This window comes from Podarcis raffonei, chromosome 1 (genome assembly GCF_027172205.1).
Source record: "Podarcis raffonei isolate rPodRaf1 chromosome 1, rPodRaf1.pri, whole genome shotgun sequence".
Lineage (NCBI taxonomy): Eukaryota > Metazoa > Chordata > Lepidosauria > Squamata > Lacertidae > Podarcis > Podarcis raffonei.
The window spans coordinates 41,809,105-41,916,064 of record NC_070602.1 but is presented as its reverse complement, the minus strand read 5'-3'; the positions used below and the strand labels follow the sequence as shown (position 1 = coordinate 41,916,064).

General features: G+C 42.1%; 3 protein-coding genes across 3 annotated transcripts; 2 read left to right on the top strand and 1 right to left on the bottom strand.

Annotated features, from left to right (window-relative positions):
- The first annotated feature begins 26,689 nt into the window (after window positions 1-26,689).
- Window positions 26,690-30,297, top strand: SRP14 (signal recognition particle 14). The gene is made up of 5 exons (XM_053382162.1): window positions 26,690-26,803; window positions 27,357-27,429; window positions 28,872-28,984; window positions 29,667-29,699; window positions 29,908-30,297. Exons 1-5 carry the CDS (start codon window positions 26,780-26,782, stop codon window positions 29,995-29,997), a joined length of 333 nt encoding a protein of 110 aa, XP_053238137.1. The 5' UTR covers window positions 26,690-26,779; the 3' UTR covers window positions 29,998-30,297.
- A 2,137-nt stretch (window positions 30,298-32,434) lies between these two features.
- Window positions 32,435-71,688, bottom strand: EIF2AK4 (eukaryotic translation initiation factor 2 alpha kinase 4). Its single transcript, XM_053382148.1, has 39 exons — window positions 71,518-71,688; window positions 68,109-68,224; window positions 67,413-67,515; window positions 65,106-65,279; window positions 64,397-64,477; window positions 63,479-63,627; window positions 62,304-62,419; window positions 61,086-61,243; window positions 59,526-60,061; window positions 58,648-58,751; window positions 57,248-57,405; window positions 56,690-57,108; window positions 55,476-55,545; window positions 53,474-53,557; window positions 52,833-52,955; window positions 51,181-51,285; window positions 50,687-50,741; window positions 50,377-50,456; window positions 49,725-49,826; window positions 48,904-48,954; window positions 48,292-48,528; window positions 46,906-46,981; window positions 46,047-46,168; window positions 45,098-45,147; window positions 44,368-44,536; window positions 43,008-43,124; window positions 41,304-41,369; window positions 40,226-40,396; window positions 39,587-39,721; window positions 39,397-39,504; window positions 38,377-38,505; window positions 37,475-37,561; window positions 37,146-37,258; window positions 36,193-36,251; window positions 35,595-35,692; window positions 34,162-34,227; window positions 33,825-33,869; window positions 33,323-33,441; window positions 32,435-32,723 (listed from the first exon to the last, which is right to left on the bottom strand). The coding sequence occupies exons 1-39, from the start codon at window positions 71,677-71,679 to the stop codon at window positions 32,666-32,668; spliced, it is 4,971 nt and encodes a 1,656-aa protein (XP_053238123.1). The 5' UTR covers window positions 71,680-71,688; the 3' UTR covers window positions 32,435-32,665.
- A 2,693-nt stretch (window positions 71,689-74,381) lies between these two features.
- Window positions 74,382-103,571, top strand: GPR176 (G protein-coupled receptor 176). The gene is made up of 3 exons (XM_053382138.1): window positions 74,382-74,681; window positions 98,094-98,346; window positions 100,402-103,571. The coding sequence occupies exons 1-3, from the start codon at window positions 74,462-74,464 to the stop codon at window positions 101,510-101,512; spliced, it is 1,584 nt and encodes a 527-aa protein (XP_053238113.1). The 5' UTR covers window positions 74,382-74,461; the 3' UTR covers window positions 101,513-103,571.
- The last annotated feature ends 3,389 nt before the right edge of the window (window positions 103,572-106,960 follow it).

Sequence of the window (106,960 nt, the reverse complement as noted above, 5' to 3'; positions counted from 1 at the left end):
TCCTTCTGTTTGCAGCGGAGCTTTCTCCCCTCCTTCTTGTGGCTTAAAAAAACCAAAACAAGTAACACAAAAACTTCACATGCAATATTCTTAGAGACTGTCCTGTGAGAGTTTTTCCCTCACGCTTCTCAAAACAAGCTGCAACTCCAGATGGACAGCTGACCACTGCTTCTTTTGATGTGGCTTTTATCTCCTAGGCCAGGGCAGACTTGTCTCTCTCTCTTTCTCCCTCCTTCCCTCCCTCCTTGCCTGGGGCAGTGTTCCATCAGGGTCTCTAAGGAGCTTTGTCTTTCATACAAGTTTTAAAGGAATTGTAAGGCTGGTACAATGGCTCCACAACTTGACCTTTCACCCTTCCCAATTATGAGGGGCCATAAAGTGGAGGCCGCTAGTAACCGGGCTTGTGTCTAGGGCAGATCATGGCTCTGGACACAGATCGAGTTTCTCGGGATTAATTTGGCCGAAAATAAATGAGAGGGGAGGGGGAGAGAATGGTCCAAAACAAATGTCCCCCCCCCCGTTGCCTTTGTTGTGGTTGGTCTCATCATGATTAGCTAAAATAAATGGTGCCAGCATAGCAAAGCCACTAACAGATAGGAAAGCTACAATCTCTCCCTTTGGTATTCGCAAGAAAGAATCAGTGTTAATATGGTGCCCTGTCTAGATTGCTGAAATGATTGATGGGGGAGTGAAACCACCAATTTGACTCCAACCAAAAGGACCCATGAAATTTGACATCATCTCTAATAAAAGTAGAAGGCTCCTGAATTATGCAATCGAGATCCAGTTTAATGTACATATTCTTTTATATTATGCAATATTGCCTTGTTGACAATTTTATTTCTGTCTTACTGTTTTTATTCTGTTAATTTATTCCTGGGTCCAGATTCAACTGACAAGCCCTGCTAATAGAAGCCCTTGCAAGGACTTCTGCTAGCACTACAGGGCTTCCCCCCTTGCCCCCCCCATGGCTCAGGGGGGGCTAGGGAAAACCCCAGAACTGGGGTCAGCAAACTTTTTCAGCAGCAGGCCGGTCCACTGTCCCTCAGACCTTGTGCAGGGCCAGACTATATTTTGCAGGGGGAAAAAGAATGAATTCCTATGCCCCACAAATAGCCCAAAGATGCATTTTAAATAAAAGCACACATTCTACTCATGTAAAAAACACCAGGCAGGCCCCACAAATAACCCAGAGATGCATTTTAAATAAAAGGACACATTCTACTCATGTAAAAACACACTGATTCCTGGACCGTCTGTGGGCTAGATTTAGAAGGCGATTGGGCCGGATCCGGCCCCTGGGCCTTAGTTTGCCTACCCATGCTATAGAACTATGTTGAATTCTGCCCCAATACTGTAAGTTGCTATAGAGCAGGGTCGCCATATTTCAAAAAGTGAAAAGAACTTTGGCAAAGTTGAGCTTTCAGCTATTGTCACCTGGACATCGTTTCAGATGGCCGGATCCCAGCCATGTCCGGGAAATTCTGGATGTGTGGCAACCCTACCAGAGAGAGAAAACCCATAAATATATGAATTGTTTGCACTTCTGTCTCAGCAACGTCTATGCTGCCTTGGTCACATACACAGAATGGAAGATGGAAGGATCCCCAAGGATGTAATTTACAGGGAACTGGCTTCAAACTAGGCCAGTTGGCAGACCAACTCTGTGTAACAAAGATGTCTGTAAACGTGAAATGAAGGCTGGCAACATTAACCCCGCCATGTGGGAGTCCCTTGGGTATCCTTAGCAGTGATCAGAGGAGAAATGACCGCTGTGAGGAACACAGAGAAAGAAGCGCACCTATAGCACCAAAACCAGATGCTTTCATCTTCCTGGGCCACACTAAACATGCCTCTCCTGTATTGGTCTCTACAGCCACAGCAGGCACTGTAACTCTCCAACAGCTTGACTGCCCCCTGAAGGCTCACTCTTTCATTGTCTCCCAAGATGGATGCCAACAAGATGCCTCTGTTAATAACTAATATTTAAACCGAAACTCAGTTCTTTGATTCAGATTGGTGAAAACATGGAAGGTTAGTCATGCCATAATCCCCAAAATGTGTTTTATTCAAGAACAATCTGATGGCATATGAGTCTACCACCCTGGGTGTGTTCAGTGCTTGCATGGGAACCACCTACACACTGCCTTGGGTTCCATGGTTAAAGAAATTGGGATATCCCCCCCCAAAAAAAAACTGAACACCACCACCAATGAATTCACTGTGTCCCCTTAAGAAGCACCTATACTTGATTATACTATACTTGGTACTATACTTTGTACACTTTGTACTTGGTATACTTGGTTATACTATGTTAGATGCCCACAAAGGCTCTGAACTCCCACTGAGTCAAACAAGGAGCTCAGCATAACCCACCAGCACAAGCAGCATCTCCATTACACAGATGTATGCAAATAGAAGCCCTGTACACTCCAGTTATGAGTCATTTCAAGCCCAAATGAATGAGGGGCTATGATATCCCAGCAATATGCAATCTCTTTTTGTTGTTTGCAGAGGAGAAGTATTGCATTCAGGCCCTGTGATTTAACTACACATTACTCTCAGTTAGCGGCACTCACGTGCTATATCTTCTGATTAATTCCTTAAAAGCATTTTTAAAAGAAATCAGAGATTAACAGCACAATCTTTTTCATGTTTACACAGAGGTAAGCTCTACTGTATTCAATGAGAGTTACTCCAGGTAAATGTGTACAGATTGCAGCCTGATGGCATGCTCCTCTGCCATTAGAAATCAGTCCTGGAGTTTACTCCTTTGTAAGTGTCTAGGATTTCAGCCTAAAACAAGCAAAGGGCCTGTTAACCCTAAAATATCTGTGCAAACAACCCTGAGATACACTCAAAGGCCAAGTTGCAAGCCAGCCGACAGTGTACAATGATTCCAAGTTATAACTGACACCCAGGGTGTGCACAGAAATGTCCAGCAGCTTTCAAGTGCCAAACACATTTGCTGTTGCTGTACAGGGACATAGGCATTTGGTTCTGAAGACAATATAGTTAGTGTAAAGGGATAATGGATGGTAGACCTCAAGGTCAAAGGGTCAGCCCAACAGCTGAGTCCTGAACAAAGACAAATGACTAAGAAGGTGAATCATCTTAGCAAAATATTGTGGGGCCGCCTTTTGGGCCGAGAGGCTCTGCAATGGGGCTGAAGGGGAAAACACAATCGGCTTTTTAGATGGGAATGCTGTAAATGCGGACAATATTTTGATAAGAGCTGAGAAGTGCACTTTATTGAAACTGCTTAACCCACAAAACCTCTTCTCTCTGATGACAGTGGTTTTGTTACCACAGCAATAGGCCCCCTAGGCGGTCTTCGCGCTGCAGTGTCATGCCGCAAACTCTCCATTTACAGTTTTACTGCCTCCATCTCTGCTGCAGAATCACAGATGCAGCTGGCAGGAGAAACCACACACCACAGATCTGCAGGTGCGCCCAGGCCTTGTGGGGAAGAATATTAACTATTTCCTGTTAAACGGAACACAGACACGATACTCCAGTATAAGAGCAGAACAATCACAACAAGGTTGAGGGGCTGCACTGCAATGCATTATTGTAGTTTGAACGTACGGGAGACTGTTGTCTAGAGCAGGGATGGCCAACTTCTGTATTCCCAAAGGCTCTTTAGCAAAAGTCTCCAGACAGACAGAAAGCCTGGACAATGCACAAGCTGACCCCCTCACAAGTAATAATCTTGGAGATACCGAGCAGTAGGAGCTTCACATCTATGGAGCACACAGGTTCATCACACAAAAATCCCACAGAGAGATTGGGACCGGCGGGGCGAAAGGCAGGTAGACCGTCAGTACGTGGAGCCAGAGCCAATGACAGGCAGAACCACCCCTGATAGGTTGTAAGTAAGAAGGCAAGCAGGTGGGGCCTGGCTTAGAATGAACTGGGTTGGTGGGGCAGTGCCCCATTTGTCCTAAGGATCAGTCTGCACTGGATTTTGGGTGAACTATTTTCTGCATGCCTTTTCTTTCCTTGCTGATGAATAAAACTGCCCTCCCCTAAATCTGCCTCTGCTGTGGACAGGAGAGGCTAGTTGAGAGAGAAAGAAAGAAAGGAAGGAAGGAAGGAAGGAAGGAAGGAAGGAAGGAAGGAAGGAAGGAAGGAGTGCCAATGAGTTAAGGAGTAGTGGGTAGTTCTATCTCCGTATCTCTTCCTTTATTGCCCTTTGCTCCATTTCTTTCTATCCACCAAGAGAACATCACAAAAAGTGATAGAGGAAGAGAGCATCAAAAAGCATAAAGAGAACCATCTCAATGTCTTGATAGACCATTTGCTGGTTCTTACTGAGAGGCTTTCTCAAAAGTTTGACAGCCGTATACTAACCTCATTGATCTTTAGAGGTGTTTATATACTGTATTGCAATATCTTGCCGGAATTAGAAGCTTGTTTAAGGGAGTGTATGAGAGGCAGAAATATAGCAGGTGAAGCTTTTCTTGGTGACTAGGCAAAACGGTGCTAAAAGTTTCACCTGCTAAACGCTCTGCCTGTTAGACAACTATAATGGCACAGGAGCACACCAGGATAAAAAAGTTGGCAACCCCAACTTTGACAAACTCTGAAGTCATTACTTGCAACCACAAAATGATGTGTGGGTAAATAATAGATGAAAGCATTTTCAATGAAAATCGGTTGTGTTTAGACTTTGCTGACAAACTATTCTGTTAACTGAAACTATCCAGGATTCTGGTTTTGGCTCACAGGCTTGGCAAGTTGTGTGGAGGATACATACAAGCCGACGAAAATGTATGCCTTCTTGGGTATTATTCCCAGTGCCATTCCATGACTATGTTGGGACTGGCTTTAAGTCTTCCCAGGGTGATGAAGATCACAAAAACATCCGACCATATTGGCTGGGAACTCTTAGAAAAGCACGAACAACTAAAACAATGAAACAACATTAAAACAAACACCTCAGATCAAACGTCTTCTTTTTTTAAAAAAAACAAACCCCAAACAGCAGAAGCAGAAGACGTGTAAGAACATCACAGGAGGAGTATAAAATCAGTTCAGATGCCATTTTAAAATATCTTTGCCTGATATCAAAATAAATGAGCCTCCCTTTCCAAAAGGGCTTTCTGGGCAGGTCCTTACCAGCTGGTTGCTCCCCCCCCAAAAAAAGTTTAGTTATGCAATATTCACATCAGTTTCATTTGCATCATCATGAGACATGATACCATTGCCATGCACAATGTCCTGGTTGACTCAGTCTACAGCAGGTCTAATGAGTCCAATCAAGGCACATTTTGAACTAGATTAGAAAATGGACACTCAGGGTGACTGATCTAGAAAATATTTGTCCAGGAATTGGGGGCAGACATCCCAATACAAATGTTCAAGGCCCTCCCCCCCTGATTTTCCGAGAATGCTGCCAGAACTCCTTTGTCTTTTCTAGCTTCTGATCTATCATCCTGAAGTAACTTTCTTGATGCCCCCATATTTTTGAGGGCTTCAGCTGCTGACACCAGCATCATATCCTCCAAGTGTCCCTATTTTCCAGGGACAGCCCCAGATTTACAGAAGCTGTCCCGATTTCTGATTTGATCCCGGCTTTTCCTTAGAATGTCCCTATTTTCATTGGAGAAATGTTGGAGGGTATGGTAGGACAGCCCTATTTTAATCAGAGAAATGTCGGAGGGTATGGAGTTATGCGGCCCTGAGCCAAGGAGATACGTAACTATACAATCTTTAGAAGACATCTGAAGGCACTGTCAGTGTTTGTAAAAAGCAAAAAAAAAGAAGAAGAAGAAGAAGAAGAAGAAGAAGAAGAAGAAGAAGAAGAAGGAGGAGGAGGAGGGGGAGGAAAGGGTTCTGACCTCCCTTTGTCTCTTCAGCCTGGTCCTCGGACCCTTGTCGGCACAAAAGAGTCCACGAAAATATCCTTGCAGAGTTTTATTCTCAAAAGTCTTTGTGCAAAACACGACTGAATACACACCAGCACCAACCAACCCAAACACCAGCCTCAGCAACAAACTAACATTTCTCACTTATATATACAACTTGCTGCAAGCCGCTGAGTCATGCTGACCCAGCTTTATTCACATTAAAGAAACAGCGGCCATTTTAGCCGTGACAGGCACCCCTCTATAGAGAAGTGTTTTTTAATGTTTAATGTTTTATTATGCTTTTATGTATGTTGGAAGCCACCCAGAGTGGCTGGGGCAGCCCAGTCATATAGGTGGGGTATTATTATTATTATTATTATTATTATTAAATATTTATTATTGTTATTATTATTATTGAGTAGGACGTCCTGATTTTCATCAATGTTGGAGGGTATGCCCCTGAATATCAGGTGCTAGGGACAAACACCAACTTTGGCATGCCAGCCCTACCATTAGGCAAGGTGAAGTGGCTGCCTCAGGCATTTGATTTCGAGTGTCGGGAAATGGCAACAAATTGTTAGTGACTTAATTTGTCATTGTTTTTACTGACAGGAAAAGGGAAATAGAATTTGACCAATCTTGGGTACTGCGCACCTCACTTTGGGAAGGGTGGAATGGGCTGCTCTGCCTCAGGCAGCAAATTGTCTTGGTCTGGCCCTGAGGTGAGGCCTTAAGAGTTTCCAGAGGCACCTGGCCAGCTGCCATGGGAGACAGAGCGCAGGAGTTAATGGTCCCTTGCCCTGATCTAGCCAGGGACTACTTCTGTCAGAGAATAACCCAACACAGCGTCAGCAGGAATTTGTTTTGTTCTTTTAGTTTCTTCTTTGTTATTTGTTCATCCTGAAAACAATGAAAGAGGACGAAATAAGATTGTTTATATCAAATAAAGCCATTTTTTAAAGAAAGAAAGCCCAAGTTGCACCTTGGACTCTCAGCTGTGTGCTCTCCTGTTCTGTCTGCTCTTTCACCTTTTTGTAACACTAAACTCCTGAAAACTTTACTGCGCTCGCTCCTTAAGAGGGGCTGCACTCTTTGCCCAGCTGTTGACTTGCCTGAAGGTGAGACCTCTACTTAAATTCATGGCTCCAGCTGTCAAAAGCAAAGAAAAGCAGCTTTTCCTTGGCGGCTCTCTGCTTTGGGTAGAGCTTGACATCTTCCTCAGTCAGCAGAATTTAATCAGCAATGAGTACCCACAGCTTCTCAGCTCCACCACAGCTCATTTGGGAGGGAGGTGGAGGTAGGGGGCAAACCCTCACTAATAGAAAAGTGGGGGGGGGGAGAGCTGAAGCCATGACATGCCTGAAGGCACGTGCTCACCCAGTGCCTGTAGGAAATCTGAAGCCTAGTGCTGCTGTCTAGAGGCAAGTCCCATTATGCCTTTTGATTTAGTAATTGCTGCTTCCATTAACCACAAAACTGAACTCTCACCAGATTAGGGAAGACCTGCCTCCCTCGCAAAGAGTTTGCTGTGGTTCCATGACCTGCTTCAAGTCGCTTGTGAAATACTGCTTTAATTTGCAGATCGTGGTGATAACGATGAAGCAATTTTAAGAGAATCTCCCTGGAGCCACCAAAGAATCTCACTGGGTTCTAATCAGAGCTGGAAAAGCTCATGAAGACTTCTATTGTTTGTTTTTTTCCTATTCTGATCAACTGGGTTCAGAAAATCCCTCCCCTCCTTGCATAGTTGACCTTGTTTTTTCACCCCTCTTCTGTCCAAGCATTGTTGGCACCCTCTGTCTTGGAAGACAATGGAGTTGTACACCTTTGGGGGTGAAGTCAAACCTTTGGAGAGTTACAGAGTCTGCAGTGGCTGTAGGGGAGAGGCATGTTTTGTTGCAGCTGGAGCAGATGAAGGCATCCGGTTGTGCTGATGCAGGTGTACCATGGCGTGTCTTCTCTCTGTGTTTCTCCCAGCGGTCATTCCTTCTCTGGTCACGGCTGTGGATACACAACTGGACTATCTCCAGGCACTGCGGTTGACCATAAGAGATTCCCACACGGTGGGGTTGATGTTGCCAGCCTTCACGTCTCATTTGCAGACATCAATATAACACAGAGTTGGTCTGCTAAGAGACCTGGTGCCTGAAGCCAGCTCCTCATAGAGCACATCCTTGGGGATCTAGTCAAGCCTAGCGCCATAACTATGGGTGATATTCAACTAAGCCCTACTCAGAGTAGACCCATTGAGATTAGTGGATCTAATCATTTCCATTAACTTCAGTGGGTCTGCTCCATAGCTGTCAACTTACAGATTTGAAAATAAGGGACCAACAGCCAAAATAAGGGACCTGCAGCCTCACCTGTTCCAGGCACTCCAGTCTTCCTGTCCTGCAGTCTGGTAGCTTCGAGAACACTGTCCAACCAACTTTGTAACCAGAGGTTCAACTGAATAGAATCTGAATCACATGCACCACAAGGCCTATGCAGCCTCAACTTAAGATGGCTCCCCGGCCTGGCTTTGCATTGCAAAGTTTGCAGCAGCACGTGCAACAAAATGGCATCCAGCATTCAAAAAACCCCTCAGCTTGCATTAACTAGCCACACACAAGGCATGCAAGCTCCACCTCCCAGTCGTTCTTAGACTTCTTATTGGGTGAGCAACACAGCCAAGCAACAGAGTTGGAGCCTCCCTCCTCCCTGGCTGGCAAGGAGGGAGGGAGAGGAGCTGCTTCCTTTGAAATTTAAGGGACATCATTTAAGGGACATTTAAGGGACATCTATCAATAAGGGACAGCAGCGGGACATGGCGCTGGAATAAGGGACTGTCCCTTCAAATAAGGGACACTTGACAGCTATGGACTCTGCTCTGAATCAGAGTAGCCCTGAATACTGCCCTATGGGCAGGGTTCAGCTAGTGAACCCCATCAGTGGACTTCGACTTGCTCAGAGCCTCTTTCCACCCTCTCTTCCCCCTGCAGACCCACCACACCCACAAAATTGGCTCTGGGAAGGTTGGGAGAACCCCCAGAGGAGCCTGTGGGGGGAAGGAGAGGGGGGTTGTTCCGTCTGGCAAGCTGAAATGCTTGCGCAGATGGAACATTTTCCATAGCACAACACTAAGTTGCACCCCAGGTATGCTATCATTAGTCAGCACTGAAGATACTACAGGATGTGCAGTTTTGTTGAAAATATGCATACGTTGACCATGATCAAGGAAGGCTCAAGATATACTTACTGGCATCCAGTGATTGCAGAAACTGTGATAGTGTGGTTGCCACTGGTTACAATCTATACACATGTTATAAACGATGTGTAGCTTTGTTCTTGTAGCTTGATTTCAGTAAATTTCCACAGGCCCAGAAGTACTGGAAGTACAAAAGTTAAACTGATCTTATCAAGCGCTGCCTAACCCACATCCTCCCCATAGATTTGGTGCCAGCTCCGCAACTGCTTTTGCTAAATAAATGTACAAATAGTAGGACCGCGGGGAAATTCTACAAGGTTGTAGCTCATGAGCTCATTCTTCAGTTCAAGACTTTAAAGAGGATATTGTACAAAGGAACTAATTTTCAGTGGGATGGTGTCTGTGGGTTTTCTCCCAGGACAGCCAATTGAGAGAACACCTGACTGGCTTCTCAGCCAAACCCAATCTCTGCTTAATCTGATTTTTCCCCTCCTAAATCGTTTTACCATTGTTTTAAGTTGTTGGTATAATTATTTTCTTCATGTCTTTATTGGAACCTTGGAAAGCACATCTTGTCTCTGAAATGGGCTTATTCCTATTCTTGTTTTGTTATGCTCACATGTTAATGTCTTTTGTTTTGTTGTACAGTCTGGGTTTTATAACCCCTAGTAAACTGGGTGTTTAAACAAGGCTCCTGGATTGTTCATTTCTCCAGGAGGCCACATGGAACAAAACCTTGGGAGGGGAAGGGAATATCTTTCAATGGGAAACACTCTTCAGAATTGCATGTAATAGCTCTGGGAAGAAGTGTTGTGTTATAAACCTATCATGAAATAACAAAATAGAGCAGAGATGGAGAACCTCAGGCCCCTGGTGCCAGAGGCTCTCCTCCAAGTCTTCCTGTCTGGCCCTCAGGACTCTCCTTGGGCCCTGCATCCTCCCAAGCCACACCTCTCACTGGCCCTGCACTGCATCCTCCTTGAATGTTTTTGCCTGGCTGGAATGTGTCTTAGAACTCTAGCAACGCTTGTTTGCCTGGTTGGAAGACGGAGAGGGAGGTGTAAGTGTATGTAGAAACTAGGTGAGCACACAAGGGTAAATATACATTCAATGCCCTGCTCACTTTGGCCCTGCCCATTAAATGCATTGAAGCCAATGTGGCCTTTGTGATGAAAAAATGTTCCTCAACTGCGAGGTAGAGGGCCAGTTTCCCATTACAGCACCCTCCTTGCTCCCTTAAAGGAGAGGATAATGGAAATTGGTAGTTGATTCTGTGACTAGCTTGACTCGAGTAGCCAAGGGTGAGGACCATATGTTTTGAAGCAAAAATGAGTCCAACCCCAGGTTGTCTTGCAAAGCTAATGAGGGGGGAGGAAGTGCACTTTCAGGAAGAATAAGCAAGCAGGAGATATTGCTGGTCTTGGTTCCCCCTGCCCCCCGCCCCAGTCTGCCAATTATCTCCTGCAAATGCCACCAAGCCACTTTTAGCAAACCAGTCATCCTAGCTAGGGGGAAAGTGGCTTTGGGGCAGGGCAAATCAGTGGGCACGGGATTGTTTAAATACCACCTTCTGCCCCCCTCCATTTCTCCCTTAAAATCTTGCCCCCATGTTACCTGAGGAAACATGGATTTTGGAACATGCACCTACCAAGGTAGGGTGTAGGTCCACCTGCGAGTGCAAGATGCGTATGAATCCTCTGTACAAACTTTACCAAACCCATAAACTCATTAGTTTGCCTTAGATAAGTCACTACTCCTTCAGCCTGAGCCCCCAGAGAGTAAATGACACTAGCCAACTTTATAGGGTTGTTGTATGGACTAAGTGCTAGGTATTATTATTTCAAAATACAAATCAAGAGATTTGTATTTCTGGAGCTATTTTAATAGTTTTCTTGAGCTATTTTAGTAGGTTGAGCTGGGTGAGCAGGTCTGCAGGCAGCTTGGCATCCGTTAATCAAAACTGGTAAGAAACTCAAACACACACACAATTAACAACCTGAGATGCACTGGCACATCCATCACCGCAGTTATCTCCCAGAAATGCAAACTGCCCTGAAGTTCTGCACCGCCAGGCAGTCCAGAACGGTTTGCCTGTGGCATGCACACATAAACCTCTGCAGATGGACATGCACCCCTCTTAAACTTCACAGGCCATCAATTAAGTTCAGTGGGATACACAGTAATGAGCTATGTTCTATTAGTCCCTCTCTGTCCTGTCTACTCCTCCTCCGAGCAGCGTTGTTCTGCCAGCACACTTGTCTTGGCAGGAGTAAATCACCATAAAGCAAAACTAAATCCAGCTCCAGCTTGTTCCGTGATTCACACAATCTCTGACAGTGCTCTTCGCCCCCACCCGTGAGAGACAAGTGCAGATTGCGAGATACAAAGAACAGACACAAGCAGCAAGGATTCTACGCAGCCCTCCAAACGGCACTTCGTAAAAGGATTTATACACTGAGCTCGCCTCCTATAAATCAGGGCTTGCACCTCAAGCATAGCTGTAAATGTGTGTACCACATTGACCGAAGCGCCAAAGACTCTTCAGTTCGGCGCTGAGAGATGACTGGTCATGCACCATCAGTTCACGAGGTAGTTTTCCTTCCGGAGGCATCTCTTTGCATCTCTTGTTAACTAGTTATATAAGTAAGGTAAAGGTAAAAGGGATGCAGGTGACGCTGTGGTCTAAACCACTGAGCCTCTTGGCCTTGCCGATCAGAAGGTTGGCAGTTCGAATCTGTGTGACGGGGTGAGCTCCCGTTGCTCTGTCCCAGCTTCTGCCAACCTAGCAGTTAAAAGCATACCAGTGCAAGTGGACAAATAGGTACTGTTGTGGTAGGAAGGTAAACGGTGTTTCTGTGCATTCTGGCTTCTGTCACGGTGTTCTGTTGCACCAGATGCGGTTTAGTCATGTTGGCCACATGACCCGGAAAGCTGTCTGTGGACAAATGCCAACTCCCTCGGCCTGAAAAGCGAGATGAGCATTGCACCCCCATAGTCACTTTTGACTGGACTTAGCTGTCCAGAGGTTCTTTCCCTTTACGTATAAGTAGGTCACGACTAAGGCACTGATCACATGAGAAAGGGGAGCTCAGTGGCAAAGCAGACTCTTTCCATGCAAAAGGTCACAGGGTCAACTCTCAAAAATCTCCGGGTAGGACTGTGTAGGCCCCCATCTAAAACTGCAAAGAGCCACTGCCAGTCCTGAGCTAGATTAGTACACTTCCATCTTGGGTCCCCAGACGTTGTTGGACTACAACACCCATCATTCCCAGCCCGCTTAGAAAGCCCGCTTTACCTTACAGGAGTTGTAGTCCAACACCATCTGGGGACCCAAGGCTGAAGAATGCCCCATCACCTGTGTGTTCCTAGCTCCAGCTTCATATATGGATAGGGCAGGTATGGGCACTGGGCAAGGGGGTGGGCTACACGTGGAAGAGCCATAGCTCAGTTACAGAGAAAGTTCATTTCTCAGTGGTAGAGCATCTGCTTTGCATGCAGAAGATCTCAGCTTCACTCTCCAGGTAGGGATGGGAGATCCACTGCCAGTCAAACTTGGCCCGCCACAGGTCCCAATTTGGTCTACGAGGCCAAACCCCATCCATTCATTTCTGATGTCAGGTGTGGGGCAGGTAGAAAAGCAGCTGGATCAGCTGCAGACCTGCGGGGAACTTGTGTGATCACACAGCCAATCCCTGTAGAAAGCAGCTTTGCCAGCCCAACGCTTGGCACTTTGTTGGGCATAGGGCCCGCAAAGCCCATTGTGCTGCAGTTCCCAAGCACCCAACATCCAACAAGCTGTTGGACATTTGGCAACTGCTGTGCAGGGGACTTCGATGGGACAACCCAACTGCCAAAGGTCCCATCCACCTGACAAACTTGTAATGGAGTAGTGGAGACAGATTATTATTATTATTATCTGTCCCCTATGGCCAAAATGGTTCCCCACCCCTGGGTTGACGGCCCAATGGTCTGACTCAGTATAAGGCAGCCTCTTATGTTGCTATATGGCTGCTCCTCACTGTATATTTGATATATGGCAATTGACAGTGTGGACTGCCTATACCCAAAAGCATTGCTTGTGAGGAAATACAAACATCCTGTGTGTTCCACAGATGGCAATGCTTCTCAATGGAGTCTGTGCCACAAAAAGAACTTTTGAGTTACCTCACTGACAATGACAGTGTGGGCATTTTACCCATCATTGCCTTTTGGCAAGATGGCATGGTTGAAGACGTTGTGCTGTGCAAGCAACTGCCCCTGAGGCATCATATAGTTGGAAGGGATTTCACAGGTCCTCTAGCCCAGCCTCATTTCCGTGCAGGAGATCCACGGCATCCCCAATATGTAGGAACCAGTCTTTGCTTAGAACCCTGTTACAAAGGAGAGCCTGTTGTAACATATGGGATCTGGTACACTCGTGGCCAGAATGGTGGAAACCTTTTGGAGAAAGTGTATTTCTGAGGTTTGATGGCTCATAACACCTGATTGGCTCTCTAAACACTCATGCTCATTGGCTACATTCAAATGAAGGAAAGCTACTGTATATCAGCCTAAGCAAGTTGTCCTTCCTTTTTCTGGTTATTTGGCTATAACTTTTGATAGAATATAGATAATTGAACAAACTTTGTTGCATCACATTCTTCATTAATTTATCTTTCCATTGATATATAATTTTATGGTATTACTCCAAAAAAATAGGGTTATGAGTCATCAAACCTCGGACATACACTTTTTCCAAAAGGTTTCCACAATTTTGGCCACTAGTGTAGTTGTAAAGTAAGTGCAGTTACAGTAAGTGTCACTAGTTGGCGCTAGTGATAACAGAGCTATCCAGCTCTTTGGGGACTATAGTTACCATCATCCCTGACAACTGGCCCTGCTAGCTAGGGATGATGGGATTTGTAGTCTAAAAAAAGAGCTGGAGACCCAAGTTTGGGAAATTATGGTATAAGACATACCAAATGTGTTATTCAGCAACCTCAGAGTTTGTGTTTGTTCCTTCTTACATAGCACCAATGATAGATCATTACACACCCCAACTGTGAGGAAAGATTTGAAGCATTTCTGCACCTTTGGGATTCCACCTTTCCTTTATCCTAGCATTTCCTTCCTTCCCATCTTCTGTCTTGTTACATCCGCAATGGCCCATTCAGATATGGACGTTGTCACCTGATGTTGGCATTATAAACATGCATGTGTGAACCAACCCACATGTGTGAAAACAGGGAGATGTGAAGAGACGAATCATCTAGACAACATGAAATCACAGAACCAACTCTCACCCGTGGCAAACCTATAACCAATTTTGAAGTGGTATAAACCTCTTAAAAGAACTAGAAGAGATGCTTTAGGCACGAAGTTTCATTTCATTTATTTATTTATTTTAAAATATCCTGCCTTTGCTCAAAAATACCTCAAGATAGATAATAACCATATATTTAAAAAATATCCTGCCTTTTCTCAAAAATACTTCAAGATAGATAATAACCATACATTAAAAACTTTACCATAAGAAATAAAAAGCAGAAGTTAAAACAATAATCAAAACATATCCAGCAAAAAAGTTTCAAATGCTTCCAGTAAATTTGAAACACTTAATCAAAAGCTTTATTGAAAAGGTGAGTGGGCTTGACTAGCAGAGGAGATGTGCTCTTGAACGTAGGGCTGCCAACTTTTGTTCTGGCAGGGCTTCTTTGCTTTCAGCAGCTGAACAACAAGCAGAAATTTAGCAAGTGACACTTTCACAGCATCAGCAAGCTTCTCCTGGCAGGAAGAGCATTGCCTGCAAATATGTTTGCTTGGCACAGAGCTGTTCAAGTCACAGGAGCCCTACTAAAGGCGGGAGTGGGGGAAAGGCCTTTTTGAGGCAGCCCTCTGCAACATCTGACAGCCCCAGCCCTCATGCTGCCTTCCCAAAGCTGGGTAAGTGAGCCACTGGGAAGGAGGTGGGAGGGCTAAGAGGGGCTTCAAATGTTGACTTGGCTCCTCTTGCCACCTTGCATGACAAGGCCGTGTGTTGCCCATGGGTTCTGTGTCAAAGTACACTTGGTATGAAAAGCTGGACCACCCTGCTGTAGATCATATCCCAGCTTCATTACTAGGGTGGAGTGGGGCGGCACGCCATCATTGCCCTGCATGTTGGGCTGGCATAGCTTTGACTCAAAAGGAAATTGTTGTAGCTAATAATGGCAGATCTACACACTGACTGCTTGGCTAAAAGACTGATTTAGCTCCATACAAATGAAGGGCAGACATGCCACAGATACACACACAGAAACACACTTTTAAGCATCTATTTAAAGAGGCTTGGGCCTGGGTAAACAAGTTTAAGAGATGCATACAGTGGTACCTCGGGTTACATACGCTTCAGGTTACAGACTCCACTAACCCAGAAATAGTGCTTCAGGTTAAGAACTTTGCTTCAGGATGAGAACAGAAATTGTGCTTCCATGGTGTGGCGGCAGCGGGAGGCCCCATTAGCTAAAGTGGTGCTTCAGGTTAAGAACAGTTTCAGGTTAAGTACAGGCCTCCAGAACGAATTAAGTACTTAACCCGAGGTACCACTGTATAGACATTTGTGTGATGTCCACTTTGACGCAGCATGCTAGAAGAAGCCAGTGCAAGAGTTCCCACTAGCCAGCGGTGCCGAGTTGCACCCAACATTTTTTTTGGGGGGGGGGCGGCGTTGCACATGCATGACCTAACACATGCGACACCTCCTCAAAAAACCAACCAGGTCGACTTGGCCTGCCACATCCTGCCCACCGCCAGACACCTAACCTTTGTGAAAGGGACATGTGGGGCCATCTAATTGCTGCAGCCCTACAGACAACTCAAGCCTTCTACGGACAGGCTGGCTCTGAAATCAGGTCCTGGTGGTTATCAGTTCTGAATTCCGATACGGAGACCTAAGAGGAAAACTCTAGCTTGAAGATCAGTGATAAGCAAGGAGGGAAAATATTATTGTTCTACGTGACTCATATGTGCCCCCCCCCAATGTACAATCGCCTTGAAGAGAGTCAGAAAATAAAACACCAGCTCCCACTCCTTTTTCAGCACCTTGCGTGCCTCACTTTCCCACAACTGTTTATTTTTACAGAAAACGAATCAGCCAAGGTCTGAGTCTCTTCAGTAAGATCAACTGTAGTCTGAACTGTTGTGAAATGCAAGCCTTATTTCCTATTCGGTGATCAGCGGAGAGCAAGGAAACACTGAGGAAGTGTCTTTCACATTCCCAATCCATTCAGTGGTGCTTAGTTTTTCAGGCGTGTTAATTGCTATGGGCAAATTTAGGGGCAGGGGGAAATAGCTGGCCATCATTCTGACTGCCGCATTCAATATATTTGTTGTTCCGTTGCACACACAAATAAGTCAGGGGATTTATATTCCCAGTTTTCCATCACATCCCATTACAACACTGCGTGCTGAGTTCCACTGTGACATTAAGAGAATATGAATAGAATATATATTTCATTTACGCCGCTGATTCCATCCTCTTCCGTAATGAGCACCAGAAGACAGGAAGAGGGTGAGCAGCACTCTTCCCCAACAAACAGTTATTATTATTGCTGAAGCATAAACTGGATATATACCATACATTTAAGCATTATTGGGCCACTTTTAACAGTTATGGCTTCTCCCAAAGAATCTTGGGGACTGTAGTTTGTTAAGGCTGCTAGGAGTTGTGACGAGACCCCTCACAGAACTACAATTCCTGGAACCCTTAACAAACTACAATGCCCAGGATTTTGGGGGGAGCAAGAGCCATAACTGCTTAAATGACATAGGTAAAGGTAAAGGGACCCCTCACCATTCGGTCCAGTCGTGACCGACTCTGGGGTTGCGGTGCTCATTTTGCTTTATCGGCCGAGGGAGCCGGCGTACAGCTTCCGGGTCATGTGGCTAGAATGACTAAGCCGGTTTCTGGCGAACCAGAGCAGCGCACGGAAACGCCGTTTACCTTCCCGCCGGAGCGGTTCCTATTTATCTACTTGCACTTTTAGGTACTTTCGAACTGCTAGGTTGGCAGGAGCAGGGACTGAGCAACTGGAGCTCACCCCATCACGGGGATTCGAACCGCCGACCTTCTGATCGGCAAGTCCTAGGTTCTGTGGTTTAACCCACAGCGCCACCTACGTCCCCTTAAATGGCATAAGCGCTTTTAAAATGTATGGCATGCATGCGACCTCAAATAAAGCAGCAATAAAAGAATACAGTAAAATTGTTGTGCTACAGTTATTTCTCTTTCAGAATTCTAATGTGGGGGCAAAGCTTTTCCTCCCGCCAATGCACTTTGCCTCTTACTTGTCCCCAATATGTTTTCTCCTCATGTCTTCCTATGCTGTCCCATCACCCACTTCCCTTGATCAGTTGCACAACTTGGGCTGGACGGGTCGTGAAGGTTTGCACGAAAATAGAAATGGAAAAGAAGTGAGAGACAGTCAGAAATGAAAGAAGAAAGAAATCAAATATGAAAGGGTTTAATATTTGATTTCTTTCTTCTTTCATTTCTGACTGTCTCTCACTTCTTTTCCATTTCTATTTTCGTGCAAACCTTCACGACTCGTCCAGCTAGAAAACAGGTTAAGAAACAGGGAGCCCAACATAGGAGTACGACTGCAGTATTTGACTTAAAATCCCCCAAAGTCCCAATACTCAGTTATGCCTCCTCTTTCAATATCAGCAACAAGGCATGTTTTCTGCAATGGCATGCATCTCACAGCATATGCCATGGAAACCCAATAGCGGCCATTTCTTCAAAACAGCAGCATAAAAAGATAGGATGCCAAAGGGAAAGGAAGAACTGAAAATATTGTATTTTTCATCTACAGACATTTGTTGCAAGGACTCAGCTATACAGCTGCAAATAAAACACTTTGTGTGTGTTGTAAAGTGCATTATGCAAATGCGACACTAGATGGCGATGGTGAGCTCTGGCAAATTCAATACATAATTTGCACCATAAGAGGTGGAGAGATTTAGGAGCCAGGAATAGATTATTGAAGTCTAGCAGGGGAAAATGTTCATAGATGATGTTCCTGGGTCACATTCCCACAGCAGCAGCAAAAGCAGGAGGAATTTGGGGAAGGTTCGCTTTCGCTGTCCTTTCAACCACAAATGCGATTCCACAGACACAATCCCACAGGCAACAGGTCTTCCCTCGTGGGGTTCCATAAGCTTCCCACCTTCCAGGAAGCAGAAACTTTATCCACAGTGTTTCCAAATCTGTCTGCTTCAGAGGCCAAGGTCAGCCCTGACATCTTTCATCACAGCGAGTTGATTTAAATTTCTGCTAAATATCCCGTCCCTTCAGCTGGCCAATATTTGGAAAGCATGAAATTGTGCACTGTAAATGGAAAACCACTTGACCTTTGTAAGGGGTTGGGGTCTTGTCCCAGGCAGCTTCCAGCCACAGACTGTGCTGCAGGAATCATTTGTCACTTAGGCAGAGGCCAGGCATTAGATCTGCTAATCTCCTTCAGATTTAAGAGGCTCTGCGCTGCCAGGACTTCTCTGCCAAAAAGATAACTTTACAATCCTGATAATAAGGCACTCAGCTATACTTAAATGTTGGCTGCCTGAGTTTGTATGAAAATCTCTATTCTGACAAGCTTAATATTAATATTAATATTAATAATAATAATAATGGAAACTGTTTTTGCTGTCTGTTCAGATAGAGAAAAACAGAGGCCAAATACTTTTACCCAAAGGTGCCTGGGTGCTACTGCCAATATGACAATAGAAGCAGCGGGAAAGAGACCAAGCAGATCTCCCAAAGGATCATGCTCCCCGCCCCCTTGCAGTAATAAGCAGCTGCATTGTAAAGTAAACATTAAATATATACTTGACTCATTTACGATACTCAAAGGTAGCAGAGTATAAACGGGCCTGGACAAATGCTCTAGTTCTGGCATTGCACAGAAAAGTTTTCTTTTTTAAAAAGCTAATTTCAAGTAGGGACATAGGAAGCTTTCTTAAACTGCGCCAAAAACCATTGGTCCATCTAGCTCAGTATTGTCTACACTGGCAGGCAGTTCTTCTCCAGGCAGGAGTCTTTTCTAAACCTGTCTGGAGTTGCCAGGGATTGACTGCTGGCACCTTCTGCATGCAAAGCAGTTGTTCCACCGCTGAGCTATAGCTTTCCTCCCATGCATGCATATAGCCTGTTCAAGAAGTCAAGTGTTCCAAAATGATGGAGCTCTGCGAGATTGCCTTGCTGACATCTGGAGCTTTCAGGCAAGGCTGGACTTCCTATTTACTCCACTGTGGGGGCACACCAGCATACCCTCCAATTTTTACACATCACTTGGGAAGACAGGTGAACTAATGCCAGTGTACTGGAAGAAGCAAAGATCACCAGTGTTGAAGTAATGATTCTTCAACATCAGCTTCGTTGGACTGGTCATGTTGTGCGGATGCCTGATTATTGTCTTCCAAAGCAACTCCTCTACTCCGAACTTAAAAATGGAAAGCGTAATGCTGGTGGTCAACAAAAGAGGTTTAAAGACTGTCTCAAGGCAAATCTAAAAAAAATATAGTATAAACACTGACAACTGGGAAACACTGGCCTGCAAGTGCTCCAATTGGCGAACAGCCTTTACCAAAGGTGCCATGGGCTTTGAAGATACTCAAACTCAGGACGCAAGGGAGAAACGTGCTAGGAGGAAGGCACGCTTGGCAAATCCACACCGTGATCAACTCCCGCCCGGAAACCAATGTCCCCACTGTGGAAGGATGTGTGGATCCAGAATTGGCCTCCACAGTCACTTACGGACTCATAGTTAAAACCGTGTTTATGGAAGACAATCTTACTTGGCTATGAGAAGAAGAAGAAGAAGAAGAAGAAGAAGAAGAAGAAGAAGAAGAAGAAGAAGAAGAGGAGGAGGAAGAAGGAGACCCTCCAAGTGTCCTGATTTTCCAAGGATAGCCCCAGAATTATGAAAGCCACTCTGGCTTCTGATTTGATCCCAGAATCTCCCTATTTTCCTCGCCAGTGCTGCTGCTACCGAGCTCAGAGAGAAGGAGGACCTGGCGCTTGTTCTGAGTGAAGGAGCCTCCCGTTGCCTCTCCATGGCTGCTGCTGCCAGCCTCCTCCCTTGGGCAGCTCATAGCAGCTGCTGGAGAGCAGGCCCTGCCCCATGTGATGCACTGGCTCTGAGGGGCAGGCATTGGGCAGGGCTGCCCTGGCTGGGAAGAAAGGGGGAACAGAGTACAAGAGTCTTGCTTTTTGTTTCTTTTACAAATGCTTTGTGTGTCCATGTCTAATCTTGCCCCTTTCTAAAATTTATTTGTGTGTGCTTTTCTTTTTGTAAATGTACCAAAGAATACAATATAGCTGTACCTTGGTTCTCAAAGGAATCTGTTTCGAAAACGTTCAAAAACCAAGGCATGGCTTTTGATTGTCTGCAGGAGCTTCCTGCACTCAATCGGAAGCTGCGTTGGATGTTTGGGTTCCAAAGAAACCGTTCGCACTTCTGGGTTTGCAGCGTTTGGGAGCCGAAACTTTCAAGTCATACGGTGTTCAACAACCAAGGTACGACAATCCAATCCAATCCGGATTAAGGGGTTTTCTCAGGGCACTGGAGAGAGTGTGTGCTGTGTCCCATTGGTATAGTTGTGCTGGCACTTGCCCTTCTTCTGCTGGGAACTGCTTTGCGAGGGGCAGATGGGGGGTTGAGGAGGATCAGTCGGGCAGGAAATGAGAAATGTCCCTATTTTCATGGGAGAAATGTCTGAGGGTATGCGCCATGTGTCCAGTGAGGATTTGCATGTGATCTCACTGAAGTGAATGTGGAAGTTTTTGCTGTGCGAGTGAGTCAGATCCTCCCTTGTGTGCAAGGAGCTGCTGGGAGGGAGCAGTGATGTCCTGCCTTAGGGCAGGTTCCTTGACTTCCTCAGCCACAGCGGCTCTTCCGGCCAGACCTTATATTCTCCTATAAATATGCTGCGAGCAACAAGAAGTTAAAGGAATGTGCAGGCCCATTAGGCAACATGAAAAGCAGGTTAATAACTGATGGGGCGGTGGGGGGGGGGAGAGCATGAAAGTGTTCGGCGCCTTCTTTCCTCCAGATCATTTCAAAATTACAACCAGCTGTTCCGTATATTTGACACTAATAACAAAACAGTAAGGCATTTCCAACAGGGGAAGTACCCATCAAATATACAGGGAAACAATATCTATGATTCAATTTGTGGCGGCATGGTGAACGGAGATCGTTTAAGAGGCACCTTTGAGATCTCAGGCAACACAGGCGAAGTCCACAAGAGCTGAAGAAGAGTGAACAGGTTAGCAATTATTAAGGGGAAAAAATGTCAGGAGGATCCGAGAAATTGCAAACCACCAAACCTTGATTTCTAGGGTGGGTAAATTAATAGAATTAATGGTGTTATGTACTGAGTTGAATAGGATCCAAAATGCAGCAGTCTGATTGGTCCTAGAACAGTAGGATTCAGAATGCAGCAGTCTGATTGGTCCTAGAACAATAGGATCCAGAATGCAGCAGTCTGATTGGTCCTCAGGAGCCACCCAATCCAGCTTTAGGTGGAAGTGAATCCGCAATCTGATTGGCCTACAGGAGAATCCCGGAATTAGCCAATCACTATGAGCTGAATAAAGGGCATGAAATCCACACTCAACTTTGAGTATATTTCAAATAGCAACTACGGCAACAGACTGCACAAATCCACTTTACTTGTGCGAATCTAAAGTTCTGGCCTGGCTTAAATCCCTTCCATAGAACAGCGGCCATTCAGAGGCAACTGTAATCAAGAACAAAAGGAACAAATGTTTTTGAGAAGATTGAGCCAGATGCATTGGATGAAGTGGCCTGTAGACGACAGGTCTGTGGCATACTGAATTTGTCAGCCTTTTAAAGTGCTACAGGATGCTTTCGTTGTTTTTGAAATGCAGGTATGGTATCAAGGAGGCACCATATGAAGATCTGGATCACAAGGAGCCATGATGAACAGGGCAAAAAGGGATAATTGATGGCGCCTCCTGTTGGGCTCAAGCCTAAAATGCCTGCAGACAGCAACCAATCAGGGAGTCCACAGAGCATTCTGTGGTAGGCAGGCATTGAAATTCAAGATGAAACTCTGGTTCAGGACAGGGCCCAATCAAAACAATATGCAGGCACAGGAAGTTAAAGTAAGCAAAGGGAAGTGAGCAGGTTGCAATGTTCATGTTTACATGAACGTACTCATGTTTACAGAGCTTAGAAAGTGTTCTTGGGCATTCCTGGGCAAGGCCATGGAGTTAAAGCCAGCAACCTTGCATGTGAGTCACGCTGCCCTCAGCCTGGCCTTTTTCTTCCCTTCTCACTTTAACCTGATCCCTAATCAGTTTGGAGAGCACCAGGAACATTTGATTTTCTCTGCACCCTCCCAGCTGAATGTTCTCATTCCATAATGATGCAACACCGTCTCAGTTTCCGATGGGTGTTCCATAAAACACAATAATGCTTTCTGAAAGGGAGCCAAGAGCCAGCAGGACTGTTTGTGATGATGTTGGGGTTCTTTAAGCTGCTTCTTCTTTTTAAAGAAATGAAATGACATTTACAGCCTTTTGTTCCACTTCTTTAGATTCCAATGACTTAATTGTAGGTTACCTAATTCTGTTAAGTAGAAGTGATTCACTCTCTCTGTGGGTCAGGTGATGAAGAAGAGCCTGCGGACATTTTTGGGTGCCTGTTTTGTAAATATTTGAAGATATATGCTCAGCAGTAGCTGGTAAGGCAGTGGTTCTCAACCTTCCTAATGCCGCGACCCTTTAATACAGTTCCTCATATTGTGGTGTCCCCCAACCATAAAATTATTTTCGTTGCTACTTCATAACTGTAATTTTGCTACTGTTATGAATCGTAATGTAAATATCTGATATGCAGGATGTATTTTCATTGTTACAAACTGAACATAATTAAAGCATAGTGATTAGACACAAAACAATATGTAATTATATATTGTGAAATATTTATTTCTAATTACAAATACAGTGGTACCTCGCAAGACGAATGCCTCGTAAGACGAAAAACTCGCAAGATGAAAGAGTTTTTCATTTTTTGAGTTGCTTCGCAAGACGAATTTCCCTATGGGCTTGCTTCGCAAGACGAAAACGTCTTGCGAGTTTGTTTCCTTTTTCTTAAAACCGTTAATACCCAGGGAATCCGTGCTTCGCAAGACAAAAAATTCGCAAGACGAAAAAACTCGCAGAACGAATTAATTTCGTCTTGCGAGGTACCACTGTAAATGAAATTTTGTCTTGAAGCATGGTGTAGCATGGGTAACATTCTTAATATAACAACAGTAAACTACATTGCTACACTTTGCGACAGTATGCGTAACGATTTTACATTTACCCAATAATTATAATTCATGAAGTGTCATTTTATCTCCAATACTGTTGCTTTCAACACAGTAGCTGCTCTCTACACATGTTACTGGTCCGGATAAGTACATTACGGCTCCAACCCTGTCACATACACCTGTATTTGTAAGGGGTGTATGTGATGGGGTTGGCACAATGATGTCATCACGCCAGGTACTTGTATGTGGGCGTATCTGCATGTGGGCAGACCCACCTGGAGAAGGATAATGGAGCGGTGTCTCAGTTCCTAAGACCATCGGAAATATGTGTTTTCTGATGGTCTCACGCAGAGGTTGGCAACCTAAGGCCCATAGGCCGGACACAGCCCATGGCCGGTTCCGTTGATTGTACCAAGAAAAAAGCACACCAAGAACTCAGGCCAATGTGAGTTGCAACAGTGGGAGTGGTCCCTACTCGCAAATCAATAGTCAATAGTAACAAAATCTAATCCATTCAAAAGTATGTATTCTGACAAGGATTACAAATTCAAATAGAGATAACAAACTCAAACACATAAAGATATGTATAACACAATAATTCGTTACAGAATTAGAGATAAGAGTTTATGAGTAGAGATAAGTTTATGTTAGTCCATACTCCATTTGACATGGAGGTCTTGTGAAGGTCTTAGTTTCAATTACAGAGCAGAAGTCAGAAGTCAATTATGCATTAGAAACCAGGCCCTGTTTCGATGTATTCACCTTCATCAGCTGGAAGTATCAAATATTACATGTCAATACATTTAAATTCTAAATTATCATAAAATATAAAACAGTCATAAATTATAAAACAGTATTATATAACATTTGGTTCCTTACCTAATTTTTAAAGGGTCGTGTAAGTTTAAAGACTTTTGGATATCCTGTTATTTTCTACGTTTCTCAGGGATAACAACTGAAAATAAGCAATATTAATAATTACATGTGTTGAATCAAATTAAAAACTCTAAGGCAGCAAATAATCATATGATTCCTCACCTACGTGTGGGTAGATCAATGTGTATCTTGAGCTTTTCTGTGCGTTTTCAATTTGGAAGTGAGCCTATCACCTTTTATATGCACTTAAAGGAGTAGATAAGATCCCCTAGATCTTCTTAAAGGCATAGAGTTCTAAAGTTCAGAGGACAGCTGCAGTTTAATTTGAGGTCTTAAAGAAATGATGTATAATCCTGATAGCTATTCAGACCCATGGGGTCATGGTCTTAAGTAAATGGATGTACCGGGCTTCCTGTTGTAAGAACAGTCTATTGATATGTCTCCGATTGAATGGGTCCACTCTAGGTTTCCAGATAATGAAAAATACAAAATCATCTTCCTGTGAGTGCTCCAATTGGAGAACAGCCTTTACCAAAGGAGTCATTGGCTTTGAAGACACTCAAACTCAGGATGAAAGGGAGAAATGAGCTAAGAGGAAGGCACGTTTGGCAAACCCTCACTGTGATCAACTCCCATATATCCTCATTGTGGATCCAGAATTGGCCTCCACAGTCACCTACAGACACATCATTATGACCGTGCTCATGGAAGACAATTGGCTACGAGTGATCACTAAAGAAGAAGGGTGTGGACCTGATGTTCATCCTCTGGTAGACCTGGTATCCAGACAATATCTTTCCACTCACTACTAAAACTCTGTTATTTCCCTTGCTCCCTTCATACTTACAAGCTATTAATTAATTGCTTTGTTGCTGCAGTCAACTTCACATACTCTCCCTGCTGTTAAAGGCACAAGAGCTCTGCCCAGAAAAAGAGCTGGCATTCCTCCTTTAAGACCAGGAGGAGAATGGGTCCCAGACCCCACTTGGAAACCATAACGTACAACAGCTCTTTGCCCAACTTCACACTCACCATGGAAAGAAAATGGACAATGAAGTGATGGTAATAATTAGCATAACATTGTCAGAATGGCTGTAGGTAATATTATATTGCAATTCCAGAAGGATTTGTGACACATTGTGTGTCATTGGAAAAGACATTCCATAAAATGTGATCTCAGATAAAAACATCTTTGTACTTTGAATGCTCAAAAATGATAGATGCTTGTCATTTTGCCTCCTGGGCAGAGTTGCATTAAGTACTTTAACATAAGTTAAAGACCAGTTATAAATGCTCTTACACCTCAGGACAGAGAGGATTAACTTTAGTTATTTTATGCGGTCACAGTGCCTCCTACTGCTTTTGACAGCAAAATGTGAGCAGATTTTGATACAAGGGTCAGTCAAAAAGGAGTTGTTTGAGTTCTCATGATGTTTTAGAAAAATTAAAACAGCTTTTGCAAGCCAAGCCCATAGCTGAAAATTTCCTGGACACAGCCGGAATACGACAGTGTCCGGAGGAAAATCGCTGAAATTTCCATTATTAATTTTTTTGAATTTTGCCATTCAACAACTTTTGTGTCTGGGTTTTCACTTTTTGAAATCTTAGGCAATTTTAAGATATGCAGTATTTATTTTATTTGTATACCGCCCTATACCCATGGTTCACAACATAACATTACAGTAGAAAAAACACATATATAATAATAATAATAATAAATTAAATAAGACATTCCACCGAATGTGCAGCCATCAGGTGTAGTTCCACTCCCGTCTCCGTCCATTTCCTTCGACAAGGGGAGGGAATGGCTGGAAAACCTTCCAAGAAAGTCCAGCATTTCGAAGGACAGACCTAGAAAACATTATGCTTCTTATACTGAGTTTTTTGAAACCGAAGCAGATGCGCTTGAACGTCAGTCTAATATCCAGAGATGCCTTTGGAGAAGATGCTGCACTTTCTCAGTGCTGGATTTATGTATAAGGTAAACAAGCTATAGCTAAGGGCCCCACTCTCTTGGGGGCCCCAAAAAAATTTAAAGGGGAAAAAAGTGGATGTACATTTCCAAAACATAAGATATCAAACAAATAAAATAAAACCTACATACAGCAACAGTGGCAAATGGCTTTAGATACCTATTAGGTTCATAAATTACCATATAGCATATATTCAACACAAAAAACAGCGAAAATTTGTTGTTGACAAAGGACAGCTGGACATATAAAGGGCCCCATTACCTTCAGTAGCTTAGGGCCTCATCAAACCTAAATCCGGCCCTCACCCTCCCTTACCGAGCCTATAATTGACAGGTTCGCGGGTCGCTCCGTTTGAAACCCCTGCTTGCTCCTCCGGAGATAAATCCAGGGGACGGCGGAGCAGTACCGCTTGCAGCCGAGCGGGGGCAGCAGCGAGCCAGATAGTGGGGCGGGGTTTCCCCTCTAGCCGCACCGAGCGCTGCGTCCTCCGTGGCGGCGAGAAGCACTTCCGTTTCCGGGCCGCTCCTTCGCTCCGCGGAATTGTGACGGGGCTTTTGCAGGCGCTGAGCGAGCGAGCAAAGGAGCCGGCTATGGTGCTGCTGGAGAGCGAGCAGGTGCCGCGGCCTCGCGTTTTCCTGGGTCCCTTGGCCCTGGGTCCCTTGAGTTGGGGGTCGCGGGCCGGGTAGGCAGAGCCGGGCGGGTCCACCCACCCGTTTTCTGTGATTGGCCGCCTCAGGGGGGACGGGGGGCGGCATGGCAGTTCCTGAACGTGGCGGTGCCTCTCGTGAGGATTCCGGTGCGGAGATCCTGGCTCGCTTTAATGAACCCCCGAGTTGCGTTACCCTCGCTTAGTTAAACCAAGATCCATTCATTTCTCAGGCGTATCGCCCCTGGTTTCTTAAACGAAGACCAGCCAGGATTCCCACCTTTTGGGGGCTGGGGGTGGGGGAGGGAGGGATTTATCAGCCCTGATAAATTGCTGCTTTGTGAAGGTGGGGATAGAGACCCAAAAATTCAGGCATTGCAATCGGATGGCATCACTGGAAACTGCAATGAGGAAATAAAGAAAACAAGGGTTGTTTCCCAGCTCCTGATTGTGTTACGAATTCCATAAACGTCATTCATCCGCGATTGTTCTTAATCAGAAAACGGGTTTCTCGTTTGCAGTTTCTGACGGAGCTTACAAGATTGTTTCAAAAATGTAGGAGCACAGGCAGCGTCTATATCACGCTAAAGAAATGTAAGTATTATGTTAACTATTTCAGCAGTTGTGCATGGTGGATATGCCAGTACTTTGTTTTTCAATATCGCCCCTAAAAAAAAAAAAGCGTCATGACGTGAGCCAGTTTGTACTGCAGTTGTTAGCATAAATGAAGTAATGCTGAAATGGGCATGTATGAGAACTGAAAAATGTGTGGTTAGTCAGAGAAAACCCTTATCTGTAGCTCTCAGCTTCTTTAATACATGCTTTATTTTTGCTAGATTGAGGAAATTCTAAATGCGGGACTGGGAGGTGCAGAGCAGTGAGTACACTGTCATATCCTACGTCTTGCCAACTCAGAAGGGAGGGAGCAGGTGGCACAGCTGATCAGGTCCCTAACATAGATTCAAAGTCTCCAGTGCCCTATCCAAAACAACCTGTTCTGAGCTTTTGTAGAATGCCCTCAGCAGGAAAAGTGCCTGCAGAAGTGCCCTGTAGTTTGGGCATCCACTACGGTAGAGCTCCCACCCTAAGTGCAGGTCTCTGCCAGCCAAGTCTACAAAGAAGCAACCACACTTTTCCTCTATAGCCTGCTCCATCCCAGAGTTAGGAGCAGAGAACAGTAGATGGGGGTATAAAATTGATGAGATCCTCTTTTAGCACAGTACAGTGGTACCTCGGGTTAAGAACTTAATTCATTCTGGAGGTCCGTTCTTAACCTGAAACTGTTCTTCACCTGAAGCTCCACTTTAGCTAATGGGGCCTCCCGCTGCCGCCACGCCGCCGGAGCATGATTTCTGTTCTCATCCTGAAGTAAAGTTCTTAACATGAGGTATTATTTCTGGGTTAGTGGAGTCTGTAACCTGAAGCGTATGTAACCCAAGGTACCACTGTAAATACAAAACCTCAACTCGCAGCTGTTTGCACATTGGAGCCCCAAAGCAAAGCCAAATAAAATCTTTAAAGACTTTTAGGAAAAAAAACCATTCTGGTCTGAGCAACCATATTGGAGGGGAGGTACCCAAGAAAGAACTAAGAGGTTGCTGTGGAGTCGTTGGAAGAATTAATGTGGCAGTAGCGATCTTTTTGAGCAGTCCGTTGCTGCCACTTCTGAGCTGATTCCTACCCTCCACTCCATGCCTGAATCATTAAAAACTAGGCTAGGTTGGCCATACCTTCCCTTATTCCTCAGTGTTTGCTTTTAAGCCAGATATTTGAGGGACTCTTAGTGGGATTGGGGGATGAGATGACTGTTTGCTTGCATCTAACCGTAGCCATTGTACACTTTAAAAAACCACAAACACGTTTGTGTCCAATTTAAACATAGCAACGCTATTGTTTCTCAGTTTCCACATTCAGAATTTTCCTAATCTTTGACACAAACTTCAAAGCTGTAAAAGTACAAACCTGCATTTCAGCGTTCTTTTGCCACCGTTGGATGTTGTATATGTATATATGTTTAATGCTTCTGTTTAATATAGATGATGGTCGGACAAGACCCATCCCACGAAAGGGCCATATTGAGGGCTTTGAACCTGTAGACAACAAATGTCTTCTTAGAGCAACAGATGGGAAGAAAAAGATAAGCACAGTGGTAGGTACTAGGTAGGCTTCACTCAGTTGGGTCCTAACATGACTGAAGATAAATGGAAATTTCTTTTTAGTGTGGGCAAGAAATTACTTGCCAATTGTCACAAATTAATTTTGTTTAATCAACCTTATTTTAAGTGTTTATATGTAGATTCAGTATGTTCATCCTTGAGACTATATGGTTCCACTGTCATAAGGATTAAAGTGCAGTTCCTAAAGATCTTAATTCCATTGGCAAGGAGAGTCACAAAATTAGCAGTTGGTAGAGTCCTTTGTTGCTAGGTTACCTGGAAACAAAAGAACAGCAGCAAAACACAATAAATAGGAATGCCATTTGCTTGCAACATTGATTAGTGCAATTCTTTCCAAGGTACTGCATATCAAAAAGAGAGAATTTAGCCAATGGCAGTTTAAAATTTGAGACTTGCTTTAAAAATTCATTTGGGAAGTCTTTTTTTCAGTTCCATAACCTTTCAAGTTGCTATCTGAAGCTCTTTGAGAAGCAATTTTCCCCGTTTCCCCAAAGCTCAATTCATGGCATTAAACCACAAAGTTGCTCTAACCTTTATTAGACTATAATTTGATTTATTCAGCTAAAAGCGGTGGTCACTGGGACTAGTTCTTGAAGAGGTTGTTGACATTATATCTTGTAATTTTTAAAATAACATATGACTAATTTTTTATAGGTGAGTTCAAAGGAAGTCAACAAATTCCAGATGGTAAGTGTATACCGGATTTACTTCCATTTCAGAACATTTTATGGATTAACTTCAAATTACAAAATCAATAAATGAAGTGCGGCACTCTGAGAAAGATGGGCACTTCTAACTACAATATTTTAATTCTGCAAATGAATTGCTACTGTTTGTAATCCTTCTATGGAATTTGAATGCATTCTCTGAAATGTTTTGATTGTTTTGGTTGCAGGCTTATTCAAATTTGCTCAGAGCTAACATGGACGGTTTAAAGAAAAAAGACAAGAAAAGCAAAAATAAGAAAAGCAAAGCAACACAGTGACAATACAGAATGTTTCTACCCCTACAGTGGATCTGAATTCTAGCATGTAAACAGTTTTTTCTTTATGTTGTTACTTAACTTTTGACCTTACTTCTGGTGGATAGCCAGAATCTAGACATCTTAAATTGAAAACACTCTTTGGATTGTGATATGTGGGATAGAACCACAATACATATATTGTAGATGCTGTTGGATTTTGTATCTGCTCTGAGTTGTTGTTGGGCTGAGTGGTTGGTTGTTGGGGAGAACCCATCTTTTGGGTGAAATAGTACAAAAATAAAGGATTAATATTTGAAATCATCTTATACTGAAACTTTCTGTCTTTAAGACTGATCAAATGAGGCCTAGTGTACAACAAAAGTTGCAATAGAAATGAAACTAGATAACAATTTGCTTTGGTGTTTCTCTTATTAACAGCTTCAAGGTTTTTTTATGATTGGAGTTAAGTTGGAGGTCAACACCTTTGTGAGCCACAAGAATTTGACAAGAAATTGTGCTGCAATCTGCATTGAAAACTTGACTTTAAATAGTTTATGACTCCTGTTCTAAATCACTTTTAGTATGCTTGTGTTTAACATCCTTTTTCAGTATTTGTACTGCAGTGACAGATACTTTTGCATTGACAGAACTCCTGTGCAGCATGGTGCGAGGCAATTAAGTTAAATTTATTTTGTTGCTTAATTGTGGTGTGGCAAGTAAGATTTAGATTGTGCATTGCTGGAACGATCTTCAGGTAATAATGGTAGAATATTAACTCTAGCCAGTGCTGCTAGCTTCTTGAAGAACAATGAATCCAAATTTAAGATGCATAAATGACTTAAAGGTAAAGGGACCCCTGACCATTAGATCCAGTTGTGACCGACTCTGGGGTTGCGGTGCTCATCTCGCTTTATTGGCCGAGGGAGCCGGCGTACAGCTTCCGGGTCATGTGGCCAGCTTGACTAAGCCACTTCTGGCGAACCAGAGCAGTGCACGGAAACGCCGTTTACCTTCCCGCTGGAGCAGTTAAAGAACAGTAAAACTTTCTTCCTTCAATTAGATGAAACTATTAGCAGGAGTCATTCTTAAGAACATGTACCTATTGCAAGAGAGGCTGTACTGAACTATCCTTGTATAAAGTACATTCCATTACAGTCAGTATTACGGGTTTCTAATTGTACTTACCGTATTTTTCGCTCTATAACACGCACCCGACCATAACACGCACGTAGTTTTTAGAAGAGGAAAATCCGTAGGTATGCCACCCGTAGGCATTCCCTCCAGTTGTACAGCTAGGGAGAGGAAGGTGCTCCAGAAGGTCATAACCACAGCACAAAGGATTATTGGTCAACCTCTCCCATCTTTGGAAGAATTGTACGGTTCCAGTTGTCTTAGGAAAGCAAACAACATCCTGCAGGATTCATCTCACCCGGGATACAGTCTGTTTGCACTACTGCCTTCTGGCAGGAGATATAGAAACATCAAGTCAAGGACAAATAGACTGAAAAACAGTTTTTACCCGAGAGCTGTGGCCCTTTTGAATGCTGTAACTCGATAGTGTGACCTGGGAGATTGATGGGTGTGGGTGTGGCTGGAATGTGGTTTGTTGGTTGTTGTTGTTGTTTTGCTTTTGTTGTTTTTAAGGGATGGCATCCAATTTCGTTGCACTTGTGCAATGTTGCACGTGTGTAATGACAATAAAGAATCTATCTATCTATCTATAACACGCACAGACATTTCCCCTTACTTTTTAGGAGGAAAAAAGTGAGTGTTATGGTGCAAAAAATACGGTACACATAGGTTGGATGTGTACAGGAAACACAATAGGAAACCTACATTGTATTTGAGACTGCTGGATTTAAAATGGATGAACTTGGGTCACAGTTGTTAGTATGACTCTTCTCTCAGCAAGCTAGAACTAGATTGCTTAGCAGTCCTTATGGTGTCAATTGGGCAGCTAACTGGCAGTCCTCCAATGTTGGATTCCAAACCTCATGGCAAACCTCATAGGGATACTCTAAATGTTACCTTGTCAGCCCTGATCTATCCCCAATGAATACTCCCATTTACAGTAGTGGATTTTTGCCAACAGAAAGAGAGACAGTGCTTAGAGGGCAGGTTCCTTACTGGGCTGTGTAGGAAATTTTTGGCAAAATTGGAACTTGTGGCCTCTGCTGCTTGCTCTCTGCAGTAATTGAGGGCCACTCTCTTCACCCTTCAAGTTCAGGGCCAGCAGTAGTGGCAAGTAGAAAGCAATTTAGATCCTAATAAGGGGGAGGGTTTTCTGCCACTATAGATTGCAGCCATGTGCTCGTGATGAATGAGAAGACTCCTTCAGACAAGGAAGGGGGGTTGGTTCTAGGGCTTGGTGCTACGGATACTAAAACTCTTGTTTAAGTCACTAGTTGAATCTTCCACCCACTGCTTTGCTTGAAACAATGACAGCAGTACAGCAAGATAATCAAACAGGACTTTATAAAAAAAAAGTACAATACATTCTGGAAAGATTTACAGCTTTAAAGGAGGTAAAGGAAGTATGGCACAGGAGCTAAATCCTTAATACTTCAAAAGTTGTCCCAACACAGTCCCTGTAAGAAGTGTGCGCAAAACATTTCTTCACATTAGCGTGATTGGAAGCATGTATTGGTTCCAAGTAGTATTCCAGTTCATTCTCTTTGAACATTCAGTACTAAAATATAATTTTGTAATAGTCATCTCTGTAGGTGTAGAGGATAAGCACAGGCACTCTGCAAGAAAGAAAAAGGCAGAACATTTAAAGTATTACTCCCAGTCATTTAGAATATTCAATAGCTTGGATAATCCGCTCTTACAAGAGAAAGTAGACACCTTAATTTCACTGGCTGACAAACACTCTATTCCTTCAAATACTGACCACAGGGTATTGAATGAATTATGCTCATATACAGCAGCCACTCTTATGGATGAAGGTTCTACGCTGCACTTTTATTTCCTTCCTGTCAAATCATCATACTGGCGTTGGGTATAAGGGAAGAGGAAGTCCTGATGCTAATGTGATGACTTTGTTGGGATACAGCCCAATGGTTTAACAAGCCAAGCAACTGTTGTTTGTTGTAAACCAGGATTCCTGGTTCACACAAAACAGTAAGCTGAGATTTTTTGAAGCCACAAGTAAACTGCAGAAGTCCTCTTTCTGGTCCTGTGGCAGGGAGGAATAGGAGAGGACCCTGTGAACTGAATGAGCCTTTATCTGACTATCCCTATCGGTGTGGCATATTGCCTGACCCTTAATGAAATTTGCAAAATGACTTGTAGGTTTCCATATGAGAATTCCACGCCATCTAATCATGCTTACAAGTATGCTTACCTTTTTTTCATTTTAATATTGTGGATTTCATCGCAAATTAGTTCAATGTATCTTTGTTTCGGCAATCGTGACATCAGCTGTTTGACAGTTGAATAGAAGGTTTGTTCATCTGCATCACACTGAGAAGAGGAAATAGTAATTAACTGGCAAATATTTTATTGTGGAGTAGGAATGGTGTGTAATACGCTGAGCACCTAATATGTTGGTATGATAGTGTGCACTGTGTTGAGAATGTAAGCTTGATTGTTGTCATAGGCTCTTCCCGCAGTGTAGTGTATATAAAAGTCCTGGTCTGTTTTGACAGGAAACTTGGAAAGGGGGAGATTGGGTTGTGGGGACAGTTATACATAACCTTTCTGTAGATGTTTGGCTCTAAGTGGGCATAAATTCTACAGAGGGAAATATTGCTTTCCTTGCTGTACCTGACAAGTGGGAATTTCAAGCCTATTTAAGTTAGCATGGGCTTTCAGTAAGAACTAGACAGTCATAGTTTTTTTTTTACCTCTAATGATAAAAAGTGCATTATAGATTCCTTCGGCAGATCCACCTGCAGGAAAAACAAAAATTAAATCAATGTAAGTTTGGAATATGTATGAAAAGCAAGTTGCATTTGAGTTATTCCACTTTGAACTTCTCAAATCTTTCATCTAAATTTGAAATTCTAAAGACTGCATGGCCTTGGAAATAAAATTAAATTGGAAAGGGGAAATGGGAATAATAACTTGAACACTTTGTTCCTCTGTTTTCCCCTAAATTTATTTATTGCATTTATATCTCATCTTTTTCTCCCAAGGAGCTCAAGGTGGCATACATTTAATTTCCACAACAAAGTTACTTACTGCTAAAATTTCAACTTCACTTTTCTGTTGCAGAGCAGCAATGCAGGTCTGGAGTTTGGTTTGTACCTGGAAATTACATTTGGTTTTAAAGATGCACATATAGACAAAGCTGATGATTCCTTTTCATATCAAAACAAAAACAAGCAATCCTGTTGAACTGTATACAGTCGTACCTCTACTTACGTATCCCTCTGGATACAGAATCTTCGGGTTACAGCCATGGCAAACCCGGAATTTTATACTTCCTGGTTTCACCGTGCGCATGCGCAGAAGCGCTCAAATGCGCCATGTGTGTGTGCAGAAGCATGCCTATATTTATGTAATTTTTGGGGTGCGAACAGACCCCTGGAACGAATTAAGTTTGTATCTGGAGGGTTCACTGTACTCTCAAGCCAAGTCTCTCTCACTGAACTGTGCTACATGATACAGTGTTTTCCAGAAGCATCAACATGAAAATCCACATGTATATCAAACATCCAGCAGCCAGGTGTGCAGGGGGTTTAACTGCATATCCACTTGCACGTCCACCCACACAATGCATTCTACAAATTAGATTGTTTAAAGTGTTCAAAGGGCTGGGTATAAATCCTTAAAATAAAAACAGCTCCCCCTTGTGTGCAAATATTATTGACTCTGTCCTGAAAAAGCCTTCCAAACAACTCCATTCACTAGGATGGTGAGCGGCAATGTGAATTGCACGCCTCTCATAATCATGGATATTTTGATGCACACATGCCTCTATATTTATTCTTCAAAACAATATAAAAGCAAAGAAGATTCAACAGACTTAAGTTGTCAGTATTGCTTCTTAATCACATTCGCAAGTTGGGAAATAATGTGAAGCACCTTGCTGGCAACCTATTTAGCAACAGAACCCTGAAGAGAAACCACAATCCAAGATGGAGTTCAGTATGCTTAAGCCGGCTGAAATGATGAAGCTTAAGGGCTATGTATTAGTTTGAAGCTAGGCATTTTAAGACAACTAGCAGCCTGGCAGGCAAGGTTTCATGTGGCAAATTTCAGCCATGTGCACTTGCTTTCCATGCAGATGGTCTTCGGTTTAATCCCTGGCATCTCCAGGCAGGGCTGGGAAATGTTCATGTCTGAAACTGGAGAGACTCTGCTAGTAAATGTAGGCGTGAGATGGGGAACCTCTGCCCCTTCAGATGTTGCTGTACTCCAGCTCCTCTCAGCCCCACAGAGCATGGTCGATTGTCAAGAATTAGGGGAACTGGAGTCTCAACAACTTTTGGAAGTCATATCCTGGTGTAAGCAGTACTGAGCCTGTCTGACTTGTGAAGGTCTGATTTGGTGCAAGTCAGCTTCCTATCTTCTTTTCTGTGTCCCTGACACATACAACATTTGTGGTGAGACCTCACTGCTTCGGAAACATTGTGATGTAGCTACTAAAAGGAGAGCTGCATTCATGATACCTGAACTTCATAGCGCCGCCTGGCACTTGCAGACAACTTCTCTGATGGTACAATGCAGACATTTGGTACCACTACAGTTCCATGTGGCTCAGACAAACCTAAGATGATTCAAAATATTTAGTTAGAAACACCTCTCTTACACATGCACACTTAAAAGAGACTAAAAAGCTATATAACAAGTCTTCATGTTTTATGTCCTTGAAAGCATTTTTAATGCTAGCCTGCACTGAACTATTGTAGTTTCTTGCAACTACAAGAATAGTTGTGTGTGTGAATACACACATAAACAACTAGGTTTCACTTTTAGATGAGACTTCATATCTGCCCTTCAGCAAGAGGTCCCAAGGTGGTTACAACAATTTATATATACAATATTAAAATCAGTGAAAGAGCAGGGTAGGTCCTGAAATATATATATAATTTAGGTGCCAAAGAACTGCATTTTCCACAGAAGAACTTGCTAAAATATAAAACTAGCTGTGTTCAATATACAATTAATGTGCAGCATCTGCTGTAACGTACATGATCTGTGCAATGAACACTACTAAATTAATATATAGTCTAACCGTTAGTATATACCTATGTATAAAGTACATACCTGAAGTATTAGAAAATGATCCTTTTAGATTTGGTGCTGGCAGATTATCAGAAATTTCCCTAAAACAAAAACAGAGCAAGCAGGTTGCTCAAAACATTTGCTATTATGAACTGCTTTCTTCAATATTACATAAAAGTAAGACATTTTGAACAATGGAACCATCCTTCCTCAGATTTGCTGGCTAGAAAGGGTTAGGAGCAACTAGCTTCACTGGTGGAGGGAAGTGTCTCCTACTACACCTCTGAATAGGTCTGCAGGTGAAGATCTGCTACTGGAAGTTCTTTTGGTGGTGGTAAGGCCCCAAATAGGGCATTCAAGGGGGTGACAGGCAGTCTTTGATCCACTGGATCTCTAGATTCATGAGAGATGTCTGATGACTGCCTAGCTTTGCAACACCTGGGATAGAGGGAGGAACCAATGGTGCAGGGTTGAAAAACTAAGGAACTGGAGGGGGACCAAAGTATGGCCCTGGCTAATGTGAGCCAGAATTGCTCTGGAAGTGGCAGTTCAGATGCCCCTTCCACATGATCGCCAATTTAGGTAATAAATCAAAAGGTGATGTGATAAATTGTTATGCTGTTCAACACATGACAACTTCTGTATTTTACTCCAAACAATATGCACTTATTTATCCTGAGCTGTTTGCAAAATCAACCAGGAAGGCTGCTGTTCAGTGAACTGCACCAGAGCCTAACAACACCGCTGGAAGGATTATGCCTGTGACTGTCTAAAACACACACAAACACATATAATCAAAATGTGGTATTTGTGGCCTTGTGTTTTGAAATGATTTTGCATTTGATTGTTATTGTAACAGTGTACTGATTTGTGTTTTTGTTCTGTTGTGAGCCACCTTGGAACACATTTATATGGAAAAGTGGCATACAAATTTTACTCCTACTCCTACTGCAATTAGTGTCTTATTTCCCCAAGTTACTATGCATTATAGCTACCTGTTGCTTCTTTCATCACAGAATTTGGTCCTCAGTTTCTGAGCCAGATGATCTACTAGATCAGATTCCAAAATCCTTTTCTCTGTCTGCCTTTCCTTCTCAAACGATTTCACCTACAAAAATGCAAAACAGGTGTTTGATTCCCCTTTGTATTACTCCCATCCAGACACTGACCAGATTTAGACCTCCTTTAAGCATCATCAGCGAGGTGGCTCTCAGACAACGCCGTGCAAAAGAGCGCCGCAACATTTGGGAGTGTGAGGAAACAGGGCAGGAAAAACAAGCAAAGAAAAGCAGAAGGGGAAAGATGCAACTCAGGCACTTTTTACCTTTATATGATTTCCTTCTTTATCAGAAACGAGGGCCACGTAGGTGATCCCGGAACACCTGCAATATTCCTGCAGTTCCTCCTGGGACTGAAACGATCACAAATTACACAAAAAATAAAGATTAGATTTCACAGCACCGAATGTTTTCTGGATAGACACACAGAAAGGCAGTGTGGCTGAGAATGATGCACTTGAACTGAGGAGAGGCGGGTTCAAATCCCTCCCTTCCCACAAAGCTTGCTTGGGCCAGTCACTGTCATTCAGCTTGATCTACTTCACAGAGTTGCCGTGGGGATAAGGGCGGGGAGGGGAGGAGGGATAATTTTGCACCCCTCTAAGTTCTCAGGGAAGAATGGAAATATTTTTTTAAATGTAATAAATATAATCCATACCAGGCAAAAGTATCAAGTTTTCTCTGCTTGGGCAAACTTGAGGAGTGCTCATACAAGATATGTTGTTGAGCTTTATAAGCTTTCAACAATTTTAAAGTGAGACCCAAGGGGTGGGATTCAACTACAGTGGTACCTCAGGTTAAGTACTTAATTCGTTCTGGAGGTCCGTTCTTAACCTGAAACTGTTCTTAATCTGAAGCACCACTTTAGCTAATGGGGCCTCCTGCTGCAGTGCCGCCACCGCACAATTTCTGTTCTCATCCTGAAGCAAAGTTCTTAACCTGAGGTAATATTTCTGGGTTAGCAGAGTATGTAACCTGAAGTGTATGTAACCTGAGGTACCACTGTAAATCCTTGTACGGGTGGAACAAGTTACACAACAGGAGTCGCTCCCTCAACCATCCCCAAATCTGTTCCAGGGGGCCAGAACAAATCAAGGGTAGGGGGGGGGGGTCCTGCTGTGCAGCTGGAAGTTATTGAATGCTATGATGAATATATTAGGCGATTTACCTGGGACCAGTCGTACATGATTTCAGCTGCAATTCCTGCAGCCCAGAGCTTCTGAACAATATTGAGAGCTCTTGCCATTGACGTTTGGCCAACACTAACGACTAACAGGTCGCAAGAGCTCACTGTAATCTGGAAGAAAAGGAAGGGGGGGGGAAGGACCAAATGATCAGAATCCTTGAGGAACTGCCCCACCACTGTTTTTGAAACAATTAAGTCAGAATGGCAGTGAACTTTGCTTTTGATAGAGATAAAGCAGTCCAAGCTGCTAAATAATGGCCATATTATTGGTTAATAATCATAATTATTTGGACATCTTGGAAGGTGCACAGGCTGGGGGCAAACAACAATTTGGAGAAGCCGACAGACTTTTTGGAAACAGAGAGTTTAACTGTTTTCTCCTCAAAAGAAAAAAAAAAAAGGTTTACATGCATTTCTACGTTACACAGTTGGAAGCACCCGGGTATTACCGTATTTTTCGCCCTATAGGATGCACTTTCCCCCCTCCAAAAATGAAGGGGAAATGTGTGTGCGTCCTATGGGGCGAATGCAGGCTTTCGCTGAAGCTTGGAGAGCGAGAGGGGTCGTTGCGCACCAACCCCTCTCGCTCTCCAGGCTTCAGGAAGCTATCAGCAAGCCTGGGGAGCCCGTGGGAGTTCCCGCAGGGCTCCCTAGGCTGCGGATAGCAGCCTGCTGCCCGGAGCGTGGGGCGCGCTGAAGCCGCGGCTGGGGGGGAATATTTTTCCCCCTTCCCCCCCCCCCCCAAAGTAGGTGCGTCCTATGGGCTGGTGCGTCCTATAGGGCGAAAAATACGGTAGTTCCACCCTCACCATTTGCATGGCCCCAATTACAGCAATGAAAAACTTAAGTGAAACAAGCATTACCAGTCTTAAGACTATTTGCTATATTTTCATGTAATTGATAATGTTTGAGAGACATCAACACTTTTACAGCTTTGTTATTCTTTGCTGAGTTTACATTTAAATGATTTCAAAAATGTAATGAAGCGGAATGCAAACGTACAGGCTCTTCCATACTCAAAACTGCTGAGCTTATTCTGTCTATAGCTATGCTGACTCCAACTGCTGAAGGAACTGGACCAACTGCTTGTGGGCCTCTGAACTGTGGAATCTGAGAAGAGAAAAAGCAGAGGTATACTAGAAAAGTATCAATCACAGCTTAAACTTATAAGCACAAATTTATAAGCACTCACCAAATGATCATATCTTCCCCCAGCAGCAAGAATGTCAGTAACTATCCTGTGTCTGCGTTTAATATATGCAATAAACTGAAAAATAATTCCATTGTGTTGCTGTATTTTATAAACCAGCCCCAAATTTATGGATACCTGCAAGATAAAATGTTGAGTTTATGTTGTCATCTTAGACTTAAGGCAACTGCAGTAAGCAGAAATAGTACAAATGTTCAAATTAACAAGCATGTAAAGTTATTTCAGGTACTAAAATGAGAATTGAAATTCCCTAAGGAAGGCAGCAGTGATCCTAAACAGTATCTATCCCCTCCTGCCTGGCTTTTCACAGGGTGGGGTGTGCAAGAGCTATTGTTATCCAGCTGTCTCAAGCTTATCCTCTGCACTGGTGATCGACTGGTCATTTTCAATTAATGACCTAAGTAAACTGGTCAGATCTCCCACCCCCTTTAAAGTAAAAGCCCCCCAATACTACATATTGTAATTTTTTTACATGTTGCGCACTTAAGGTGACTAGCTTCAGTAGGTGCTTTCTTTATGGCAATTAAATCCGGAAGATCTGTTGCGATTCATCAGTGGCCTGACACATAAGAAATACCGTTCTAACCCATTTATTTTGGCTTTTAAAAAACTCTTACAAACCTGAATTTTTATGCCAAGTTTCTTTAGCAGACCCACTGTTTCCTCAAGCTCTTTCATGCCTAGTTTCACCAGCGAGGTGGCCCCCGTCTTTTGCTTCAATATTGTGTTTAACAATGGCATCAGATCTTGCAACTCCCCTTTCTGTTCAATGAATTTGTACAGTTGAGCAAGCTGAAAGGCAAGAGATGGGTATAAATAAATCACACATGTAGGAATTGCTACGTGCTGGTTGGAACTAAAGGCACAAGAGCAGAAAGCCCTATCAGCAAAACAAACTGGCAAACAAAGCAGCTGTTTTAAACCGGGACTATGTGAGTTCTAAATGGAGCCGCAGCCAGTATCCTGAACCAACATTTTGTACCAGTTGAAGTTTCTGCGTCATCTTCAAGGGCAGCGCCATCGAGAGTGTGTTGCAACAACCTATTCTGGGAGTTACCAGAGCATAGAGTACGACGGACAAGTCATCTCCACCCCAAAGTAGCCAAAGCTGGTGAATCAGCTTGAGCTGGAAAGAGGCACTCCTGAGCTTCCAGTGACCATGCTGGAGCATATCTGCTTTTCATGATTCAGCTTCCAGTTTACTGGCCTACTTCCAGCTCACTGCTGCCTCCAAGCACTGAGCTTGCACTTTAGTGCCCTTTCCCGATTTAGATAGAAAAATGGGTGTGATCTGCATATTGGCAACAGTTCCCAGTGGTTTCAGTGTGTTTAAATACTGTCTGTTTCCAATAGATAAATCTCAGCTAACTTAAATATAAAATACATGCGGATCAATGCCAACCAATGTAAAAGACAGTATTGGGAGAGAGTAGCTATGCCCTGCCTGTTATAAATGGGAAGAAGGAGAATATAAAAAGAAAGGTTAAGTAAAATGCTCATGGATGTATTTGCACTCTCTCCTGAACCTCCGTAGTACTATGAAAGAAAACTGAACATGTTGCTTTTAATTTTTAACCACTCTGAGAATCTCTCAGGGCTTGAGTGGGGTATAAATGTATCTATACATAAAAAACAACACACACACACACACACACACACACACACACACACACAACCAAGGCATTTTCATATTACTTACACTGTTTGATGATAGAGAAATGTTGCAGAACTTGGCTTCCACTTCTCTTTTAGTTAATTTTTCCGTCTGCAGCAAAATAAATGATCAACATACAAGCTGTTTGATATTCTCTTATTTCTAGTTTGGGAGGGGGACTTAAAAGAGAATTTGTGTTTTTTAAAAACCAAGCAGTGCTTAAATTTTATAAAATAAAATAGAAATGTGACATTTAAATTTCTGCCCTGTCACCCGTAAAATGTTCAACATTTATATGCAGATTATTATTAAACTTTATCTACATGTCTCCTTATATTGGAAGGTCTCAAGGAAACTTACATAGAAAATGAAGAAATATTAAAAACCATACACCAATTATAACTAAAAGTGATCACACTAAACACCCCCCATGTACATATTTCCCACAAAAGATCACTGTGACAGAACATTTTGTTGTATTTGCAAATAAAGAAATACAAGAAAGAAACAGTTAAAAATAATCCACTGAGTGAGAGACATACATCAACATTCAAATGCTTGGGTGCGTTAAAAAAAGTCTCTTGAGGAGGTTTGAGGCAACCATACAGTCAAGTGTTACCACTACACCAATGGTACACTACAACTAAACATTTCTTGCCCTCTGAAAGCCAACAGTTCTGTCTCTGCCCTCAGAAGAAGGTCTGAATGCAAATCCTGGAATTTGGTGTTGCACCTGAACTGATCTTAAGTCCTGCTCTGGTTATGCTTTGGGTGAAGGACTGTATCTCGGTGGTGAAGTATTTGCTTTGCATTCAGGTGGCCCCAGGGTTCAAGCCTCAGCATCTCCAAGTAGGGTTGGAAATATCAGGGTTGAAACCCTGGAAAGCCACTGCCAGTCAGTGTGGACTATACTGAGCTGGTGTCAGGGACCGTGCTGCGGAGGCTGCACTGAGGAAGAATTGGTGGGAGTCTCCCCCTCCTGCTGCTCCTGACCAGGAGCCTGAATCTTCCCAGGAGCGGTGGGACAGTATAGATTTGGAATGGTGGTTTGCAGAGGGACATAGTTCAGAAGACAAAAGTTGGGAAGAACTGGGTGGTGAACAGGAGGAGAAGTGGGGGAGAGAGTTAACAGACTCTCTTTCACTGGAAAGCGTCCATCTGCTCAGCCCAAGGTCAAGGAGAGCAGAGAAGGTGGCGTCACAGAAAGCAAAGTGGTTGCGAGATCAGCACTGCAAGGTGCAGAAGTGACGTGGATGACGAGGGGGGAAGCAGGTGGAACCCTTAATTGGGAGCACCTTCATTCCTAGAAATGGATTATTTGTTCTCTCGCTATGAGCATTAAAATTTCTAACTGGCAAGAGACTCCTTTTCATGCAACATGTGCCAGAATGTGGCTGTGGACAAATGCTGCCCACAGGAAAACCAATGCTGTATGAAGAATAAGCATCCACACCATCTCCAGGGTTCCTGAACCAGCAAGACGTGTGTACAAATCTCCTTTGCTGAATCACGGCAAGCAGAGCTGGTGCATCACAGCCTAAAGGCAGTTGGGGACATTTGATCCAATGTTCACCTTAACGTTACTTCCCTGCTACTTGAACCCATTGTTTTTTCCTCTTCTCTGTGATCCTGGTGAACGCCTACTCTTTTCCCACTGGCAACTCCTTCAAAACCTACTGCAATGATTTATGCAGCTTGTCTGCAACCAGTAAAGTAGTCTTGTGGTTACTGAACGCATAAATGACTTACCACAGCATCATAGAGAATGATGTAAACTTGATTGAGTTTATCTTCAGGTATCCCACAATGCAGAAGGATAGCTTTCAGTAAGGCAGTGTGATTCAAGAAGATGCTATAGTTTCTTTCCTAAGAAAGAGCAAAGTTTGGTGTTTATGCCCATTACCTTTTTAATGATAGCCAAATTTGAGTTTCCTTAAGTCAGCAGAAACAAGTTCACTAATCATTCAATCTCCTAATACAGTGGTACCTCGGGTTACATACGCTTCAGGTTACAGACTCTTCAGGTTACAGACTCCGCTAACCCAGAAATAGTACCTCTGGTTAAGAACTTTGCTTCAGGATGAGAACAGAAATTGTGCTCCAGCGGCACAGCGGCAGCAGGAGGCCCCATTAGCTCAAGTGGTACCTCAGGTTAAGAACAGTTTCAGGTTAAGAACGGAACTCCGGAATGAATTAAGTACTTAACCCGAGGTACCACTGTATATAGCATTGTGTCTTGCACATCAGAACGGAAGTGTACTTCAAACTTGGAGGAACTCGTCTGAAACTGCACTTAAGCCGTGTTAGCTGTGTACAACTTGAAAACAGTGGTCAGGATCCAATGAACCATGAAACTTGTTCTCTGAGTCTAATCAGGCTTAGATTCATTCATCTGCGACAGAAGCCTTCTCGCTCTGGCACTGCAAAAAGTGGTTTTGAAACTGAGTAGTTTGGAAAACAGCTAGGAATATAGTATTGTGGTGTGAAGAGTGTGTGTCAGAAAACATCAAAAACTCTGCTCAGCTAATGCAACTTCACTGCATAAATCTAAGCAGTTCTTGGCATCCTAGCTAGTTATTCAAATTTTGTATTTAATTTATAAATATTTGTAGAATCATTAACATATAAGCTTCAAAAAATAAAAAAGAAGGCTACGTTTATGCCACGCTGGATTGTGGCTGTGTTCTCGGCGTGATTTTCCAGTAATCTTAGCTGGTACAAGTTCCCTGCAGTTTCATAACATCTGCTTCTCCTCTGCAAATTTTTTTCTTAAAATGTTTTGAGATTTTTCAAAGGAAAGTATGTCAAAATCTTTGGAAAATCCAACATTTTCTCCTTAATGTCTTGCTTACAGATACTAAACACATACACTCCATGATGAGAAGTCTGGCAAAGATATGTTACAGTTGGGTAGAGAGGCAAGAAAAACTAAACTGCATAAAATTTTGAAAGACTTCTGTAAGGCAAGCTATAAAATGGACCAAATTCATTCCTAATCTGCCCTAACATTAAAGGGATAAGTGCAGGAGGAGAAAGAGACTCCTTTTAAACTAAACAAAAACTAAAACACTGTATGTTTTGGAAAAAAAGAAAACAGAGGAACACTTGCCTGCAACACAGGAAACTCTTGGATTATTTCAGAAATTGTGTAGATTGCTTCTGCAATAGGTAGAAAACTGTTGCCAGCAGGAGTGATTATATCCAAAGCACATTCTAAGAGCTCTCTTGGATGACAGCGGTCTAATTTCCGAGGCCTGAAAACCCGCTCAATACAATATCTGGGAGGGCGGGAGGAAAATATGAATATTTTACATTTTAAAGCATTTTTATTTATTTTTAGTTATTTGACGTATTTATTGCTATTTGGGGGGGAGGAAAAAAGCTCAACAACTTTGCGGGTGTCAGGAATTTTACTTTTTGAAATATAGCAACCCTAGGTTCCAAGGACAATTACAACACACACAAAAACCAGCAACGTACAATGTATCAACAGCAAACAATTAACACAGCCAATAAAATCATGTGCAGAGATCAACAATTACTGGACATTCCCAACGGTCTGGGCAAATAGATATGAAGCTGCCTTTTACAGTGCTAAACATTATTGACTCATCTACCCCCAATCTGCTTGCAACAATTGGCTGTGACTTGAGCCTTCTCCAGTGCTGCTACTCAAGATTCCTTTTGTGAATGGAGATGCCAGGGAATGATACAAGATGCAAAGTGTGGACTATGGCCTCTCCTATATAGGTTAGATTTATTTTTAAAGGGACAAAAATTAGACAGGCAGGTACTACATTTGAAGAAAGAATGAAATAATTCCTGGACCATGCCCTTACCTTTTCAAATTTGTTATGTTATTTCTAGCTACGTATCTTGCAAAAGGAATCTGGAGGGGGAAATGTAAAATGCAGGTTGTAAATAAAAAAATAATTGCATCAAACAAAAGTAGCTGAAATGATTTTGCAGTGAACATGGTACTTAATGAAATAGAGAAAATTAGGCTTCCTATCATTATAGGACTTCAGAAATGATTTCCCTAATTGTCAAAAGTTCTTGTTAATTCCAAATAGGCAATGCTAGTGAAAGTTTTCCACCAAAATTTCCAGTAGGTTCATCTACATAGCCAATCATTCTAATTTATGTGGTTTCAGATTTTGTGAAATTCTTCCAGTAATCAATATTTTATAGCTAAATGAACAGAATAACTCTTTGAAATTGTTGCTAGTTTAATCCTGTAAATGAGCATTTTATTTTTAGCAGAATTGGCCGCAACTATGACATGAATAAATGAGGAGGTAAAAAGGAACAGGCACGTCAGAGCACCTTATCGATTGCAGCTAATAAAATTCTACAAAACACTTCCTCCAATCAGACTGCACAATCATTTACTATTATTTATTATTTTATTATTATTATTATTATTATTATTATTATTATTATTATTATTATTTTACTATACTGTAGTGACAAAAATACTAAACGAAGCTAATTTGTCACGCTAGGAATGTGTTGTTGAGTACGTAAAGACAATTCTGAGTTAATCTGCCTTTTATAAACGCTAGAAATTGTTTCCTTAATGCGTCAGGTTTCCGCATGAGAGAATATTTTAAGAGGGAAGGGAGAGTGGTTGCAAAGTAGTAAGGTCTTATAGGAATTCAGCTGCATGGAAGACCACCCTACAATGCCAACATCCATGTCTGAATCAGCCCTCATCGTCAACGAAGGAAAGTTGGTAAAGAGGCTGGGCAGAAACTCTAAGATCACTTAACTCCACACTATACTCACCCTGAGATCATAAGGAAGCATCACCAGCATCCCACTGTGATCCATTAAATATGAAGCTTCATTGTGTTCGTACAGTTTTCTGTTCCTAGGCATAAGCAAGGGGGTGTGCAGCTTGATAGCTCCTGTTCAAAAATGATTGAGAGAGTCTAATTTCTGTACCACAAACAGGGAACTAGCAGACAATTTTAGAAAGCCAATGCACTCTATGTAACATTCCTTTTTTTCTTAATAAGAAAGCTGTATGTTCATGACTGGCTGGTCAAGACTCTGTAAGAGATATTGGGCCTACCCCTGTAATAGGTGCAGAGCAGAAAGAGGACTCTCTCATTGCTAAAAGACTGAATTGCTGCTGTAGTTTTGGTGACCACTTAAATTCTCTTTGCATAGAATTCACATGTACTTTTTCTTGTGAAAACCTTACTGGAATAAACTGGAGCATTATGGGTTCTTGGGCAGAGTCCATTAATTTCAACAGAGATCATCCTGGAAAATTGTGCCTATGAATGCTACCTGACGTAAGAAAATTTAGAATATGCGCCAAATCTTATTTGGCAGAGTAAGCCTGCCAAATCGTGCTCTGTTGTAGGCGAATTAAAATTACCACAGCGGCCCACAAGACAGTGTTTTTGGACTGGCTCTGGAAAGGTGAACAGTTTGATGTTCAATTATTTGCCTTCAGTTTATTCAATTACTCAAACATTTTTTTAAGATAGAAGCAAAAACTAAAAAGGCAAAATCTTTGAGCTGATCAATGTCTCTGTAATCCACCGGCCCCACTTTTTTTGAGAGAGAAAAAATAGTTCCCTACCCCAATTTACATATAAAAAAATTCAAGAACCAATAGTGTAAACATACATACCATGTCTTTTAAAGATTCGGCTGACTGTCTCACATACATGTTGCTGAATCTTGATTGACTGCACCGAAAAACTGCCCTGGAATCAAGAATGATCATGATGCATAAGGAATTCTGAACACTGGAAACATCCAAAGTACAAGCCGCCTCAAATCAGAACAGCCATACTGTCACACCATGAGAAAGCAATATGGATGTTATACTCAGCAAAGAGTCTAACATTAGTTTTAACTAGCAGATTATTTCATTGAATATTGGCCCCTTTGCACTCTGTTGGGTGTTTTTTATACTAATTATTTAAAGATTAAACATTAGTGTTCCTGGAAATATGATGGTTAGGCTCAGAAACATGCCTCAGAATATCTGTTGAGAATCCAGATGGTTTAAAAAACAAAAACAGGCCCTAGTACGTAAAGGGAAAATTCAACAGAGGTGTCAGAACAGTACCATTTGCTAGAAATGCTGCTAAAAATAATGTCTCCCCTGCAACACCTGTTTTTCACATTTCTAGTCATGTAGAAAGGTATTAAATTGGAAGCAGGAGTTTTTATGCCCTCATGCCTTAACAGCATTTTACATCTATAAATAAAAATAAGAGCGGCATTGGAGACAGGGCACAAAAAGCTTTTGCAAACGTTTTGTGCCTCCCCCATGTAACCTGGTAAAAGGAAAAGAACATGTAGTTATAACTGCATGTTCTGTGCTTTCAAGCCTAAGAAGGGGACATAGATATTGACATCTTTAATGCCAATGTTGGAAGCACTACTACTGCAACTTAGTTTTGTATGGCACATTGTCAAGTGTTGAAAATGCTTAATTCCCATAAGCTTCGTTCCTAGCAAGAGTAGAAAGCAGTTCTGCTCTCGCAAGGTATATACAAAACGTTTTCACCAATTTGCCCGAGCTGCTATTGTTCCATAGGTACCCTCCTAAACCTTCAGAAACATCTGCCGTGGGAAGGAAAAGTTGGGAAAGTCTCAGATCTTAAGTTCCAAGAAACTCTCTGTTACCTGCTATGCAGATAAGTTCATCTGCTCATTGGAAATGTACATCTATGTGCAACCATAACTAGTGTGAGGCATTTGGGGGAACAATCAGTAGTAGGGCATTTATTCGCTCATATTATCATCTAATATCTGCACAGGTGGACATGCATAATCTTATGTAAGATATCAAGCAAAAGTATTCAGTTCTGGATGAGTGTGACATCTGAAGACTGGACTGCAGCATCTCCTGGCCCTTACAAAGGAGTAAATTGTAAGACCTCAGATTTCAACAGCAGCTGTGGGTTATTTATTTATTTATTTATTTATTTATTCATTCATTCATTCATTCATTCATTCATTCATTCATTCCTGCAGGGTACTAGTCATTAAATTTAAAGCAAACCTTGAGAATGTCACTGTCATAGGTGTAATCAATTGCAGGAGAGATGCGCTGTGAAAATATCTGACCCATCATTGTCCGGTAAGCTTTCCCATCCACATTCGCTAAAGTATGATGAAGCACTTCGTGAAGTTCAGACTCCTCCATCTGAGGTGGAGGAAGGTGTTCACTTTTTAACAACTCCATTGCAGTTGGTCTTTTGGAAGGATCATGGTTCAAGAGCCAAGCAATAACCAATTTCTAAAAAAAGAAGCAAAAATAAATAGTCCTGTTTTGTTTTCTTTTTTTAAAAAAAACATTTTTATTGCTCTTTTCTTTTTAATCACATCTTCCCAACAACACACTTAAAGTAAATAATTGTAACGTCAATATTCCACAAGTGGCATAAGTTCCAGAGTAAAACATAAATTAATCTTTTGGAGCCATTCTAATGAGCTCTGCAGGCTTAACACTTCAGTGTCAGTAGTTTACTTCCCCTTTCTATAATTTATTTTCCTTTGTCTCTGTGCTATATTGTAATTGCTTGGGCGTGCACTGGTGTGAAACAAAGAGGGTAAAATTATGATTACACTTTGAGAACACAGAACACAGCAATTGAAAAAGGTTTATGAATACCTGTTTTGCATTCTTCACTTCATCAAAGTCTTCTGGAAATTCAATAGAAGGCTGGGAAATAAAGCAGAGTAGAATCAAACATGAAGAAAGTTGCAAAAGATATGCTTCCCCAAAGCCAGATTTTTTTTTGCATTCAGAACAATATAATTTAAAGATTGCAAGTTCTTCAGTCAAATGCCTAAGTGCATATTTCCAGGGTTTTAACAGCTGAGGGATGCCACTCAAAACTGAGTTTTCATTGTTGGCAAAGCAGTCACACCAGCAATTGTGCCAGATGGCGGTGTAGATTCTATTTATTTGTACCACTGCACAGCAAACATAGATCCCACATGTAAACATAGATCCCACATGTAATACAGGGCAGACACTGGCTCATTATGCATTGCATCAGGTACATGTTTATTAATGTGCAATACCACTGCAAATACTTTCCCTTCATGCTTTTTACAAATAAAAGTAAGAGCAGTAGAGTTCTCCTCCCACCCCAGGCAACGTTGAAGGTAGCAGCCCCCTTTCTTATCACAAACAATTTTTGTAGCAGGTCTAATGTATTTTACTTAACACAGCAGAAAATAAAATCTATGCTCTAGAGAGACTTTGTATTGGCTTAGTGGTTGGAGGGACATGATTAAAAACTAATAATCTCTGGTAAAGGTCAATAGGAAGTTCTGGCCTAGATATTTATTTTAAAAAATATATTTGCATTAAGTTCTGGAACTAGAGTTTTACAATGGGTTTAATGCTGGATCCAGAGAGAAATCTGTACGTGACATAAACAACAAGTCATGTTTGACAGGTTATTATGAAGCTTTCATACGTACAAGCCTTAGCTGACTAAGAACAAAGATCCTTTCTGATGCAGTCGTCAATGGATGGTAAGACATCTCAAAGAATATTATGCCCAAACTGAAGAGGTCCACTTTCTAGTAGAAAAAGATTGAAAGTATAACTAAGTGTAGTTGCAAAGAGGGAAATAATACATCGCTGCCCATTCCCCTGAGTTTACAACCATTCTAATAAAGCTAAGCATGGAGCCACAATCTGCTCGCTTTACCTTACTGCAGACCCATTCCTTTTGGGGGACCTTACTGAGACTGTTTTCTGACGTAACATTCAAGCAACATTTTGTAACTGAATTTGATTTAGATAAGGAGAGCAGAATCTTAAGATCTCCATGTGCTAGAGGAAGGCACATCTACAAATTATTTCAGTCTCTCTCTCTCTCTCTCTCTCTCTGTGTGTGTGTGTGTGTGTGTGTGTGTGTACTGCCAATCCTATCTCTCCTTGCTGGGCTCCCCTGTCATAATTGGCAAAGGAACTTCAGTGCTTATGGAGGGAGGACAGGAATTTCAGCATCGAAAACTTTCAGCAGCAGACAGGCACCCTACGCACAGTAAGATCTCTACATTCAACTCACGAGACCGGGATCAAAAAAGCCCTCATACCTAACTCAGTTTCCAAAGGGACTTTTACCTGATTGTAAGTAGATTTAGTACTTCCTTGGACCTCCGGGCTCACATAAAGAGCGGTACCAACCATTCCTGTTAAGTTACCTATTAAGGACAACACTTAGTTATCAACTGCGCTGCAGAAGCACTGTCAAAGTCAAGAAAAATCTAGGCATTTCATAGTATTTTCTTTAAATGGAGAAGTTGGTTGTTTTTAAATCATTTGTCCGAATAGTGGTATTAGTCCAACTTTTTAGCAATCCTGTAATTACCATCTCTCTTACAGTACATTACAAGCAATTAATGTTTGGTACAAATAATTTGCTTATACCTACCAGAAGGATCACTTTTCGCCAAACCATCCTCTCCTTCTCCTTGCCTTGTGTCTGCCTGAAAAAGAAACCCCAGAAAACCTGAATTGTATGCCTCCCCAGATTGTTGGATGGTTCAGAACTGTAGATATTCCAAAATCTATGCAACAGACCCAAGTACTAGATTCAAATCTCTTCTCAGTTATGAAACTCACAGGGCCAGTATGTACAGGATAGCACTAACTCAGAAGGATTGATAATGTGAAGGTACAATGTACAGAGCTCTGAGTGCCTTAAAAGAACAGTAGGATTAAAATGTAATACATACTACTGAAGTGACAAAGTACAAAGAGACAGTGCAGTGAAAAACCACAATTATCTTCTATCAAAAAGAGGCTCTTCCACACTGTGCATACAAACAAAAACTAATATGCAACCTCTTTTATGTAGCAATTATTATTTTTCAAGATGGCTTACATTATACATTTTTATAGTTCAACTTTTAAAAAAGCACCTACTACATATGCTGGGTGATCTGTTGCCAAACCAAAATCACCAATTTTCACATGGTCTTCGGAATCTAAAAAAATGTTGACAGGTTTCAGATCTCGGTGAATCATTCCCTTTTAATAAAATAAAACAGAGTTTGATATGAGAGAATTGGTATGTATATGGATCACATATCAATATATATGGTATAGGCCCAAGATACCCAAGAAACTGTATATTTCTATATACGTCTTCCTGCTGATTAAAATTTGCAGAGGGGACTTCCCTCTGTATCCCAACAGTGGCCGGAATTGCAATTTGTGGGGAAATTAGAGAAAGCTATGTCCCACTGAAGCCAAGTGGAGCTTCTCAGTGAACGATGCAATTTTATGCATGTTTATTCAGAAATAACTCCCGCTATGTTCAGTGGGAGTTACTTTCAGGTAGGTGTGTATAGGACCATTGCTTAAGTTAGCTGCATCAACTCAAATCAATAGGAAAGTTAGTCATGATTTACTTCCCAAGAACAGTGGTACCTCGGTTTACGAACAGCCCTGTTAACGAACTATTCAGTTTATGAACTCCGCAAAACCGGAAGTAGTGTTCTGGTTAGCGAACTTTACCTCAGTCTACGAAAGGAAGCCAAACGGTGGAAGAGCACCAGCAGTGGGAGGTCTCATTAGGGAAAGCGCGCCTCGGTTTAAGAACGGACTTGATTTAAGAACGGACTTCAGGAATAAATTAAGTTCTTAACCGAGGTACCACTGTACTGGTATAGGATTGCAATGTAAGTTTAGGTTCCACTGATTTCAAGGGGAACTAAGTGCGACTAACTTAAATTCAGATCCAATCTTTAAATATTCTACGCGTTCCTACTTCATGGAGTTTTTTTTAAGTTTCTCTAAGAATTTGCTATTGCTCCTAAGAAGGCAATGCTAAACATATATACTTACAAGGGGCTTTCCTTGCTGAAAGCATCTCTTTTTGAAAAAATACCCTTTGCTCTAATTAAAACACTCATTACTTAGAAAACTCCTAACAATCAACCAGGTCTCTTGCAACTAATGAAAAATATGTGCAAATCAAATAGGACAGGGACGTCCAACTCCCAACAGACTGTGATCTATTCACAGTATTAAAAAACTGGCAGTGATCTACTCATTGTCGTAAAAAGACTGGCAGTGATCTTCCCAAAGTTGTTCAGGTTTTTTTAGTAAGCCAAAGTTGGGGTTCTTGTTTTTGCTTTTTTGTAAGGAGATCACTGAGTGGCCAGAGGTCAGCCAGGATCTACCAGGAACTCCCTGCAATCTATCAGTAGATCACGATCTACCTGTTGGACATGCCTGAAATAGGATATTGTTCGTATTGTAGAAGAACCAGTGTGGACCAGTGGGTAGAAAGTCAGACTAGGACTGGGATATTTGTACTACAACTCCCAGCAGCCCCTGACAGCCTGGTGAGGGATGATGGGAGCTATAGTCTAACAACATATGGAAGGTATCAGGTTGGCGAAGGTTGTGAAATTCCTTCTCTCATCTCTACAGTTTATTGTGGAAGATAAAAATCTATGCAGCTCTGAGCACTTTGGAGCATGGGCAGTGTAAAAGTGGATTAAACAAAAACAAATAGGAATTTTGCCCAATTATTTTAATTGATTGAGTTTGGCATGAATGTGGCCCACCTTTTCATGGATATAAGCTAATCCATCCAGAATTTCCCGGAAAAATCTCCAGAGGCGATTGGTATCTTCATATAGGCCTTGGTCAATGGTATCCCGCAAAGTGCTCTTTTCACAATATTCCATCTTCAGATATAAGATGAAGAAACAGTTGAAAAACAGGAAGCCACATTCTCTTCATGGTTATGCTTAGCACTGAACACATTTCTTACTATATCACTGTGATGGTATTAGCATATATAAACATTTACTGTTCAAGTTTGTAGCCTACCCTTTTGATGAACATGTGTGATTTTAATAAACCGGCTACAATTCATATGTACTGTGCTTGAACCCTAAATGCAATGAGCTTTTGTGATAGGGTGAAATAGAAATCTAAGCCAAACAGTTTTGTTTTCAGAGTCATTCAAAAATCACCACCACCAAATAAATGCTGGATACAGAGATTAAAAACCAAAAAAGGCCAATCCCTGTGAATTCATCCCTCCTTACCACAGAACTAAGATAACTAGGGGAAGTGGGGCGTGGGAATCATTTGCACATTCATAGTAAACCATTAACTATGATCTACCTGTGATGTACAAATGCTGCCTTAGGCTCAATTAAAATGCAGTCTTCTACAACATAGTCTAAGAGTTTCTAACCTGAATGTACAGATGGTGAACAGTCTGAATCGCTGACATTTCATCCTCTTCACTGTGACTATTTTTCCCTTTGTAGCCTTCATCCTGTGTCAGATAAACACAAGAGTAGAATGCAAGCAAACAGATTCTCCATATATCTAGCGATATTCACAAACCAGGTGAGTGCTTGTACTTTTTAAAACCACAGTGGTTTTTATGTGCCAAATGTAATTGCGCCGTTTCCATTTTTACTTGGATTGAATTTTATTTTTCTTGACATCAAGCATTGACTTGAGCCCCCACCACATCACTGCATTATACTTGCATGTATGGCCACATGAGGCTGTATGCTAATACCTATGCCTGCTTGTAGGATCACTTAAGACTGGGGTGGGGGCACTGGATTCATAATATTTACAGTATGTACAAATCTACCCTCAACCATGCAAACCTATAATGAAGTATTCTATCATCCTGAGATCTGGACCATTAGCCTGTCAAATGTTTTAACTTCATAACTGGAGCGTGCTGCCATGTAAAACACAATACTAAGGAAACACCCTTAAGCTTAAACACCAATAAAAACTATGGTGCAAAAATGCTGGACTCATTATTAGGTAGTGACAATAGATTTGGCTGGACTTGCTAGCAGGCCACCATGGGAGGAGGTTTAGTCCACCCGCCCAGACTATCCAAGATACATTGCCAGCAACGTGAGCTGTCAATCAAGGATCCAGGCAGAATGCTTAATTCTTTTTTCTTTGTTCTTTCTACAGCCAGAAATTTAACTCGAGATCTAATCAATATTTTTATGGCAGGCAGAAGATGTTTTCTATACCAGCCCTTTGGAAAGCTCTACATTCCAGAATTCAAAGGCACAGCTGCTGCTCTCACAGCGGAACAAGAATTTGACTTCGCTCCAGAAGAAGTAGTGTCAGTAATGCTCTTGCGCAGAGCCCCAACTGCATAGCGATGCAAAGCAAGGGTGTTTTGAGACAGTTCTATAGGCAGTATCCTTTAGGGATGTGAAACTTGAATTGTCAAATCTGGTCAAAAAGCTGGCCAGTTTTTGTCCCTAAAGCACTGACTTTATTAGAACATTTTTTTAAAAATTCTGGGAACTTCAGCTCAGCCAAAATTGGGCAGAGAGATTATTAATGAGGACTAGTAGATATCAGCACATCATGTCAACGTTTCATCATTTGCATGGGCTTCCAGTCCATTTCAATTCAAAGAGGTGGTAATAAACTTTAAAGTCTTAAGAGTCTTGGGGCCAGGTTGCCTGAAGGATCCCCTCTTCCAGGATATATTGGCTCAGACTTTAAGATCTTCATCAAAAGTCCTTCTTTAGGTCCTCCCAACATAAAACGGTGGATAGGTGGTACTAGGGAGTGACTAGTGGTGACACACTGGTTATGGAATGCCCTCCCCAGTAAGGCTTGCCTGGAACCTACCGTATTTTTCCATGTATAAGACGCCCCCGTGTATAAGATGCCCCCTATTTTTGAGGACTCAAAATTTAGAAAATGGGGGGACATTGCCGCTGTGTATAAACTATCCTCCCCTTTTTAACATTATTTTTAGTAAAAAAAACACCCATGTCTTATACATGGAAAAGTACGGTATATTAATGCATTTTGAGCATTATAAGAAAACATGTAAAGTTTTTTTAAAATCATGTTTCAGTATCTTTAGTCCTTGGGTAAGTATTTTTAGGATGTTTTAATGCCGTGTTGGACTGATTTTGTACTGCCTGTGTCAGTTATGCAGATAGTTATATTGATCTTGGGTTTTTTAAGGGCGGGATTCACTTAACAAAATCCCAACAGCTTTATCGACTGCCTTTATTTAAACCTGGCTTATTTTGTACAGCGTGCAGGTTTTAATGCAAAGTGACAGATGACAAATTACTGGATGCTGTATTAGTTCATGGTATCAGAACGGCTGCAACTGATGAATAACAATAGAGATCAGAATTGTTTCTAAGAGGACACAGAAAGGTACTTTTAGTTACAGTATTTACCACCATAGGATTTTTGCTGTTGTCATCTTCATGATCAAAAATGATATCACTTTCAGAATCCGCTGCTGGCCTAAAATCAACAGATGAAAAAGGAGAACATCAAAATCCTGGAAAAGCAGTGATTTTCAAGCAATGTTCTATGGATACCTGAATTTCTTCAGAAGCTTATCAAATGTATCCTGAGGGAGCCTTTGGCAAGCGGACACAGGAAGAGAGTGCCCTTCCAACATTAAGAGGAATCCCACTTAATTCCAACCCCTTCAAAACCAGTTAACATGTGAATGTCCACCACTAAAATGTCTTCAAATGAAAAATTGCACGTGCAGAAATACCCATCAAGAGATTAAAATTTACAGACAGAACTTTCACATCACCTCAAAACACAACCTTTTATAAGAGAGGCAGTTCAGAATCCTGATGCACTGCATTTAAGTGATAAGGTACTGAGCGATTAGGTACCGTGATGTGTAAATGCATGTGCAGATTAACTTTAAGGAGGTTTCCAATGCATTTCATAGACTGATATGCTCATAGAACGAAATAAAATCAAGTCAGTATCCAAACCCTATGAAGTCAGATACATAGCTTGGATCTAGTGTTCCTGTGAGTGGAACTCTGCTCACTGGATGCTCCCACTAGTGGGAGATGGAGACATGAAGCAATCTTTACTGATTCCTTCTTCCCACTACACACCCCTGTAAATCTGTTCAAGAGGGTTGAGGGGAAATCAGCAAAAGTCTCCCTGGTCCTTAACTAGAGGGAGGACCACTGAGTTTCCACTTGATTGCTGTCCCTTCACCCTATTTTGTTAATATTGCTAATGTTGTTTTATAGATAGGAATGCTGTCGTACTTTGTGAATCCTATAATATGATTTTTGGTGTAGCTGTGATGTTTAGCTTATTTTTTAGTTGTTTTGTTAATAGTGTTACATAGATGGTAATTGTTTTATTTGGGATTGTTTTGCTGATGATTTGTTAAGTATTCTATACGATTTATGATGTATTCGTGATGTTCCATTATGTTATTTTAATCTTTTGTTTGTAAGCCGCTTTGGGATTTATCTGAACAAAAAGCGGCATAGAAATAGAATTAATCAATCAATCAATCAAAACAGAAGGAGCCCTTCCATCCCTGGCAGGGCAGCTCAGGACCCAATCTACTGACAGTAAATGCCTTATAGGAAAAAGGAAAGAAACTTACGCCCCTACTCACAAGAATGACTGTGCAAATACACCTCCATCTTCATCCTCGTCATCATCACTGGATTCCTGATCCCCTCCACTGAACCTGGCACTTGATGATCTCTCACATGAGGTGCTCCACTCCACTGAACTGGTCAGAACAGGAGGAGGGGCGTTTGCTTCTATGTCATCCATGGACTCCGCTTCACCCTTCCCATTCTGAGCCAGTTTGTCAGCCATTTTCTTCCCTTCCGTGGTTTCCGATGTCGGAGTACTGAGCAAAGGCCTCTCATGCTTCTCTATCCACGCGTTGTAATAGCGCACAATGTTCTCATGGTTCAGGCGTGATAACAAGGTCACTTCTCCTTTAATTCTTCGAAACTGCTTGCTTGTGGGATTGATGTGAATTCGCTTTACCGCGTAACAGCAGCCATCCAGTTTGTTCTGCACCTGCCCAATGGAAATTACATGACAGACGTTTCAATCAAAATCATAAAAGATGCTCCTTCCGGGAAACTTCTCATCCCCTTATCAGCCAATTGCATGCTCCATGGAACAAAATCTGTCTGACACAGCATACTGTATGTACCTTGATGACAGCTCCAAAGGCCCCTTTACCAAGCAATTGTAACTCTTCAAACTCATTGTAATAACGAGAAAATTGCTTCTGTGTTTCTGTGACAAAGACATCGCTTGCATATTGACTGCAGGGGATAACGGTTTCAATATCATCTATTCCTGTTGAATCTGAAACAAACAAAAAAGTCACTGAGAAGGAAAGAACAAATCAGCAATTCCATGTTAAATGATGACAATCAAGAGTGTGCATGATACATAATGTGATGCATTAAGAACCTCTGTTGAGATGCGGGTCTATTCTTCTCCATGTGCTGTGTTTGCTGCAACAGTCATTGCCAAGTCATATTGGCAGATGTTTCAAACCACTTCAATCAATATAAGAGGCAAGCTGAAGCCAATTCGTGAAAGGAAATGCTAAGGACCATGTGGAGATTTATATTTTATAGCCATCTCAGCTGTGTTTACAGTTTAAATTTAACTCAGTTGAAAAGACATGTGCCAACCACCACTACTAAACTTGTCAATCTAACACAAAAGCATTGAAGCTCCAACAATAGATAACACTACCTGGCTAAGCCATTCCACAGTCAAGGCTCAAAACAAGGTATCCTTCTTTAGTTACCCAGAAAGACAATGGACTGGCAATATTTTCAAGCTGATTATAGAAGGACGGACGGACGGACGGAAGGAAATAAATTATCCCCACAGGCAAAAAGATAAAGCACTAGTAGTAGCAGGAGCAGCCTATTCTGTTTCATCACCTGAGGCAAAACAGGAAGGTGCCATCTGCTCTGCTGCAGCCTCACTTGGTGGAGCTGCACACCTGCAGCTTCTGGGTTCTGGCAAGATCTTGCGAGAGGACCACAAGCTCTTGTCAGAACCCAGAAGCCGTCACCACTTCTCCTTGCTTCTTTGGTGGCAGGCACCCATGGAGGCAGTGCCCCTTGGATTCCACTGTCTAAAGCAGCTGCCTCAGCCTGCCTCATGGATGGGGCGGCCCTGTGGGATAACAACCCATTCAAGAAAATAATGTAGTCAGGAGCCAAATTCCATAAAATGACTGAAATCTGATTCAATGTTGTACTTTGGCTACTTCCAGCGCTCAAATGCTTGCTTATTGTGTCTTTTAAAGAAGACGTCTTATTTAAGTTTAAGTCTGTCTATGACAGCATTGAAATAGCATGAGCTTTCGTGGATTCTTCCTTCCTTAGATGCCAATGTGGAACAGCAGGCTATAGTTGGAGGTTGGTTGATATACTTCAACAATTTTGCTTTTATTCTTATCTATGTATGCAATATGTTTTGTTTAATGAGTTATTTACTCCTAGGGCTTTACTTTCTGCCTCTGGGAACATTTTAAAGTTGCCATCAAGGAATAATAATAATAATCTTTTATGGTTGACTATTTACCTTCTGGGCTTTCTTCCATCACAACTACCTGTGGTGGGTTTATAAAACTGTGTTGCAATAGCTGCTGAGGGCTCCACCTTTCTTTATCTTCCAAACAAACACACCTGAATGGAATTCAAAATAATGCATGTTTAACGATGGTTTTAGGAACATGGGAAGCTGCTCAATGCCAAGTCAGATAACTGGTGACCCATTTTTGCAGAGCACTGGGCATGCAAGGGCCAACAATCAGCTGACCACCAGAGCTTAAGAAGCGCTGCGCACATGGCCTTGAAGATGCATCTTTAGTGGTCCTGCACCTGCACCTGATGCCATAAACAATGTCAGGTGCAAGGCAGGTGGGCATGGCTTGGCGAGAATGATTTCATGGGCTAAATGAGGGCCTGGCAGGCCTAACTAGGCCTGTAGCAAGAGTTCCCTACCGCCAACCCAGTTCCTGAAAGAGTTCCTTTGCTTTGTAATCTTTGAGTACATCTATGATTCGGGGTCCTTCCAACTCCACAATTCTATGATTCTATCTTTAAAATACAGTCGTACCTTGGAAGTCGAATGGAATCCGTTCCAGAAGTCCATTCGACTGCCAAAACCAAAGTGTGGCTTCTAATTGGCTGCAGGAAGGTCCTGCAGCCAATCGGAAGCCCTGGAAGCCCCGTCGGACGTTCAGCTTCCAAAAATAGTTCGCAAACAGGAACAGTCACTTCCGGGTTTGCGGCATTTGGGAGCCAAAACGTTCAGGAACTAAGCAGTTTGACTTCCAAGGCATGACTGTACCATGAATCCTCAGCCCAATTTATGCTGAATTATAAGCATTCTTGTTAAATGTATATGCTTTTATTTGATTGGAAAGCGTAAAAAATAATAATTAGATAGGCGCATACTTTTTCAGAAAGTCTTGAAAGTCAGCAGGCAGATCATTTGGAATTGTGACTGGATATTCCTTAGTCATTTGTCCCTGGCTGAGGGAAAGCAGCATCAACCCTAACCGCCAAACATCTCCTTTCTTCCCTGGCTTGTTCGGCAAGGCATCCTCACTAAATCGAACTTTGGGTTGTTCAAAAACATCCTCCTTGCAGATATCCGCCAAGCGTTTGGAAATACTGTAGTCTGTCAGTTTGATATTTCCTTCACTATCCACCAGAATGCTGGATGCACTCAGAACCTTGTGCACCACGGAATTGCTGTGTAGGTAGTCAAGAGCAGACAAAACTTGGTTTGTGTAATGACGCAGCTGAGCCATAGGAAGGGGGATCTCTTTGTCCAAGTACGTAGAAAGGCTGGCTCCACCAATGTGTTCCACCAAAATGTCCACCACGATTGAGTCACTGTGCTCTTTAAAGGCCATCGATAGGTAACGGACTATGTTGGGGTGGTTTAACTTCATCAGAGAACTGAACTCCGATTCTGCTCCCTGTATCTGTTCAAAAGAAACACATCCAGTGACTCACATTTGTCTCACCTCTCATTTACCCTGATGCCCAATGGTGGACAAAATCCTGTCCCAGATGCACTTTTCACTGTGGAATTTACACAGAAGTAGTCTACAGTGAAGTCCATCTAGGGCACCGATATCTGCATAGGAATAAGCCACACCCCAAATTTCAGCCACTTACCATTTATGGTTTTCTGCTTGTACACAAAAAGCACATGGGGCAAAAATAAAAGTTAAAAATCCCAAATGATTTTGCATTCGGGGGTATTTTTATTTTTGTCTAAGCCATTTTAGCAGGCTAGGGAAAGTAGTTTTACAGTAAAAACTGATCCAGAGCAGCAGTTTTAAGAACCCATATACAAAGGTTTTTTTTCTGAACCCACAACCACAACCTGGGCCAAAAAAAATAATCCAAAGAAGTTTATTGATTCTGGCCACTGGGGTGCTTTTTGTTCTACCCAATAGCAGGTATTCAGATTAATAATAATAATAATAATAAGCAGCCTTGTGGAGTTTTACAAACAAAAACTGATCCCAGGAAGTAGATTTACATGCCCTTCTGCAGGCACCACACACACATGGATTTGTTTGGGGGTCATTTTACTGCCCAGAGATATGTTGAAATTTGGTTGGAGTAGTAAAATGCCCCCAAAAGTCTTCGTGTGTGCTTTTTAGTTTGAATCATGAAGGAGATTTTCATACACGGCTGCACCTCTTACAGGTAAACTGAGCCAATACAAAAAGCCAAAATATACACCTACATCCCTCCAGGTTTTAAAAGCCCTTAGAAAAAACTCTCTTGACTCCCTAGACATTCCTCTCGTGGTTTATTATGATTCTTTCCAAAAACGATTGATGCAGGCTTCTGCATAAGTGCTGAAGAAGCCGAACAATGTAACATCATTTTCAATGAGGTTGTTTCAGCTTCTTAATGATCCACTACTATTTCAGTATTAAGAAGTGCCCACATGAGCACAAGGCAGAACAACACATACAAATGGGCGATTACCTGCTTTTTGCATTTTTCAACCTTTTCCTGTTCTTGACTTGTGAGGAATTTCCCCATTTTCTTTTGCCACTGAAGTACCCACTCATGGACCAGGACGAAGTTGCCAGTGTACAACTCCAAACCATTGTAGACTGATTTACCAAGCTGCTCATCCTTGTCTGCACAGAGAAATACAAAAGGCTTGTGTGTGGATGCTTCAGCTTTTGAAGCAGATGCTTACAGATTAACAAAGATCATTATAATGAGCTACTCCTGTAAACCTCTATGTTGGCCAATACATCCTTTCAACATTCCTTCGAACAGTTAAAAGCCACACAAAAGGAGGTTTGTTCAACATTTGTATGGCTTTCAACAATTCTACCAAACTGGTAGAATTTGGATGCTGCATTTGGGGCAAAGGTTCATAAAAATCTTGGAATGAGAAATCTTAAATCTTCACTGTCAAAATAGGAAAAGAAGGCCACCCAGGCAAGGCAGAGAGCTGCCACTAGGCTTTGCTGGCTATTACTGCCAATGTTTCTAATTGCAAGAGGGACAAGCCACTATTCAGTTTAAAATGTGCAAAGCACTGGCTACATATATAGCTTGCTCCTGCATTCATTCCTTTCCTTGGATCCTGGGCACATTTATTCCCCATGTGAGCAAGTGTGCTAGAGAAGTGATCTTTAATGTAAGTGTAAGTAATGTAATGTAATGTAAGTTTCTTAATTGTACCTTAGTACAGTCAAACCTAGGCTCCCGAACACCAAAAACCTGGACGTAAATGCTTCAGTTTTCGAACATTTTTCGGAAGCCGAACGTCCAAAGAGGCTTCCGCTTGAGTGCAGGAAGCTCCTGCAACCAATCAGAAGCCACGCCTAGGTTGCCGAACATTTCAGAAGCCAAATGGAGTTCCGGAACGGGCAACATTCGACAACCGAGGTTTGACTGTATTTGTTTCATTGCCTATCATAGCAACTCACTAGAGTCAAAATTACTTCAAAAGTAAAGCAAATGTGTGTCCTTATTAATTAAATCACAATTAAAGTTTTAGCTGGTTTTTTCAAAAAATCAACTAAAACCATTTCACTCTAATATTAACAGGCTGTTTCACATAGCTGAACAGCTTCGACTCCGTACTGCCAGGGAACAAACTAAATACAGCTTTCATTGCTCCCTCATTTCTATATAGAAAAAACGCACCAAAGGTTCTCAATGCATGGCAGTTCTTCCATTTACCTATGCACTTTCCTTTGTGTACCCTGAGTAGACCAATACTACTGGCATTGAAATTCAGAATTTCAGAAGTTCCCGGAGATTCTTCACTACTGCATGCCGAATGCTGACGCTCTCTCCTACAAAGCAACCAAACACAATTATGTTTTGAGGTGCTCATATATGCTCAAGAAAAGCAATTTAATTCAGTGGCCCCAAGTACTACTACAAGTGAACAGTCTTAACAGCAAGTTCATGCATTTTCAATAGCATTAGGTTCAGTGGCATTTTCAGCTGTTGCTATTTAAAATGTTCAGAAAAGCCACAGCAACACATAGCAAAGGCCTGTGGTTAGAGTGCCAGTCACTGCGACTCCAATTTTGTACTCTGCCAGGCAGGGCACGAATCCTGCAAACCTCTTTGATAAACCTACACTCCTGAGATCTCCATCTTAAAAGGAAAACCTTATTTTAAAAATTACAGCATGGTAATTGATGTGCTTGATGTGCTGTGTGTCCATTTGTATTCATCTGTCACCATACAGCCGTTTGCATGGTCGACAGATGACACTGTGGACTACAGTGTGATGAGAGAGGAAGATGCCCAGAAGCAGTGGTCAGCTGGTTTGATAGGCCACCACAACCTACCATGAAAAGTGGCAGAACAGCACAGAAATGAGGAAGGTGCCCAGACGTGACAACCAACTAGCCCAGTAATCCACCACTGCCTATTAGAATTAACAGCCTGGATACGGCAGCAGCCGATCTCCAGGCTGGCCACCTCTCTGGGCCTCTTCCCCATGCTAATCCTCCTGCCAGACCAACTATTCATCCCACTTGGCTGCAGCAGTGGCATGAGGTGGGGTGGGAATAGGGTTAGTGGGTTGGGAATGGGGAGGGTTTGACAAGGTGGAAAGCAAGCAGGGACATGGCCCCTAGTACTCCACAGAAACATACCCGGGAAAAGTTCAAATGCACTCGCTCCATTTGTAAAGCAAATAATGACTTTACATCCCCTACGTCTAGTTGTAAGATTGCTAGTGCTACGCATAAGTACAGTATGCCTGCCTGCAAATCAATCTGCACAAGCAGATGCTGATAACTTTGTATGTGTGCTTGTACATCGTGTGTAATAGGGTGCAAGTGCACACATTTTCACTGAAACACTCCCATTCCATTCAGAAGGACAGCTATACATACTTGGAACGCCCTGTGGAATTTGCACGGTATTTATTGTTCCCTCCATGTTCTGTAACACCTCCATTTAAACTGGACGTTACTTTGTTCCCTGTGATATCTCTACCGACATATATTTCCTGGTTTGTCAAAGCAGCACTTTCCAAACGCTCCTGGAAACACAGAAACACAGGGGATATCTTGATTGCACCCCAATTCTTTAAATACATAAACATGCAAAGCCCCTGTGAACCTCCACTTTGGGTTTTCTGGAGAGGAGGTTGGTCAGCATCTCCTTAAAGATTCAGTATTGTTTCTTCTGCAGTATTACTTGCAACGTCATGATCAATAATGTGCACTTCCAGGTTCACAGTGATGTGCGCATGCACGCTCGTGCGTTCTTTGAATGCACAAGAAGGGGGATGCCTGTATATTTTGTACACCGCCTTGGGACATACGTGGAAGGTGATAAATAAACAACAACGGCAGCAACACCAGAGGGAATAACAGAAGTAACACTACTGTGTAACATCCAAGGGTGAAAGCAACCCATGCTAGAAGCATCTGGGGACTTTAAGCAATGGATAGATGGATACAGAATCCACATCGCACAAAATCTACTTGACTAAATAGTATATATTAAGCCATAGATGGCAACCCAATAGGGACTACAAACGGCATTGCTTCTCTGCCTCAACCCTGATACACACTATGATTCTGTCACATGGGGATAGGGAATAATTATGTCTTCATAACTTTGAAATCTCACTGTCCACCTGCTTCTGGTATGGAGAAATCTTTATTTCTGTGTTTGCAGGCTCCAAAATGAGATTGTAGACATAGAAGTTTCAAAGCAATTTGTAAGGAATTCCAATAGTTACAAAAGCATGATACAACCACTTCTAGTAACTTGGCATAACAAAAGGAGAATGTTGAAAATACCTGTTTTGCTATTTCTTTCCTTTTTCTTTCTTCTCTCTTTTCTTCTTCCCTTCTCTGAATCTCATCAAGAATTTCACGTTGCTGAAATAAACATCACTGCAATGAAATTTTCTGTACTCTTGCTTCAGTTAGAGTTTATTGAGAAAACTTATCTACTGAAGAAGACACCCTTAAACAGTATAAATATTGCTCTGCCAAGAGAGAATGCAAGGAAAAACTTGTCACCAAAACAGAGCTTCTTAACTAAACTTAGTTTCAAGTCTACGTGTTAAAGACAGGCTACTACAGAAATAGTGCAAATAATAGTACTGGGTCAAAATCTTTGATGAAGTTCAAAAGGTCACCTAAAGTTTAACTTCCTTACATCAGCAAAGAGGAATGCGGATGACCACATGGGCTTGATCTGCAGGCACAATAGGCCATGACTTATTTTGAAAACAAACAGGGCCCACTACCATCTATCTCTCCCATTTTCAAATCTTGGTGGATTCAAAAACAGCATGAAGTTAGGGGGTTGCTGTTCTGGAAACACAACAAAAGCATATTTTTTTTTTAAAAAGGGACTCACTAAATGAGATGTGCAATCTTCATCCCACTGTTTTCAGATACAAAAACAATTTTAATAGTTCACAACCGGAGATTCCAGCTGATTGAAGGCTCATATGAAATGGGTGGGGCAGGACAGAAATCTTAAATTTCATGCTCTCACCATCTGCTCTTCTTTCCTCCTAAGGTCTTGGATTCGCCGCTCTTCTTCCAGAGCGAGCCTTTCTTGTTCTTTTTGCTGATTCTTTAGCATTTCTTCATGGAAAGATTTTAAAGGTGGTTTATTGTATTCACTGAGAAATGATTGTACGTAATCTGCTAATTCAAATATCATCACCTGGAGAGGAAAGGCAAATGCAAAATCTGATTTTAGCAAACTGTTCGCAGCGTGTTCTAATCCTATTTGCGTGTGAGCAAGTACCAGTGACTTCAGTGGAGCTCAATGCCAGCAAATCTCTGCCAAACATAGCAAAATAAAAGCCAATGCACAACCACTCATATTTCTTTGCATGTATTTTAGTTCTGAAAATCCAAACTGCTTCTGCTGAATGCATTACTTGCCACTAAAAACAGCCATGCATGAAACCAATTTAGTATTATATTTATATGTGCCTAAATGATGCTGGTAAAAAAGCAGCAGCACCACTTCTCAGCAGTGTGTTTTAGAGCATAGTTATAGGGGGGAAAGCCACATCTATTTTTTCCTCCCTTTTTAATCTGATCATCAATCAGTATTTGACATTCATGTTAATCATTAGATAATGTATGTGGAACATTATTAATGATATTCTGTCAGAATGGTGACAATTAAAGATGACATTATAAACACTTATCATATCAGCGAAGAGAAGAATTTAATTCCCAATCATACTAATTGAATTCTTTAAAATTATGCAGTCTACCTCGTGAATAAGATCTGAACATGCATTCATCTTCATCTAAGTATAGAATTAAAAGTATTCTGAATAGATAATCAGGATTTTCCACGTACCAGGTGATTAGCAACATTCTTTTCTGTAAACGATAATATACTCTAAATTGCAACTGCTGTAGGAATTAAAATATCATTATCTTTCTCCAGGCCAAATCTGTATTTGTAACTGTGGGAAATTGCATTTGGTCACAACCACACCACTCAAGGCACACTCAAAGGACCAAGGTAACTCTAGTGTCACTCTCATAGAACTACAATTCCCAGCCTCCTTAACAAACTACAGTTCCCAGGATTCTTTGGGGAAAGCCATGTGCTTTAAATGTATGATATGGATATGACTCTACTTCTGACTGGCTGAAAACATTCGGATGGACTAGGGCGGTTAGCAAGGCTTCTGCTTAGTTCTGAAAAGTAACATTCAGCTGGTACAATGCTCATTTCCTCTAGCAATAAAATTGAATTTTCTAATTTATCAAAATAGATACAATCCAGATGGCTGCTAACAGGAAAAGCTTCCTCCGACATGCTAGCTGTAGCAATATTAAAGCAGTTGCTTACAAAACAGATCTGTTCCTATTTGTGCTAATCTTTTGATTTTTATATTGCGTAGTAAAAAAATAGGATGGAGATGCTATGTGAAGTAGCAAAAAAACCCAAAAACTTTTTCTTCTCCTGTCTTGATATGAGGGAAGCTAGTATCATTTGTATGTTTCATACAGCTATGAAGTACTTCTAGTAACAATATCCAAACACCGTTAATATTCTGCGACAATTTATACTATACATTTATATCCTTTTTTCCCATTAACACCTTTAATACTTTAATATAATAATACTTTAATATAACAAGCCCCACCAACCTACAAAGCATCCAATTGAGAGCAATATAAAAGTTAAAATGCCAAGCAGTACAAACAGGTCCTCTGGGAAGATAGTGCAACAGTATTATTGTCATGGCCAGAAAAGGCTCTGCTTCACGTCCCTTAACTTTCTCAAGCTTAACTTTACAAACAGTAGAGAACTAAGCACGTCTACTTTCACACTGAGATTAAGTTCCACTGTTCTTGGCTAACCATCTAAAGACAAACTCCACATAATGGGTTCGATTTGTTTTAAATTAAGTCATGGGATTAACCTAACCTCATTCAATACAGATATATCCCCTGACTCTAAACCAGTTATTATGAATATGCTATTGTGTGATTTATGAACTGAAATAACTCAATTCATGGGGTGCCTAGGAATGACATCATTCACTTTTGCTTCAGACAGACATTTCTGTCAACTTTCAATAGGGTCACTTTCTATTAATCATGACCATCTGAAATGACATGTCAAATGAGCTTTATCGTGCTAGGCCAAGTCTTGACATGGCCTCCCCTACACCTAGCTAGGCACAAACCCTGCAATGGGGTGGGTACCATCAAAATGGTTAGAAGAACACAGTACCAAACATAATAGCACTAAAGGTACACACACAAAATTTGCTATAGTGACAATGTCGCTCAATATCAAGGGCAAAATCAACATGCTCACCTCTCCGCAACGTTCTTTTGCCAATTCCTCTAGTCTGGATTTTAACAAGTTAATGTTTTCATTTGACAACCCCTTTGCATTTTGAAGCTCAATTTCTGGAACCCTAGAGGAGGGGAAAGAGTAACCAGAGACAAGATTTGAGATTTGCAGATCCTTGGGCAGTTATATGCTAGCATTCACAGCACATCATCCGAATAAGCAGTACTTCAAAAGTGTATACTTTTTATCCACCCTGTTTTTATAAGCAACTCGCTCACAAGAAATCTTGTCAAATTACAAAAACTGACCAGCATTCTATGGTAAAGACACACAACACACATCTTCTAAGAAGACTAATATGAATTCCATCATGTTTGTAACCTGTGCATGCTAAATTTCTAAATATGCAGGCAGGAAACAACTCAGAGAGGACACAGGATGGGATTTTAGAAGGAATTGACCGTGAATCCTAATAAAAGAGAAACTATTCCGTTTGATGTTGTAATATCAATATCACTCTCTTTGATTTGGGAGTTGGCAGTATGAAGCACTACTTCAGTTATTCCACACACTCAGAAACATGTTTTGAATAAATTTACAGAAATGCAACTCACACAGACATCTTATTTCAGTATGCCTGATTAAATGACAAAAACTGGGCAGGTGCATTATTATTCTTACTTAGGGAAGTATAGAATAGATTTGCTATTTACTTACGTATCAGGGTAAGTTTGGGGACATTGGACCCACAAGTCAACTTTGGCATAGACTTCACGGTCACCAGTCAAGCCCTGAGGGCGCAAAACTAGTTTGATTTCTGGAGGCTGCTGTACCTGAAACAATTTTAAAAGATATAAGAAGAATTAACTACATTAGAGGAAAGCAGCTGGCAGCCTGGAAGCTCATTGAAGCATTCAGGGGCTTTGTGTCTGGCTCCCAGCAGAGATACTGTCTTGTTAAGCAACCTCCATGGCTTTCTTCAACACAAGCAGAGAGATAAACTGTGCATGACAGACAGATATGCCTGAAAACCAACCACAGGAGGCTGAAATTAGGAAAAGGCAGTGGATCAGGCTGTTCAACTATGTTCCTACCAGCATTTGTCCAATTGCCCTTCGTGTGTAGTGTGACCCAGAGACATAGGTAGAGCTTTAATTCCTCCTTCCCCAGTGTGAACAACAACAGAGAATTTGACAAAGCCCTCCTTTTAAAAAGTATGTAACAAAGGAAGGGCTCTGCTAATGCCTCCGCTCCAAAAAGGATGGAGTTAAAGAGCTCTTTTATCCAAGATGGATGGGTCAGAAAGCAGTGCCTGTGTTGTTAGATCTTCAGCCTTTGTTCAATGCAAATTATGGCCAGTTAAAAATTAGCTGCCAACCACAGATATATGTACGAAACCCAGAAGTAATTGAGCACGTCCATTTTCAAACGAGTCTCTGTTTCTGAACGGCTTCCGTTGCGCGTTTTTCAATTTTCTCAATGGAAACTGCAGACGGCCCTTTGCGCCTCGGTTTTCGAATGTTTCGGAAGCCAAATGGTGTTCCGGAACGGGTTACGTTCAAAAACTGAGGTACCACTGTACTCATGATATTATGTGGTCACATTATAGAAGAGCAAGGGAGTCCTTGACCTTATTATTGACTTGTGTAGGATTGTGTTTACTGCTGTCGCTCCCCAGTCTTGCATTCTCTCTGTCCACTACTGCATCAGCTCAGATATAATATTTTCAACTGGCTTCCTTACCAACAAACCTCCCTGTACTCATACAAGAGTCATTTCAGCAGAAAAAGTGGTTGGGACACTTCATAATCCAAATGTTTATGCCATAATAAATTTTAAGGTGCCACAAGACTCTTTGATAGTTTCTGCTACAAGAAATTAACACAGCTTTCGCTCTGGAAATTCTATAATCTGAGTATTTTAACTAATTTGTGGACTGAGCTGGGTACTACAGGTACAGATATACTCAGAGTCAAATGCCAAAGAAAGCAGCAAATTATGTTTAACTAGCAAAATGCCTGTGACTATAACAATCAGGATATAGAAGCTTACAGAGGAAGAATGAGCAATTCATCTCCCTCAGTACACCCCTGCAGAAACCCATAGTCAGTGAGAGATTCAGGTCACCCAGTGTTAGGGGGGGAGGGTACCTTCACTGCAACATTGCCCCTAATTACACCTCACTATTTTTACTCTTAAAAATGAAAAACACTGATATGCATGGAAGCAGCAAGAGGAGAACACTGTGGTGCAGGCTAAACCTTCTCCTCAATATCCCTAGTCATCAAGAATTAATTCTGCTCCTATCTGAAAAGCTCTGAATTCTGTTTCCTAGATACATTAAACTGCAACAAACCCTGTAAAAAATGTATTAAAATAGATTACCACTGTTTTCAAACAAGACTCCCAAAGTTTAACTTCAATTTGGGAGAACTTCGGGGGGGGGGGAACTATGCCGTTTGTGGGATGGAATATGGTTTCCTGACATACACATGTAATAGTAGTTTAATAACTTGGGTGTTTGCATTCAAGGAAAAGCATGAGCAGATTATGTTAAAAAGCACGTGTTTCAAGTGTCACACACAAACGTCATGGGGTTGGGAACATAGTCTTTGGGGAAACCAGCATGAATAATAACCCTTCTAATTATGCCTAACATAACAGCACACAAGAGAAATTATTAGTGTTCACTTTAGTACATACAAGATGCTTCACAGTTTAACAGGGGCACTTGGGAGGACCAGAAAATGGCAATTCCCTTGGATACTTATTATATCACTGCTCACTTGGGGAGAAAGCAAATGATGGCTAATAATAACCATATTTTGAGGTATCTCAGGCTGTGCACACTAGACATGTTTGCTTAACGTTATCAGTGTTGAGACACCAACAATGATATCCCTAGGCTGCATTCACAAGGCAGTCCTCCCCGCCCCCCGCCCCAGAGTAGTTACTCAAGGTTGAATTTCAGGAACAGGCAGGTTCCAAAAGCTGTTTTTCTCTGCACAACTTGTGAGATGCCAATCTGGATACAGCCCACCAACCCTGAATGATTGCCAACCAGGATTTCAATTAATTTCCTGCTTTTGCTGCCTGTCTGTGACAGTGACTATGCTTTCTAGATGACTGACATGTCTCCTAATGCACAAGAGCTCACCGATGAGACTACATTAAATTTGGTAAATCACAAATTGTGAAACTATGTGATAATCTGAGTTCTGTGAAGATTCTGAGAAAAACTCCAATACTGAACGTGTGGATACACTATGTGATGTGGCCAGACATCTCCAAAGCATAATTAGTCAAAAACTGTCATCTTATGGAACATTGATAAGGCAAGACGAGACAATAAACTCAGGGCTTGCAGTATTAACACGCATTATTTGCTAAACTATTTAAAGTGTTTCTAAGATTTAAGGCATAGCACTAATGGTCCAGAAGTTGTGACTGACTTTTGTTAGCCAGCTGAAATTTGTGGCTGCAAGTAATATAAAGAATAACAGGCCTCTAACAAAACAAGAAAACAACTGGGAAAGGGAGGCGGCTTGCTGGCAGATCACATGTTTTGCATGCAAGAGGCCCCAGGTTCAATTCCCAGGTATCCCCAGGTGGGAAAGATGGAGAGCTTTTGGCAACCAGCATAGTCGACACTGAGCTAGAGGGGACCAAGGATCTAACTTGACATAAGCCGACTTCCTCTGTTCCTAACCGTAAGCCTTCCATGATGACGCACACTTTGTGTTTACACTGCAATCATTAAAAGGTAAGGACGTGTCGCCTCCAACGCAACTGTTATGACCCGTTACCAATAAAATGAGTGATGCACAGTCAGAGGGAATTTCTGCCCTGCCCTTGGCATGCCTTCCGAAGCACACTGCAGGCGCTGGTTGCTTTTGCATTCAGAGGAACACGGATGTTAAGCTTCCCCGCGCATCGAAAAGTGAAGGCAGCAGCAGGGCCTCGGGTCTTAAAATACGGAACGGATGCCGAGTGCACCACCTTAGGAAACGCTACGAGGCAGCAAGTTCCGTGAGGCTGGTCAGGCAAAGGCCCTGCCTCTCGCCCCCCGCCCCGAGATGAGAAGCCGACCCTGCAGGCAACTGCCCGCGAGAGGCCAGCCTTTTACCTTCCACGGCTTGCCGTGGCGCAAGTCCTGGAAGTCCCGCCCGTAGATAGATTCCAGCACTTGCAGCTCGTTCTCCTGGCGAAGCTGGTAGCTCTCGGGCTGCTCCGGGGACGCCTCGGCAGCCTCCCCCCGCGGCTGCCACAGGCCCCTCACCTGGGCCATGTCCGCTCGGGGAGGCGGAAAGCGAAGCCCCCCCCCCCCAGCCCCAGGGAGGCCGCCTGCACTTCGCCGAGCCAGGCCGCAGCCGCCGCGGTGGGCGGAACCGCGCGGCCTGCTATTCCCGCCCTGCTTTGCAGGCCCCACCAAACACCGCGGCTGCCCGTTGCGGCACCGCGAGAGGAAGCTCGGGGAAGGCGCTGCTGGGTCGAGGCCCGGAGTTACCCCGCCGGCCCCACCTCCCGTTGCAGTTTGCAAAACGAAACTAAGGGCTTCCTTCATAGCCCTTCTTCAGGTCTCTGCTCTGCACAGCCCAGTAACAATCATGCAAATAAAGAAATCATCGCCTTTCTCGGACTACACTGCCATCCTCCATAACCACTGGCCCTTGTTCATTAGGGGAGTGGTAGTCCAGTATTTGGAAGGTACCAGGTTGGAGAAGACAGCTCTTGATTGATTCGAGGGAAGGGTTGGGGACCCATCATCCCAGGAACCCACCTCCTCATTTCTGAATAGCATACGGGTTCATTGTCATTTAGTACACATTTCTAACGAAAAAGTATTTCCCTTTATTAAATTAACATTTTAATGCAATAGTCATTGCAGATCTTTCAACCACTAAGCATGTCGTAACTAAAGTGGGAAAATAAATGATGGCGTTATATGGCAGCTACTGAAATTTCTTTTGATTTTAAAAAAGCCCCATAGAAAACTAAATTAAAGTTGCCTGGCTTAAATTATTTTCTAAGACTTAAGATATTTCATTTTCCCCAGTGTAAATATTTCTAGATTATATTATTATTATTCTATATACAGTATTCCCATACAAATGTTATGAATGCACGATAGTTTCACATTATTTCAGAGAGCTACCATTTTAATTCCTTCATATTAGATTTGCCCCACTTTGTGACACAAAGGTCAGTGTACATTTTGCATGACTTAGCTCTGGACATTATTGGATGGTGCTGATCATCTTGGTTCATTTAAATTTGGCTTCTTGACCATCTTTGGGACAGAAACTGGTAGTCATCCTCCTGAATGATCTATGCCAGGAGTAACAGAGGAGTGCACCTCTACTGATTCTCTGGGACCTCCTCATTAAGCATGGTTTCCTTCTCAGCTGCCTGTTTGAGATGTGAATGGAGTCATTGTTCTTCAGCAGTTCTGACATATCACTTTTGCAAAGCTAGATGGTTGCTTGGGAACTTATAGCACGATAATGAAATCCTGATAGCTCAGAATATATCTAATGGAGTTTTAAGAATGAAATACCCATCAGCGCTTGAACCCTAGAGTAGGGACAAAGATACAGCAAAAAGCAGTTCACATTTTAAACTAGGAGAGAAACAGCAGCGATCGATAATTTTCTAGTTAGAGTTAGCTGGATTCTAGGGTGCAGTTGGAGAAGGGGAGCTGCACGAGGTATTTGGGTATCTGCTATGTTATAGGGGTTCTTGTTTGCTTCCACTATGTTATGCAGGCATATCTGGAAACAAAACAAACCTTCCAAGTCATATTAAGTATCCAGTGCTCTCATCCAAAGGAAAACTTCAGGGCTATCCGTAGCCCCTCTATTCATTCAGAGAACAATATACTGTTGGAAAAGTCTGAGAGTTTTCTAGTTGTAGTTGGAGGTACATGCTGCTAGTAGTCAGTTGCAAAAATAAAACTGTGGAGGTCCATATCCACATTAGACGACGCATTACCTATTTTGCAAGTGCAATATTTAAAAGGTTTTTGGTGTACGTGTTTTGCAAGGGGGGGTTAGTCCAGAAAGTGTGAAGTAGTCTAAGACACCTGTATTGTATTTAAACACACAAACCCCTCCTTTTGATAAAACCAACTAAATGTAACGTTATGAATTACATATCCCTCCCTTTTCACGTGCAGTGCTATTTAAGGAACTTGCAAAAACTTTCTGAATTCTGAAGACGATCCCCCCGCCCTTGGCTTTTCCTCAGACATTGACCTGACAGCTCCCAAAAAGCAAGATGGCTGCCACACACATACACAAAAACAAACCTGCCCCTCCCCTACCACAGCTGAGCGTCACATGACCCGCTCTCTCTTTCTGGCTCTCTCTATGAAAAACGGCAGCGAGGAGCCCGGGCGGCCGCGCTCACAGCAAACGAGGCAGACGAGAGTTGCTCGCTGCTCATTCTGCAGCCTGTCGAACGGCGCAGATAGGGAGCTATGCCAATGCAAAAGGAGGCCGCGTTCACCCAAGCGCTATTCGTTCCGAAGAGAACTGTGGCATAATTCAAATGAGAAACAACATCCCCACATGGGAGTTTGGGGCTTGCTGAGCACCCAAACGGCACCTGCCTGTGAGGATGCCTAAGGCAGAGAGATGCCGCTTCCCTGTGCAAAGATGTGAACGCGAAGCAAAACCTTGGCACTGGAAGGCGCAACACCAACTGGGTTAGAGCTGGTGTTTCCCTTTTGGATGCAAGCGCGATCCCCGGAGCAGGAGCATGGCGCGCATGTCGCTCGGGCTTATGTTGGTGACACGCTGAGGATGGACAGGGGCAAAGGCAGATGGGGCAAGTGCGGAGCTACAAGCAGCTTCGTTTCTCCTCTTCCCCATCGCGCCGTGAAGGCAGCCCCTTGCTAAGACACCGGGCATGAAAAGCGAGACGCGCTTCTTCCCCCGGTCCAGCAATCCAGCGGCGATCCAATGGAGCAGCCTGCCGGGCGGACGGCCGCGTGCTTCCTTCGGTGAGGAGCGCTGGACCCGCGTGGGGGGCTTGCTAGGTAAGGCGGCCCACGAAAGAGACCCCTCGCCATGGGGTCCAACGCCAGCTGGGCTTCCGTCAACGCGAGCGAGCGCGGGCCCTACCACGCTGTCGCCAGCGCTTTGAACGCGTCCAGGGCGCAGATCGCGGGGATCGACAGAAGCGCCCACGGCAACGGGACTTCGCAAGGGGAGGCATATCGGGACGAGCAAACCTACCGACATTTTACCACCGCGGTGCAAGTTATCATCTTTATAGGCTCTCTGCTAGGTAAGCAAAAACCACAGAGGCAGGTGGTTGGTTTTTCCTGGCTTGGGCTTCTTTTCTACCTTGGTGCGCAGGGGATGACGCCAGAACCAAAGCTAACCAAAACAGAATTACTGGGGCTTTTCCTTTAGCAAACCAGCAGGAAGGACAATTCTGCTTTGTTGCATTATCTCTTAAGATAAAAACATTGGGTGCTGCACTTTCAGCCGCCTTGTGCCCCCTCAGGGAAAAAGGCCGAGGTATAAGAAATATATAACAATAGTAATAAACTTTAGGCGTGTGACAAGTTGGTATTGATTGAATATGTGTCAGTTTTCCTTGACGTAAGCACATGTGTGTGGGTTTTTTTGAGAATAATTTTTTTAAGAACGCAAACCGAAGAAGAAATATGTTTGTGTGCTCTTGGTTCTTCAGTACAAAGGAATACTTTATTGTGATAATGTTTGGGACAATTATATAAGTGCACCTTTACGTTAAACAAAATGCTCTACTTTGCGTTGTACAAAATAGCTTGTTGAACCTCAACCCTGTCCCTCCCCCTGTAAGGTTGTGCAAAAATGGGTTTGAATGTTTTCACTGAAATAAGAAACATAATTGGGTAAAACAATGGGTAAGGCCTACAGTTGCAGAATTCAACTTTTTAAGTTCACTCAAAGGCAGTTGGATTTAAGCTGGCTAACGTTGTGTAGAATTACAGCCTAAATCTTTGCAAGTCCAGTACTTTTTGGTACTTTTGGAGGGATGTAGGTTGAGGGATAATGGCTTCTCAAGACTACCCCTGTGGTTTCAACAGGAGAATCCCTGTTCAAAGTCAACCTGCTACACCAGTCTCATGTACTATAGCTCCACTAGAGAGAAATTTAGGGGCAGCAGCAGACTGACTCTTGCGTTAAGATGATCTTCCCCAATGAACATCTATGTGGCTCTGATTATCTCTTATGAGGTCAGGGGAAAGTGGGTGGCTGGAATTTCCTCCCGCCCCTAGCCCCCATGAGTGTTTATAATTGACTGTACTGATAATGTGTTTAGCAACGTGTACGCTCTGCGGGAGCATCCTAGACACACCCTTAGGTATTGAGTGCCATTTCTCTCTCCATGCAGCGCCACCCTTCTGCATACTAAATATTAAATATGTGCGAGCCACTTGGGAACACCTATTTTGGTATATGGAGATCTCTTGCTGAATAATGACCTCCCTCCTCCCCATGAACATTTTAAAATCCTGTGGATATTGTAGATTAATTGAACTGGCTCCTGAAGAATGCCACAGTTTCTTCGTTTTTAGGTAATATTTGGAGCAAACCATTGTATTTACTTTTTTATTTAAGGTGTAAGTTTATGCAAACATCCAAAACTTTTTTTTTTTACTCTCTAATGCAGTTATTTGGAGTTTTCACAGATTTTCAAACCAAAATAAATATTGTGGATTGTGAATTTATAAAAAACTGTTTTACTGACTGGTACAGTGGACCCTCTGGGTATGAACTTAATTCATTCTGGGGGTCCGTATGTACCCCGAAAAGTCCACACCTAGAGGCACCATGTCTGCGCATGCGTGTGGCGCGATAGAGCGTTTCTGCACATGTGCGTGGTGCGCAGAGCGTTTCGCGTGTGTGTTGACAACCCAGAATTATACACTTCCGGTTTGCTGTGTTCACAACCCAAAAGTTATGTTACCCGAAGGTAATGTAACCCGAGGGTCCACTGTACTGTATAAGTTGGATTCCTTCATATTGTTACATGCCACCCCAATCTCTGAGCATGATTCCAGGGGTACCAGGCGTGCTTACCAGGGTTTGTGTTTCCTTTTGGACAATTGTAGAGATGGAAAAGCTTTAGAAAAGAGTAACCAAAATGATCTAGGGGTCAGAGCAACTCCGTTGTGAGGAAAGCTTATGGCATTTGCGATTTTTTTAGTTTAGAGAAAAGGTGACATGATAGAAATTTAGCATGGCATGGAGAAAGTAGATTAAGAAAAGTTTTCTCTCTCTCTTTCATAACACTAGAACTCGTGGACTTCCAATGAAGCTGAATTCTAGAAGATTCAAGACAGATAAAATAAAAGTACTTTTTCACGTAGCACATAGTTAAACTGGGGAACTTGCTGCCACAGGAGGCATTGATGGCTACCAATTTGGATGGCTTAAAAAGAGAATTGGACAGATTCTTGGGGGATAAGGATATAAGTGGCTACTAGCCATGATGGCTATGCTCTGCCTCCATGTTGGGAGGCAGTAATACTTCTGAAAAACCATTGCTGGAAGCTATAGGAGAGGAGACAGTGTTTGTGGATTTCCCACAGGCATTTGGTTAACTACTATGAGGATAGGATGCTGGACTAGATGGGCCATTGGCCTGATCTAGCAGGCTTTTCCTATGCCCCCCCCCGACAATATTTTTGGGGCCACATGCCAGTGCTAGCCAGGGCTAGAGGCAGTGAGTGGTGCAGTTAATGTAAATTTTACCTTGTAGTTTGGATAGTTTTTACACATACTCACAGAACCCTCTCTATTCTTGATCCAGGCAAGAAAGAGACATCATCAGAGTTTTGTACCATTATCTGTAAAAGGGCACATTGAGGTGGTGAATGATTGCAGGCTATGCTAAATATTCTGGTTGCTCTGAGACCATTGCAAGGCTCACATTGGTCAAGGGTCATATTGGTTTTCGAGCATAACGTCACACAAGAAGGTCGTGTGGCATCTTAAAAAGACAAACAAATTTGTTGTCCTGCAAGCTTCCTTCATCTGATGACGCAGGCTCTTGCCAACGAAAGGTCGCGCCACAATAAATTTGTAAGACATTCATGTGCCAAAAGGTAGTGCTGGTTTTGCTGCAAGAGACTGTTATGAACACTCATCTAGAATTTCTCATTTTAGTTGACTTATTATGTTGCTGTTTCATATAATCTCCATTCATTTTGCTAAATGTTTTTTTTTTTATTCAAATGATTAACTAATTAATGTGGCCCTGAGTGCAATATGTGAGCGAGTGTTCTGGTTCTGTTTCCTTTTTCTTGAACTTCTGGTTCCTGTACCGAGAACAAGACCCGAGCATGCTTAAGACCAGCTATGTATTTTACCCTAATTTTCTCCCTTGCTTTGTTCAAGAGAGTCACATTGATACAGAATTCCACTCTGAACTCTCTGGCTTAATCTATACTGAATACTACATTAATAGAATCATAGAATTGTGGAGTTGGAATGTACCCCAAGGGTCTTCTAGTCAAACCCCCTTCATAGCCACATAATTCAGATTATAACATGATTTTTAACGAGCTTTGTCGCTAGCTTCCTCACTAACTAGTTAAGAACATAGGAATTGCCTAGATAAGATCAGGGACTGGCTGAGATAAAGATCCATTTCCATCACTCTCAAAGCGTCTTGCTGAAGAAAATCCTGAATAACAAAAAACTTCTTTTGATTCTCTAGATTAGAAGCATCTATTGTGAAAGACAATCTAAAGGAAGTGGGGATTAAAGAAAGGAATTCTGCGATCTTTCCTGGCTTTCTGTTGCTATGGGAACACTTTCCTCATGTGCTTCACCAGAGATGTCCTGTCCAATATTCTATTGAAAGGCACTTCTGAATTGTATTCACTCATTAATGAAAGGATGGCCAAGAAAGAACCTCCTTTTGACAATAAAAATGTGCAGAATTTAATGCCATGTATATAAGAATTATGTGTCAGTGTCTAATGCAGTAATAACTATGTGCTTCTGGATTACGCATGGTAATCATTAACACCACTGTGGGGCAGTCATGGCATATGAGGATGCAGGAATATGATTAAATTTGCTGTCTTATAGAGGAAAAGAGAAGGAAGTAGGCATTTAGTCTGCGCTATGTACATTCCTGGAAGTCCAGTAATGGAGCTGGCCAAAATACAGAATTATCAAGAAAGAAGAATGGAGGCAAGATGGCTAGGAATGTAATTATTCTCCCTGATATATCAGGAAACAGCCACACAGATTTATTGTTTGTTGACCTCTAGTAGTGTAGTAGTTGAAAACCTAAGCTATGAGCTGAGAAGGTCTGGGCCATTTCCAGCTTTTGAGTTCTCCAGCCACAGTTAATATAAAAATGACAACAAAACAAAACAAAAATCAACTAAGGTACCCAGAAAAACACATATTTTGAAATTCTTATTTACTTAAGAATTGCTTCTCTAGCTGAAGTCACATTTTGGTCAAATGCACATAAAAACAAATTGCAAAACTTATCAAATGCCTAAAAAGTAACAAGTGTCTCAATTTGAGTCCTCCTTGAGGATGAGGCCCAGGTTACATAACTCTTCTGTCCTGCCCTCTTATTGCCCCTGGAGCCGAGATGTCTTTTGTTTAGATACTATGGGTTATATCCAGAGTAGTACTAGGTAACCTGGATCTCCACCTGTGCAACAGGATATCTTCTCTTCTCCCCCCACATGTCCCCTAAATCTGTTCTGGGTTTCCCCTCAACCCTCTGGAGCAAATTTGGGTAGGGGAGCAGGGTGCACACACGGGGAGGAGACGGGCGAGATATTATTGCAGAACCTGGAATCCTTGTCTTAATGGAACGAATGTATTGCATATTGCCCCAACTCTGTAAAAACCATATGTGGGAGAAATAACCTAGGTTGCTCCCACACCAGCTATTTCCTTTTGAATCAACATTGATGATTGAAGACTTTGCCCAGGAAACAGCTAATGGAAACAGGCAAGGGAAGCAGGAGCTGCTTTGAAATTAAGGCAAGCAGTGCAGAGAGGTACCGCCTCCTCCTACCAGGTAACTCATAAGCCTTTTGTCAGTCTATATAAACAGTGGTGCTATAACTGTATTTTCAAAGTGAGACTTCTCCCCCACAAAGGATATTGAAAAATACAAAAACAAATAAACGGGAAACACCAAAATGCAACTGCTATATCTATATTCCCCATATTAACTGAGCAAACTAACTTTGTCTAGATGCCTGAGGAAGGATGGGTAGGTGGAAGAGGGTTGCAGAAAAGGGCAGAGGAGACAGGAGGCAGCTGAGGCCAAGGAGAGAAGAGGCTCTCATCACAGTGCTCAGGGCTAGTCCAAAATGCTTTGCTGCCTGACTCATGTTCACCCCCAGTCAAGGGACATGCAAAATACCTATGTTGGCCAAGTTATTTTGGAACCCAAGGAAGAAGCTCCCACAACCTTTAAAAAATAAATAAATCATTTGCTGCCCTTTCATGACACTAAAAACTGGCTGCCTGAGACAACCTCACTCTGTCCAATGGTAGGGCCAGCCCTGGGTAAGATGAAGGTGGGGTTGTATGCTTTGGAATGGGTGACACCAGAGTACTAGAGAGGTTAGGTTACTGGATAAAGTTTGCAGTGGCCTGAAAAGCAGAGACTAATTGGGGTGGGAGTGGGGACATAAAGTTGAAGGAAGGAGACAGGAAGGAGAAAGTGTGACTGGGGCAAAACTACATGTTGGGCCCATAGACAGGGTGGCCTGTACACAATTGGTAGGAAGGAAGAGGGCAGGGAAGGGTATAGGGTTGCTAGGTCTACAAGAGCCTTTTCCAACCTGGTGCTCTTCAGCAGTTCTTTATTCTAACACCTATTGGTCCCAGCAGTCCAAATCAGCTGGAGGGCATCAGATTGGGGACAGCTGCTTTAGAGTCCAGACCCTGGTGGGAATTCTGTCAATTCAGGCTTCAGCGTTGTGATCTAGCAACCCTGAAGGCCAAGAAACAATGTTTTCTTTCTCACCCCTAGAATTTCACAATACTGATTTGACTTTCTGTCCATAGTCAGAAAAAGTGTAAAAATAATCCATCAAATCATACGAATACCCAGCTACAGGACTGGAACATTCACAGGTAAACCAAAATGCTTGTTTACAAAGCTATTGTACTGCCAACCTTACTATATGCCTCTGAAACATGGACCACTTATAAACGCCATCTCCAGCTCCTGGAAAGATTCCATCAGCGGTGTCTCTGAAAATTTTTACACATCACTTGGGAAGACAGGCGAACTAATATCAGTATACTAGAAGAAGCAAAGATCACCAGTGTTGAAGCAATGATTCTTCAACATCCTCTTCGTTGGACTGGTCATGTTGTGCGGATGCCTGATGATCGTCTTCCAAAGCAACTACTCTATTCTGAACTTAAAAATGAAAAGCGCAATGCTGGTGGTCAACAAAAGAGGTTTAAAGACTGTCTCAAGGCAAATCTAAAAAAAATGTAGTATAAGCACTGACAACTGGGAAACACTGGCCTGCGAGTGCTCCAGTTGGAGAACAGCCTTTACTAAAGGCTTTGAAGACATTTGAACTCAGGACGCAAGGGAGAAACGTGCTAAGAGGAAGGCACGCTTGGCAAATCCACACCGTGATCAACTCCCGCCCGGAAACCAATATCCCCACTGTGGAAGGATGTGTGGATCCAGAATTGGCCTCCACAGTCACTTACGGACTCACTTTTAAAACCGTGTTTATGGAAGACAGTCTTACTTGGCTACAAGTGATCGCCAAAGAAGAAGACAGGCTTTGAATCTTCCATGTGATTTTTAATATCTGGCAACTTAAGCTTTTCTTCCAGTCGTATTCCTAGCCTTGTTTCCAGTGTAACTGATTTCTACTGAGCATGATACAGATAGAGGCCCAGAATAAAAGAATCTATACAGGTCAGCATAATTTTGTCTCAGCTAAGAAGAACTGGTGACAGATACCTTACTTAAGCCGCAGTTGACATATTTTGGTTTTCACTTTCCTGCCAACAGCTGCGATACCTGAGGCCATATAGTTTTTCTTGCCAGAGGCTATTTTTGTGTGAAAACTAGTTTCTCTGATAATAGAAATAGAGCTTGGGCGTTCCTTGTGAGAATTACAAACTGTCTTCCAAAGCACTTATGTGGAAGTTATTTCAGAAGCAATGGGAATTGCTTCCAATTAAAAAATACTAAAATTGGGATGTCAATTGTGTGACAACCCTTCAGATATTTGAAGACTGCTCTGTCTTCTTTTCTCCAGGGTAAACATACTCAGCTCCCTCAACTGTTCCTCATAAGGCTTGGTTTCCAGACCCTTTATCATCTTAGTTACTCTCCTCTGCTCATGTTCCAGATTGTCAATATCCTTTCTCAAACTGCAGTGTCCAGAACTGGACACAGTACTCCAGGTGAGGCCTGACCAAGGCATATTAGAGAGGTACTATTACTTCTCTTCTACATTATACTTCTGTTGATGCAGCTTACAAAGTCTCCTAGATAATTTCTACATATACTGCTGTCAAGCCTGGTGTCCCCCATCCTATATTTGTGCATCTGATTATACCTGTGTAAGTGCAGAACCTTGCATTTGCCTCTGCTGAAATTCATTTTGTTAGTTTGGACCCTGTTCACCAGTCTGAATCCTGAATCTATCTTTGGAGGTATTAGCTACCCCTCTCAGTTTGGTGTCGTCTGCAAATTTGATGAGCGTCCCCTCATTTCCTCAGTTCAAGCCGTTTATAAAGACATTGAACAACAATGGCCCAGGGTTAAACCCTGTCACTTTTTTCCAGGATGAGGAGGAAGCATTGGTGAGCACTCTTTGGGTTTGTATTTGCATGGTACCAGTATGCAGGTCAAACAGCAACGGGGGTGGGACGTGGGGATTTAGATCAGGAAAATGGTATTGGGAAGTGGGATTAGCACTCCTTTTCTCAGCACCTTTTGCCTCAACCCATTAATGTCTCTCGGGAGTTCTGAACTATTTTTTAAAAGGTGAGATCCTAATTATGGATCTCCTATGTTGTACAGTGGTACCTTGGTTTACAACCATAATCTGTTCCGGAGGTTCGTTTGTAAACCCAAACAGGTTGTAACCCAAGGGGCGCTTTCGCCAATGGGGCCTCCAAAATAAATTTGTTCGTAATCCCCCCCCCCCAAAAAATGGGTTGTAATCCCAAAAAAAGGTTGCAAACCGGGACACACACTTCTGGGTTTGACATGTTTGTAAACCAAAACGTATGCAAACCAAGGTACCACTGTATTTAGTTTGGCTAGTAGAAATTCCACCCAAATGCTCAAGGGACTGGAGTTGTGTCCATTTGTCCTGCGATTTATCGGTTTCTCTTTTGTCCCAAGCCTTTCCCTGAGAAAATTCACTGCTTACTGCTGAATCAGAACAAAAATTAATTCGCAGAAAACCTGATAGCGGGTTTTCCTGGGCAAAGTGGTGGGACAAAAGAAAAACCTCTTGGACTCCTAGAAATCACAGGACAAATTGAGTGTGGATGAGCCCTGAGCAGGGTTCTCCTGCCTGGATGAAGTGAAACATTGCAGTCAGATAGCACACCGTGCCCCCTAGTGGGAATCTGCTGCTCAGCTCTGCAATCCTTCATTCACCATTAGTTTGCTGAGCAGTGGGGATTGCAGATTGTGCCAGGTCAGGGACTCAGATCAGTCAACCCATCAAACTTCCAAGGACTGCTCTGGGCAACTGTCCAGCCTTACTAGGCTATGCAAAATGTAGAAAATATTGCAAAATACTAATCTCCTTCAAATGGCATGGCGTGCTGACCCTCTAACGTTGTTGTCCTTTAACCCAGAGGTTTTCAACCTTTTTGAGTCCACGGCTCCCTTGACCAACTACAGTCTTTCTGTGGCACCCCTGTGGGGCTCAGGAGCCCAGTTATGTCACCCCTTTGCCTGCAGAGCTGGCAGCCTCCCAGCCTTTTTTGAACACCCTCCCTTGTGGAGTTTTCCCTCAGCCTCCTCTCCCCTCTCCTTGGGAGTCCTCTGATAGCCGCTACTGCCGCCCCTGGTGACTGAGCTGTCTTCCCTGCCCCAAAGAGAGATGCCTCCTCACGCCTGGGGCCTGGGAAGAGGAAGCTCCCCGCCTTAGTTACCCAACGGAGACTGGGCAAAGGTGAATGTGAGGCTAGAACCTTACGCTGGGTGGCAGCACTGGGTGCTACTGGGCCTGCATGGCAGAAAGGCTCTCCTTCAGCACCGGGCACTCAGCTCATAGGCAGGCCTTACACACAGAAAGCACAAGAAAGGCCAGTGCAGCGTCTGTCTGCCTGGCCTCCCACTTATCTGTCCATTCCTAACAGCAAAGGCTGGCTAACTGGCTGGCTGGGCTTCCTCACACACTAGCTTGCTTACTCTGAGGCTGCCTCAGCTCCTGGCAACCAGCAGCCCTGGCAGGCCCCAGAGGCACCATTTGCCTAAGGAGCTTGTAGCCAGGGCTGCTGCAACAAACAGCCATGCAAGCCTTTGGGAGGCAGAAACATGAAACGGTATCAGAGGAGGGAGGGAAGGAAAGAGAAATGGAGGCCAGTGTTGCCCGCGGCACCCCTGACCATCATTCAAGGCACCCCAGGGTGCCATGGCACACTGGTTGAAAACTACTGCTTTAACCTTTAGGACATTTTGTTTGTTTTTTCTGTGCCTTTTGCATGCAGCAAATTATGTGTAATGAGTCTTAACCACAGTGTAATACAGGATCGTTGCAGAGACAATGTATGGCAGGCAGCAGTCACGAATACCACATTTTAGTAGTCAATAGGGAGCTCTAAATGATAGCAGAGTGCTTTCTCAAAACAGAGCATCAAAAAAGCATCATTGAGAATTGTAAAGATTATGGATTGATCTCACTGTGTCTGAAAGCATTGCCTATTATGATTTTCCAAATACCTTTTATTTAATTTCTCTTAACTTCATGGAAATCAGACTGATGGCATAGAACAATATTCGACTTCCTCATTTATCCTCAAAAGAAATCTGCCACATAGGGCATTGTTTGTCCCATTTGGGAACAGGACTATATAGATAAAAGCAAATTGGATTTGTATTAGCTGCCCATATGAATCATTTTTGCCATAATAAACTGCACTGTTTAGAAGGATATTAAATGCTGGCATGAATTATTGAGGTGAATAATCTGCTCTGAAGCTTGCCAAAACTGGTTTATGGGTGGAAATTTGCTATGAGATATTTGCAAACTGTCTCATATATTGGTGAGCATTTAGGGACATAGGAAGCTGCCTTATACGGAGTCCATTTAGCTCAGTATTGTCCGTGCTGACTAGCAGTAGCTTTCCAGATGTTTAGACAGAGAGTCTTTTCCTACCTAGTGATGCTATGGATTGAATCTGAGACCTTTTGGTTGTAAAGCAGATGCTATGCTGCTGAGATAGTGCAGTATATAGCAAATAACTAAAGAGTGATCTTGTATCACCCTCCCCATCCTTCTGTGGTAGGAAAAGTAACAGAAAACTACAGTGGAAAGTGCAGGATAACCACCACTTGATGGTGATGTCATCTATCCTCCGTGCACATTTTGTGAAAACAAATCAGGACGATTGCTAAATATACGCTTGCTTTGGGGGTGATTTGTGTCTCAGCATGGAGCATATTTCATTTGCTGCAGGGGTGCTGCTAAAGTGGCTTCCCTGTGGCAAGCCTTTCTCTGTTTCGGCAATGACGTTCACAAATACTTGCAAAACAACTTGCTCCGTCACTTTGAGAATTTCTCTGTCCCCAATCCGCATTCCCAGGAACAGCTGGGAGACTGAGGTATGTCAAGACTCGTGGCTTAATAAGTGGGCAGCTGCATATTCGCAGACATTACAGTAGGTTCATGGACCATGTGCCATGGAAAGACCTTTTTTTTGCCACATCCCCATGCAGATCCCACCTGATGCCCTCAGTTATACAATCTGTTCCACTTGGCCCATAGCAGTATTAGAGACAATGAGTTCAGCTATGTTACCTGTTTTGTGCTTCACTGCCTTTTCCCCATTATCTCTACCAGTGGGCAATGAAGGAATCTGTTCAGGCTGATTTGACTTTGCATGGAGTTCTACGCTTCTGAAACCAATTTCCCTCTGTGGTTTCCAGTTCTAAAACACATAGTGGATGTCCCTTTGTTTCCTCCTTCCTACCACTGCCACACAATAGTTTTGACATTGAGTGGGGCTGTTGTTGACTTTTGCTGTGTTGTTATTGCTTAATGGTGTCTGATGAAATATGAAACATTGCTAAGAAATTATGTATCTTAGCCATGGAAATTCAGCTTCCTAGTTCATATAATTCAGACATTTAAAGTGCAAATCAAATCAATTATGTCTGTGGACAGGACGCGTAGGGGAGACGGACAGAGCTAATATTTCCTGGAGATAACATCTTGAATGAATTAGAAAATGTGCACATATTCTTTATGATGTGTACCAAATTTCTGTACTTGGGTATTGGGGTAAGGGGGTAGATCTGATTTTGGTTCTTAAGGCTGCAGTCATTAACACAATAATAAGAGGCTCAATAGTAAGTTCCACTGAATTTAGACAAATTTACTTCTGAGTGTAAATGCTTAGCATTTCACTGTGAGAAATCCAGTCTTCTACCTCTATTTTCTTTTGCAGAATTCTACGGCTTCAACACACCTCACCCTGATATCCATGCTAGAATTCTGTGGTCCACATGAATATGCTAAAATCTCTTTGGATGTTAGCATATTCCATGCAAAACCCTGTAGCTGCTCATCGCTACACTGCTGCAGCAAAACCTAATTGGCAAGGAGACACTCCAAGCCTACGGGGCCCCAGTTTGCATCTAAGGGCAGTTGCTCCTGACATGAATGGCACCCCAAGTACTATATTAGGTGTGTTCATGCTGCTGTGTTCATGGATGTCTGACTCTGAGCCACACAGCAGTAGTCCTTTATGTGCAGTGCAGCATAAGTAAGCCATATGCCAAAACCATGCACAGATCACTGTTCACTGAATTGGGGCCATTGTCTTTTCCTGCTTTAATCTATGTGCTCTTGTTTATGATAAGAAGAAATATTGGGAAGTAATGCAAACTCTGGGCAGGTGTGTAGGTGTGCATAGGGGCGGGAGGGGGAAAATTATTTGATTCTGTTGTTGGCATTTGTTCTCCAACATGATGTTCTGTTTCCTAGCAACATGAACTAAATGAAAGGTATCTCTTCATCTTGAATAAGATAACAAAGTAAAGAGTGAAAAGGAGAAAAATAAACAAAACTTACCCTGAAATAGATTTCATCTTGATATACATGCATACATATTTCGCTAACAGGTTCTTTTATCTGCAGGCTGTTTTTAATGGCAATGCTTTTATGTGAAGTAATCAGCAGTGCTGCCAGTTTTGTAGGTGAAGCCTGTGTGTCGCTTTTCACACCAGTTTTTAATAAGCAAAGTGGAACACAGGCACTGAAATCTTGTGTGCCAGAAGAAACTGGAATGATTTTAATTGGCATCAGTCAATTAAAACATGTCTCCTTATAGGAGGGAAATCTGGAAAAGTCAAGTCCTGTATACAGTAAAAAGAAGTTGATAAGACTTGGGTATTTGATTACACAGAATGGGAAGAAATAATCTGACACAAAAATCCCCTTTGTTCTGTTGTTGTTGTTTTTTAAAGAGGGCATTTTGGTTGTATAAGGATCAGGGGAGGTGCTCAAGCTCAGTATGAAAAATTCGAACAGAATTCAACTCAGTGGGGGTGCTAAAGATATTAATGTGCCATGCCTATATTCAGATTTAGATAAATCTTGTCAAGTGAGTGCATGGTGCAGTAACAGAGTCACACTTGTCAGCCCTCTCTCACCTTGTGTTGGTGTTCATTGGTGCTTGCATATGTTGGGCATTGACTTTACAACCTTTCCTAAACAAGTGCATAGTCCTAAGGCACAAGTTGCTGGTTGGAGGTAATGGGAGTTGTAGTCCCAAAGTTCTGAGGGGCGCCCTGAGGTCATTTCCCAGTCTTACTGCCTGAGATCCTCTTAATTGAGGGTGCTGAGGACTGAACTTGGAATCTGATGCGTACAGTGCATGAGTCTGACATCTCTATATTTACAAAAAGGCTAAAAATGAAAACGTCATTTCTTTTTAACTGAAGCTCTTTCTAAGTATTTCCAGTGGAATAGCCATGATTAGTCTGCTGCCTTAAAGCAGACTTCAGCAACCTGATGCCTTCTGGATATTTCAGACTACAGTTCCCATTAGCTATAGGAAGGCCACAGGCTCGCCTGGCACTTTCATTACCTATATTTAGGTGCCAGGCAAAAATGTTTCTTTACAACCAGGCATTTGACTGATTGACCATTCTATGGCCTCTTAAATGAGTTTGTGTGAGGGGGATTATTTTTTGTTTGTTTCTTTTATTATGTATTTTGTGTTCTCATGTAGTTTTATGTTGTGAATCGCCCTTTGATCTTCGGATGAAGGGAAGTGCACAAATTTAATAACAATATGTGGTCCATACCATCTGGAGGGTATCAGGTTGGTGGAAGCTACCATAAAGACTAATAAATGTCAGCTATAAGGCAGTAGATCTTCAGATATTTGTAGGCAGAAAATTATCTGCTGGAGGCTCAATAACAAAAATACACGCTTTTACTCTCAGACGCTTAGTCAATCAAAGATATGCAGTAATAATCAACATAGTATACTTTCCGCAATCATTTCTTGTACTTTTAAGTAACTATTGCAGTAACATCATTCAATATGCTGTATGACTATTACAGTGATCATATTGTTTTTTGCTGCACAGCAATTCAGAGGAAGCAGCCCTCTCAAATCCAGCAGATCAGACAACTAGAGCAGAAAGCAATTGAAACACAAGCAAGTTTAATTAAAGTTAATCCAATGCAACACTCTCCTTCCAGAACAAAATGATTGCAAGTTAGCTTTTGGTTTCTCCAGCACACAAGAGACGCTTATATGTGCATTTTAGGTCTCATGTGAAAATGGACTTAGTATATGATTTGTCTAATTGGATTAATTTGGAAAGCTCTTACTATCTCATTTCCTAATTAAACATTTACTTTCAGCTAGCTATCTTTGATTATTTGCACCAGTGAAATTTTTGCTTGTGTCAGTATCAATTCTCCTGATATGTAATTACATAGTTATTAGATAATATATTGTTCGTACACATTACCTGAAGGCCAATCTGTACAATGAGATTATCAAATGATCAAACTGTTCCTGTACTGTAGGCTGCAGGTATGGGATGGTAGCTGCACTGCTTGGCTTAGAATAACCTGTAGCATTTGATAGCAGTAATGTAATATACAGCTTCTGGGCACTTCCAAAGTATATGCTGCATTGCTAATGAAAAATAACTGCATTAACTCAGAGGAAGAAATAGGACCTCCGAGCAGTGCTCTGTGTTTTCATTCTTTCTTTCTTTATCTATTTCTTTATTTATTTATTCAACGCCCACAGTTCTCGAAAAAAACTGCAAATGGAAAAACAGAAACAATTGACTTGTCTCATTCTTTTCTTTCTTTTTTCTTTTTATTTCATTTCTATACTGCTTCATATTTTTCAGAGGGGGTGTGTGAAATCTCGTATCGGTTTACAGCCTACATTAAAACATCAATAAACAATGCAGAATAAGGTATTACAGAAGAAAGTCAAAAACAAAGTATGCATTCAAAGCAAGACAATTAACAGGAAACTAAAATGTTATCTTAAAGATTTCAAAATAAAACATTACAAAGGAGGTCAAGTGCAGAATGCACATTCAACGCAGCAAAGTTAACCAAAAAATTATCTTCAAAAAAACACACTAAAGGAAGTCAAATATAGAATGCACATTTAAAACAGCACAATTAGCAGGAGAATAAAATATCATATGCATAGAACATAAACTGCTACTAATCCTGTTAATCGTGGTTTGTGGTGGCTGGTGGCTGTGGAAGCTCAGGCTTGACGTCCTGTGTCCGCATGAAGAAACAGCCAAAATGGTCTCTGGCCTCTTCAGCAGCCTCAGATTTTGTAGTTGGAGTCAGTCAGGGCCCTCCCCTCCCAGGCCAGGTGGGGAAAAAAGCATTCAAGGCAGGGAGCAGGTCCTCCAAGACTCACAGCCAAGATGATTGCCACACTAGTAAATTAGTGATTATGTAGTTCTGGAGCAATCTACTGCAACGACCAGTTTCTCAGAAGAGTATATTATGCTGTGAAAATGAACAAGGAGCAGCGCCTACAGAAAAGCTCTGTTGAATTTTGGGGGAGAGGTTGCAAATAGCAGCCAATGCCCTTGAAGCCCCCTTGGAAGCCCCCCAGTGGTGCCACACAAACAGTGTTATGGTTAGTTGCTTCCACAGAATCTGGACAGCGTCTCTCTGCCTAGGTACCTATTCCTACACAATAACACCAGTTTCATCACTTGCAATCAGCTCCTCGGTTTTTCTTTATTTAATTACAGGTGGTGGGGTAATTTTTATGGGGACACAGCACATGGGAAGGGGTTCATTAAGCCTTCCTCTATTGTTATTTTGATAAAAAATCACCTGTACATTGCAAAAAATTGTGTTTTCTTATCATGACTTTCCCCAGTACTTCAGAAATCTTTGCCTCTTGAGCTACGGATTTGAGTCTCCCCTGCCTCCCCCTTGAACATTTTTGACGTTTCTCATGCTTTCATTAATACCGGAGAGCCGCTTTGGACATTAAAGGAAGATTCAACACCTTGTATCACTAAGCGGGTTCTCCTTCATGGAGAGCATGTGTTGTGGCAGGGGCAACCATGACATCCCCTGTTGCTGGGCGGGTTAGTATGGATGGCCACGAATCTGATAGGGCACCTCCAATTGTCACTGGGGAGAATTTAATGTTGCAAAGTTTGGGGTGCTATTTATTCCCTGCGCGCAGCGTTGAGCTTCCTCTTTTCCCTGCGCACATCGGATCACCCGCCCACCCTCCCTATATTTAGGGTTGTTCGTGCTGACCTTGCTATGCCTGTCATGGGGTCGTCTGCTTTGGAGCAGGGGCCTGGTAGGAATTTTACCATTTGGCTGATTGGCTGGTGCCATTTGGTTTTTACCTACTGCGTAGCAAACCGTCACAACCTGTAAGGTTGTGGTTAGGCATCGGTTAATTTTGGTTGGTGGAGGGGATGTGGTTGGCTGTGCCTGCCCCTCCAATGCTGCTGCTGCAAGGGTATTCCGTTAAAGGAATCCAGGGCTTCGCCATGCTCTTGTCAGAACCCCTGGCAAGGGGCTAGGGCCATGCAAGAGCCCCTGGGAGCATTTGGGAAGAGGTGAGAGCCTGGCACCCAGCTCTATTCTCTCCCCAAAAATGTTTACCTTTACTGACTTTCGCAGGCTTGCGGTTGTCAGTTCTGTTCCTACCTCTAAGTGGAAACAGATAGTCGCTAACCAATGCCTAAGCAACTACTCACATACTGTAATCAATAAAGTTGTGGCCAAAATTATGCCAAAAAACCAAAACCAAAATTGTGTGAACTGTGTCTTTATTTGGGGGTGTCCTGGGGGTCCTCGACACGCAACTACATTTGTCTTGCAGCATTCCTGTCTGATACAGAACATCTTCCTCACTTCCTCAAAAGGAGATGTCGAAGTTCCCCTTCAAATATTATGAAGAATGCAGAAGTGACTGTGAATTCAGTTCTGCCAACATTTCTTTCCTTTCCTTTTTTTAAAATTATTTTTATTCAGTTTCCAATACAAGATTTAAACATACATTTTCAATATTGTCACAGATACATAATTTTGACTTCCTTCAGCTCATCCGCGAATCTTCCGTTTTCTAATCTTCTATCCGCAATTCTGAATTTAATATTGCCTTTTGTTTTAAATAAACCCATTCCCTTGTTCCCTTTTTTACAGTGTTTCTAATATTATTTATTCACAAAGCTTCCTGTAAACCCACAAACGTTATTTGCATATCACATATGCTTTTCATATAGTCCACAAATTTACTCCAGTCCTTGGTAAACTTGTGATCTCGTTGGTTTCGGACCCTTCCTGTTAATTTATCTAATTCTGCTTAGTCCATTAGTTTCATTCTCCATTCTTCTATCAATGGTAATTCTTCCTGCTTCCATTTTTGGGCCAGTAGTATTCTTGCTGCTGTTACTGCATATAAAAATAATTTATGGTCCTTTCTATTTATCAGTTCTGCCAACATTTCTTAAGGAACCTGAAACTGCTCTTATAAAAACAATCTTCTTCCTGTATAGTGCTATCATATTACATGGATATAGTTTCAAATAGAAAAGATAATAGTTTTTTCTAATTTGTAAATTTTGGATTATTTAAGATTAAGTGATACTCCATGAATAAGACACAGGCTGAAATATGTGAGTGACTGGCAACCCGTGTTTTTAAAGCATCCAATGATTATTTTGAAATATATTTTCACAGTAAACCAGTGGTGGTTTAGTGGTCAGAGTGCCTCACTAGGACCTTCAAGACCAGGGTTTGTATCACCACTCAAACATGAAGCTTACTGGGGGGACCATGGACCAGTCCGTGCCTCTCAGCCTAACCTACCTCACAGGGTTGTTGTGAGGATAAAATGGGGAACAGTAGTATGTATACCACCTTGAGTGCTTTGGAGGAAAGGTGGGATATAAATGCCATAAAATAAAATAAAATAAAATAAAATAAATTATGTTCTTTTACTGAATTGTTTTGTATTATTACTCTCAGGAAGATTTATATACAGTGTATTTCCTCCCATTTATTTTACAATCAATGGGTTTCCTCTCCATTTTGTGGATTTTAACGTTAAGGATAGATATCATTTAGTTATCTTTCCCCCCTCAAGTGCATTGATGTCTGACACATGTTCAGCTTACGGTAGCTCAGCATGTCTTTCACCTCACAGTATGTATTCTTTGATTCAACAGCATCCTTTGGAAACCATTTTTGTTCTCAGGAACTGCAAAAATAATCCTGTTACAAAAACAGCATGAAATCAGAGAATTGACACAGGTCTGATATCTTTCTGCTGAGCTCACAAATGCAATATGCTTAGATATTTCAAGTTTAAATAATCCTTCATATAAGTGGGGGGGGGGAGTTGGAATCAAGCAATTTTAAGGACACTAGCCAAGGTATTTTTAAACAAGATATCACATATTCTTCAAAAGTTTACAGCTTTTGTTTTGCTGTTCAATTAGTGTGACATTTTTGGGGGGGGAAGGACTGTTGGAAACAACTCAGTTTTCTTCAGAATTGGCACTAGTTTTTCCCTTTGCTGAGTTAGGTGTAAAACAGAAATAAATGACTCACAAAGTCTGTGATCTGACCAAGAAAATGATTTTTGCTTTCACGCAGTAGTTGCTATGGAAACTGTGAGTAGCAGCCTGTGTTGTTTGTGCTCCTAAAGAGAATAAAACTTGATGCTAATGGGTGAAAATTAGACAGTTTTGGAGAAAAAGAGGAAATAATATTGGAGGAGCTTGATTTGACAATTCAGAATGGACCTGATCCAGCCAAACTTAATCACTTTAATTCCCATTTCTTTCAAGAAGAGAGGTAAACCCATGCTTAACACTACAGTTATTCTTATCTGGGAGGGATGTAGTTTACTAATAGAGCATCTGCTTTGCATGCAGAAGGTCTCTGTTGAATCCCAGACACCTGCCTATAGGGCTAGGAAGGTCCCCTGCCTGAAACCTTGGAGAAGGAATTGTCATTCGGTGTAGACAATACTGAGCTATCTGGAAAATGATATGACTCCATATATGGCAGATTCTCATATTCTTCGTATGCCACTGCCACTCAGTGCAGACAATACTGAGCTAGATGAACCAATAGGGACACAGGTGGCGCTGTGGTCTAAACCACTGAGCTTATTGGGCTTGCTGATTAGAAGGTCAGCGGTTTGAATCCCCATGACGGGGTGAACTCCCATTGCTCTGTCTCAGATCCTGCCAACCTAGCAGTTCGAAAGCACACCAGTGCAAGTAGATACAGTAAATAGGTACCGCTGCGGCAGGAAGGTAAACAGCGTTTCTGTGCGCTCTGGTTTCCATCACGGTGTTCCGTTGCGCCAGAAGTGGTTAAGTCATTCTGGCCACATGACTGGGAAAGCTGTCATGCTGGCCACATAACCCTGAAAGCTCCTTCGGCCTGAAAGTGAGATGAGCATCACAACCCCATAGTTGCCTTTGACTGGACTTAACCACCCAGGGACCTTTACCTTTACCTTTTACCTAGATGAACCAATGCAGGGGCGGACTTTGGTCTTTCAAATGTCAGTGGCAACCTGTGTGAGCCCAAAATTTGGTGCCCGCCTCTCACCTCCGATCTGCTTTATTCACTACTTCATAGTAACATTGTCCTGCGGTATCCCCTAGGCTCAGCGCCCAGTGTGGTGGAACCGGTCAGGGTGCCCTAAATCTGCCTCTAACCAATGGTCTGATTTGGTATCAGGCAACTTTCTATGATCCTATGGATACATATACACTGGACTGCATGTATCTACAATTGAAATGCATGTGCTTGACTTTGGATGGATGTTGCCCAAACGCCCCCCCTTTTTTTAGCATAGTGGTCTTTGCAGATAAGAGGTCATTTCATAAGAAAAACTCTTTGCTTTATAGATCATCTCTTGTGTGATGAAGCAGAAAATTTGTAGGCAGGTGCCTTGGCTTAAAAGAACATTTCACCCAGTAGGCTGTTAATTGGTACCAAGTAATTTCAAATCTTTATTAGTATTGTGGAGAGTGTAGCTTGTAAACAGAACAGCACAAGCAAGGCATAAACTTAATAAGATATTTGTGCTATGCAGTTATAAAAAGGATGTGAATAATCTCTATTTAAACTGAGTTCAGATCAAAAGGGTATTCCAAACAATGGCTTGGTTCAACCTGATGCAGCAGCAAAATGACCAGGGTGAAGCGAATCAGCTGTGGTCTAAAATCCCAAAGCCCATGTGTTTGCTGTAAGCCATGTGTTGGCTTATGTGACATGTGAACTAAGTTATGGTGTCTTCATTACTCCATTTGCACATTTGGTGTGCTTATTTGAGATGGTAAAGTTGTGAGATTACAGCATCTCATTTTCACATTTAGAGACATGTCTCTGAAACAACATTCCAGAATGAAAATCATTAGTGATCACATCAAATAAACCCATCTGACATGGTAACAATTTTCAGAGGAGGAAGTTTTCAGGGAAACGTATGAACCTCTTGCTCACGTGAAAAGGATCTGGCAAAACCACTATTCAAGGATATTATCACTCAAATGTAAACACATGAATCAGCTTTAAGTGAATAATATCTGTTATAGAATAAACTTAACAGCACATTGTATCTTAACTCTGTGGAACAAGGTAAAAAGGTAAAGGGACTGGTAAACATATCCAATTATTTCAGGAGACAGCGATTCAGTATCACAAGTCACAAATAATATAGTTGCAGTACACATAAGAGATGAAAAACATACTCAAGTAAATTGTACCACTATGGGTCAGAAATAGAGGAAGAATATTGGATTAATGTGACTCATAGGACAAAAGGCAAGCTGAACTCGACCCACATCATTGTAAACAAGAACCCCGTTGAGTCACAGCACAATCCTGTGTGCCAGCAAAAGGGGAACCTGGCAGAAGTTGGAGTGGATGTTAATAAGCCTCTACTAATTCAGTAGTTGGAATGTGGAACATTCTTTGGGGTGTTCTTGTAAGGATTGGTACAAAACAAATTAACTTTCCAGGTTCACAGAGGGGAGCCTATTGAATGCACTTTGAGTCAGGGTAGTAGAGACTTTTCAAAAAAAGATCTGTGCCAGTTGTTAATTGTCGACATTATTCTAAGTTGACTGGCAACAGAATCTGGGCCAGAACAGAGGTGTTATTGAGGGGAAATGCCAAATTTGCCTCTAGATTACACTCAACGTCATTTTATTGTGTAATTAGCAAGCTTATTGGGATTTTAAAAGTTAATACTAGGCACATTTTAACGCGGCGGGGGGAGCAAGATGTTCGTCAGGACCCCAGCATACAGGTACATAAGGTTTAACCCTCAGCCAGAATCATGTGGAAAATGCCACTGGTGGCAATTGTTACTCCCCCTTCACTAAGCTACCCGGTAATTGTCTTGGGGCGGGGATTTTTTGTAGAAATTGACCTGGTGATGGAAGGTTTAACTGCCCCACCCCCACCCAGCACTCCAGTCCCAGTAAAAATCTAGCCATATATGGTACAGTCATACCTCGGGTTCTGAACGCTGCGGGTTGCGTGTTTTCGGGTTGCAAACCGCACTGAACCTAGAAGTACTGGAACTGGTTACTTCTGGGTTTCGGCGCTCGCACATGCACAGAAGCGCAAAATGACATCATGCGCAGAAGCGCAGAATTGTGCGCTGCAGGTTGCAAACGCTGCGGGTTGTGAATGTGCCTCCCGCACGGATCACGTTCACAACCCGAGGTATGGCTGTATATACTAACCCTGGCATGGTTCCTAACCATGAGGTGGAAGTAACAGCTAGTCTGACCCTTAGAAAAATTAGAAGAACATTAAAAAATCGAGAACTTCCCTTGATGAAGCACATATCCCTCTATTTCAGATTATTTATTTATTTTATAATTTTTATTGCAAAGTAAATACATCGCTACCAAGCCATACATAAAGAATAATAAAAAGAAAAAGAAAAAAAACAAAGAAGAAAAAATGCAAAGAAAAGTACAGTAAAAGAGTAAAGAAAAGTATAATATTTCTATACAATAAACACTATTTTACAAAATAATAATAGTAATAGACTTCCATCACTCTCGCAACACTTCCTTTCACATTTCATATGTTATCTGTATTTCAGTATTATTTTCATCTTAATATATGTGTATATATATATTTGTTTCGGAGCGCGTTACTTCCGGGTTTTGCCGCTCGCGCATGCGCAGACGGTCAAAATGATGTCATGCGCAGAAGCGGCGAAACGTGACCCGTGTACTTGCAGATGCGCTGTCGCGTCTTACGTTCCGTTTGGGATGCGAACGGGGCTCCGGAACGGATCCCGTTTGCATCCCGAGGTACCACTGTATAGCATCGGAGAGATAGTCATTAAGATATTGTTACTTGAGGAAATCTTTTAGTAAAATGTTAAGCTTACAACATCACAACTGATTGATTGAATATGCTTTTAAACCACACTTCATCCCTTAGGATCTCATGGAAACAAAATGTTAATAATGAAAAAACCGAGGGCCCACAGCTCACAAAAGTGGCTGTCCTCTGCAGAAAACTACATGGTTCAGATTATCATAATTGGCCTTATTTCAGTATGAGCCACAATATGAACATGCAGCCAATGGGACTGTGTGTATTGGGGTCAGGGCTAGCTATCATGACCCCACAACCTCCTCTCACATGTTTGCAATGCACACCTTTTCTGTGCAGTTAATATGTGTGAATTTACTACTACAATTCATCGTTCCCATTGTGCACATAGGATTCCTGCTTACTCTTGTTGTATGCAGAAAGTGATCAACAATCAGTTTAACATGTGCACATTACATTCAGCTCAAAAGATACTGCTGCATGTGCTAGGGGAAAAAAATCCAGTTTATGGCTATGTGAATTGGCTCTGGGGGGGGGAACCAGTATTGTTCAGTTATTTAAAACTGATTTTCAGCCATATCTTCTTTCACAGTTTATTTGTGTTGAAATATGTTTTGACTAATTGATAGTAAGCCTTCTGCGCTATGAAAAATAAGTAGTGTTTGTTTTTAAGATGCTGTGAAATCTGATAGTGTCAATATCGCAGAGATGATAATTACTGCCACCATTCCAACCACTTCTATACCCACCCACACAGATGAAGATCCTAGTAAAGATTTGAATAGCCAAAGTAATTCTGAGGCACCTTGAACATTGGACAGCCTTCCTGACTCATTGTGCCCCACCTTTAATACTGAACAGAGCTTTTTTCAGCCAGAACTCACCAGAACCCAGTTCCAGCACCTCTCAGGTGGGTGCCATTGCCATTATAAAAGAACAAGGGAGGTGTTCATGGTGAGTTCCGGCACCTCATTTTGTATAAAAATAGCACTGATACTGATATTTATCATGGTCATGTACATTAGAATTCAATGAGCAAAATAAATTCAGTTTAACAAGCTATGTTAGGAACTTTCGGGCCCCCAAATGCTTGGAAATTACAACTGTTGAGGGCCATGCCCTTAACAGATGCATTAATTAGTCAATATTGATATGGTGTGATAAACTATCCCATAGTTAGCTCCAGCTTCACTCTTGCCTTGTAGCTGGATGGCTGTCAATGGCAAGAGTAGTGGACCTGTGTCCCAAACTTCACTGGAATAGACACATGGAGTCCATGCAACTGAAACTACCACTCCACATTGCAAATGGAAACTGTGGGAAGAACAGAGCATCTGAATGGATCTATTTACTTATGTGAAAAAAATTTAAAGCCTGCCCTTCTAGTTAGTGCTTTTGCACCACTCAAGGTGGTTAAGACCAATTAAAACTACATTAAAAATTAAAAAATAGTAAGGAAGCTAGAAACAATGACTGTTTAAGAAAGAGCCTGCATAAGTGAATAAATTGTATGCTCAAATCTTATTCAAATATTTTAATATATAAATGTGTGTGTTTATATGTGCGTGCCTATTACATGAGAGAGAATCTTTCATGGTTTAATTTTGTTTCCCTTCGTCTAGGAAACTTCATGGTCTTGTGGTCAACATGCAGGATGTCAGTTTTTAAGTCGGTAACCAACCGGTTTATTAAGAACATGGCCTGCTCTGGGATCTGTGCCAGCCTAGTATGTGTGCCTTTTGACATAGTCCTCGGTGCCAGTCCACACTGCTGCTGGTGGATCTACACCATGGTCTTCTGTAAGATCATAAAGTTCTTGCACAAAGTCTTCTGCTCAGTGACCATCCTTAGCTTTCCTGCCATTGCTCTGGATAGGTAAGACTGTGAAGTTACTCGTCAACTGACATTTACCACTTGCCCCTTGCAACAGATATAGGTTCTGCATTGCTTATTGCTTAATTGTGGGTTGCTGAAATGGTTCTACTGCCTTCTTCCTTCAGCGCTAAACACGTTTATTTTTCTCTTTGGTCAAGTCACTCAGAGCAACATTTTCACTTTGCAACCAACCTGTGAGCTGAGTTATTCTGAAAGAAATGACATACATTGGCTGGATTTTTAAGGTCTGGACAACTTAGCCTGAATAGCTATTTGCTTTAAGGCCAAAAAGTTCAATTCTCAAGTATCCTTATTGCCAATGTATAAATTTATTTGTGTGTTCTTCCTGCCAGGGGAGCTGATTACACATTTTGAGGTCTTTTTGGGAGGTATGGCAGATTCTGACTTTCCCTGCCACCATTTTAAATGTTATTCTAGTTACTAGGCAGAAGTTCTTGGTAGATTTCTACTTTTAAGTTCAACAATCTTTCTGTAGTGCTCTGCACACGATTGATACTACAGTTATGTAATTTTCTCCAGAATCATTTCATTTCTCTGCAAATAATTCTATAAACAAGTTAATCTGCAAAGATGATCTGCCCTATTTTCCCCTTGCTGTCCATGGTTTAAGAGCAAATCTTTGGAATGAAAAGCTTTGCTGACCACTGACTGGCTCATCATTTGTATCAACAGTGTCCCGCTGACTTGTAAATTATAGTTTTATGATAGAAAAGAAACTCACTTAGGATCTGAGGAGAGGGAAGACTTTACTTACATCTAACATGCTAATGAGAGTAACAGACCTTACTATAAATTAGATCAGATTAATATTGGGTAGGTTAATTGCCTATACCTATGGAGTGTGATATTTTGTAGTAAAGGAAGAAATCTAGCTGCAATTCAGTGGAGAATCTGGGATTATATTGCTATGAAAATAATAATAATAATAATAATAATAATAATAATAATAATAATATTTTTTCCTATTTATACCCCGCCCATCTGGCTGGGCCTCCCCAGCTACTCTGGGTGGCCTCCAACAAAACACTAAAATACAATAACCTATTAAACATTAAAAGCTTCCCTAATATATATATAAAGGACCTCCGCTGGTTAAATGGGGTTAACCCGCCCTCCCAGAAAAGTACACGGGCCAGGGGAGAGGGGGATTGTTCTATCTGGCAAGCTAAAGTGCTTGCACCGATGGAACATTCATCATACTGCAAGGCTGAATTCTACCTATTGGCTTTATAATTTTTTTACAAATGGTGTGGTCGTTGAATACAGAACCTTAAAAAAAATAGTATGCTTTAGGGAAAAGATTTGATACTACTTGGATTAGATATTCTTTCATGGAAGACAGAAGTTGTACCACATCTAATTTGGCATTTTCCATTGATGACATATTTTTATCAAAATAATGGCCAGGGCAATTGATTTCTGTAGGGAAAGAAAGAAAGAAAGAAAGAAAGAAAGAAAGAAAGAAAGAGACTAATTAACTTCTGTATAGACATGTGTAAGACTGTGCTGTTGAAGATCTGGTGATTAATGATACCGTAGATTCTGGCATATAAGACGACTTTTTAACCCCAGAAAATCCTCTAAAAGGCGGTCGTCTTATATGCCAGGTATGGATTCGCTGGGCGGCGGCGGTGGGTGACAGGCTCTGCACCAGGAGGAAGCTGCCCGACGAAGCTGCCCAGCGATGCTAAGCCAGCTTCGCTGGGTGGCTTCCTCCCGGCACGGAGCGGAGCCCTCCGCCTGCTGCCACTGCCCAGCAAAGCTGCTGCATATAAGACTGGGCGTATAAGTCAACCAATTTGGGGGGTCGTCTTATACACCCAGTCGCCTAATATGCCAGAATCTATGGTACTTTTATATCAAGGGAAGAAACAGTTTAAAATACAGGGCTAGTCAAGACCAAATCAGTGATTTAGATCACTCAGATTTAAGTTAATCTACCCAGGGATAGAGGGGAGGTAGGAAGAGTTGCAACTTCACTCTTTACATGCATTTGTTCATCTCTTACAGTCCCCTTTCCTTCTTTTTTTGTAGGTACTACTCAGTTTTGTATCCACTAGAAAGGAAGATATCGGATGCCAAATCTCGAGACCTGGTGATCTACATCTGGGCTCATGCAGTGATAGCCAGCATTCCTGTATTTGCTGTGACCAATGTACTGGATATTTATGCTATGTCCACTTGTACTGAGCCTTGGAGTTACTCCATTGGCCGTTTAGCATACGTCATTATTTACAACATTACCACTGTGATTGTGCCGGTGGCTGTGGTCTTTCTCTTTATGATCCTCATCCGCAGGGCACTGAGTGCCAGTCAGAAGAAAAAAGTCATCATAGCTGCCTTAAGAACCCCTCAAAACACTATCTCTATCCCTTACGCCTCTCAGAGAGAATCTGAACTTCATGCCATGCTGCTCTCCATGGTTATGGTTTTCATTTTCTGCAGTATCCCCTATATGACTTTGGTGATTTACCGCACTGTGCTCAATGCTTCTGACGCTTCTGTGTACTTGCTTCTCACTGCCATCTGGCTGCCCAAGATATCACTGCTAGCCAACCCTCTGCTCTTCCTGACTGTTAACAAGTCCGTACGGAAATGTTTAGTAGGGACAATGATGCAGTTACACCGAAGGTATAGTCGGAGGAACACAGTCAGCTCTGGAGGCGCTGGGGACATCAGCCTGGAGCCTCACGTTCGTTCTGGTAGCCAGCTTCTGGAGATGTTTCACATTGGGCAGCAGCAGATTTTCAAGCCCACAGAGGATGAAGAAGAGAACGAAACCAAATCCATTGGCTCCAGTGGCTACCAACAGAAGGAGATCCCCACAACCAGCTTAGACGTGGAGCAGACTTTAGTTCAGAGGCCTATGCCTCACGCCATTGCAGACTCGGCCGCGCAAGTGGCTCCAGCGATGCCAACAGAAGCCGAATTGGCCAATGAGAAGTATTCCATGCAGCTGGGCTTTGGACCCTTTGAGTTGCCTCCACAGTGGCTGTCAGAAAACCGGAACAGTAAGAAACGACTCCTGCCTCCTCTGGGGAATACACCCGAGGAGCTAATCCAGACCAAACAGCCCAAGGGTAAAGCAGAAAGAAAAATTAGCAGGAACAATAAAGTCAGCATCTTCCCCAAGGTGGATTCCTAGTCAGAGCAGGAGTGCTCTGTGACGAGAGGCGGGACTGCCTTCTTGCATACATGTGATCCTATGGATCTTTGTTAGGTTGAAATTTAATAAAGGCTTATTTTTTGTGCCAATTTATGTAAAAGCAAAGCGAAAGCAAGTGTTCCTTAGGAATGGGTTTCGGTACAAATATCTCGGCCTACCTGTCTCTTTATATTAATTTATATAGACTTGTTTAACTTCCATATAGGCATTTTTGGACCCTTTCTGCCCCAAAGACTGCTTTCCACATTATACCTTGTTGTGATCTCCGGGACTGGCCAAATGCAGCAAGTCTTTATAATGCACACACAGAGACATTGGGGTCACAGTTCTGTGATTATGGAACTCGGGGGAAGGGAGCATTATAAATATGAAGCTCCCTTCCCTGGAAGTCCATATCTCTTTCTGCTCTTTCACAGAAGCACTGAGCATCTTTTAGGAGCATTCCTTGGCCTGTACAATTGGCATGGCTTCAAGTGGCCAGGAATAAACAAGGACCTTTCAATTATATTTTATAATTTAACGAGATTTTTCTTCCTCCTTTTTTTTTTGTACATTTATCTTAAAAGTATTTTAAGCTGTTTCATGTTGTTCAGACAATTGTGGGCTAAATACGATCTTGGTTACTATCTATGAAACACTTCCATTCAGGGGCTGACATTTAGTGGGCTGAGTACTGCAGGTTTTCAGCAAAAAAAAAAAAAGACCGGGGAGAAGCAACACCTTAACAGAGGTAAAATATACTAAGCACTTTCAACCACATGAAAAATGGCACAGCAAATGTTGAGAGTTTTTCTTCTTCATGAAGTATTGGCCAATGTGGCCCTTAATTTAAATTTATCACTGTGTTATAAAGATTCCTGTGATTTTTTTGTACAGAGTATTTTCTGTGCCTCCACAATGTAGCATGGTCACTTCTTTGGTGAACTGGCACATAGGTAATGGTTGCTATTTGTCTGGCATGTACTGCATTAATAACAGGCTCTACGGTGCAAGTTTAACTTCTCAACTGTAACACACTTGCAGGTCCTCCATGGATTCCATCTAGAAAATGCTTCTTTGGTTGGGTTTACGAGCCTCACGCCATGTGGCTGTTCAGTTATCTGCTAAGTAATGGATGCATTTTGAATTCTAACTATTTGCACACACTGATTATTTTGCATGTGATTCTCCTTGTTTGATTTATCTGAAATTTCACCCACCTTCATTGGGTAGGGAAAGGAAAATGCAAAGTGGATTTAATTAACAATCTGAGTTTTGCTTTCAACCAATCAGGTATGCAAATAGAATATGCAAATACAAAGCAGAAGACCTTGGATAATTATTTGCACCATTGGAATAATATCTGCAAAATTGTAATATCTGTAGGGAAAGGTATCAGGTTGTATCCAATGAAGTTTTTCCTCAGAGTTGATGCATTACAATGAATTGACCTCAGTCACACTCATTAATTTTAGTGGTTTACTCTGAATATGACAAACATTGGATGCAACTCATTAACTGCACACACCCAAAGGTTTATAAGACCAACATATTTACATATTTGAGCAGAACCTGCAGAAAGAAAGAGAAGAATTTTCATCTCAAATGTGCATTTTTCAACAGTTTTGTGGCTATGAACTTACATGCCATTGTGAGGACAAAAAAATGTTGAATTCCATGAGTATAAAAGCATAGCATGCTATAAATAGCTGAACTGGTAGGGTAAGTTCTTGTTTAGGTAAGATTCCTGGGGGGTTGGGACAGATGACCCTTGCGGTCCCTTTCAACTCTACAATTCCATGATTCTATCTCCTTTGAATTCCAAGAGCAATTTTCTTGATCCAGCAAAATAGATCTGCACACCAAAGCAGTCTTATCTGTGTGTAGCTGATGTGGCTACACATCTGGATGTTCAGCCATGTTGGAGTTGTTGGCTGTCTTTGGAAGTGTCTGGGGATGCACATCTGTATCTATAGCTACCTTTTGTTATGTGTGGCAAGCTATAAGTGACCAGAAGTAAACTGGGCCACTTTTTTTTATTTGCCTCTTTTTTTTCTTTTTTTAAAAAACGACTTCAAACATTAAGACCTCTTTTATTTCGTTTTTCAAAATACAAAACATGCTATATATAGTATATATATATAGAATACTAGATTATAAAATATATTATTTCTACATATATATTCCCCTATACATGCTATACATGAAGTAATATAATCATAATTCTATCAATAAATACTCTACAGCATAATATAAACCTAAATTCTTCAGATCCGAATTCTCCCTTAATGTGCTATATCACCGAGTACCAATTACCTAGGGTTTCTTCATATTTTTCCTCTTAGGACCTCAACATCATATTTAATGTAACAAAATCTAACTTTTCCCATGCCTATCTAACTAGCTCAGTTTCCAGAATGTGGCAAACAAAATTCTAGCTAGGGTATGTATATAATAACACCTACTTCTAAAAAGCCACAGGAATACAATTTTAATGTAATTTGGTAAACCTGCTTAAGGATTCAAAGCTAAATCTATCCAAAATAAAATCTGCAATGGCTACAGCTGCCAATGAGCAGGAAGATGGGTGTTGCAGTTCAGCAACATTTAGATTGGCACAGGTTGGCCTCCCTTGCTTTAGAAGATCATTTTTTTTACCATTCTGCATTTCCACTACAGGTGAGAAAAGTCACCCTGAATTCCTGAAAAATTTAAAGAGAAAGGTCTCCATTAGCAGTTAGTGAATTATACAAGATTACAAATGCCAAGGTGGCTCCTTCCTTCCTCCCACCCACATCATACCTGGGGAAAAAATAATCCCTACTATTCTGTAAAATAAGTATACATCTAAGTATAGATAGGTAAACCATTCCTTACTAATGCAGTGATCAAACTTCATAATGTTAAACACTTCACAGATCAAAACCTGTCATAACAAGAAGAAACTTATGTGTCCAGGGCAGTCTCTTGTATGCAGTATCATGAACGTTGGTTAATAGATGCTGCACCGTCTAATTCAGTCAGAAAACTAATATGAGTTGTCTGGCAAGCTGAAATGCTTATGCAGATGAAACAACTGGAGGCTGTTTCACTTCCACGCTGTGTCTGTTCCATGGTTTACTTTGCAAATAGACCCTTTCTTTTCCATAAACGTGGCCACTGTGGTTCTGCAAAAAGCACAACACTGATCATCGTTTTTCAAGCCCTTGCATTCTGCTCTAGAGTATTTTGTGCATGCTGAGCCACTGGGCGAGATTCTGCCTGTTTTCCTTGACCGGTAGGTTTGTCACAAGAACAAACATCTCTTTGCCACGTTTCAAAAAACAACCATATCTGAGCGGCACAATCTTAAAGCAAGAGCGGGGGGGAATATTACATAAGCATTACTTACTACACACAGATATTCTTCCTCAAGTTTCAAATGGATCTACAGATTCTAAGGGATCTTAAGAATTTTTTCTACATGTTACTGATAACAAACTTGCAATAAAATATGTAAATGCTTTATTAATACAGTGCTCTTTCCCTCTTTGTTTTGCCCCAGGCAGTTTTCTATCTAGAAAATGCATACAACTTCAGAATATGACCACTGATTTCATCATTGCCTCCTTTATCTTCATTTTTTTGGGAGTTTTAATAGATTTTCCCTGACTGAATAAAGTGTAAGAAATCAGTCCTGTAAATGCTTTCCTTTTATCATGTAGATTATCTGACACTGCAAACTACCTGGACTGCCTCATTCAGTTGTGATTAATCTATCTGCAGTTTCAGTGTTTGAGAATCCAACCTGCTTTATGGTTTTGCTAAGTGAAGACAACATTCTAGAGAAAGCTTACTTCTGAATTCATATCCTTTACTAGAGATAGTTTCTAGACTTGGTGGAGTAATCTTTCTACCTCCAGGTAAAAGGTAAAATCCCTGGATGGTTAAGTCCAGTCAAAGGTGACTATGGGGTTGCGGCACTCATCTCACTTCAGGCTGAGGGAGCCAGCATTTGTTCACAGACAGCTTTCTGGGTCATGTGCCCAGCATGACTAAACCGCTTCTGGTGCAATGGAACACCATGACGGAAGCCAGAGCGCATGGAAATGCCGTTTACCTTCCCACCGCAGTGGTACCTCTTTATCTACTTGCACTGGCATGCTTTCAAATTGCTAGGTTGGCAGGAGCAACGGAAGCTCACCCCGTTGCGAGGATTCGAACCGCTGACCTTCCGATCAGCAAGCCCAAGAGGCTCGGTGGTTTAGACCACAGCACCACCCGCGTCCTAATAATATTGCATACTTAGCACAAATGAAAATAATTGCCAGTATTTGGTCCCTAGTTGGCCAGATTGCCATGTTCACAGCCCCAAAGCTGCAAGCATCACCAGACCTCACTGATACTGAACTCCCTTTATCCTCTTCTTAGAATCAAGTCAACTTCTTTGTCAAAAGTAATGCCAATGTTTGAGCTGCTCAGAATCACAGCAAGTCTAGGCGTCCGGAGATGTCATGCCCACTGTGACTGCAATTAGTTTACTAGTTCTGTCTTGAGGAGTTCTATGGCTTCGAAGCTAGGCAGCTGGGTGGAAAGGGGGCCTGCAGAAATCTTATTACAGAGGTGGGGGAACTTTTCTTACCACCCTACCTCTGGCATGCCAAATTTGACAGGTGGGCAGGACCGACATATTGTCAGCAACCTCTGCAGGTGAGGTGACTGCTCTACTTCTAGAGGCTTTCTGTGCTATAGGAAACGGACACATATGGGGAGCTTCCATCGTGTACAGTAGGCTTGCCCTGTATAAATTAACCCTCCACTGGGTGGTGAGTGGTAGGACACAAGTGATGGGAACACAGTTTTTTGTGGTGGTGGTGAGGAGAACTAGGAATGGCTCTCCCATTTAGTTTAGTTCACATTTAAAGGTGGACCCTACCTAATCAGCACTTTCCAGAACAATGGAAGAACCAAAACACAGCCATCGTTTGAAGCTCCTTTGAATTTTGCAATACTAAATCATGTGTTCCAAAACTCACAGACTGAGGTGAAGTGTCCATAAAAATGCTCATATTTGTGAAAATAGTCTACAGAATTGCATTATTTTAGAGAAATTTGCTCTGCCAAGATGTGTATATTACGTATCTCACAAATGGATGTGGAAATGTGGAGAACTGAATTGAAGATTAGAAAAATTAGAAGCAGAGAAACCAAAATGGACAGCTTCATTTATTCCTAGCAGAAACACAATGGAAGGTGTGTGTCTGCTCTCTCCCTCATACAATACTAATCTGTGAGGAGAACTCCTGCCTAGGGCTACCTTCTGCGGGGGTGGGACCAAACCATTACTTTCATATTGAATTCACTTCCAATATATAATTGTTTTGTTCTCTTTGTTTTTCCTTCCATTAGGCTTCCTCAGCCCCCACCTCTCCTCCAACTATTCCATCAAGGGCTTGTACTCATTCCACT

Bases quoted from the DNA above. Each gene is read 5' to 3' on its own strand.
- SRP14 (XM_053382162.1), top strand. From the start codon at position 26,780: ATGGTGCTGCTGGAGAGCGAGCAG. The intron at 27,430-28,871 runs GTAAGTATTATG...TGTTTAATATAG, and splicing joins CTATATCACGCTAAAGAAAT to ATGATGGTCGGACAAGACCC. The intron at 29,700-29,907 runs GTAAGTGTATAC...TTTTGGTTGCAG, and splicing joins AAGTCAACAAATTCCAGATG to GCTTATTCAAATTTGCTCAG.
- EIF2AK4 (XM_053382148.1), bottom strand. From the start codon at position 71,679: ATGGCCCAGGTGAGGGGCCTGTGGCAGCCGCGGGGGGAGGCTGCCGAG. The intron at 60,062-61,085 runs GTAATCGCCCAT...TCTTTTGAACAG, and splicing joins TTGAAAAATGCAAAAAGCAG to ATACAGGGAGCAGAATCGGA. The intron at 38,506-39,396 runs GTACGTTTGCAT...CTTTTCTTCCAG, and splicing joins TTTTGAGTATGGAAGAGCCT to ATTACAGTGAGCTCTTGCGA.
- GPR176 (XM_053382138.1), top strand. From the start codon at position 74,462: ATGGGGTCCAACGCCAGCTGGGCTTCCGTCAACGCGAGCGAGCGCGGG. The intron at 74,682-98,093 runs GTAAGCAAAAAC...CCCTTCGTCTAG, and splicing joins CTTTATAGGCTCTCTGCTAG to GAAACTTCATGGTCTTGTGG. The intron at 98,347-100,401 runs GTAAGACTGTGA...CTTTTTTTGTAG, and splicing joins CCTGCCATTGCTCTGGATAG to GTACTACTCAGTTTTGTATC.